Consider the following 144,179-nt stretch of genomic DNA (forward strand, 5'->3'; position numbering starts at 1 on the left):
TGCGATGTGGATTTTAGAAGCAAAATAGTATAATTTGGGGAGAAATTTTTGGGGGAGGTGGGTTTATGAAAAAGTGGCAGGGTGAATGAGGAGAGGGGAGAAGGAAAAAGACAAATCCCATAAGCCAAAACATGGGGAGTGTGAAGAGGGGTATATATATTGTGTTGGTTTCATTTGAATGTATCCAAGAGGTAAAAGAGAAGAGAGAGAGCTTATGGGCTTTACTTCCTACTAATGGTTTCATGGGGAGTGGGAAGAGGGGTATATATATTGTGTTGGTTTCATTTGAATGTATCCAAGAGGTAAAAGAGAAGAGAGAGAGCTTATGGGCTTTACTTCCTACTAATGGCCTTGATCCTTTATAGGGCCTTGGGCCGTTTGTGGCTTGTGCTAGGATGTACGTGCAGGTCATTGGGTGTTCCCAATTCCGGAACTAGCACCCACCGCATTCGCGCAGCATGTCTCTGGGATGCTTCTCTATGCACAATAGGGGAACGCTTCTTGAGGGCTGTTTTTTTCCTTGACGGGTCGCACGCTTCCCGAGGACTATTCGCTGTAGCACTACTAGATGTAGATCTGGCTCTGGTACCACTGTAGCAGGAGGATTGTGGTCCTCATACATAAATTCAATATAATAATGGACAAATCTCACTCTACCTCTCTTAAAACACCATAGGTTATTGAAAAATAAACTTGCGTGAACATGAAAGAAGAGAAAATGCATGACACACACATTGGGTACAATCTCCCCCCACTTGCTTGATGGCTCACACTTTTAAGCAAGTGTATTTAGATACATTATTTAGTGAGCCAAAAATGACTTTTACACTCCACTTTGGTTCACTGTTTTGCAGGAGGGTTGTGGTCCTCGTGCACAAATTCAATATAATAATGGACAAAGCTCACTCTACCTCTCTCAAAACACCATAGCTTATTGAAAAATAAACTTGCATGAAAATGAAAGAAGAGAAGATGCACGACACACACATTGGGTACAATCTCCCCCACTTGCTTGACGGCTCACGCTTTCAAGAAAGTGTATTTAGATATATTATTTTGTGAGCCAAAAATGACTTTTACACTCCATTTTGGGCCACTGTTGTTGCAGGAGGGTTGTGGTTCTCATGCACAAATTCAATATAATAATAGACAAGGCTCACTCTACCTCTCTCAAAATACCATAGCTTATTGAAAAATAAACATGCATGAACATGAAAGAAGAGAAGATGCACGACACACACATTGGGTATAATCTCCCCCCACTTGCTTGATGTCTCATGCTTTCAAGCAAGTGTACTTAGATATATTATTTTGTGAGCCAACTCCACTTTGGGCCTTGTCCCCTAAACTTTAGGAAAATATTATGCATGAAGTAATGTGAACCATCCTTGTGTCTTGACTTTAGCAAAGCATTATGCATGAATTAATATGGGCCATCTACTAAGGGTAAACAAACCATTTGAATAAATATGTCCCTATAAAACAAATGTGCATAATAAATATGTGTGCCACCATTTTATGTACAAGATAATGACAACCAACAAGCCACTACAAAAAAAATTCGCATAAATATAATGTCACCAAAAATATAATTTCTCCATGAACATAGTGAGCCAAAATGTGCATCCAATATGCATGCCAAAAATGTGTAACCATCATCATGCCGCCCGCACTAGCCCTGCCACTGATCTGCTATCAAAAACACATGCACAAGATTATATCCAGTGACTATCTACCTAACATGATGCGACCAATACCTAGCGGTAAGTCACTGACCATGTGGCAAATAATAAAAAATGTTCATAAGAATATACCACAAAAATAATTCAGTAATTTTCATAATCCATAACATGCCATTATAATGGCATGCAGTCTGTCGAATTCCGTCTCTAAAAGATAACCCAACAATACAAAAAAAAGAGAGTAAGGGTGTTGTGTATGATTGTTAAAAATAAAAAATACCATTCAAAGAAGTAGTAAATACTTATGAACATTATTCTTCTTGTTTTTTTTCCCTTGAATACAATTCTACGTATCATTAAGTATGTGTACACAATAAATCTAGTAATTAGAAATAAAGTGTCTAAAAATATTGAATTGATATAGAGAAGATAGATAAGGCCCATGTGCACTTTCAATCGATTATTGGTTTACATACAAGAATATATATAGTGACCATTGACGGAGAGTTGGTGCACTTCCTCTCTAAAATAAGGCCCATGTGCACTTTCAATCAATTATTGGTTTACATTCAAGAATACATATAGTGATGGATTGTTGGTGCTCTTTCTCTCTAAAATAAATGAAATCCAGAAATGTGATGTTCCTTTTGATGCTTAAGTAGTGATTAGTGCAATGCTTTTGAACAACAATTAGCCTGAGTACACGATCTTGGGTATTCAGTGTAGCAAGCATGACTTACATAATCCATTTAAAAAAAACATGAAGGAAAAACAAATCGCATGCATGCTTCTATCTTAAATATGATCGTATTGAAAGATTAGCACAAGGGATATCATCAACTTGTCTAGCATGCAACATGATGCTCTCTAGCAAAGAACAAAATTTTGCCCAACATCATGAAAGTGGGTTTAATTATCTTAGTTATGTCAATAGTAACATTCATATAGCCATGGAATATATCCAAGGTGATTGCATCAAATAAATTAATGGGGAGACATGGGAATGTCGATTTGAAGTGTTGTGGACAATATAATGTGATTGGAGTTTCATTCGAGGTGCTTCAAACTGTCATCGTTGAAGATCGATGGACATTGATAGCTCTATGAAAAAGGAGCTTCTATGACAATGAGCTACAAGGTCATTAAGACATCACATGGAGTATTTCTACTGCAACCATTATCTTGCTAATCACTTTGCTAATTAGGATTAGTAGAAAATTAATATTTTTACCTCTTTTTCAACTAGTCTCTACACCCCCAGCCAGTGGAGGAGCTCCCTCTCACTCTAGGCACAACATTAGCTCAAAACCTTTTAGCCCTAGCTAGTCATAACCATTGGGCTCCAGCCCATGCAAAAATATCATCAAACCACTGGTGCATTCAGGAGGAAATCGCGTTTTTTCCAGGTGGTCTATGGGGCATCACAAATGCAGACAAAGTCCACCTTGATGTGCCACCTTGATGTGCCACCTTATTCAAATGCATGGTCATTGGAGAATCTATTTGATTTATTTGATGTGTGGTGAATGTAAAACTCCTCCAAGAAGGCGTAAAGGACCATCTTCATGACTTGATTGGAGAGGAGGGATCAGGTTGTATCAAGTAAGGCAAGCATATAGCTATTAAAACTCATTGGATAAGGCCTTTGGGAGGATTCCCTTGTCCCCACTAGATGTGTAGAGATGGTAGAGGAAGAGAGAAAGTAGGACTTAAGACGTGGCCAATTATGTTAGGACTTGATCATTTCGAGGTCTTGACAAGCTAAAGAGCCTTCATGAACTTATCCTCAACTACAACTACTTTTTCAATAAGTGCATGGCATCGGGATGGCATCTACCACCTCTTGTGCATGCTTGTTCTTATCTCACACATCTCAATTTCTACATGGAAAGGCTAGACAAGTACTTCTTGTGGGAAGAAAAAGGGTCATGCCATCATGGCTTAGGTGAGGTGGAGATAGAGATGTTGGTTGCCAACCTACCTTATCCCAAAGTTCTCAATGTGACTAATGGAAAAAGTGAATGCTAGCAATTGTGAGACATTCCATAGTGACAAGCAATTTATAAAAAAAAAAAGAATCCTCCCAAAGGTCTTAACCAAAGAGTTTTGATAGTTCAAAGTGCTCGCTTTGATTCACGAGGTCTTAACCAAAGAGTTTTGATAGTTCAAAGTGCTCGCTTTGATTCGCGATATACAACCTGGCCACTCCTCTTCAACATAGTCATGAAGACAAGCCTTTATGCTTACTTGGAGGAGCTCGACATTCATCAAACATCAAAGAAATTTTACCAATGCTTCAATGAACATGCATCTAAACAATTGGATTCAATGAACATGCATTTGAGTAGTTGGCTTTAAGGCACTCTCATCTCATTAGCTTTAAGTTGACGCACGGGCATACTCTCATGGAACAATCACACTTAGTGACACTAGGATTGACCATGTTCTAGCCTTGTACACATGCCTTGAGCTCCTACACTTCTCCCTTCTCTATGTTATTAGAGATGTTGCTTGCCTTTCTACAATATTGACCTTCATCAGCTTTTTATGCATGTACTACCTTATGTTTAATATCATGAATAAAACTTAGAATTAGCTAATCTGGAATAAGAGCATGAAAAATCACATGAGGTGGGTAGTTGGAAAATCCATAGATTAGATTAGTTTTAGGTATCTTTTACTGCCTAAATCAAGTGTGCACTAACCAAAAAAACTTAAGGTTTAATCCATGCATGGACGTCTTTGTGAAGGAAGATAACTCCCGACTAACGCCGGAGTTGCTGCACCTGCTCTCTGGTGACATCGTCATCAGCTTTTCAGTGTAGGCCAACACAAAGTAAGTTTTTAGAGTGTAATAGCATACAATAGAGATACACCATAAGCCCCTAATGTTGCCCCATATATTGATTCCATTGGGCTCAAAGGCTAGTGAGAGTTGCCTGAATAGGGTCCACACCTCCTACTTGTGTTGCATTACATCAACAACCACATGAAGGCATGTGAAGTAAAGTTGCACTGTGGTGGGTGGGACCACCAAGACTATACATTAGATGACGATAATGTCAAGCTTCCTTTTTTTTTTCTTCGAAATCCCCTCAAAAAAAATCCCCCCTTTCAAGGGGATGTAACCGAGCTAGAGGTTACACCACACATAACCCTATAGTGTCAGGGCTCAAACCCACGAGTGGGTCATGATGAACTGAGCCACTCCAGCAACAACTGCTAACATGTCAAGCTACTTTATGTCTACCAATGATATAGCATAAGTACACAAAGGGCTGAAGCACAAGCCAAAGTGTGGCACTACAAGTGAAGTGTCATAGCACATAGCAAAGTGCTTTGATGTACTACAATCCCTTAATGGTGTCCCATATCTTGATTCCATCATCAGGCTCAAAGGTTTAAGAGAGCTCTATCATGTGGAGGAATATATCTCTCTCGCATTACACCTAGAGTACGTAAGGCTGGGATGCCAAGTTCTTCATCTAAGCTTTCCAAGCTAGATGACTCATAACTTGTTATGCCAATTCTTTCAACCTTCTTTTTGCCTCTATCAACAACACTTCCACTTGTGCTCACACTACCATGTATCAACCTTCCTGACCATGGACTTACATTATCACTTCTAGTTGATGTTTCACCTAGCCCAAATAATGAAGTAGTTCTCTCTTTTGGCAAGTTCACATGCTCATTTGCATCTATGTCATCCACCATAACATCATCTTTGTTTTTGTACCAACTTGCCAACTCATCAAACACCACATCTCTAGAAATGAGCACTTGTTTAATGGGGTGCCTTAATAGGGTCTGGACTTCCTGCTTGTGCCGCACTATGTTAGCACATAGCACAGACATGGGTGAGGTAAACCACAACCATCACATTAAATGAAGACATGTCAGGATTGCTTCAAGTCTATCGATGATACAACAGAAGTACAGAAAGGGTTGAAACATGGTAATCAAAATAACCAAAGAGCATGGATATCAATACCAATGAGACACTTGTTTTGCAAGGCATAAAAAGGCCTCACCTTTATTACCACACATAGAGCCATAGATTGCCATAGAAAGATCTCGCTCTCATTGTCTTAAATAACCTTCATAAGGGGTATTTAGAAAAATTGGCATATCTCTTGACCTTCGAGCTCCATCGTCTTGAACCATTGAGGTCACATGTTCTCAATTGGCATTTATCAATTGTGCTCACATGTTGACCTTTTATCAACTGTGCTTACATGTTGACCTTTGTTGACCTTTTATCAATTGTGCTTACATGTTAACAAAGGTTAATAAAGGTCATGTGCCATGCATCATGCATTACATGGGCTCTTGTCATCTAGTTGGATAAGTCTCTCCAAAGCTAAGAATTTCCTTGTAAAAGAGAAATTTTCAAGACTCAGACCTACGAGGATAAGAAGGCTGTGAGGCATGCTATAAAGCATGTTGTGTCTATGGGTAATATTTACACTCACTTGGTTTGTACTTACTATGAGGCAAGACTGGATGTGCCAACATGTACAAGATGTGCACTAAATCTTTCCTAGGAGGTGGTGAGTTTGAAGGGGATGATATGAAGTCATCGCCAATCACCTCAGAGAAAATGTTGTTGTGATGATGACTTTTTACTACGTCCTTCCTCACTACATCTCAAAATAGAAGGTCAACTTTCCATTGAGTCCTCTCTCACTACATGTTGCAATGTAGGGCAAACACTCTAGACATGGCTCTCTTATGAACTCTTGTGAATGGTCATTGGTTTGATTATGGCCCTTAGTAAGCTCTGAGGCTCCCTCACAGGATCTATGAGACTGGCTCTAAAATAGGGTCAGTGATGATACACTTAGGTGGGGTCAGTGTTTTTGTGCATGACCACTTTCTCACAACAATAAGCTCTAGTGTGCAGCTTACACACATGTACTCAACCACTTGCTCACAAACAAGCTCTAGTGTATAGCTTGCACATTTCTCACAAGATCTTGGGCTTATTTTGTTCGTTCCTTGTCTAGCGCACAACATTGAAGGTCACTAACACCACATCATCATCATCTACTGGTGATCCAATAGATGCAAGGGCATCTACAAGCCCTTTAACCTTCACTGAGTAATCATTTATACTCAGTTTTCCTCTAGTTACATTATGCAGCTCTTTCTTTAGTTGCATCTTCCGAGCTTGGATGTTTGTGCTATATACATCTTCACCAAGGTTTCCCAAGTCTCCTTACAACCATAGAATCTGTCACACTAATAGCAAACAATACAACACCTTTCTGACTCTTTTATGCCATGCTTTTTATGCCTGCACTTGCTAAGGGGGGTGGGATTTTCTTCTCCAATCTATGGCTTCTTTTTATCACCTGTGTGATGAACCCCTACTCATATCCTTTTTCCATAAGGAAATTGGTCATCCTCTTGAACTTCCATGCTTGTCTTAGATCTTGTACTTTCAATGTTGTTGGTGATGTAGAATTATGTTTGTGTGCATATAAACATGCTACACAAGGACGTTATTCTTGTCTAGCTTCTCACTCATAATCTGCGATAAGTTATTAGACTTCTTTACTTGCATTTACTTACAAAACAGTGCTTGCAAAAATCTTCTACACTTGCAAAATCAGTAATCTTCAACATCGATACTTATAATGCCATTATATGTGAACCAATCACATAAATGTACATTCCCCAACACCTATAACACTTAGATTCTTTGCACAAACTATCATGCAACCAAATTTATGTTGCAATTTTGTACCAAACTAGAAATTGGACATACACAACCAAAATCAAGACCTTCACAAAGTGCTTGTGGAACTTATAGAGCTAAAACGAGGTCCAAAACATGGCCGAAGCACACTAAAATACACAAAAACTCAATTAAGTGCACACACAATATGGTCTTATTTTTTCACCTAAGAGGATGGGATAATGACTATCCTATCTACCTGTAGCTCTCAATATGAGATAATGACTATCCTATTTGCCTGTAGCTCTCATAGCTACCAAAGGTGTTGCTCCAAAATCTAAGAGGAAAAAGAGATGGAAATACCCTTACCCATGTAGTGCTTCCTTGCTTACATTGTTCTTCTCTCTTTATCTCTCACATGAACCGGAGCACTGATACCATAAAGAGAATGCAATGGGGAGAGGGAGAGCTTAAGTTCCTTGAGAGCACACACACACACACATAAGAGAGAGCAAGACACAAGAGAGATGGATGGCTAAATTTTCTTCTATCTTCTTCTCTTCTCTACAACCGTACAACTAAAGCGATAAGAGTACATACTATAATGGAAAGTACTCTCCTACTATAACATACAATGGTTGGGTGAACACGACTATATGAGCTAATGCTATGACTATACCATGCTCTAGTAATCCAAATATGGCTATCATACATCTTGTTGTGTCTATTGGCCGGTATATCAACCATAATCTTACCAACTATGCTAGTAGCATAAGTGCAAAAGCTATCACCCAGGCAGATTATCAATGTCGGGTTATCAATGTTTACAGCATTAGTTGAGCTCGATAACTCAATATCCTGTTAAAGAAACCCATGAAGAGGCTAAAAAGAGCTAGTAGTCCTCCAGATGGAAGTAGAAAAAGACAATGCATGCACTGAAGAGGATGACAGGGCCACTACCACTTTTATACAAAATAGAATAATCAAATTAAAAAACAAGTGGCAACAGAAGGAAGAAACCTACGATGCTATTTTTTAGAAAAAAAGAAACATTTGCTAGCAAATTCCCACAAAGGGATTCAGACACCGAAGGAGGACACAGAAGCAACCAACAATCCCCATGATTTTGAAGACCCAAAATAACACAAACTCATCATTCCCATGATCATGGCAAGACCAACCTCAACTCTCTTCCCATAGTGGACTATAACATGATCAAAGCCCCATCAAAGCCCTAGAGTCCCTTTTCAAAAATCAACCCCTTTACCTTCTTCAATCCAACATCTTCCTCTTTGACCCTCTCGACCCAGCTACCTTCTCCACCCTCCCTCTCTCGTGTTCACACCACTACCCATCCCACCTTAGCCACTCTCTTCTTCCACAACCCAAGTCCTCTTTCTCATTGACCATAGTAGCCTCTAATTCCTCCCACCACACTCCATTGTCTTTAACCTCATCGATTGGTGCTTCTTTAATAAAGTTTCAAGCATTCCTGAAGCTCATCCCCCCTCCTCCATAGCATTATCCCATGGATGACCTCATGCTTGAGGCATCCCTAATCTATCTTCATAGGGCTTACCAACAATAAGGAGTCCTTCATCTTGATAGGCCTCACATTCACAATATCATATGATCGGAGATCCTCATGCTATTCTAGCTTATATATGACTAAATCAAGCACATCACGCAAACTAGGGACATATGGTGTACATTATGTGGTGGTGTACCCCACCGACCTCTTTGGAGAAGAATTAATCAGCAATGGTGATGCTTTTTTGATTCATTAGAAGAGGGTAGCCAAGATAAGAAGAAAGATGAAGATTATGCTGCAAAGGATGCTAAAATTAGTTCTTCAAAAGAAGAAGTGACCAGTGCCAATTTTTTCTTTTATTCCTTAGAAGAGGGCATCCAAGGTATAAAAAAAGAATCTAACTAAAGATCAAGATTATGCTGCCAAGATGTCATCAACAAAGCATCAACATTGATAGCACCTAACCTTGCCCCACTATCCCTAGTAGCTTCTTTTACCCTATCTAATCACCACTAACCCTAGCATCTTCTTCTACCCCCCATATAATCACCACTAATCCCAGCATCTTGTTTTACCCTATCAAATCACCATCAACCCCATCATCTTCTACCTCATCTACTGCCCTCATCTACTGCCCTCAAAGAGTCAGCCCCATCTAATCACCACTAACCCCATCATCTACCACCCCATCTAATCACCACTAACCCCATCATCTTCCACACCCCATCTAATCACCACTAACCCCATCTAATCACCATTAACCTCGTCTAATCACCATTAACCCCATCTAATCACCATTAACCCCATCTAATCACCATTAACCCCATCATCTTCTATCCTATCTAATCACCACTATCCTATCATCTTCTACCCTATCTAATCTTCTATCCTATCTAATCACCACTATCCCCATCATCTTCTACCCCCCCACAGAGTTTGCCCCATCTCAGCCCACCAATAACCCCCCACACTCCGCCCCTCTTGATCTTCTCCCTCTTACCCCTCTCATAAACCCTATCATAAATTCTCTCTTATCATTATCCCCCACCACCCCCACATACCCCACAATATTTGAGGAAATATTCCTTAGCCTTTTACATAAAAAGTGAATCGGCTCATCAACAAGCCCATGGTGACCCAATAGTGGAAGGTTTGAGCCACACCACTAACAACAAGCCCATGGTGACTTAGCAGCGGAAGGTTTGAGCCACACCCATTTTTTCACTGATGCAATGTGCCTAATACATAATGCGTATAGCATTCATTCTTATACACATTCCCAAATGCAACTCTGGCTGTGAATAATCTGGAATTTGAGTGTGATTTGCAGGCATTAACCAATGGTTAAATGCAAAATGATGATTACCATAAATTTATTAGCATAATTTTACCAGAAATTACATTAAATCAAGGGTAACCAATTTGTACGGAATGGTTGGAGTATCAAACCAACTCCGAATTGCAATCTGAATTATAGAGATCTGTATCAGATACCTAATGATTAATTTGAACCCTCAATTGCACCAAAATACAGTGATTAATATTGATTAATCATTGATTAGCAAATTAATCCTCTGTTTTGTGTGCAAAAAACAGAGTATGCGGGGAGCCCAGATCTGAGGCCTTAGAGTTCAAATGAGCTCAAATCCTTTCAAGGCCATCAATAGCAATTAGTCTAGTAGAGGATTAAGCCAAGAAACACAAGATTTGACCAAATATTGAATGCTTAATCTCTGTTTTACCAAAGTCACCTGCAGATTTGATGAAGAGCTTGGATCTCACTGTAGACTTGATCAAATCAATTTTTGACTTCACCAGCTTGTAGAGCATGCTTGAAAACCCTTGGAGCTATGAGGAATTAGACCAATTTGATTGGATGTGAAGACAAGATCTGCAATCTTCTCAGAAAAAATTGCGTCCCCTTAAGAGTAAATTTTTATCATGCACACAAGGTTTTTAAGGTTCTTTTTCAACCCCTTTAGAGTAATTTTCTATCGTGCATTTAATGGCTAATCATGTTGCTACTCCTTCCATAGAAAGATGAGCTCAAGAGCATTTTATGTTAAATTTATAATAGCACTATATAGATTTTATGAAAGCCGAATAAAGCCTTGACAATTTCTACCACTTATAATTTCAAACGAGTATAATATTATATTATGAGAAGACTAACTGTACATGGAACCATTCATGAGAGATGGGTTATTCAATCAGAATTTATCTTAGTATCCCTTTAATGAATGCACTACTAGAACAACCCACTTATTATTGGACAACCTAAGGTTGACACCTTAGTCAATTTTAGTTCTAGCCTCTCTAGGTCATTATCATCTTCACGTGCTTCCCCCCTCCCTTGCTCTGTGCCCCATTCCCATCCTCCCACACAAAAAAAAACCCGATTTTTCCTCCTTAGCAATCCAAAGACATAGCCACCATATATATATGTATATATATACACCACACACACACAGGTATATATGTATATGTGTGTGTGTGTGTATATATACATATACATGTTTCTTCACTACTATAGTTAATGGTTTGAGGATATTTGATGTGTCATGTGGAAATTAGAAACATCATGGAGCTCTTGCTAGGCCCTAAAGTTTGGAGGCCTTCATGTTTACTTCTATTTTGTGCCACAATAATGATGGTGTGTATGCTAGTTGTCTAATAAAGTGGGTTCTCCTACATATAACATAGTCAATCAAGCATTTTTCTTAGACTTCAAAAAGTGGTGATCTAACTCACATGTCCACCAAGCTAAGTTAGACACAAGTGGCATAAGACAATCAACATTGATCAAAGGTCATTTCTAATTGTGCCCTTGTGTGCACACATGGTAAGAGAACATCAAATTTGTAACAAATTGGTTAATATCCTAGTAGTTTGAGTAGATGGCTACTATGTTAGGGTCGTTGGTTTGAAGGAGGGGTTTCTATAATTTTTTGCCAAAAATAGAAAAACTAATATTCTCCTTCAATGCCCAACATGGTCCAAAACCTCCTCACACAATTTGGTTACTAGTCCACCACCTCACACAATTTGGGTAATAGCCTAGCAAAAACTCTTCTCCTTCAATGCTCGACATGGTCCACCTCCTCCTCACACAATTTGGTTACTAGTAGTTTGAGTGGATGGCTACTATGTTTTATGGTCCTAGGTTTGAAAGCCATGATGGGGGGTGGGGTGGTGTCGGGGTTGCTCTCTGTATAGTAGTAGTAGCCGCAAATACTCTTCTCCTTCAATGCCCAACATGGTCCACCACCTCCTCACACAATTTAGTTCATAGCCTAGTAGCCCTACTATGTTAGGGTCCTAGGGGGTGTCATGGGGTTTCTCTGTGTACAATGTTTGCCTGAAACAAAGCAACTCTCTTCTCCTTCAAAGCCCAACATGGTCCACCTCTTCACACAATTTGGTTAATAGCCTCCACCTCTTCACACAATTTGGTTAATAGCCTTAGTAGTAGTTTCAGTGGATGGCTACTATGTTAAGGTCCTAGATTTGAGGGGGGGTGGGGGTGGCTACTATGTTAAGGTCCTAGATTTAAGGGGGTGGGGGTGGCTCTCTATAATTTAGTAGATGGCTACTATGTTAAGGTCCTAAGTTTGAGGGGGGTGGGGGGTGGCAATCTTTGTAATTCTAGCCAGAACAAAGCCTTAGTAGTAATAGTTTCAGTCGATGGATACTATGTTAACGTCCTAGATTTGAGGGGGGTGGGGGTGGCTCTCTCTATAATTCTAGCCAGAACAAAGCCCTACTAGTAGCCTTAGTAGTAGTTTCGGTAAATGGCTACTATGTTAAGGTCCTAGACTTTAGGGGGGAAGGGGGTGGCTCTCTCTATAATTCTGGCCAGAACAAAGCAGCTACTCTTCTCTTTTAGCACCCAACATGGTACATCTCCTCACACAATAGGGAACATGTTTCCAACACCAAATCAAACAATGCCTCATTTGAATCGTCCCTCAAAACAAGAGGGATGATTGGTCCATTACTACTTAAATTGAAGATTGTTAAATATGCAACCACTTAACATAAAATGGATTGTGTATCAAATAAATAAAATAATTTTCAATTTGAATCCTTCCTTACAACAAGTGGAATGTGGTTTTACATAGGAAAGAGGCTAGATCCATTACTTAAATTGAATATTGTAACCTCTTCACACATGAGGGAGTGTGTGTCCAACACTAAATCAAATAAAATTTGATTTGAATCCTTCCTTAAAATATAAGAGGGATGGTTCTCTTGGCACAAGGACTCTAGGTCTATAAATTGAATTGAACATTGTTCAATATGGAACCTTGTCACACAAGGGAGTGTTTGTCCAACACTAAATTCAAACAATGTTTGAATTGAACATTGTTCAATAAAGAACCATTTATCCAACACTAAATCAAACATTACACAAGGGAGAGTTTGTCTAATCCTAAATCAAACAATGTTTAATTTTAATTCTCCCCCTTGAAACAAGAGGGATGGTAATTTAATAAAATTACCCAAATCAAGCCAAAGTTTAATTTCAAGTTTCAGACAAGAGGGAGGCTAGGTGATATCTTAAATTGAATATTGTAACCTTGTCAACCCATCTGTTAACATATTTATAGGTGAATAGATGCCAATGCAAAAAACAAGATGGAGTAAGTACATACACATAAGCATAATAAAGAATCAAGATGTGAAGCGATAGTGTCTATTTCTATCACTTAGAGACGAGTGCTTGTTACTGTTTATGATTGTATGACATACTACTTAATAATGGCAATTCCCACTCCAAAAGAGCATGTCGGAGTAGCAAGCTATATTGAATTCCCTAATGATGTACTTCATGGATGTATTATGAGATTAAGAATTGTATTAGCGATAGAAGCAATGGGTGCATGGATAACCATACTGATAGTGTGTGTGAGAACATAAGGCCTTGTAGATTGAAGTCCACCAACTTTTCTCACATGCACTCTCCCACTGTGTAATTGAATCTTTCTCTTGCTTCTCTACTCTATATTTATGTTTATGTAGCTACCATAGGTGTGAGAGAGGAGCGTGTGTACTACCCACTGTGTGTGAACCACTTTGAGGTGACAGATCGATGCCATCAAAAGCTATCCATATGTGATAGTTGTATTTGGAGAGGTAGAGTGGTTCCCTTATCTCTAAGCCTATACATTTTTGGTACCATTGTTTGGGGATGATAATTAGCCTCTTTGATTCACCACTCTTTGGATCTTTCCATAGCCCGATGCCAAATAGTGGTGTGTCCACAAAACACATATGGCTAGATGTGTAGATGCAAGGAAGAAGAAGAGAGAAAAGAACCTTTTTTTGTAGATTCTTTTTTTGTGTGTTGTTTTTTTAATCTTAGGAACTAGCCAAGGGGAATAGTTAGATACATTTAAAATGCACAATTGCATGCAATAGCTTTAGATCTAAGACACTTTAGGTAATATTATGTAAGAGGTTTTAGGGCAGGAGATTAATTCTAGATTTTTTATTTATTTTTGTTGTTTTTCTTACACTGGGTTAGATAGGTAGGTTCGCAAGTGATTAAGAAGGATTAAACAAGTTAAAAAAATACAAGAAACTCTTAATTTATACTAATTTCTATAAAGAGGTCTCCCACACGAACTTTATGCTTTGTCATATTAGCAAAGTGATTAGGAAAGCCAAGAGATAAAACACCAAAAAAATAGTACGTCGTAAAATTAGGAGCGGAGAGCCAATGAAGACACAACCTAGTGGTAAGGTATTGAAGTCCCATGCATGAGGTGCTGGGTTCAAAACCTGCTGGCTATTGATGGCGGCATGAAAAAGTGCCCACGCACACGAGCACAAAGATCCAAAAAAAAGGAGTGGAGAGACAAAACCAAAATCCTCATATTTAGGAGACATATTCCAGGGAAAAAAACGTTGTGGGCACTTATTTAGGAGACACAATCAAAATCAATTCTCACGCCTTGAGAACCAGTTCTCTCACCCTGTGAAGATCAGTGAAAATATCCCCATGAAGATCAATTCTCATGCCATGAAAATAATAAGATCCAATTTTTAGGCCATGAATATGAATTCTCACGTCGTGAGATCCATCCTCACACCATGAAACGTTGTGAAAATCTGAGCACCCTTAGAAACTCAAACCCGGCACATCTTTCAAAGGGAGAGCATATTTTTGTTGAGATGTTAGTAATGCAAGAGCCTCTTAGGGATGTAATCTCAAATGCTTACAGTACATATAGCGTTTGATATCCGTGGGTATATGCACTAAGTTAGGCCTAGCCAAAATCTCCTTGCTCAATCACTCAAAATCTCCTTGCTTAATCACTCTAAATTATGTGTGCAGAGATCAAATTTCCTTGCTTTTATTGATTTACACAAGGAAGGTTCCATTTTTAAATTATCCTCCAACATGTTGTCATCAAAGCAGATTACTTCTTTGTAACATTAATCAAAAGAATAAAGATTTGAGACTATGATCATTGTGTAACACTATCAGAAAACATTTGTTCATTTGTGCTTCATTGAGTTTCTCCTAGTCTTCACATCATGAGTTTAGGGTTTCATGCACAAGATGTAATCCCATATGATTTCCTAGGTTTTCGCTCTATTGTTTTGAGTTCCCTTGTTGCACTTCATTTAAAACCACATCTTGAGAATCTATAAATAAGTAATTATTTCAATGTTCTAAATCTTGGACCTTAATGTATGAAACCATTCACTTGCTTTGCCCTCTAAACAAAAGATTTAAGGCTTGTAAGTTTGTGGGGCAATCAAGGTTTCCAAAGACTTCACAAGTGTGTTCAAATTTCTCCCAATACTCCACATAATCCCTTGTTCCACTAAGCTTAGCCATACGATTAGAAATTTTCACTAAGGTGGTTTTAAGTGGCTTTGAAAGGTTCAGTGCACTAAACAATCCTTCTTGTGTGACCCCCTTCCTACAATTCTGCATGGAAAGAATTTCTTCATTGAGAGGCAAAGAGGGTTAGGGAGTGATTGGAATGAAACTTGTGGCATGCAAAGGACCTATAGGTGGTAGGAATAAGGCTACCATAGATTTAGTGAAACGTGGTGGCACACTCATGTATGCAATGCTAGTCCATTGTAAGGGTGAGAGCTCTAAAGAATGCAACGTGACAAGGGTCTCTATATGCGGTATAGATTATAGGGGCTGCTTGAGGCCAGATTCCAAGTCTATATCAGGTATGCATGTGTAGGGAAAAGTTCTGATGTAGACTAGCCATTGGAAACAACCTCCACACACTTGGAAGGTGAGGAGAGGAAAAAAGTGGAGACTTGACCCACTCCCTCAAAGTGGAGTTAGGGAGACGAGAGGTTTTTCCTCTCAAAAGGCTTGGAGGAAGTGGATCCTTTTATTTTTTAAATTTGTTTTTAAATCTCAAAGTTTTGCAAAAAGTATTCACAAGTTTGGGTTAAATCATTTTTCAGAGACCACATACTAGGATAATACTAGTATGGGTGGCGTCTTGGGAGCTCGGGAGCTTTTTTCTCTACATAGACTTGAACATACAACCCCTTCCAATTGTGGACCAAATGTGCATTGCCATCACTAGCAACCCAATTAATATAATCCATAACCTAAGCCAACATTTGTATACTGCAATCATTGTAAAAATTTGAGCCACGATGCGTCCCCATCTATGTGTAACAAGTGCACAAAGATTGTCTCAAATGCTAATAACACCACAACCCCTAATGATAGGAGGTGCATCACCCCTTGCACCATTAATTGGCACCTAGAGGACCCAATCAATGAACCACACATTTTAAACACCTCAAATTCAAGGGACTCTATTGATCATTCAAGTTCCCTGGAAAAGGGACTCTATTGATCAATCAAGTTCCCTGGAACCAAAAGGAAATCAACCTAAAAAATTGCTAGACAATCATTACAGTGATTCTTCTTCTATCACGAATTGTACAACGTAGCAATCAAGTTCCCTGGAAAGGGACTCTATTGATCAATCAAGTTCCCTGGAAAAGGGACTCTATTGATCAATCAAGTTCCCTGGAACCAAAAGGAAATCAACCTAAAAAATTGCTAGACAATCATTACAGTGATTCTTCTTCTATCACGAATTGTACAACGTAGCAAATTGTCCTAATTGGGATTCCACACTACCGAGACCTTACAATTCCTACGTGAGCAATTGATCACATGTTCATAGATTGCTCAAGGAGAGCTGTTTTGATGCAAAACACCTCGTAGTGCTCAACACCCAATATCTTAAGTGTGCATAATTATCCATGGTACCTTTAAATGTTCACATGCTTGCAAGCCAAGGTGCAAACAAAAGTGAAAAGCTTGCAAAAGATAACTCTTCACAATATGGATGGAGGAGAACATCTTGAAATAGAAACAAAAAATGTCTTAAGGATAGAAATAAGCTCCTAATCCCAAGGGAGCTATAGTCAAAACAATTAGTGTAAGTTAAAGAACCCAAAGACAAAGGAAAGAAGCTTTAGACCCAACCCTAAGAAAGATCAAGGCTACACATGATGTCGAAGCATTGACTGAGTTGTCTTGAAAAACAAGGAACCCACATGTGAGACACCTATTATAAGTGACAAAGAAAATGTATGTTCTTGTTGCATGGCAAGAACAATGGAGCCTTAGTGATCCAAGGGAAATCAAGTGATGAAACAATGTCTAGAACCTCATTTAGTGCATTTGAATATCAAATACATGCATAAAAACACAACGCACCACCCAAGATTGAAAGAAAGATTCTTGCCAATACCTAGACTAAACACATTAAACAACCTTGAGGGAGCATGGTTACAAGTGTGAATTATTGACCAAGTCAAGTCATCCATGAAAATTGAACCATGCCATGTCAAATTCTCGATGGCTAACCAAAACCAAAAGGAGTACTACGATATTTCCTCTGAAGCGAAAGAGAAACTACCTACTAAAGTGCCACGAGAAGAATCCATATATAATGTTGTAGCTATAGAAGAGAAACTAAGGATTTTTAGGGAGCTTGGATAATGCCTTTCTCATATTCCATCACTGGACCTAGAAAAATTGTCACCAAAGGTGTTCCTACACCTCCTCAATAGATTCACATTGGGAGATGTATTCTTATCTTGTAAGGTTGATGATGGTGTCTCCATTCTCGCAGTTCTATGTTGTAATCATGGTCTATGCAAAACCCTAAAAGACTATATAGAAGGGTGTTTGCATGCCAACTATTTACTTCTGGATTACTTCTGGAAGGTTCACAAGTTTCCAAACAACTCTCCATAAGGAGAGAGTGGACCTATAGTGCCATGATAGACACATTGGGTACACTTGATAATGTTGAGAGTCATAATGAGGAACTTTACACAATGGATCAATTCCCTAAAAATGAATTGGACGATAAAAATTCAATGTTTCCCATTGAGATACCTCTCAAGGCATGGCTAGACCTTCTAGTGGGTAAGAATGTTGGGCTATTTTAGGCAAATCATACTCACAAAAGTCCTCAAGAACCACTTTACAAAGAGAACATTTTTTGGTGGCATCTAGTGGATGTGGTACTCAATTAAACAGCCCATGCAAGTATTACCTTAGAAAATCCTAAAGGCATTTTCACAATGCTATTGGCAAGATGAGGACACCTCAAAAACCTTTAGTGACTTGAATGTGAGCTAAAGCTTCCAAAAAATGAAGCTAGATTTTAAGTGGTCAGGCCAATAAAAATAATACAAGCTCCAGTTTATCCATGGTGTGAAAAAAATCTCATAACCATTGAACTATGGGATTTATTAGCCAACCCACACTACAAGCTAACCTTGAGTGGCTTCCTTTCACTAAGAATATGAATATGCCATGTTTGAATGGATAATCTATATGCAAACTAATCCCTTAAACTATAGGTTTATATTACTTATTTGTTGGAAAAAGATTTAAATTTGGGATGTGAACGGATTATTGACACCAAAGTTAAACCATACTTCACCAACATATAACTTCTCTCTAGAAGTCCACAACATGGAGATAGTAGTACCATTTTGTAACAAAGAGGATCATTGAATGATCTCTATGATGCTTACCACAAAAGGCCAATACCTTCCTCCTCGAAAGCTCTTTTGATTGAATACCTACCTTCTCCATCGAAATCCCTCTCAGCTAAAGTCTACTCTCCTTCCACTCCATCCTTTCCATCAAAGGAACATGCTTCTATCTCCAATTGCACAACCTTTCAGCCACCACTCTTGATGATGACTCTTCACCCCGATAGACACTAACAACAAAGGTCTGATCTTACTTTGATAAAGGTTACTCCATAGCACCAACCTCTACATCAACAGATCCTCTATCCAACAGATCCTCTATCCAACATTATAGTATCAATAGATCCTCTATCCAACATTATAGTAACTCCAACAATTCTGATGACACAAACGAGTGCGCTGCTTGGAAGGGCTGATCTCGAAAGCCATTAAATTTTCGGATGGGGAGATACCCGAGTGCATAGAGATCAGGTCTGCAGTCCAATCTGAAAGTCCTACAGCAATTGGCTAATCTAGCAGATTGGGGTCAATACCTTGCAGGCGTGGAATTTGCCATGGTGCATGTTGATTTGTATATCAATCAGGAACCTGTGGGAAATCATTGCAATCCTTTGTCCATTGTGTCTGATTAGTCCAAATTTGTAACTTTTTCGTGGTCTTGATGTCTTGTCCTTTGTAAGATGTTTACAGAATAGCCAAATTTGAACCCCTTTTTAAGAAAATATATCAACTCAATTATAAGCATGCTTCAACAACAACTCGTGATTGGGAGAAGGGACTACTTTTAAGGCCAATTTTTAAACTGTTGGTTCTCATCACTTGGGACTTCTTCCTTAACCCATCAATTCCTGCAACCTTTATGCATCAATTCACCTCTTTATCTTCAGAACCATGGTGCTCCTTGCTCTGAGGTGCTAGGTAAGGCTATAAAATGTCTCCTTGATACCAATTTCTGTAGCTATAACCTTAATTTAATTGGGTAATCTATTCCGAGATTCGAACAGGAGAGATTTTTTCCTTTTCGAACCCCTCTCTCTTTACCGGTAAAAAATCAATGACAATATGTAGCATCATGAATGCCACCCATGTTGTCCCAGCTCTCATATCCCTTGCATGCCAAACAGGATACCACAAATTGTTTTTTTCTTGACTGTACACACAAGTGGTAGGCACACAGGATGCGACAATTGAACTTATCAGATCAGATTAGTCACAATAATTACAGGAGATGTGCAAACCATCTCACCATTATACCGAAGCCAAGAACCAAGAAGACCATGGTTACAAGCAGTGTGCCAACCATCTCACAACATCATCCTTCTGCAATCAAGCACTGCATCATACCCCACAACCATTGTATTTCATCTTTCAAGTTTGCTTACTAGAGTATCCAATAGGGGAAGCTCCTTGATAAGCTCGGGCCAATCAGGCATGCCCTGTATCACAGCAAACAAAAGATCTCCAATTTAATGATGAAACAGTTCCCAACTCTGTAGAAACAGAAAAATATGAAAATGCCAATACCGTGTCATCTATTGGCATATATACATTTAACAGTTCCAGAAAAAGAAAGTATTCTAATGAATAAATAGACATGATAAAGATGATAGTGCCTCCACTCCATATGCAAAACAAAAAAACACCGATCCAGCTGCAAAGCATGGCGTAACATGTATAATAGCTGATGTGACCAGAAGGATGGATAATATTCCTACAAAGTTTCTCAGGATGTTAATCACCAACTTGCATGCTTACATGACCGGAAGGGTAGGCAATATTCCTAGGAGGTTTCTCATGATGTGAAATAGCAATCCCAACTATGTGAGTGGCAGGACGGACAATACTCCTATGAGGTTTCTGAAGATGTGATATGGCAATCCCAACTTGTGCATGCAACTTGGTTGGAAGCCATTGGCATGACCACTGATCTATTAGCTGGCAGGTTGGCATGCAAATATGAATCAGGGCCAAAGACACAAGCCCCGGAAAGTGGGGAAGGGGGGAGGGGGTGTTATCCTGTTGAATTTCAATGACTGTCAATTATGTTTTAGGTGCACCACGAGAGGTGGAAGTAGGCTTTCCCCGAGGGTTGCATGGAAAGCAGGGCAGCAAGTTCTAAACAAAGCTGAAATACAAAAGAGTAAGTACAATGTATGTTGACGCTTTGTGAAATATGTTTCAGGTGCATCATTAGAGGTAGACATAGGCTTTGCCCAAGGGTTGCATGGGAAGCAAAGCGACAAGTTCTAAATACAAAAGGCCGAAGGCAGAAAGGAATCATGCATGCCGCGGCCTCCCTTGAATGAGAGAGTATGATTTGCATCAACAAGCACATGAATATGCCAAAACCATTAAGTCTTCTAAAGATGCATGTGTGGGAGGGAGACACTAGGATATTTTTGCCGCCGGCTAAATTAACAGCAAGGAGCAAATCCAATGCTCCACATAAACACCATGACCTTGGAAAGGTCGGCAAATGACCTGCCTTTACAGCCCAAGACCTTGAATGCCATAACAGCCAACCCCGTACTGCACCTTGTGCCTCACCCGCCTTCAAGCGGCATTGTGCATCCTATTCTAGCAAACAGCACTAGCTTGATGTGATGGTAGTGTTGGATAAATTAGTGCCCACCCTTGACTCAAACTGATTTATAGCCAGCCTAATTTACTAGTAACTCCACAAAAGTGACTTCCTGCTTGGGTGTTACATAAAAATTAACCCTCCAATGCTTGAGGTTGCTGAGAAGCTGTTCAAACTGACCGGTTGTCAGTTCTCTGAAATTAGTTTCATCATCTGTTATTGCCTACGTGTTTGCACTTGTTTGGTGAACTGATGGCTTGTTTATTTGTGCAAACTTCATGTGAAGTTCGATTCTACTTTTGATCAGTCCTAATTTCTCAGGCCCCTGTGTGCAGGTATGCATGGCCCAAAAGGAGCACCCCTCCATTGTATTGTTCCACTTTGTTCTAAAACAATTCTAAATAAGTACCGAAACATGTTGAGGAAAAATCGCAAAACAAATGATTCTGTGAAAAAATTCTCATGATTTCCATCCTTGCAAGTTAAGTTTAGGTTGATACCACTCCAGATTTTCGAACACGCCCATCTAAGCGCAAAACAATGTAAACATCTGCCCCAGGTTTCACACCTTCTTCCTCTTGTTGCTCTCGAACCCATCTGTATAACAAAAAAAGTATGACGGCTTGAGAAATGCAAATTCTTTGGATTAACTTAATTTGATATGACAAAAGCATAGCTTCACTAATACCAACCTCGCACTTTTCTTACTTATTCCTTCAGCTAGATTCCAAGCGACCTTTTTTAATCATGTCTTCTTTAGTCCCCTTATTTTTGTGATAACCTTTGTGATTATGTCAATTGAAGTATTTCTGCTTTGTGTTGTTTGGAGTCGGAAGAGGGGGGTGGCAGGGGCCAATCTAGTGTTTCTTCAACATTTCAGTATAGAAGTAACAAGAAGTTCTCTTATTCTTGTACATGGCATGTGGGTCAAGAAACCACGAAAGAAAGACCACTCACAGAATAATTCAAAGATGCAACAACCCGCTTAGTGGTACTCAAAAAAGAGAAAGGACCACAATACACATGAAGAGAAGATTTTACATTGTATGTAAATCAAACAGACACAAATGAAAACTCAAGTGACATACTGAGAGACGGCATGGCCATAGTCAAACAATTCTCATCTTTTTTCCAAAGCATTACTAGTGCAGCCACTACCACAAAGCATCCTCCGAGCTACCGAGTCAGGACATCCTGAACACAGTTGCACACGCTCACTAGCACACAAGGCCCTTTTTAAACTCATTGGATTTCCAAAGGACATTGTTTGAAGGCTATGTAACCCCATCAGGCTTGATGATTGATAGAATACCTCATCTCACAGGAAATTCTCATGGACTTAGAAATGCATTTTCTTTTTTATGTTTTCTAGTACTGCCTTGCCCATCTTCCATCACAGTAATATAACCTATGACGTATTACATTGGGTCCGGGCCAATTTGGCCCTTTACAAAGGTTAGTATAGATTTATATATATATATATATATACCTAGATGAATCCAGGAACATGCCTAAATTCACCTTATAAGAAAGTGCAATTTATAAGCTCATGGTAGTCATCCACAAGACAATAAACCATCAACTCCATCATGCATAGTATGGACTAGATACTACGACATCCCCACTAACATCATTAGTGCCCAATAGTGGGTGTAGAACTTGGTATCAATATATGCTCCCACCCCCCCCCCCCCAAACACACACACACACACACACATGCACACACACACACGCATAAGAGCATACATTCATACAAAGGTCTGTGTACTGAGTTTTTGTCAGAGCTCCGGAGATGCAGGGCAGACTCTGCCATAATGAAGCCTAGCACTAAGGATCATAACAAATAAAAAGAATTATTACAACAAAAAGGTAGTTGATAGGGCATATGCACCACTAAAGATAGAAAGAATTAACACAATATCAACTGCCTGCAACTTGGACGAAAACGTCACAATGTGAAATTTGCATGTCCGCTAATACAGCATGAAGATATACCTAGATGGATCCAGTAACATGCCCAAATTCACCTTATAAGAAAGTGAGTTTATAAGCTCATGGTAGTCATCCACAAGACAATAAACCATCAACTCCATCATGCATAGTATGGACTAGATACTACAACATCCCCACTAACATCATCAGTGCCCAATATGGGTGTAGAACTTGTTATCAATATATGCTCCCACACACACACCCCCACGCACCCACACACACACAAGAGCATACATTCATTTTCTCAAAAGTTACTGTCTAGATCTGGATCAGTCATCAAGGTTACCTTTCCCATTCTAGAGGAGAGACCACTTCAGCTTTAAGGCTCTTGTCTGCTTGCTCCACTGTTTTCGATGCAATATTTTTGGCTCGTGTTTCAAAGTCATCCTGTCAACACAAATGTCCCGTCATTAAAGCTGATAAGAGCACCATAGGAACACATGCATGCACGCACACTAAGGGAGGGAGGAGGGAAAATATGAAGCATTTCTTACTTTTAGGCCAAGTTTAGAGGAGGGATAAACACGACAGACCAGGATTGTGAAGAGAAGCAGGCAGCTAAAACTAGAGAGGTCACCCCAGATTTCTTTTAATTCAACCTTTTCTAGCTCCTCTCCAAAATTACATACTCACTCCTTTGATGTCGAACGTGTAACTCTAAAACATCCGTGTTCCTGACCTCAGCTCCACACATTTATCAACAAGATAACTACTTTTTTTTTACTTCAAATCACTTTGCACCATAGATACACACATGTACATAGGTACACGTGCACATGCACGAGCGCATGCGCACACATGCACACATATATGTGTTGAGATATCGAGCTCATCTAGTGAGGTGGTGGACACTGATGACCCGCATAGGGAATAGGCCCCACACTTACACCACTGGCATGGTTGGTGAGATCATGGGTGATATGCGGCCAGTGGGATGACAGGCTGTGTGATAGCCATTCTAGAGACTGGCATAGTTATAGCGCCAGCTCATTTAGTTGGGTTCACACTATAGAGAACCCTAGTATGTATTTGGTTGAGTACCTTTTCATATTGTGTGTACTCTTATCTTTGTATATGGTGTGTTGAGTGTTGTGTGAAGAAGAAGAAGATTTTCAGCCTCTCACCTTGTGTATTCTCTTTTAGGGTTTTGTGAGTGTGTGTGCGCTTGCAAGAGCTCAAGCTCTCTTCTCCCCTGCATCTAGAGACAAGTTGTGTGACAGCCATTCTAGAGACTGGCATAGTTATAGCGCCAGCTCATTTAGTTGGGTTCACACTATAGAGAACCCTAGTATGTATTTGGTTGAGTACCTTTTCATATTGTGTGTACTCTTATCTTTGTATATGGTGTGTTGAGTGTTGTGTAATGAAGAAGAAGATTTTCAGCCTCTCACCTTGTGTGTTCTCTTTTAGGGTTTTGTGAGTGTGTGTGTGCTTGCAAGAGCTCAAGCTCTCTTCTCCCCTGCATCTTTTCAATATGTATATACTATATATATATATATGCTCACACACATAAATTGTCAAAATGCACAGCGGAAATGAAGATAATTGTTGTAAAGAGCAATACACAGATGAAAAAGAGAGAGAGAAGCTTGTGTAACTCTGCTATATACACCAATAAATCCCGGAAAAATACAATACTGGAGTATGGGGGCAAGGGGCCATTTTATATGGCCCCTGGCTGCTGGTCGGCCAGAGTCAGTCGACAGCAGCCCACGACCAGTATATGCCCAGTGGGCCAGCATAAAGAATACAGTCGTGTATCACTTGATCAGTCGAGCCAAAGTCGGCTAGCACCTGGGGGCACCCGACAGCCCATACACGGCTCCAAATAAATGGGAAAAAATACGGAGAGTGAGGAAAAATGGGAAGACACCAAATACGGACGGGCACACCCACAACAGAGGCCCTAACATAGTGTACAGACAAGAGATGACTGCTAATACCCCCTCAGCTCCTGGATGTGGAACCAACCCCAATGAGCTGGAGTGCCGCCGGAGTATAGCCTGAGGTAGAGACTTCGTGAAGAGGTCCGCTACATTGTCCTCCGTCGAACAATAAAGAAGCAAGATGTCACCAGCCAAGATCTTCTCACGAACAAAGTGATATTGTATCTATATGTGCTTGGTTCGTGCATGAAAGACCGGGTTCCGAGCAATAGCGATACAGCTCTGGTTATCGCAATGGATGACCGTGGGCTCCTTCTGTGGATACCCAATCTCACCAAGCAACCTCCACAGCCACACAACCTCGCAAGCAACACCACAACCAGCCCGGTACTTTGCCTCTGTCAACAACAACAAGGTAATAGTTGGTTGCCTCTTGCTGCTCCATGAAACAGCTCCTGAGCCGAGGGAAAAACTGTAGCCTGATGTAGATCTCCTTGTGTCTGGATCTACTCCCCAATCTGACTCACTCCAACCTTGGAGTCGAACTCGTTCCTTCGTTTCACCTCCAGTGGTGTAGAAGAGTCCAAGATCCTTCGTACCCTGCAAATACCGCAAGAACCGCAATCCTACGTCCCAATGAGACTTCAACGGCGTTTGCATAAATGAGCTCAACAACCCCACAGGAAAGGTCAAGTCCAATCTAGTGTTCAGCAACCAAATCAATGAACCAATCAGCTTCCGGTACAGAGAGGCATCAACAGGCTCACAAAGATCATTCACTGTAAGCTTGGTGTTCGGGCCATCGGTGACGTGATAGGCTTGCAGTTCTCCATCCCAAAGGCCTCAAGCAACTCATGGACATACCGCTGCTGAGAGACAAAGAACCCCCTCTGGGTCTGCCAGATCTCCAATCCCAAGAAGAAGTGGACTAAGCCTAAATCGGTCATCTCAAACTTCTTTGACAAGGCAATCTTCGTCACTGCAATGTGCGCCATATGACCGCCGGTGAGAATGAGGTCATCCACATAAAGGATGATCAATGTGACCATACCGCCTTCCCGAAAGAGATATAGGTTGGGATTTGCAACCGATCTCTGAAATCCAGTCCGTAGAAAGAAGGTATCAATCTTCTGATTCCAAGCCCTGGAACCTGCTTAGAACCATACAAGGCCTTCCGCAACCTGTAAACCATCCCCTTTGATCTTGGAACCTCAAAGCCTGGAGGCTGCTCAACATACACCTCCTCCTGTAGGTCACCATTAAGGAACGCAGATTTAATATCCATCTGAAATACGGGCCACTGCCGAGAAGAAGCAAGGGCCGGTCCAAATCGTGGTCATCCTCGTTGTCAGTGCAAAGGTATCCTCATAGTCGATGCCAGGCCGCTGAGCATAACCCTTAGCCACAAGTCTGGCTTTGTGTTTGTCCACCGACCCATCTGACGTATACTTGGTCTTAAAGACCCACTTGACACCAATGACAGACCGTTTCAGCAGCCTCGGAACCAACTCCCAAGTGTTATTCTTCTCAATGGCATCCAGTTCCACTTGCATGGCTTTCCTCCAAGTATCCTATGCAAGAGCTTCCTTAACGGAAGTGGGCTCTTTGTCCCGCATGATACGAGACATCAAAGCATAGTTTACCTGTAAAAGCTCCGCTGAATGACTTTTATCACAAACTCTATGCGATCTTCGAGGTCCGTCCTCTGTGGTCCATTCGGAAGAAAGCTCTGTAACACCGGTCTCCCGAAGGGTGTCTACCAACCACCTCGGTACTCGAACAGAATGTGGAGCCTCCTGCTACTGCGGGGACTCATCTCCAGCTGCACGCTCAACCTCCTCAACTGATTGAGGCTGTGCAGCTGGAACAATCGACTGGGAATCATCATCAAAATCATCTGGGTCTCCAAGAAGTGGCACCTCATCAACAGTGGAAACCGGAACATGCTCATCAAAAACCACATCCCTGCTGACGACAACCTCGTTCCTCTTTGGATCATACAACCTGTATCCCTTGGAAAGAGAGTTATATCCCACAAAGACAAGCTTTTGGGACTTAGAGTCGAGCTTCCCGCTCTGCTTCTTTGGAATGTGAGCATATGCATCGCTCCCAAACGCACCGAAATAGGAGACATTAGGTTTCCTATCAAAATACGCCTCAAAGGGAGTCATGTTCGATACTGAAGTTGTCGGAGAACGGTTGAGGATATGGACAGCCATAGCCATAACCTCTCCCCAAAGTGGACGAGGAAGATCACAATGCTCCAGCATCGTCCTCGCCATCTCCACCACAGTCCTGTTCTTACGCTCAACTACTCCATTCTCTAACGGCGAACCTGTATTGGCTAGCTCCCGCTTGATGCCATGTTCCGCACAAAACCGCACGAATGCATTGGAAGAAAATTCTCCTCCTTTGTTAGCCCTAAGAGTCTTTATCTGCAAGCCAGATTCTTTCTCCATCTTCACATGCCACTCCTTGAACCAAGCAAAAGCTTGGTCCTTCTGTGAAAGGAAATAAACCCATGTGAATCTGCTACAATCATCATCAAGTAGCATAAAGTACAAAGAACCTTCCAAGGATGCTATCGGCATAGGTCCACACAAGTCAGTGTGTACCAACTCCAAAGGTTTCCAAGCCCGCCTAGAAGCCTGCTTCGAAAAAGATTCCTTGTGCTGCTTACCACGAATGCAAGAACTATAGCATCCCTGCCGGTTGCCAACATCTGGAAAGCCAACCACCATCTGGTCCCGGAAAGCTCGCCGCAATGCATGCACATTCAACTGGCCAAACCAAAAATGCCACAAATCACCAATCTGAGAACCTGTCAAAGAGGAGAGTGCGGAGAGTTTGTATATACCATTCTCCACACCGCCTTCCCATCGCGGTTCCGTAGAGCAACAGAATGCTCCTCAAACTCCACCCGATATCCAGTCTTGCACACCTCATGCACTGACAACAGATGAAAACCAAGTGCGGGGGTGTAAAGAAGACGAGAGGAGTGCTTCCCCCCTCTGCCATCAAGAATGATCTCCATCCCGCCCTCACTGTGAATCGGTATGGTGGAGTTATCGCCAATGAAAATGCAACCTGACTGCCATTTCAGATCTTGAAAGAAGTCACGGGAAGCAATCATGTGCCTGGAAGCACCACTATCAAGAATCCATTCCCGAGTATCCTTGGCAATGAAGCCAACTACCTCCTCACTCGAAGAAGATGAAGCATCGGTGTCCAACATCTCCAAGTGCACAAAGGCTGGAGTCTTTGCAGCTGAAGCTGAAGAATCAGCACTCTTTCCAGTCTCCTCGGGACACTTCCTCCAATAGTGGCCTTTCTCGCCACAATCATTACAGGTCCTCTCGGCCTTAAGTTTCTCTCGGTCAAAATCGGGCTTCTTCTCATAAGACTTCTCCGATGAAGACTTTCCTATGCCCTTGTTGTTGTTGTTGTTATGGCCTTTCGACCGTTGGCTAGTCAAGGCCTCAGAATCTCCGTCCTGTGGAGGGTTCATGAATTGCTCTTTCTGGTCCAAGACCATGGGCACAAGCTCCTCTCAAGTGATGGTGTTGAGCTTGCCATTGGTGATCAAAGAAGAGTAAAAGGCTGAGTACCGAGTGGGCAAATGATACAACGACGTTATAGCCATATCCTCTGTCAATATCTCTTTCCCTGCCTGGAGAAATTTCTGCTGAAGAGCCTGCAGCTTGTTGATGTGCTCCCGCATCGTCGACGACTTTGCAGGATTCATCACCCGCATCTGAACTTCCAAGGAGATTCTCTTCATGGGTGATACCCTGTTGTAGAGAGAAGCCAAATGCTGCCAAATTCCTCTGGCCAGCGTCATATGCTTTATGTGATTGATCACCTGTGGTGTGCAATTGAGGAAGATGAAAGAACGGACTCGGGCATTAACACGATCCCATAACTGTGCTTGTGCCTCCCGTTCCTTCCGAATAGAGGGTAACTCCCCTTCTTCCAACTCTAATCGTGGAGCCACCAACAATGAAATCAGTCAAGTCATAGGACTCCAAATCAGATTCCATCATTACCTTCCATATGCCGTAGTTGTTCCCGTCCAACTGTCGGTCCACTGGGAACGTAGGGAGTGTCGGGATCTTCATATGCTTCTCAGCCATCTCAAGCAAATCTGCCATCTCAAGGGTTCACAAGGTCTTGTGAAGGGAGGGTGCGTGGGAAAAAAGAAGAAGAAGAGGCTGCAAATAGAATGCAAGGTGGCTGTCCAACGGTGATGGTCGCCTTCTACCCGATCTCCAAGTCCCGTACAGCCCAAAACAGTCTCCAATCAGCACCTCAATGAGCAAACCCTCGACGTCCCATTGTCTCCAAGCTTCAAGCCACCTGGGACTCTGATACCATGTCAGAATGCACAACGGAAATGAAGACAACTGTTGTAGAGAGAAATACATAGATGAAAGAGAGAGAGAAGCTTGTGTAACTCTGCTATATACACCAATAAATCCCGGAAAAATACAATACTGGAGTGTGGGGGCAAGGGGCCATTTTATATGGCCCCTGGCTGCTGGTCGGCCAGCCCAGAGTCAGCTGATAGCAGCCCATGACCAGCATATGCCCAATCGGCCAGCAAACAGCAGTCAGCCAACACAAAAAATACAGTCGTGCATCACCTGATTAGTCGAGCAGCACAAACAAAGTTAGCCAGCACCTGGGGGCAGCCGACAGCCCATACACAACTCCAAATAAATGGGAAAAAATACGGAGAGTGAGGAAAAATGGGAAGACACCAAATACGGGTGGGCACACCCACAACAGAGGCCCTGACATAGTGTACAGACAGGAGATGACTGCTAACATAAAGATGCATACATGACTTGTTATGAGTTGTCATCAGGGGTGTGGGGCTCGCGTTCAAGGGAAGAAGCCTAGATAACAATGGACCCATTACTTGTGCAAAAATAAGCGATGAAACTCTATGCAAAATTGTTTAAAAGAACATCACAACTGCTCAGTGCTGATAGGTGTTTCATGATTTCTTATAGATTCATAGTGTTCTAATCTCTTTTTTTGGGTGTTTTTTGTAGGTTTCATATCTTCAATCCCCCCTCCACATGACCTTTTGGTTGTCCTCTGTCTCCCTCTCTCCTGTATCTCTGCACTCTCCTACACCACCATCTTTCTTGCTTTCATGTTTTCTTACAACTGCATAGTGTTCTAATCGTTTTTTTGGGTTTTTTTTTTTGCAGGTTGCATATCTCTACTATCTATCCCTAATCTCTCAAAGGTAAGCCCCTTTTTTCTCTCCCTAATCTCTCCATATTAATTTGATTTTATGCTTTTAAAATGTAGCTGATTAGTGTGGGTTTTATAATTTTGTGATGTAGAAACTCTGACAACTAATCTCAGAGGTAAGCCCTTTGGTCTTATCCTTTTTTAAAAAATATATTTGTCACATGTCACATGTTCATATTCTCTTGCTCATAACTTGCATATCCACCTCCACAACCATATCCATGTACATATCCAGATGGAGGACCATACATATAGCCCAAAAATCACCCCCGGCATTACCCCCCAACTAATTGTCCCACCTACTCCACGTGTCATGAGCCCTGACCAATTTTTTAGCTTCATTGCACAAGCCACCCCCAAGAAAACAGCCATGGCTAGAGCCTATTTTACCCATGGTAAGTCAGGTATAGGCCCATCGTCAACCACGACCACGGTCACACCCACACCCATACCATCCCCTAGTCAAACCCCCCCGCCCTTAGGCCGTTCCTCCAACCGCAGTGCGTACACGTCGTAGGGGTGGTGGTGGTTGTTGTGGCGGTAGTGCCACGGATGCATTTACCCCTCCACGAGAGCGTCATCCCATACAGAGTGTGGACAACACCCCCATCTCGTCTATCTAGTCGACGTTGCACAATCTGCTTTAACAAGACTAGCAATAAATGCCAGCGCCAGTGCTAGTGTAAACCTTCCTCAAGCATATGTGAAAAAGGATTCCCATCACCCAGAATGTAAGAAAGGCCTTGCAGACCACCTCCACAATCACCTTGCACTTCAATGTTTTTCTCCAACCATAAATGCATTGTTCCCTACTTCAAAGCTAATACTAGCGATTGCCTACTGTTACTAACCTAAGCATAATTAGCCCCTTGCGCTAATCTATGTTGATCTCTATCAGTAGGCAATCGCTAGTATTAGCTTTGAAGTGGGAACAATGCATTTATGCTTGGAGAAAAACATTCAAGTATAACATTCTTTTTTGGCATGAGCTGTGGAAGCTAGTTTCTCAAATTTGCATCTACAGTCTTTGTCGCAATTAGAGGGCTACAACAACTACAAGATCATTCTTATCACTTTCTAGATTCACAATATGAGTAGGGCTTTGGGTACCCTTGCATGTCCCTGTAAGAGACATGGCTTGAGATTTATGGTTGTGAACATGACCAGGTGCCCCCGGAACCGAAAGGGCAGTCTTTGAGTGCTTTTGACTGTTTGAGAATCTCAATCTTTTTCAGTTGGGTATGGTAAGTGACTCCCCCTCCCAAGGCTAGCCATTAGGGCTATGCCGAAGGGGGAGCAGCTGGAGTAGAAGAGACACAGCTGGAACACAAACATAGACGCCGGGGCCCCGCCAGGGGGGGGGGGGGGGGGGTACAGGGGAGGAGCCCAACAAAGACAAGCTCAACAGTCTTCTATTGAAGATCACCAATTTTCCTCCAAGGACTTGCACAACTTCACTCAGGATAGGTGTGACAGTATCTGTCAAGATCCCTTTTCCTTTAAATAAAGCATGTAAAATTTGACTTTGCATTAGGTCGCACCTCTAGGAAGAAGTGTGAGAGGGGGGGAATTGCACTGCAGGCCCAGGGTTGTATCCTTTCCTTGAAGGACTTGCACAACTTCCCTCAGCATAGGTGTCACAGTATCTTCACCCCCATACATCTGTAAGTTAAGGCAACGAAATTCTGGGCACTCTGGACTATCAACCATGCCAGAATCAGCTGCTTTTGTATGTTGTTCATGTCGACCCTTTTTCCTGCTTCCGTAGATCACTTCACCAATCTCTGAGAGATTCTTTTGATCTTGGAGAGTTCTCTTTTATGCAGCTCGAGGTGTTTTCCCACTGTTTCTGATCTGAGTCGTAGCTGTCCCCACTCTGGGACAGCTATGAATGTACATTACTTTTATTAATGAAGCAGTGGTTTCACTAGAAAAATTTAAGTTAAGGCAGCAAGCATGCACATAGGCAGAGAGAGAAGTAGAGAGATAAAAACAAAGCCAATGCTGCTGGCATGAACTTCTTATATGCATTGATAACCAAAAGTTCTGAAAGCTATAAAATGATAATATACCGCAGCTATAGCACTTGTGGCTACAACATTGCCTGAACTTCCGAAGCCTTTCTTCTTGCCTGGTTCTTCTTTTGTACTGCTCCAGATTAAAGGAACCAGTAGAACTCCTCGTTTAAGCAGTTCCGTGCGAAACTTTTCAGCACGTTGGACAGCTCTTGTGACCACATCTTTGTTGCCAGCCAAAATCACCTATCCAACGGTCAGATGAGGTAAGTTCAGGATTCTATGCTTGCCCAGTGAAATTGTGCCATGCTGCACAAAGCCATGCATCTTCTCTCTTCATGGTGTGACCATGTTACCAACTTAGAAAATGCTGCAAGCAAAATGCAGACATAAAAGACTGGACAATGTTCAGTTAAAAGCCTTACAGGGCGATTCGAATCTCTAAGCTGCACAAGCTCTACGATGCGGTTTCTATTGAGTCGTAGTGGTAGACGTGACAATGTTTCATCTCGAGATATCCTGGAAAGCTGCTCCTCTTCTTTCCTGGTATCCCATATGAACAATGCCACAAAAACAATGATTCCTGCAAAACCCTAAAACATAACATTATTTTAAATTTCTTTAAGCATGTCAAGGAAATATTCAGCATTCAAGAATCAAAGTAGCTGGCTGTTGGCATTTCATTGTGTCATAGGTTTGCCTGTCTTTCTCGGAAAACTCAAAATTTAATTACTGCTTCCACATACATTGATAAGTCAGGTATTGAAATTCCTGCTTGCATGTATGGTGGAGTATTGATTGCTAGTAGCACCTACACTTTTGTTGTTGCTTCTACATGTTGAGTCATCAAAAAGTATGAGCCCATTACTTTTTTCTTTCCACATAGATTGAGGGATAGACAACACTAGCCAAAAGACTACCCAAGCATGTTACCCAAAGACCTTAATTATTCACTCCATTAACAACACAATGCAAGATAGACAACTGTAAAAGTTATTGCTAGTGTATGAATGTTGTAAGTGCTTTGAGCCCACACTAGGGACGGAAAATGGAAATCCCCCGCCCCCCCAAATCCCCATTTCTTGGTTTATTTTATTACCTAAAAGGGAAGTTGTATACAGCTTCACGTGTATCCAAGAAATTCTCTACCTGCAGTACCGGATTTCCAAGATATTTCAAAAACGAGCAAAATCAAAAGGGCTTGCTGCATCTCCTTCTCAGTCCACTCCGGAATAATAGGCTCATGGAAGTCCCGCAGAAGACTGCCGAGATCCCAACCTTCAAATCTCTTAAGATCCTCGGGTGTAGTATGAGAAACCGGGATGCTAGTAGCAAGGTCGATCTCTGTTGTGCTAGGATAGAGATCATCCATCCGTAAAACCCTATGCGTGGCCACATCAACCATATGTTTGCATAGAGGTCATCTCGCAGGGCGCACCAACTGCATAGTAGTGGAACATGTAGAACATATGCACCGGTTGCATCGAGTACAACCAAGCACACTGCACGTGTACCCTCTCGACATATCTCTAGAGCATGCTCTGCAAATGGGCATTGTCCTGAGATATTAGTGGCCGGCCGAGGATAAAGTGGAACAATTTAAAGCTCTCACCTCCAAGCTACGCCACGCTTCCTCCAAGTCCCGTATGTATTCGGCCTTCATTCCTTTTGCCATCTCTTCCAATGCCTAGAAGTCGATGGTGATCCCCCCTCCCTCTTGACCAAGGTAGGTTCAACACCATCGAAATGAAATGATGCTAAAACGATTTATTTTGGAACAAAACGTTTCAACACCAGGTAGGTGGACAATGAAACGTTGGACTGAAACGATCCTATACATAAAATGTGAAGGTATTGGCCAATAGTTATAAGGTAATATTAGCATATTTATCATCGGTAAACAAAGAAGACATACAAAAGAGAAGAGAAAAGAACAAATAGGCTGAAAGAAGGAAAGAGAGAGAATTGTAAAAGCTAAAAAGTACACAAAATCACAACCTTTTTTCCCACATGAAACGATATGGTTTCAATGTGGGAAAAAGGAGAACAAGAAGACATCCGATTCCAACCTCAATGAGGTGGAGAATAGACTACACCGGCACATCATGGCTCTCGAAGCACGGGTCACGAACCTTGAACAAGAGAACACGGCACTCAAGGGGGAGGTGAGTGCATTGAAAGTGGAACTGGTAGCCATCAAGAATACTGAGAAGGAAGAAGGGGAGATCAATGACAACACTCTCATGGCCATCAAAGAAGAGATCTCCAAGGAGATCACAAAGGACATGGAGGGAAAACTCGAAGCCTAGCAGTCAGGACGGGTTGAGGTGGTGAAGAACAACATCCGTAAAGAAGTGAGGAAGGAGACTCAAAGGGAAGAACACCAAATCATTCACACCACTATTGAGGAGGAGAAGATGAGGCATGCCCGCCGCCTCAACATTCCAGTCACAGGTATAGCCGAGACACCCGACTCAGCTAGAGATCTTTCATTGGAGCATAAACAATTGGTCATTCAGCCCTTAGATCACTGCATAGTTCAGCATTTTTAGTCAGCGTTTCATCCCTCAGTAGCTAGGAGCATCAACGCATGTGCACTCAGCCTCCATCAACAAAACGCATCAGTTCCCAGCATTCAGCCCAACAGAAGACCTGCGTTTTCAGCCTTGAAGCAGTTTTCAGCATTGCATAACATCAGCGTTTTGCTCCAGCCCCTTGGGTGAAGGTAACACGCATGCATACATGCATTTTCAGCATTCATACATAGCTTAGAACAGTCCCAAACAGTCTATACCTCAACCTCAAATTTGTAGCCTTCCCTCATTCCATTGGGAAGAGTGCATGGCTCAAGATCGGTCATTATTGGTGCTTCTACAGCCATGTACAGTTCAGCCCGACTCTTGGTCCTCCAAGAGCTTGCGTTTGGCGTTTGGCGTTTGGCGTTTGGCTTATCGTCAGTCCAAAGTCATTCTCTTCAAAGTAATAAAGCAAATACTATTCCGGTCACAGGATAGGGGGCCCTTCAATTGGTAATTCGGGACCCCATACGGTGTACAATTTCTATCTCTCTCTCTCTAAATCTCTTAAAGTTTGAAGTCATAAAAGTGGATTGCTAAACTCGCGAAACTCAGGATACAGAAGGCGGTGTGAGACTTGTGTGACAGGATCCTTAATTACGAATACTTCCACTGCATGTTACATCTCGTAAGGCCTGCTCATAAGTCAACTGCAAACTATCTTTTGCTTTTCAGCCCGACTTGAGGTATGGTGACGATTCTTAGAATTCTGCATTATCTTCATTCATATTCTTGGCTTCTTCTTCTGCCTTTCTTGCTTTCTCAACTTCTGCTTTTTCACTTTGTAGTCTCTCTTCTTGTGCCCTTTGTTTTGCTTCTCTCTATTTTGCCTCTTGCTTGCTCGGTTTTCTGCTTCTCTTCTCTCTTGTTCTCAGGAGTTTTTGACTTCCTTTCTCTGATTTGCCTCCGCTTCCCAGATTATTTGTTGCTCTAGACTTTTAACTTGTATTTGGGCTTGGCCTACTGAAGCTTTTCCAGAGATCTCTTGAATTCTGTTTTCCTTCTCCCTTGCTGCTTCAACCTTTCTAAAGCCTTTTGTAAAATTTCCTTTGCTTTGTCAAGCTTTTCCTACAGTGATGTTTGGGTGGCTTCTTCCTCTCTCTCTTTTTATCTCCTTCAGCTCTCTCTCTCTCTCTCTCTCTCTCTCTCTCTCTCTCTCTCCACATTATAGAGTACTTGGTACTTTTTTTTCTTTTGTATCCATTTGATGTCCATTGAGACATGATGATGATGTACACAGGTTTTGTCTCATAGGCGGTTTTTGGCCTTTAGAAGACGTTAATAAAATCTTTCTTTCTTTCTCTCTCTCTCTCTTAAGGCCTGATGTTCATTGAGACATGATGATGATGTACACAGGTTTCTGTCTCATAGGCGGTTTTTGATGAGGACATGGGGCCGGATAACACCAGATATGGTCATCACTTACTTGAGCTGGGAGCGCGACACCATCTCGTTATTTATAACGGGATGAGACAGTGGCAGGATTCAGGAGCACTGACATGCTTTCCACGATCAGGGGGGGGGTAGCACAGTGGACTACATCATGGGGTCCATGGAGACCACACAGGCAATGACATCTTTCACCATCCCCCTCTGTCCTATTGGTGCGGATCACACGTACCTCTTACTGTCACTGGCGAGCTCCACACCAGCACCCACACAGCCCACACAGGCATCGCATACAACTTTCTACTTCACCCATGACTTGGCAGACATATATGAGCATCATGTATATGACGGGCTATTCCAAATAGATCCCCTGTCACCTCTAGACACACTCACCACCCAGCTGTCATCTCTACTACATACGGCCGCCACCCGCAGCTTCCCCCATCATACACACATTGCACACACAGATAGATCTGGGAGCATGCCCCAGAATCGGTGGTATGATGATGCGTGTAGAGAGCTATATAGACACCTCCGTGCCTAGAGAGCATTGGGGACCATTACACAAAGACAGGCGAGCCGACAGATGAGGATCCTCACACACCGTAAGAGGCGTGCATATGAGGAGGCACAGTACTGGGATATATACCATCTCCATGCACTCGAGGACTTCTGCAGACAGAGGGAGCTTACAGTGAACCCTGGGAAAACCAAGGCCATGATTTTCCACACCTCAAGGCCGGTTCGACGACAGGCCATCTTCACACTAGAAAGAGGACAGGTAGAGGTGGTAGACTCATATGTGTACCTAGGGATTGCATTTATGACTCCGCCAAGAAGATTTACTATGGCACAAGCAGCCAGGGATAGACTCACACGAGGGTATGCAGCTCTGGCCATGCTAGAGAGACAGTGTCGCCAGGCACACTTCCAGGAGCCCCGCACGAAGGGGTGGTTGTTTGACACACTAGTCACCCCTACTTTGATGTATGCTGCAGCAGTATGGCACCTGGGCTCGCCACCTCCACATGGTCTCAGATAGAGAGGCCTCAGATTCTCATGCTCTCATGGATGATCCACAGCAAACCCTCCGTCCCACATCAGAGATATGCCATCAGATCGACTCTCACATAGAGCTTTTGAGGCGTCCAGGCAGCTCGCAGAGAGTGGAGATAGGAGATCATGGTATTCACAGATGATGCAGTGGCTCACTCAGCATGGTCTTGACATAGATCACCTGCCACCTTTCCAGTATGATATACATGCACCACACATCCAGCTCTCTCACAGTGAGAGGAACAGAGTCCTTCGGTAGGATTTATGGCAGCGATACACTCAAGAGACTTGAATTACACTCAGTCAGCCTCTACCGCCGAAGATGCTATACTACAGAGATCAGTTTATGCGTATCTCAGCGGATGGATTCATACAGAGACCTGGATATATGGATGTGTACATGCCTCATAGTGCCCGAGTGGTGATTGGCCAGCTCAGAGTGACATCACACCAGCTTGAGATTGAGGCAGGTAGGGCAGCACGGATCCCCACAGCAGAGAGGATATGCAGACTATGCCAGGAGGAGGTTGAGAGTGAGGAACATTATGTATGCAGATGTAGAGCATATAGTGTCATTAGAGAGAGATACACCACCATCTTCAATGGACATCCCTCACTCCGCCAGATCATGGAGTCCGCAGACCAACGCAGATTTGACCAGTTCTTGCTAGAGACACAGCGCCACAGAGAGACACTGCTATGGACTCATACCACAGGGAGAGGTGGGCGACACCTCCAACTCACTGATTTCTTCCAGAGATCTATCCCAGTGCCTATCCTGACATAGGAGGGGGTTACACTTCAGCGTGCTGCGGACCTCCGAGCCAGACGGAGACCGAGAGCACCAGGCTACCAAACTCCCAAACTACATCAGAGGGAGATCACAGAGATACGGGCTCGACATCAGCACCATATCCAGGAGCGGCTAGCTCACTAACACTCACACCCGGAGATCATGCTCCGAGTATTTTTGCCTCGCCATTGCCTATGTATCACATATTACACCCCCATTATGGTACTGGTTGGAGCTAGACAGATCTACATTGCATTCTTGTATACCCTGTGCATATAGGTTGTATACTGAGCCTCTAGTAGTAGTGCTTCATTCATCACACCCTCCCATTAGCTCAGTACTTTCATAGTTTGTTCATTTTGTCCTTTTTTTTTCTGGACATCCAGAAGACATTGACAATTGTACATCGATTTGTCTCATAGGTCGAGTTCAGCCTCTAGTAGACGTTAATACAGCTTTCTTTCTTTCTTCCTTTCTCTCTCTCTCTCTTGGCGTGAAGCTGCGCAGGCCCCCCCTCCTTTGTATGCGCTGCGCGCTGGTGGCCCTTGTTGCGCACCTGCTGCTTTTTGCCATGCTACGCCACTGCTACCTTGCTGTGCACGCACGCGCTGCACGTTGGTGACCCTGCACACCTGTTTCCTTACGCGCTGCTGACTGTGGTGAGCCTTTCCGCCTCCTGCCTTATGCGCTGCGCCCCTTCAGCACTGCTGACTGCGGTGAGTCATTCGGCCTCCATGTTCCCACCCAACGACCCACCACGCTACAACAAGGAATGCCAGAGGCTGCCCCACTGATAGGGGAACTCCGGGCAGAAATGGAAGCCCTAAAGGCTACACTCAAGGACCATATAATGGAGGAAGGGGAACTGAATATTCAGGAGGGTCTAAGGACTGACTTGGAACAGTTGAAAGCTGCAAGTGATAAGCTGCGGGAAGAACTGCAGACCACTAAGAAAGATTGGGTGGAGGTGGTGAAGCAGCACAAACCCACACAGAGCATCATACATGAGACTCTCAAGGATGAGAAACGCGGGAAGGATAGGCCCTCCATGTGCGAGTGTGGGGGCTACAGGCGGGGGCTTCCCCCAAGGAGGATGCCATGACGCTTTGCCAAATGCTAGGAGTGGATGGGATCGCCCCCCCCCCCCCCCCCCCCTGCAGATACATGGAGGGCAGGCAAGGATATGACACGAGAGCAGCCCCTCATCATCATCATTAGATTCCCTGATGCCACCAACAGACAGGCCTTCTTAGACAAGCCGGCTGCCTTCAAGGGCACACAGGTGTACCTGGCAATGGTGACAGTTCATGAGGCCCGTAGAGCAAGCAAGTGGGATATCTACAAAGATGGTAGGGTCATTATCATTGAGCACCGTCCCAAATAGGGACGTGGGGTCTATGAGACCAAACATATGAGGTTGGCAGTATAGAACTACAATGGCATGCTGTGGTCGAATCCAAGAGGCTTGAGCGAGATTCTCACAAGCAGGATGTCATTTTTTATACCTAGGCTCATCAGAGCCATGAGAGGGGCTTACCATACATAGCAGGGTATGAGTGGGAGTCAGCTTTCCGAACCGAGACCCGCACATCACGAGAAGTATGTGGCTCTGGAAAGGTAGCTGTCCTTTTTAGATCCCATCTTTGACAAATTCTCAACATCATCCAAAAAGGACAATGATGCACGGTATCTTTGGGTGCGGCTACAGCTTAGCAGTGACAGAGTCATCCACATTGTTGTGTGTTATTTTGCACCACGCCACTTCCCTTACGCCGCACAGCATGGCCAGTCACCGTACTTACCATTATATGGGAATATTATGGAAATCTCGCAACTGGGGGAAGTCCTCCTGCTGGGGGATTTCAACACCAGGACGGGAAGTCAGCAGGTCCCAGTACTCGATCTAGACGACCCTATCAGACTACAAGAGTTGGACATCACTAACACAAGGCTGTAGAGATCATCACAGGACCGTGAGGAGCTACCCAGGTCTCGTTATTTATAATGGGATGTCTTGATGGCTGTCACAAACCCCTATATTCTAGGGACATGCGGATGCGTGTCAGGCCTAGAAACATGCGGATGCATGTATGTATTATACCTGGGCATGTGTATGGATCATATGAGTGGATGCATATGAGTCCAAGGACATGGCAGGACATTTGTGGACTTTCGGGCGGTGCCCGTGTGGATTCCGGCCATGCACACATGGTGTGTTATGATGGCAGGCGGAATATTTTCAAGTACAAGAATGATGATAGGTGGTTCTCCAAGTTTACATGTGCACAATGCATAAATGATGCATGCCATAACTTTATTTTACTTTGTGTGACATTGTCTTGCTGCCTGGACAATGCTTGTCATTTTGGCTTGTGAAGTCCGAGGGACCGGGGACGCCCGGGCACCTTGTGGACACGTGTGTGCACTCTTGTTTGGGCCTAAAACTGTGGGCTTATGGGTTTTGCAGGTGGTAAGTGCGTCCACACTCAATTTACGGCTTACTTCATTTACTACTAAGGTTTATTGGTTTGCAGGTCCACACTCATTAATAAGTGGCCGGACAACTTATAATGCGTTCGCATTTGGTTGGACCAAAATTAATGAAGTCCGGACAGCTTATGGCCATGGTTGGTGGACCTAAACTTATAGAAACAAGACAAATGGAGCACTATGGGCTGGACACCTACCTGGACACCTTATGGGGACACATGTCAGCCAGCTTGTGTACCCACCAGGCCCCTGAGGTGGCACCTGAAAAAGGCGCTTCCCTCAAGAGGCCCTTTTGGGCTGTTTTACTCATTATTCAACATATTGGAGAGCTGGTTGGAGCTTTGGGAGTTGCTATAGGGCTGGTTGCTTGCTGGGACTCACACAAGCTTGGACAACGATCCCCACACTCTTCTAAAGGGCTGGTTGGTAAATTTCAGACCTGCAATTTCTGGTTATTGCGAGTTTTGGGCTGGTTACAGGTGTCCAAAGTCAACTTGGACAGTACAGGACAGCTCTAGGGACCTCCACAGGGCTGTAGGACCCTTTACAGGTGGATTTCTCGCGACAGAAAGTTGCTATTTTGGACTGGTTATTGCACAAAACAGGCCGGACAGCAATGGAATATGTGAGCATGGATGTGACTCAAGGATTCCTGGTATAGCAGGTGCTTAGGGCAAGCATTGGGGACACTTGCTCGCGGAGAACACAGGTTTCTGGATCAGTTTCTCGCGTGGAAACCTCTCACACTCAGCCGAGGGGCTTCAGAGATAGTTGGATGCCTTACAGGACTTATGCACTCAGCAGGATCTCTCTGTTAACCTTGGTAAAACCAAGGTAATGGTCTTCAATACCTCTCACCCCTTCACATCCAGATTGAGCTTCACATATAGAGGGGATCCTATGGAGATTGTCTCATCCTATGTCTACCTTGGTGTCACTTTCAATGGCCCACGCTTCACCATGCTTCCCGCAGCACATGCCAGAGTGACACAGGGTTATGCAACCTTGAGCTTACTTGAGCGACAGTGCTTCCAGGCACATTTCCAAGAGCCCAGGATGAAGGGCTGGCTTTTTGACACCCTCGTCACACCAGCCTTGATGTATGGAGCAGCCTTCTGGGGGCCAGATTTATCTGATGAGGATTGGCAACGAGTTGAGAGGCCCCAGGTCATGATGTTCTCCCGTATGCTCCGCAGCAAACCATCAGCCCCACACCAGATTATCCACGTAGAGTTTGTTGCATCCCCTATGGTAGTGGATGCACTCTTCCAGACAGTCACATATCTCCATTGCATTAGCCACATGGATCCCCACAGGTACCCAAGGGCTAGAGTCCTCAAGACAGCTAGCACTTGAGGGCCACTCTGGAGTATGCTATGCACTAGTTTCCACTTGGTTCTCAGTATATGGGCTCCGCATGGACCGCCTATCCCCCCTTCAGTACAGTTTGGACTGCCCTTTTCTCTAGCTCTCTCACGAGGATACCAACCGGGTTATCCGGTTAGATCTTCTCAGCCTCTACACCCATTGCACATGGATCACACCTTCAAAGCTCCCCATGAAGATACACTTCTATAGAGATCACTTCCTCACACTCACTGAGGATGGATGCATCTAACAGCTGGGCTACTTGAGTGTTCACATGTCCCATGCCATGCGGATTGTGATTGGCCAGATACGGGTTTCATCCCACTGCCTCAGAGTGGAGACAGGTAGAGCTGAGCGCATCTTCAGAGCCGGGAAGCTCATACGGAGACCCAAAGAGGAGAGGATCTGCCGATTATGCCACACAGAGGTTGAGACGGAGGAGCATTACATATGCCACTGCCCAATATACTATGAGATCTGCGAGAGGTTTGACTGTCTATTTCGTGAGGGATTTGGTCCACTCTCCAGGATCATTGACTTCCACGACCAGCATTGCCTAGGCATCTTCCTGCCTGAGCTCCGCAAACACATGGACACCTTCTTGAGAGAGCTTCGGCCCCAGCCACCCCGCCCCCTCCCTCGCCAACCAACCATCACCAGTTTCTTCCGGACCCAGGAGGTGGAGGACACCGATATAGTGGATCTTGTGGACTCTCCACGAGTTGCTACGGACCTACCTCGCCCGAGAGGAGTTACCTCGGACCAAGCCTCCGCACTCCAGCGTGCCCGACACCCCTAGCCCCGTCGGCCACGATCACCTCATTAGCTCCAAATCCAGAACATGTTCCACTGCCATCGAGCTACCTTCCCACGTGACATAGCTGAGGGAGACCTCTCGGCCATACTCGTTAGCCTCATGCTTGATATTTTGGAGAGTGGTATACCATCTACTCGGAGCTGATGCTTCTCTTATGTTTCTATGTTCTTAGTATTCCATGATGAGTTTCCATGGACAGTTTTGTATCACCCCAGTGAGATAGTTACGTTTATGTTTTCTTTTTGTTTTATTTTCCATTCCATGATGAGATATGCCATGGAAATTATTGTATCACTTTGATCTCATAGGCCCATTGAGTCTTTAGTAGACACTTAATATATCTTTCTTTCTTTCTCTCTCTCTAGCCTCTTTTTTCTGAAGTTCCTCAGCCTGATGTTCCTCCTTGGCTTTCCTCTTTGCTTCTTCCTCTACTTTCTTTTTTGCTTCTTCTCTTGCTTTTTTCTCTGCCTTTTCTTGGGTCTTTTTTCCGCCTTGTTTTTCTTTTACTTCCTTTTCTCGGGTCTTTCTTTCTGCCCTCTGTTTTTCTCTACCTTTTCTCGGGTCTTTCTTTCCACCCTCTGTTTTTATTTTCTTTCCTTTTCTTTTCTCTTCTTCTCAGCCTTTTGGGCAGCTTTTTCCTGTTCCTTCTTTAATCTCTTTGCCTCCCCTCCTAGCTCTTCTTTAGCTGTCCTATGTCCGAGATATTTCTCTTTCTCGATGAGGCTGGCCCATACAAAGTGCAACCAAGTGACACTGATTTTTGAAGTCTTCCACAAATTGCAAACCCTGCTCCATCATCTGTCCAACAGAAACCTGGTTCTTCGTAATATTTAGAACATGAAGTACATCTTCCAAGTACTGCATTTTCCCATCCTGCATAGACAATGACACTTTACCAACATGCGCAATGGGGTGCGCAGTATCATCACCCATTTCTACATAGCCTGGTTTTTCAATTTTCTGCATGTCTCTAATGTTAGCAGTCATCTCCTGTCTGTACACTATGTCAGGGCCTTTGTTGTGGGTGTGCCCGCCCAGTTTTGGTGTTTCCCCATTTTTCCTCACTTCCCTATAATTTTCCCATTTTTTGCTACGTGTGGGAGGTTGTCTGCTACCTGTCGGCTGTTCCATTTGCTGGCCAACTGATGGTTGCATACCCCCAGCCTTGGCCGACTGCCCTTGTGCTGGCCGACTGCACTCTGTGCTGGTCGTGGGCATCTGGGCTGCTGTCGGTTGTTTTAGTGCTGGCCGACCAGCAGCCTGGGACCATATAAAATGGCCCCTTGCCCCCACACTTGTCATTGAGCAGTCTGGGATTTCTTGGTGTATATATAGCAGAGTTACACTATCTTCTCTCTCATGTACCCCATTTTGACTAGTAGCATTAGCTTCCCACTCTCCCTAGTTGCTGCTTTCGGATGCTCCCTACTGATGTATTGTAGGGATAGATACTTACCGTCAATTCTTTCTTTTCTTTTCCAGACAGTGTATCAGATGTCACATTGTTGTAACTTTGGTCTCATAGGTCACTTTGGCCTTTTGAAGACGTTAATATAACATTTCATTTCACTTCTTGCGTTTGTGTATTGCTCTCTACAGCAGTTGTCTTCATTTCCGCTAGGCATTCTGACATGGTATCAAAGCCCCAGGTGGCTTGAAGCTTGGAGACAGTGGGACGTCGAGGGTTTGTTGATTTAGGTGCTGATTGGAGACTATTTTGGGCTGTACGGGACTTGGAGATTGGGTAGAAGGCGGCCATCACTGTTGGACAGCCACCTTGCATTCTATTTGCAGCCTCTTCTTCTTCTTTTTCCCACCCATCCTCCCTTCACAAGACCTTCTGAACCCTTGAGATGGCAGATTTGCTTGAGATGGCTGAGAAGCACGTGAAGATCCCAAAACTCCCCACATTCCCGGTGGACCGCCAGTTGGATGGGAACTACGGCATATGGAAGGTAATGACGGAATCTGTTTTGGAGTCCTATGACTTGGCTGATTTCATTGTTGTTGGGGTTCCGCGGTCGGAGTTAGAGGAAGGGGAGTTACCTTCTATTCGGAAGGAACAGGAGGCACTGGCACAGTTAGGGGATCGTGTCAATGCTAGAGTCCGTTCTTTCATCTTCCTCGATTGCACACCACAGGTGATCAATCATATAAAGCATATGACGCTAGCCAAAGGTATTTGGCAGCATTTGCCTTCTCTCTACAACAGGGTATCACCCATGAAGAGAATCTCCTTGGAAGTTCAGATGCGGGTGATGAATCCTGCAAAGTCGTTGACGATGCGGGAGCACATCAACAAGCTGGAGGCTCTTCAGCAGGAAGTTCTCCAGATAGGGAAAGAGATATCATCAGAGGATATGGCCATAACGATGCTGTCACATTTGCCCTCTCAGTACTCAACCTTTTACTCTTCATTGATCACCAGTGGCACACTCAGCACCATCACATGGGAGGAGCTTGTGCCCATGGTCTTGGACCAGGAAGAGCAATTCACGAACCCTCCACAGGGCGGAGGTTCTAAGGCCTTAACTGGCCAACAGTCGAAAGGCCGTAATAACAACAAGGGCAAAGGGAAGGCTTCATCGGAGAAGTCTTCTGAGAAGAAGCCCGATTCAAACCGAGAGAAACTCAAGGCCAAGAGGACCTGTAATGATTGTGGCGAGAAAGGCCACTATTGGAGAAAGTGTCCCAAGCGGACTAGAAAGAGTGCTCATTCTTAGCTTCAGCTGCAAAGACTCCAGCCTTTGTGCACTTGGAAACGTTGGACACGGATGCTTCATCTTCTTCGAGCGAGGAGGCAGTTGACTTCACCACAAAGGATACTCGGGAATGGATTCTTGATAGTGGTGCTTCCAGGCACGTGACTCCTTCCCGTGACTTCTTGCAGTCAGGTCACATTTTCATTGGCGACAATTCCACCATACTGATACACAGTGAGGGCCGGATGGAGATCATTCCCGATGGCAGAGGGGGGAGCATTCCTCTCGTGTTCTTTATGTCCCCGCACTTGGTTTTCATCTGTTGTCAATGCATGAAGTGTGCAAGACTGGCTTCCGAATGGAGTTTGAGGAGCATTCTGTTGCTCTACGGGACCGTGAGACTGGCCAGGTTGTTTGGGAAGACGGCGTGGAGAATGGTATATACAAACTCTCTGCACTCTTCTCTTTGACACGTTCTTAGATTGGTGATTTGTGGCACTTTCGGTTTGGCCACTTGAATGTGGATGCGCTGCGGCAAGCTTTCCGGGACCAAATGGTGGTTGGCTTGCCAGATGTTGGCAGCAAGCAAGGACGCTGTAGTTCTTGCATTTGTGGTAAGCAGTACAGGGAATCTTTTCCAAAGCAGGCTTCCAGGCGGGCTTCAAAACCGTTGGAGTTGGTACACATTGACTTGTGTGGACCTATGCAGACAGCATCCTCGGAAGGTTCTTTGTACTTTATGTTGCTTGTTGATGATTGTTCTAGATTCACATGGGTTTATTTCCTTTCACAGAAGGACCAAGCTTTTGCTTGGTTGGTGAATTTTCTTCCAATGCTTTCGTGAGATTTTGTGTGGAACATGGCATCAAGCGGGAGCTGGCCAATACAGGTTCGTCGTCAGAGAATGGAGTAGTTGAACGTAAGAACAGGACTGTGGTGGAGCTGGTGGGGACGATGCTGGAGCATTGTGATCTTCCTCGTCCACTTTGGGAAGAGGTGGTGGCTACGGCTGTCCATATCCTCAACTGTTCTCCGACGACTTCAATACCGAACATGACTCCCTTTGAGGCATATTTTGGCAGGAAACCTGATGTCTCCCATTTCCGTGTGTTTGGGAGCGATGCATATGTTCACATTCCGAAGAAGTAGAGGGGGAAGCTCGATTCAAAGTCCCAAAAGCTTGTCTTTTTCCAAGGGATACAGGTTATATGATCCAGAGAGGAACGAGGTTGTTGTCAGCAGGGATGTGGTCTTTGATGAGCATGTTCCAGTTTCCACTGTTGATGAGCCGCCACTTCTTGGAGACCCAGAAGATTCTGATGATGATTCCCAGTCGATTGTTCCAACTGTACAACCTTGGTCAATTGAGGAGGTTGAGCCCACAACTGGAGATGAGGCCCCGCAGCAGCAAGAGGCTCCGCGTCCTGTTCGAGTACCCAAGTGGTTGGTAGACACCCTTCGGGAGTCGGGTGTCACGGAGCTTCCCTCTGAATGGACCACAGAGGATGGACCTCGAAGATTGCACAGAGTCCGTGATAAAAGTCATTCAGCGGAGCTTTTACAGGTAAACTATGCTTTGATGTCTCGTAGCATGCGGGACAAAGAGCCCACTTCCGTCAAGAAAGCCCTTGCACATGATACTTGGAGGAAAGCCATGCACGTCGAGCTGGATGCCATTGAGAAGAATAACACTTGGGAGTTGGTACCGAGGCCGTCAAAACAGTCTGTCATTGGTGTCAAGTGGGTCTTTAAGATCAAGTATACGTCAGATGGGTCGGTGGACAAACACAAAGCCAGACTTGTGGCTAAGGGTTATGCTCAGCAGCCTGGCATCGACTATGAGGATACCTTTGCACCGACAGCTAGGATGACCACGATTCGGACCGTTCTTGCCCTTGCCTCTTCTCAACGGTGGCCCGTATATCAGATGGATGTTAAATCTACGTTCCTTAATGGTGACATGTAGGAGGAGGTGTATGTTGAGCAGCCTCCAAGCTTTGAGTTTCCAGGATCAAAAGGGATGGTTTACAGGTTGCGAAAGGCCTTGTATGGTCTTAAGCAAGCTCCCAAGGCTTGGAATCAGAAGATTGATTCCTTCTTTCTATGGACTGGATTTCAGAAATCGGTTGCAGATCCCAACCTATATCTCTTTCAGGAACGCGGCATGGTCACGTTGATCATCCTTTATGTGGATGACCTCATTCTCACCAGCGGTCATATGGAGCACATTGCAGTGATGAAGGCTGCCTTGTCAAAGGAGTTTGAGATGACCGATTTAGACTTACTCCACTCCTTCTTGGGATTGGAGATCTAGTAGACCCAGAGGGGGTTTGTTGTCTCTCAACAGTGGTATGTTCATGAGTTGCTTGAGGCCTTTGGGATGGAGAACTACAAGCCTATCACGTCGCCAATGGACCCAAACACAAAGCTTACAGTGAACGATCCTTGTGAGCCAATTGATGCCTCTCTGTACCGAAAGCTGGTTGGTTCATTAATCTGGTTGCTGAACACCAGATTGGACTTGAGCTTTCCTGTAGGGCTGTTGAGCTTATTCATGCAGACGCCATTGAAGTCTCATTGGGACACAGGATTGCGGATCTTGTGGTATCTTCAAGGTACGAAGGATCTTGGACTCTTCTACACCGTTGGAGGTGACACGAGGGAACAAGTTCGACTCCAAGGATGGAGTGACTCAGATTGGGGAGGAGATCCAGACAACAATTTTTCCCTCGGCTCAAGAGCAATTTCATGGAGTAGCAAGAGGCAGCCAACTATTGCCTTGTCATCGACATGGCAGAGTACCGGGCTGCTTGTGGTGCTGCTTGCGAGGTGGTGTGGCTGCGGAGGTTGCTTGGCGAGATTGGGTTTCCATAGAAGGAGCCCACGGTCATCCAGTGCGATAACCAGAGCTGTATCGCTATTGCTCGGAACCCGGTCTTCCATGCCCAGACCAAGCACATAGAGATACAATCACTTTGTTCGTGAGAAGATCTTGGTTGATGACATCTTGCTTCTTTATTGTTCGACGGAGGACAATGCGGCAGACCTCTTCACGAAGTCTCTACCTCACACTATGCTCCGGCAGCACTCCAGCTCACTGGGATTGGTTCCACATCCAGGAGCTCAGAGGGGGTGTTAGCAATCATCTCCTGTCTGTACACTATGTCAAGGCCTCTGTTTTGGGTGTGCCCACCTAGTTTTGGTGTTTCCCCATTTTTCCTCACTTCCCTGTATTTTTTCCATTTTTTGCTACGTGTGGGAGGCTGTCCTCTTCCTATTGGTTATTCCATTTGTTGGCCGACTAGATCCTGGGCCCCGACCTGTTGTCCAGCCCTGGCCGACTGCCCTTGTGCTGGCCGTGGGCATTTGGGCTGCTGTCGGCTGTTTTAGTGCTGGCCGACCAACAGCCTAGGACCATATAAAATGGCCCCTTGCCCCCCACACTTGTCATTGAGCACTCCGGGATTTCTTTGTGCATATATAGCAGAGTTACACTATCTTCTCTCTCTTGCATTTGTGTAGTGCTCTCTACAACAGTTGTCTTCATTTCCGTTGTGCATTCTGACATCTAGATCACTCACGATGACTGGTCATGTGGTTAGAGGCACCAGAATCCACATACCATATATCTTTAGGTCCTGATACATGTCTTGTTTTGGAGCTGAGCATGTGCTGCATCACAAATAGCTGCTCACTTCTGTCATCACTACCCTGTTTACTAGATGATGCATAGTTGCCTTGCTGTAACTTTCCACTTTTAATATCATTCTGCTTTTTAAAGTAATCCCTTGCCATGTGCCATGGTTTGCCACAATAATAGCATTCTATGCTATTTTCACTTTGATTTCTTTATCAACCACCTTAGCCTCTCTCGCTTCTCTTGCCTCTAGACTCGCCTCTTCCACCTGTGTGTGATTGCTGCTACTACTGCGAATCATTGGACTATTGTTGTCCATTCCATGTCAGTCACCACCTTGGCCTCGACTAAGATCTCTACCTCTGCCTCTATCTGAATTGGAGTAGAAGGCATGTTCTGATGTGTTCTTGCTTTGTGAAAAAGAGTCCTCACAAGATTTGTCTTCTACAATCAGCACAGACACTAAGTCCCGAAAGTTGGTAACATTCTCTCTGACTGCAATGGAGATCCTCTCTTTGCCAAGCCCATTCAGACAGACGCTCACTAAATCATCATCTTCCACCGATACATTGATAGACCCAAGGGATTCAAAAATACCCTTAATCTTTAAAACACACTCATTGATAGACATTCTTTTCTTCTCCACAATATGCAGCTCTTGTTTTAGCTGCAGTTTCCTTGCCTTTGTGTTGATATGGAACATCTGTACCAAGTTTTGCCATACAACTGCTTGAGTGTTGGCATCCTTCATCGTGTCTGTGACACTTATTGAAAGCTAATACATGACTTTCCTTACACTTGGTTCCAGTCCTTGAATGCCTTTACATCTGCTGGAGTGACATTCTCTACAGGCAACTCTCGAGGTTCCTCATTGTCTCCTTCGATATAGTCCTAAAATCCTTTACCAATTAGGAAATTAGTCATTCTGAACTTCCAAGCATGGAAGTTGGTCTTGTCCAGCTTCTCACTAATAATCCGATCGATTTCGTCAAACATGTTTACTTGTAGCAAACACAATCCTGCAAACAGATAATTTCTATATGCAACCTGTAACACAGCAGTATCTTCTATGACTGCCGCAGTGGTATTTCAGCATAACCTATATATCACCAGATGTGACCAAAGTACATGTACATACATCCAAGATCAGCAATACATGTGCAAACACTATCTGTACTCCCAAAATCTGCAATAACCAGATTTTAAGTGGAGACAGTTCTCAACCAGAACTTTCAGAACTACCGTAAACACCTAGCAGTTACCTAATGAAGACCGAAACGTGCCTAAAACGCAATTCTGGCCGCAAAACTTTAGAACAAAGTACTACATACCACGCAAGCACCTCCAAGCCCGCAAAGACAGCTCCTCAATCGGAGATGTGTAGCTCTCGAAGCTACCCAAGGAGTGTCATACCTAAACAAGAAAGGGAAGAGATGATGATACTCTTACCTGTGTACCGCTTTCTTGCTTGCTTTGTTCTTGCCTCTTGCTTGCCTCCTTAGCTCTCACACGAACCGGAGCTCTAATACCATAAAGAGAATGCGAGAGAAAGGGAAAGCTTGAGTTCCTTGCAAGCAAACACACATATACAAGAGAGAGATGGATGGCTGAATTTTCTTCTTTCTTCTCTCTTCTCTACAATCATATACCTAAAAAGATAAGAGTACATACTATAAGGGAAAGTACTCTCCTACAATGACATAGAATGGTCCGTCCATAGTGTGAACTCGACTATATGAGCTAGCGCTATGACTATGCTATAACTCTAGTACTCCAAAGTGGCTGTCACACAGCCTGTCATGTACTAGCAACATAGCAACGATAATCTCACCAACCATACTAGTGGCATACGTGCAGAAGCTATCACCCACGCGAGTCATCAATGTTTGCAAAATCAGAGTCCACCACATACCAATGAGTTTGCTTCAACATCAGAGCCCACCACCCATACTTGCCAGCTCTGTGGCCCAGAGGAGTTCTAAGTGAGCGAGCCCAATGTATCCAGCAAGCCCGATGCCCTAGATCCAGAGCACCATGGCCCTCCAACGGACAAAGGCTGAATTCTCCGCCAAGGCCGATCCAAGAAACTCTCCGCCGTTGACATGACATGCTTCCATCACAAAAGCCTAAATGCTCCCAGCACATTGGGAGGTTACCAAACAGGCTGTGATAAAACTGCAATAATATGTAAAATTAACTACCCAAGCCATGCTTCTATTTGCACTAATAAGGTACCATTGTATCAATTTTGGTCTCATAGGCCCTTGGAGTCTTTTGTAGATACTCAATATTACTTTCTCTCTCTAAATTTTAATCTCTCTCTCTCTCTCTCTCTCTCTCTCTCTCTCCTGGACACATGAGGTTCTTTTGCTGCCTACTTTATTGACATCCAATTTGCTCATGGATAACATCTAAGTTTGTAACAGCTTTTTGGTCTCATAGACCCTTTGAGTCTTAATAACATCTACAATACCCGCCATGTTGGGCAGTCCTCCTATCACCCGAGATATACCTTTTGTAGAGAGACTGATGGAGTATACACCGCAGAGATCTACAGCTTGTTGAGTGCTGAGGATCCACAGAGGCCATTAGCAGAGCTCACACAGATCCTGACAGAGGCTTTACATACAGTTGTAGCGACAGCCTTCCCACACACGCAACCCACAGTACGACCACGTCCTGGGAGCATGCCCCAGAATAGTTGGTATGATGATGACTGTAGGAAGCTCAGAGCCCGGCTACAGAGAGAGGTGGCCACAGGTGTTACTACATATAGACACTCACGCATCATCTTCCGATGCCTCATTCGGTGGAAGAAGAGAGCATTCTTAGCCCGGCTGGACAGAGACATGTATCAGCTGTTTTTGAGTTAGGATTCTGGGGAGGCCTGGAGATTGCTTAGAGAGCACCCCCTGCCTCCGGCCATTACCTCTCCAGATACATGGGGCAAGTATGCAGCCTCCCTCTACACAGTACCAAAGCAGCCACCACTACCAAACCCTCTAGAGCCTTGTCCACCCACTTCTACCTTCTTCACAGTAGAGATGATGAGGAAGGCCATCAACAGATTGCATACAGGGAGGGCACAGGATCATGAGGGCATTGTAGCCGGGCATTTCATACATGCTAGAGATATGATTGCAGACTTGCTAGCTCTCATGTTTAATAGAGCCATGTGTGAGGGGTTTCCTGGGACTTGGAGTACTTCCACGATTGTGCCAGTACTCAAGTCTGGAGATCCGAGCCTGCCGAGACTAACTACCACACACCATTATGATTGGTCACTCGCTGGCCAAGCTATATGCCTCTATTCTTGAGCAGGAATTGAGCAAATGGGCAGAGAGACAAGGGGTCTGAGCTCAGGGACAAGCCGGTTTCAGGAGGAGATTCTCTACTTTGGATCATATCTTTACCCTCACGGCTATTATCGAGGACTTGGGGGTTCCATGTGAGTTCATTTGGGGTATTATGGCACTTTATGAGACAGTAGCTGGGCTGGTGCAGACTTCAGAGGGTCTCTCCCAGCCAGTACACTCCACTATAGGGGTGAAACAGGGCTGCCCGCTCTCTCCGACTCTACTTGGACTATACATTGATGAGATCTTTGATTATATTGTGACATGAGGGGACAGAGGAGCCCAGTTGGCTGGCACTTGGATACCTCTGCTCTTATATGCTGATGATATTGTGCTTATAGCAGACTCACAGAGGGTATGCAGAGGCACTTGGATACTTTACATGCTTATGCACAGGACAGTGGGCTCTCAGTTAACCTTGGTAAGACCAAGGTTATGGTGTTTAACACTACAGCTCAGTGGGTCTAAAGATCAGCGCCTATTTTCACATATGGGCAGAAGACAGTGGAGTATGTTGACTCATACACATATCTTGGAGTGGTGTTCACTGGGCCCACATTTTCCATGAGGGGGGCAGCAGAGGCTAGATTGACTAGAGGATATGCAGCACTAGGAGGTCTAGAGAGGATGTGCTCACAGGTACAGTTTCAGGAGCCACGCACTAAGCTGTGGCTTTTTGACAGTGGTCACATTGGCTATGCTATATGGAGTACAGATATGGGGGCCTAGCCTAGATCGTCACAGTCGATCAGGACGCACATACGATGGATGGAGATTGATGGAGAGACCACTTGTGTCCATGATCTCCAGGATGATTCGGGCTAAGGCCTCGGTACCCCATGAGATTATCAGAGCCGAGATGGGAGCACCACCGATCGTAGTCGAGGCTCTTGCCAAATCAGTGTCCTTCATTCATAGCACCTGGGAGCTTCCCCGACACCGGTATGCACGACTTGCTTTAGAGTCCTCTCATCAGCTAGCCATGGAGGGAGACACTTCATGTTGGTATGCGCAGATAGCATCCTGGTTTGAGCTCCACGGGTTCAGTTTAGACAGACTTCCACCCTTCCAGTACTCTTTGGAGGCACCCTCTCTCACCTTGACACATTCTGAGATTAGTAGAGTCATCAGACAAGACCTCATTCAGTTGGACACTAGGAGGACATGGCTAGATTAGAGGCATACCTCCAGGGGACAAGATTTGTTAGATTTGTTGGATAGAGCCAGAGACGGAGGAGCACTACATTGAGATTCGAGGGTGCTACCATTGCCTTTTCAGAGAGGGATTTGGACCACTGGCTATAGTCATGGACTATTGTGATCAGCGATGCTTGGGTTTTTATCTCCTGGAGATCTGCAGGCTCAGAGAGTCCATTATCAGGAGCAGACGCCCGACTGGCAGGGAGTCCACACAGAGACAGATTACTGACTTCTTTAGAGGGACTACCCGGGAGGACACACAGCCGACAGCCCAGCAGTGGGCACCCCGTGGGACTCTAGTTGAGCGAGCTATCCAGTTGGGCAGATCCAGACGCCCGAGGGTTTGCGGATCCTCACATCGGAGACCGTGCCTACACCGGAGGATTCAGAGCATCATTGCAAGGCATCGGGCTTGTCCGACCAGGCATCTCACTATGGCAGATATCCAGGCCATCCACCGGCAGAGACCCATGCTAGAGCTCCTAGGATGATTACCACTCCAGCCATATACTGGTGTACTCACTGTCACTTTTGTACTCCCCCATATTCATGTATTCATGTATCCATGTACTCATGTACCCCATTTCGACTAGTAGCATTAGCTTCCCACTCTCCCTAGTTGCTGCTTCCGGATGCTCCCTACTAATGTATTGTAGGGCTAGATACTGTCAGAATATGCAGCAGAAATGATAACCAAACTTGGGTAGACAAGAGCAAGTAGACTGCAGAAAATAAACAGCACAAGAAACACAGAGAGATAGGTGTGTAAACTCTTCTCTATACACAAGATCCTGAAAAAACTGAATGAGAAAGTGGTGGGGGCTAAGGGGCTATATATACATCCCATAGAGGGCAGTCGGCCAACAGAAAGAGTGCCCACGACTGAAGAAAAAGTCCCACGACTGCATAAATGCAGTCGGCCAGCACACAGATGCCCACGACTGATGAACATCCAGTCGGCCAGCAGCCCTGTAGCCCACGACTGATGAACATCCAGTCGGCCAGCACTGGGGTGCTCCTGGCATCATTTGGCAGCCCTCCCACCACTAGGAAAAATGGGAAAAAATAGGGAAAAAATACGGGGAGTGTGGAAAAATGATAAAACACCTCATAAGGGCGGGCACAGCCACAACAAAGGCCCTGGTGTATCAAAATAGACAGGAGATGACTTCTAACACCCCCTCTCAGCTCCTGGCTGTGAAACCAACCCAAGGGAGCTGGAGTGCCGCCTGAGCGTAGCCTGAGGTAGAGACTTCGTGAAGAGGTCCGCCGCATTGTCCTCCGTCGAACAATAAAGTAGCAAGATGTCACCCGCCAAGATCTTCTCACACACAAAGTGATACTGTATCTCTATATGCTTGGTCCGGGCATGGAAAACCGGGTTCCGAGCAATAGCTATACAACTCTGGTTATCGCACTGGATGACTGTGGGCTCCCTCTGTGGAAACCCAATCTCGCCTAGCAGCCTCCGTAGCCATACAACCTCACAAGCAGCACCACAAGCAGCCCGATACTCTGCCTCTGTCGAAGAAAGGGCAATAGTAGGCTGCCTCTTGCTGCTCCAAGAAACTGCTCCTGAGCCGAGGGTAAAACTGTATCCTGAAGTAGATCTCCTCGTGTCTGGATCTCCTCCCCAATCTGAGTCACTCCAACCTTGGAGCTTGACTCCATTCCCTCCTGTGTAAGAGAGTCCTAGATCCTTCGTACTCTACAGATACCGCAAGATCCGCAATCCTGTTGGGGTAAAGGCGTTATGCCCACCCTTATAGTGTGTACAAGCCCATAAGTTATAGTACATAGTACACTTAGTACTTTTAATGTACTAAGTGCACTATGTGTACTAGTGCAATATACATGTGTGATAGGGGAGTCACACACTCATGCTATTGATGAGTTGACTTATCCCCACAACTCTCTCTCTCTTTCTCTCCCTTGCTTCTCTGTGTATGTCTCCCAAATGACCTAACCCTAATTCTTCCTTCTCCCATCAACTGGTACCAGAGCCCTGGTTTTAGGGTTTTGTTCTCAAGTGCTGCATCGCTGGAATTCAACTGGAATTCATTTGCTGCGTGTGTTGAACTATTCGCTTCTCTGTGTGGGCGGAAAGAGAAGGAGTCGAGGGCAACCTTTTCTCCTTCAGCAGAGAGGCGAAGTGACGTTGTGCTGCAACAGACCAGTTAGCGACTGACTGTGAAGTAGTCGACTGGAGAAGAAAGCAAGAGCACGCACGGGATGTAGAAGGCGCTAGGCGAAACTGAAGCGCCAGGCGTTGAGCGAAGGCTGCTGGGCATATGGAGTCGGCCGGCCACCTAGGCGAGTAGCGCTAGGCGAAGACGTCAACGAACTGGCGACGTGTTGCTACCAGGTGGAAACACAAGGCGGATAGAGCTCGTAGCGCTACAAGGCAGCAATCAGGCGACCCGTAGCGTGGCTGAGGCAGCGAGGAGGCTAGCGCTCACGTTGACTCATGTTGAAGGCGAAGGCGAGCAAGCGAGCGAGGAGTACAATTCGTGCGTGCACCAGCGAATCTCTCCTCAGGCAAATTCGTTCGCTCCACGTATGTTGGGCAGCCATCGCCTTGCACCTTCTGGCCTCACCTTCTACAACAGTAACAGCAACAGCAGCCCCGCAGGAGCTTCTTGGGCTCCATTGTTTTCCAAAGCTTGATGTTGGGTGCTGGAGCTTCTCCACCTTCTGTCTCTGCAAGGTCTAAGGTTTCCGAGGCTGAACAGAGCATCAGATTTCTGCAGCAGCACCAAATTCAGCACACCCCCCTTTTCCTGCAACAAAAAATCAGAAATTACAAGGTATTTTCCTCAATTTTTTTTTGGGATTTGCAATTGAGCAAGTACAATCATCAATTGAGCAGGTACAGGTGCCCAATTGCTCAATTTTGAGCAAAATTGGCAAAATTGGGTGACATTGGTCACAATCAGGATCAATTTGCAGGAAATTGGATGTCGAAATTTGGGGCTTTTGATGTAATTGTGCAATTAAGCACTCATACATGCTGTATGATGTGAAAAATCGCACATTTGGGCAAAATTGCAACAAATTGCAGTGCAAATCAAGGGGCTTTTGTGCCGATTTGGATGATTTGCATGCAGGCAATCGCATTTGATGCTGTGGATAATGTGTTGATGCCTTACAAGCACTCAATGTGCCTGTAAATCAAGGGGCTTTCATGTATTTGATGTATATGTGGCCAGGGGGAAGCATCGTGAACACTCTGGATGCCTTCATGTGCGTCAATGTACCATGTATGATCAGAAATTGATCTTAATTCAAGGGGCTTTTCAAGTTTGTATGCTTGTTGAGCTTGGCAAAGCAGCAGGCAAGACATTTATGCCTTGAATCCTCAAAAATCAGCTTGCAGTCAAGGGGCTTTTGCCCAATTTCTGTTCGGAACTGTTGTATGCAGTGTACAGGACTGTAAAAGTCTGATTTTCACTCATTTGGACAGCCAGGAGAGCATTTATTGCTATTGTACCTGCTGGTACAGATTTGGCACAGCTTTGTGCAAGTTTTGGCATGGCTGTACACTGTTTTGAGTGACCAAAAGGTTCAATTTCAGCTGCTGTACTTGCCGGTACAGGTTTGGTACATCATTTGTAAGCACTTGGTACTGCTGTACAGTACTTTGGAAGGGCAACAGAGCACATTTAAGGTGCTGTCCAAAATCTGCAGCAACCAGATTTTGGTGTTTTCATCACATACAGTGGGAGAAAAGTTGCATTCTTGCTTTCGCAGTGGGAGATAAACTTTGGGAGAAAAACTGTGAGCACTTTGTGTGCTTTTGGTGCAGTGTTTGCACATTTTGCAGGGAGTCAGGCATTGACAGGTTGCATATTGCTATGGCAACCACCACAGGTGAGAGCTCTTCATTGCTTCACATCAAGAAGCTTGAAGGCTCGCATAATTATGATATTTGGCAAACCCAGTGCTACAATGTGTTGCTCCAGAAAAAGCAGCACAAGCCTATCAAAGAAAGGGGTGTAAAGCCCGCTTCTCTTACTGCTGAAGAGTGGGAAGATATGGATGAGCTAGCAAGATCTACTATCATGTTGTCTGTGTCAGACTCATTACTTTTCAGCATTCGTGAAGAGAAGACAGCTTGGGGAATGTGGCAGAGATTGCAGGACTTGTATGCCCAACAAAGTGCCTCAAGCAAAGTGTATTGGTTGAAGAAACTCATAGGTCTTCAGATGAAGGAAGGGGCGTCTATGACAGCCCATCTAAATGAGTTTAATGGTATTGTCAGCCAGGTCATTAATCAAAAATTGGCAATGGACGATGAGTTCAAAGCCACTTTTCTGTTATGCACTTTGCCAGAGAGTTGGGACACATTCAGGACAACCACTAGCAATTCGCATGCTATGCTGTCATATGCAGATGTTGAGGGTGCTCTCCTTCAAGAGGAGATGAACAGGAAAAACAACTCTGTTGGAAAGTCCAATGCAATGAATGCACGTGGGAGATCCCAGCAAAGGGGAAAAAGCCAAGAAAGGGGAAGGAGCAAGTCTCGCTCCAAAAAGGATTTGGAATGCCATTATTGTGGCAAGAAGGGACACATTAAAAAGCAATGCTACAAATGGAAAAATGATCAAAAGGAAAAGGGAAAAGGCAAAGACAAAGAGAAAGATGAAGCCAAAGATGTAAAGCCGAAGGGCAAAAGTGGAGTCAAGATTGAAGAAATCAATGTGTCACATGCAGGTGGCAGTGAGGATGAGGTCCTATTTACGTCTTCACTTGATGCCCATTCACTTCTTACAGGTGGTCATGGTATGCACTCATGGATCATTGATTCAGGGTGCCTCCTTTCATGTCACAGGTTGCAGAGACTTGTTTGTCAGGTATACTGCTGGCAATGAAGGAGTGGTTTATTTGGGTGATAACCATGCATGCAAGATTCTTGGCAGAGGTGATGTGAGGCTTGTATTTTCAGATGGCTCACAGCTTATGCTCCATGATGTCAGGCATGTGCCTGAGATCAAGAAGAATCTGCTTTCTACTGGACAGCTTGATGATGCTGATTATGTTACCACATTTGGTAGTGGAAAGTGGAAAATTAGTAAGGGCTCACTGGTTGTTGCCAGAGGCTCTAAGGTGGACACTCTTTACTTCATGCATGCAGGTGTTTGTCACCATGCTAATGTAAATGCAACCGAGCTGCCGGAAATTTCTATCTGGCATAGCCGGTTGGGACACATGAGTGTCAAAGGAATGGAGCAATTGTCTCGTTTGGGTTACTTGCCTTCTCTAAAGTTTTCAAGTTTTCAGTTTTGTGAGCATTGTATATATGGTAGGCAACTACAGTGCCCCCACAAGAAAGCTCTTGGACAGAAAGATGCTCAGTTAGAGCTTGTGCATACAGATGTATGTGAGATGCCTCAGCTTTCTTTGGGAGGGGCAAAATATTTTGTGTCTTTTATAGATGATGCCACACGCAAGGTGTGGGTCTATCCTCTTCGTTTGAAGAGTGATACATTCTCAGTGTTTCAGAAGTTTGTTGCTCTTGTTGAGAATCAAACTGGCAAAACACTGAAGGCTTTGCGTTCCGACAATGGTGGAGAGTATATGTCCAAACAGTTTCAGGACTTTTGTGATGCTAAAGGCATCAAGAGGGAGCTCTCTACTCCTTATGATCCTCCACAAAACGGGACAGCAGAGAGGATGAACAGGACCATTCAGGAGAAGGTCCGTTCTATGTTGTCACATGCTGCATTACCTCATGGTTTTTGGGCTGAAGCTGTTATGACAGCCGTTCACCTTATAAACAGGTCACCTAACACGAGGCTTGGTGGGAAAGTGCCAGAGGAAGTATGGACAGGGAAGCCTCCGTCATACAAGCACTTGAGAGTATTTGGTTGCGTTGCGTACGTGCACATACGCAGGGAAATGCGCACCAAACTTGATCCTAAGTCTCACAAATGCATATTCCTAGGATATGGTGACAGAGGTGAAATGGGGTATAGACTTTGGGATCCCATGAATAGAAAGATTATACGCAGCAATGATGTCATTTTTGATGAAACATGCATGTATAAGGAGCCTGCAAGGCAACAGGAGCCTGGCAGAGTCATCTTTGATGATGATGGACATCATGGACAACAACAAAGGGCTGTAAATCAGCCATTACAGCAGGAAAACCAGCCCTTAAATGGTGCTGAAAATGGTCCAAATGGACAGCCAGAGATGGCAGAAGATATCCCTATGGATATACCACAGTTAGAGGAGATACCGGGCATGATTTTTCAGCCTTATGGCATGGAACAGGAGCCACCAATGGGTGATATGCAGGCTGGACAGCAACCTGCAAATGATGGTCATTGGGTACGGAGGTCCACTAGACCCTCCAGAGCCCCTGACAGGTTTGTTCCAGGGGTTGACTACTTGATGCTCACTGACTCTGGGGAGCCCTCATGTTATAAGGAGGCTTTACAGAGGGCAGACAAAGCTCTATGGGAGCGTGCCATGAAGTCAGAGATGGATTCTCTGTACAAAAATGAAACATGGAAATTGGTGCATTTGCCTGCAGGCAAGAAGGTTTTGCCATGCAAGTGGGTTTACAGGCTCAAAGTTGCACTAGATGCAAAGCCACCAAGATACAAAGCCAGGTTAGTGGCTAAGGGCTTCAAGCAGGAATATGGTGTGGACTTTGATGAGATCTTCTCTCCAGTGGTCAAAATGACCACACTTAGAGCTGTGTTGGCTTTGGTTGCGCATGATGATCTGGACTTGATTCAGATGGATGTGAAGACTGCTTTTCTTCACGGTGATCTCCATGAGGAGATATATATACAACAGCCAGAGGGTTATGCAGTAAGTGGAAAAGAGAAGCTTGTATGCAAGCTGAAAAAGAAGTCTTTATGGGCTCAAACAGGCACCAAGAGAATGGTATCATAAATTTGATACATTCATGAAATCTCAGAAATTCAGGAGAAGTGACATAGATCACTGCTTGTACACCAAGAAAGCTTTGGATGGCAGTCTATTGATTCTCATTTTGTATGTTGATGATAGGGAAATCTCGTAAGGAGATGGATACCTTGAAGCAGAAACTGCATCAAACCTTTGATATGAAGGATTTGGGTGATGCAAATCACATCTTGGGTATGCGGATACTTCGGGACAGAAATCAGCATGTGTTGTATTTGTCTCAGAAGGAATACATTGGCAAAGTTTTGCAGATGTTCAAGATGGACGGGGGGAAGAAGACTAGTACTCCTTTGCCTCCATATGTGAAACTCAGTGCTATGGACAACCCACAGTCGGATAGAGACAAGAAGCATTGGGAAGCAGTGAAAGGTGTCATGAGATACCTGAAGGGCACACAGGATTTGTGCATTTGCTTTGGCAAACAGGATGCATTAGTGCATGGTTACACGGATTCGGATTATGCCGGTCATCCAGATAACCGGAAGTCTACTACCGGTTATGTGTTTGCATTCACAGGAGGTGCTGTGTCATGGATATCCAGGATACAGAAGTGCACAGCCTTATCTACTACAGAGGCCGAGTATATTGCAGCCACAAAGGCTTGCAAGGAGGCATTATGGCTATCTCGGTTAGTGGTTGATTTGGGCTATACAGGGGATATTCCATTGTTGCATTGTGACAGTCAGAGTGCCATCCAGTTGGCAAAGAACCCTGTCTTTCATGCAAAGACGAAGCATGTGGATGTGAAGTATCACTTCATCAGAGAGGTGATAGAGAACAAGCAAATTCAGCTTGTTAAGATTCATACGGATGACAACCCGGCTGATCTGTTGACGAAGAGTTTGCCTCCGGAGCGGTTTGCTCATTGCAGACACTTGATGGGCATTGGATGAGGCCAGTTTCAGCCTTGATATGGCCTTGTATATTATCATGTACATGCTGATTTTTTCTTTTCCTTTACTTAAGGGCACTTTGCCTTTAAGTGGGAGGTTGTTGGGGTAAAGGCGTTATGCCCACCCTTATAGTGTGTACAAGCCCATAAGTTATAGTACATAGTACACTTAGTACTTTTAATATACTAAGTGCACTATGTGTACTAGTGCAATATACATGTGTGATAGGGGAGTCACACACTCATGCTATTGATGAGTTGACTTATCCCCACAACTCTCTCTCTCTTTCTCTCCCTTGCTTCTCTGTGTATGTCTCCCAAATGACCTAACCCTAATTCTTCCTTCTCCCATCAAATCCTGCGTCCCAATGAGACTTCAATGGCGTCTGTATAAAAGAGCTCAACAGCCCCACGGAGAAGCTCAAGTCCAATCTGGTGTTCAGCAACCAGATCAATGAACCAACCAACTTCCGGTACTGCGAGGCATCAACTGGCTCACAAGGATCTGTAACAGTTAACTTTGTGTTCGGGTCCATCGGCAAAGTAATAGGCTTGCAGTTCTCCATCCCAAAGGCCTCAAGCAACTCATGAACATACCGCTGCTGAGAGACGAAAAACCCCCTCTGGGTCTGCCAGATCTCCAATCCCAAGAAGAAGTGGAGTAAGCCTAAGTCGGTCATCTCAAACTCCTTTGACAAGGCAGCCTTCGTCACTCCAATGTGCTCCACATGACCGCCAGTGAGAATGAGATCATCCACATAAAGGATGATAAGTGTGACCAAGCCGCGTTCCCAAAAGAGATACAGGTTCGGATCTGCAACCGATCTCTGAAATCCAGTCCGAATAAAGAAGGAATCAATCTTCTGATTCCAAGCCCTGGGAGCCTGCTTAAGACCATACAAGGCCTTACGTAACCTGTAAACCATCCCTTCCGATCCTGGAACAATAAAGCTTGGAGGCTGCTCAACGTACACCTCCTCCTGCAGGTCACCATTAAGGAACGCAGATTTTACATCCATCTGGTACACGGGCCACCTCTGAGAAGAAGCAAGGGCAAGAACGGTCCGAATCGTGGACATCCGTGCTATCGGTGCAAAGGTATCCTCGTAGTCGATGCCTGGCCGCTGAGCATAACCTTTAGCCACAAGCCTGGCTTTGTGTTTGTCCACCGACCCATCAGACACGCATTTGGTCTTAAAGAGACCCATTTGACACCAATGACTGACCGCTTCGACGGCCTCGGTACCAACTCCCAAGTGTTGTTCTTCTCGATGGCATCAAGTTCCACCTGCATGGCTTTCCTCCAAGTATCCTGTGAAAGGGCTTCCTTTACGGAAGTGGGCTCTTTATCCCGCATGATACGAGATATCAAAGCATAGTTCACCTGAAGAAGCTCCGCCGTGTTGCTTTTATCTCGGATTCGATGTGATCTTCGAGGGCCGTCCTCTGTGGTCCACTCGGAGGGTAGCTCCGTGACACCTGACTCCCGAAGGGTGTCTAACAACCACCTAGGTACTCGAACAGATCGTGGAGCCTCCTGTGGTTGCGGGGGCTCAACTCCAGCTGCGGGCTCAACCTCCTGTGATAACTGAGGTGGATCAACTGGAGTAGTAGACTGGGAATCATCATCAGACTCCTCTGGATCTCCAAGAAGTGGCGGCTCCTCGACAGTGGATGCTGGAACATGCTCGTCAAAGACCACATCCCGGCTGACAACAATCTCGTTCCTCTCTGGATCAAACAACCTATATCCCTTGGAAAGAGAGTTATACCCCACAAATACCAACTTGTGAGACTTGGAGTCAAGCTTCCCCCTCTGCTTCTTCGGAATATGTACATACGCGTCACTCCCAAAGACACGGAAGTGCAAGACATCGGGTTTCCTGCCAAAATATGCCTCAAATGGAGTCATATAGGGTACAGAAGTCGTCGGAGAGCGGTTAATGGTATGGACAGCTGTTGCCACAACCTCACCCCAAAGTGGACGAGGAAGATCACGATGCTCCAGCATGGTCCTCGCCATCTCTACCACAGTCCTGTTCTTACGTTCAACAACTCCATTCTCCAAAGGCGATCCGGTATTGGCCAATTCCCTTTTGATGCCATGATCTACACAAAACCGGAAAAATACAGTCGAGGAGAATTCACCTCCTTTGTCAGCCCTCAGAGTCTTGACCTGAAATCCAGACTCTTTCTCCACCATCACGTGCCAATCCTTGAACCGAGCAAAAGCCTGGTCCTTTTGGGAAAGAAAGTAGTGTTAGAAAAAGTGATCTATGTCATATCATAGACAAGGTCAAAGGGATGTGGATGAATGTGGTGAAGGCTAGGAGTTATCCCACATGCAAAGGCAAAGCCCATATGGTACTTGGACCTATATAAAGGGTCACTTCAATGGAATGAAATACAAGCACAACATCTCAAGTCTTTTTATGAGTACAAGTTTCCATCTTGTAACCTAACTGAACTTGAGTCTATTGCACTGTTTTCCACACTCACATTATGGAGTTTTGTTTAGTGTTTAATCCACCATGATTTCTAACATGGTATCAGAGCTTAGGTTTAGCGTTTAGATTAGTGGTGGATCTAGGATTAGGAGGTTCTTAGTCATTAGGAGGTGTGATTAGTGTTAGACTTACCAAGTGATTAGGGCATCTCTTAACTTCTTTAGTTTGCTTGAGAACAAGATTGCATTAGTCTCCTTTTAGGGTTTCCATTTTTTTCTCTCTTGTATTAGTAAGATAGCCAAGTTAGGCATTAGGTAATGGTGGGTTTGTGAGATTTTTTCAAGGGCGGCTTAGATTATTTTCTCTCATTCACTAGCTCAATGCTCCAACATCCCAAGGGTAATAGGACTTCCAAAAGCAAAACAAAGAGAGAAGAAGGATTCTGATCAGTAGTCTTGTCAAAATGGAGAGAGAGAAATAGAAGGGTGGCCATAGCATAGAGAGGTGAAGTTTGGGCCATTAGCTATCATAGAATTTAGCAAAGCAAAGCATTCATCTCAACACATAGCTCTCTTCAATCTTTTCTTACTTAGGGCATCTACTGGAGAGCAGCAGCAGTCGCCTACAGTTTTGTTCACAACCATTGCAAACAACAAGCATAGTAGCTCTCAGCATAAACCACTGCCACAAGTAATAGCTTACACGACAGCAGGCTACAAGCGTTCCATCGCCAGCATCATAGAGACGGCAGCATCAGAGGCGAGTGATAGAGCAGCAACGAATGCGCCAGTAGTTGCAGATACAGCCAGCCGGAAGAGGGACGCTGCAGACAGAGACACCGCCTTGCAGAGGTGATCATGAGAAAGCACTGCTGCTGTTCGTGAGGGAGCTGAGGACCTGCTGACGACGGCGACTGGGTTGCACAGCTCCTAGTGAGGACAAACAGAGGGAGTACTTGAAGAAGAAGCAGGCGATGCAGCTGATCCAGAATCGGCAGCGTGGACAGATCCGAAATCAGCGCAGCAGCCGCCGGTGAAATAAAAGCTGGCATTTGAAATAAAAGATTCTCTTTTATTTTTTTTGAGACTAAGGTTTAAAAACCTTAAAATAATTTAAGAGGTTGTTCCTATGGCACTTAAGGAAGAATGTTATTATACCTCTTTTTTGGAAAATTCTATGCATTATGAAGATGCCTCAAGGATGGGAATGCACGCACAGTCTATGTGCAATGTCAGGACGGAGAAGATGCTATGCAAAAATAAAGATGCAGATGAAGACGCAAAAATGAATGAAGACAAAGACGAAGATATCAATGAAGATGAACAAGATGCTGTCTATGTCATGGCTCACATGTCATAATGACGAATGAATTATGCCCTCTCTTACCCAAATGTTTATGTATGGACACCTCTAACCACCGATGATGTAGGTTATGTGTTTCTATGATGCTCACAATATCTCTCAGTAGGCCATGTAGCCCTCAAGGGGGGATTGATGGGGAGTTGGGTCTCCATGACCAACAAATAATGATGATGATGCCCATGGATATGATAATGATGATGCTATGATGATGATGGGGTATGGGAGAGGAATGTTTTCATGTAGGAATGTTTTCATGTCATTTTCTTTTCGCAATGTAGAAGCTATGCTCCCTATGAGCGATGCTAATTTCTTTTATGTACTGTAGAGCTATACTCCTTATGAGTTAAGCTTTTTCTTTCATGTAATGTTTGGATCAAGGGAGGGCAATATACCATGCCATGAGCAAGGAAGGGCATTATGATATGCCATGATCAAGGAAGGGTGTTAGAAAAAGTGATCTATGTCATATCATAGACAAGGTCAAAGGGATGTGGATGAATGTGGTGAAGGCTAGGAGTTATCCCACATGCAAAGGCAAAGCCCATATGGTACTTGGACCTATATAAAGGGTCACTTCAATGGAATGAAATACAAGCACAACATCTCAAGTCTTTTTATGAGTACAAGTTTCCATCTTGTAACCTAACTGAACTTGAGTCTATTGCACTGTTTTCCACACTCACATTATGGAGTTTTGTTTAGTGTTTAATCCACAATGATTTCTAACAAGTAGACCCACGTGAATCTGGTACAATCATCAAGAAGCAGCATGAAGTAGAGAGATCCTCCCAAGGATGGTATCTATTGTGGTCCACACAAGTCAGTGTGAATCAACTCCAATGGTTTCGAAGCCCGCCTGGAAGCCTGCTTCGGAAAGGATTCCCTGTGCTGCTTACCACGTATGCAAGAACTGCAGCGTCCTTGCCTATTACCAACATCTGGCAAGCTAACCACCATCTGGTCCCGAAAGGCGCGCCGCAAAGCATCCACATTTAAGTGGCCAAAACGAAAGTGCCACAAATCTCCGACCTGAGAGCCCATCAATGAGGAGAGTGCAGAGAGCTTGTAGATGCCATTCTCCACACCACCTTCCCAAACAACTTTGCCTGTCTCACGGTCCCTTAGAACAACTGAATGCTCCTCAAATTCCACCCGAAAGCCAATCTTGCATACCTCATGCACTGACAGAAGATGAAAACCCAGAGCAGGGACATAAAGAACACGGGAAGCATGCTTGCCCCCCTTGCCGTCGAGAATAATCTCCATCCGGCCTTCACTATGTATCAGAATAGTGGAGTTATCGCCAATAAAGATACGACCTGACTGCCGTTTAAGATCCAGAAAGAAGTCACGGGATGGAGTCATGTGCCTGGAAGCACCACTGTCGAGAATCCATTCCCGGGTATCCTTTGCGGTGAAGCCAACTGCCTCCTCGCTCGAAGATGATGAAGCATCGGAGTCCACCATCTCTAAGTGCACAAATGCCGGATTCTTCGCAGCTGAGGCTGAGGAATCAGCACTCTTCCCTGTCCGCTTAGGGCACTTCCTCCAGTAGTGGCCTTTCTCGCCACAATCATTACAAGATCTTTCGGCCTTCAGCTTCTCTCGTTCTGGATCAGGCTTCTTCTCAGAAGACTTCTCCGGTGAAGCCTTCCCTTTGCCCTTGTTGGTATTACGGCCTTTCGACCGTTGGCCAGTTAAGGCCTCCGAACCTCCGCCGTGAGGAGGGTTCGTGAAACGTTCCTCTTGGTCCAAGACCATTGGCACAAGCTCCTCCCAAGTAATGGTGCTGAGCCTACCACTCATGATCAACGAGGAATAGAAAGCAGAATACTGACCAGGCAAGTGGGAAAGTAAAGTGATGGCCATATCTTCGGAAGATATCTCTTTCCCAGCTTGAAGGACTTCCTGCTGAAGGGCCTGCAGCTTGTTGATGTGTTCCCGCATCGTCGAAGACTTTGCAGGGTTCATAACCCACATCTGCACTTCCAAGGATATCCGTTTCATGGGTGACACCCTGTTATACAAAGAAGCCAAGTGCTCCCATATGCCTCTCGCCAGCGTCATGTGCTTCACATGGTTGATCACTTGTGGTGTGCAATTGAGGAAAATAAACGACCGGACCCTGGCGTTGACACGATCCCACATGTGTGCCTGTGCCTCTCGGTCCTTCCTCGTCGATAATAACTCCCCTTCGTCGGCTTCCAGCCGTGGCACCCCTATGATAATAAAATCAGCAAGGTCATATGACTCCAGAACCGACTCCATCATGACCTTCCAGATGCCGTAATTGGACCCGTCCAACTGACGATCCACTGGGAACGTGGGGAGAGTCGGAATCTTCACGTGCTTCTCAGCCATCTCTAATAAATCTGCCATCGCGGACAGTAACCTGAAAGGGTGGGTGGGTGGGGAAAAAAAATCTGAAAATCTGCAAGTGGCTGTCCAGCACCTTTGCCCGCCTTCCTCTTGCACCTTCTCTTCCCATTCAGCCCGAAACAGTCCACCAATCAGCAACCTGTTGCTCCCTCTCTTGCTCAGAAAAACGCCCAAGATCTCCTAGAGCCTAGGGCTCTGATACCATGTCAGAATATGCAGCGGAAATGATAACCAAACTTGGGTAGACAAGAGCAAGTAGACTTCAGAAAATAAACAGCATAAGAAACAAAGAGAGATAGGTGTGTAAACTCTTCTCTATACACAAGATCCCGAAAAAACTGAATGAGAAAGTGGTGGGGGCTGAGGGGCTATATATACATCCCATAGAGGGCAGTCGGCCAGCAGAAAGAGTGCCCACGACTAAAGAAAAAGTCCCACGACTGCATAAATGCAGTCGGCCAGCACACAGGTGCCCACGACTGATGAAATCCAGTCGGCCAGCAGCCCTGTAGCCCACGACTGATGAACATCCAGTCGGCCAGCACTGGGGTGCTCCTGGCATCATCTGGCAGCCCTCCCACCACTAGGAAAAATGGGAAAAAATAGGGAAAAAATACGGGGAGTGTGGAAAAATGATAAAACACCTCATAAGGGCGGGCACACCCACAACAAAGGCCCTGGTGTATCAAAATAGACAGGAGATGACTTCTAACAGATACTTACCTTCAGTTCTTTCTTTTCTTTTCCAAACAGTGTATCAGATGTCACATGGTTGTAACTTTGGTCTCATAGGTCACTTTGGCCTTTTGAAGACGTTAATATAACATTTCATTTTCTCTTTCTCTCTCTCGCTCTCTCTCTCTCTCTCTCTCTCTTTTATGTTTTTCATGTTTTCTTGACATCCAATTTGCTCATGGATAACATGTAAGTTTGTAACAGCTTTTTGGTCTCATAGACCCTTCGAGTCTTAATAACCTCTCTCTCTCTCTCTCTCTCTCTCTCTCTCTCTCTCTCTCTCTCCGCCATTGGTCATGTTAAAAGTCTGCTCACATTGACTAAGAAGAGATGGAATTTCAGAGATCCTCACAGACAGACCACTTGCAATGTCTGCAGTTATGCAAGATTAGGAAGACCAATATAGAGGAGCACTACTTTTTCATATTAACAATCCACTATGGAATCTGGGGTAACATAGGGTTTTCAGCCCCTATCACACTTTACTCACTAGCCTGATCATGTATGCAAGCGTCTCTGCCAGAGGCAACAGCTCCAATGGAGATTGATGGCACCTAGGAAGACCATTGATCAGTCACAAACTACAAGATAGCAAGAAGCAGAGCGAGCAATCTTCAATTTTGGACAGCAGACAAACCCCAAGGATACCTTCCACAAGCAACCATTGGAGCAGAAGCTCCAAGCACGCCTCCTGAAGGAAAGATGATACATGCTATAGTTCCATGGCCTTCCCTCATTACAGAAGATTTTCTTGAAGTCTATCGCAACTGTAAAGTGACTGTATGTGAAAGAGCTACTCCTTACTGAACCACCCACTCTAGGTCTCTAATGGCACTGTTACCAGTTTGGTTGCTTAACAAGCATTTGGAAAAAAACAGCACAGAAGGGAGGAAACACATACCAGCAATGTTTATCCCTAAGTTTTGGGCAGTTTCCCAAACATCTGGAGCATTCTCCCCGCCTTGGATTGCACGATATAATCGAGGTCCATTTACAATTGTTGATATCCCTGCTGCAGCAGAAAAAACAATGTATAAAAATTTGCGGACAGCCCGAAATGGGGCTTGCACCTCTCCAATGAGTTTCAAGTCCCTCCTAAAGCCTTGGCCAACATCTTGCCCTCCCTTTCTGGCCTGCAAAAATAGCAGCAAATGACATGTAGAAGCCCACCACATACATAACCTTCTATAGTTGAAAACCATAATACTTATTTGAAAACAAATTGTCACAACAAGATGACACGTCACAAACCTCGTCTTGCAATTGCTTGAACTCTTGTGTCCCTCTGAAAGAAGCCAGATCAGGATCATTCAGAATGACACTAAACTTCAGATCATAGTCCCGAAGAGCTTTCCGCAGGGCCTCAGAAGCCATCTGTTCTTCCTCTCTATTACAAGAGTGTAAATTAAACATCATAGCAGATACATGTACCCTGTCCAGGATGAAGACTCCAACTAGTGACAAGAAATCAAGTGAGGAAAGTTCTAACCTGCATGCATGGCAGCAAGCTTTATTGTAGAGAGCTGCCTGAGCTTCTTCTGGCTCTGGGTTCATTGTCAGAGCTGCATCAAACTGAACCAGTGCATCCCTAACCTTTTGAAGCAAAAATGCATACAGACCAAAAATGAGGTAAATCCCCCAAAAAAAATGATTCTTTACGAGAGCAACATGTGGAGCTACAAGGATAGTTTGAGTAAGAATTAGAAATGAAACAAAACCACAAATGCAAAGAAATACATTATTATTAGTGACTAAGAGGAGTGATTGTGACACGCCTACAAGTATGGAGGGCAGAGCTAGACATCAGATAGCAGCCGATGCACCAGGTTAGACAGCGCAAGTAACACATGGCACTACCACGTGGCACTGATGATGCGGCAGCCCAGTACAACTGGCCAGCAGCAATACCACTGGCCGACTAGGAGCATCAGTTCGCCGAGTTCTTGCACAAGCAGGGCATTCAACGCCAGCTCACCTCCACCTACTCCTCCTCACAAAATGGAGTGGTCGAGCGCAACAACCATACCGTGATGGATATAGCACGCTCCATACTCTTTGCAGCAGAGCTGCCTGAATACATTTGGTCAGAATCAGTCAACACTGCGGTGTACCTTCTAAACCATTGCCCTACGGTCATTGTCCCTCATAGGACCCCGTTTGAGGCATTTTATGGCGAAAAACCAACTGTTTCCCATCTCCATGTCTTTGGGCATCGTGCTTACACACATTCCAAAGGACAGGAGGGGCAAGCTTGAGCCAAGGACCGAGTTGCTCATTTTTGTGGGCTACTCTTCTGAATCAAAGGACTACAAAGTCTTTGTGTCACTATTTGGCCACCCAATTGGTCCACCCGTGCTTTCTCATCATGTATGTACATCGGACTGGTGTCCATGGCAGTTGTATATGCTGGGGATTGATGCCACTCATGTGATCCTGTGCCTGACTCACCTCCCAACCATGACAGCCGTGGGCAAGCCCACAGACTTGGCTGTCCCCACCGAGCCACGAGCTGAGCTAACTAGGATGATGTACCGACCAATCTCCTCCTCGCAACGTCCCATACCGCCACGAAGCTGCCCTCGCGGGCCTCAGCTGCGTAAAGCATGTGCACGTCTGCACTAGATCCAGGCTCCAAGACCATAGAGCTCTCACAAACTCGCGGGCCTCGGCCTCGAGACTGCTGCCAGCCTCGGCTGCGTAAAGCATGTGCACGTCTGCACTAGATCTAGGCTCCAAGACCATAGAGCTCTCACAAACTCGCGAGACTCTCTATATCTCAATAACTAACCTTGGCCACCCTTTTATAGGCTCTTGGCCGGTCATCGGGCGTCCACACTTGGGCGCCCGCCCGTCCATACTTGGGTGCCTGCCCGTTAGTATATCCCTAACTCAGCTCGCCAATCAGCCTGCCTAGTTCCAAGCTTCCCCAAGCCTCGAAACTAGTCTTGCGTGCGTGTAGCACACGATAGATACACACTGTGCACATGACATACTCCCCTTCCTCTAAGAGCTCACTCCTGAGCTCACTAAAAAGCCAGGGTAATCTCTCTGAAGAGTAGTCAATGTCTCCCATGTAGCGTCCTCCTCAACACGATCCTTCCACTTAATCTTGTATTCCGTGATAAGCGTATTACGCAATCTACTTTCACGAAATCAAAGAATCTTTTCAGGTTCGTGCGAAACAAATATCATGTCCTTGACATCTATAATTTCTTGAGGAGTAACTAACTGATCTGCTCCACCCAATACTTCCTTAAGTCTACTGACATGAAATACAAGATGAACTTTCACATGAGAAGGCAAATCCAATTCATATGCAACTGTACCAATCCGTCGTGTAACACGAAATGGTCCACAGTATCTAGGGGATAATTTCGGAGATCTACCTGTCCGTAAAGTCTCGAAATCTTTCGGAACTCGCAAATACACCATCGTTCCTTCAGAGAACTCTCTCGGTGAACGATGTCTATTAGAATAAAACCTGTCTCGGTCTAGAGCACTTCTAATAGATTCCTTCGCAACTTGTAACATTTCCTCCATGTCTTGCAAAAAACTACGTGCTGCATCATGCTGAAGTCCAGAGAATCCTACTGTAACAGGTGATCTAGGTTGAAAACCATACATAAGCATGAAAGGACTAAACCCTATACTTGTATGCTTAGTACTGTTATATGCAAATTCTAACATAGGAAGATAATCCTCCCATGAGCTCTGTCTTTTGGATACATATGCTCGAAGCATATCCTCCAAAATCTGATTCACTCTTTCAGTCTGGCCATCATATTGAGGATGATCAGAGGAACTCAAATTCAAAGTTGTTTCCAACTTCTCAAAAACAAGTTTCCAAAAATCACTCGTAAACTTAAAGTCCCTATCACTGACTATGTCCTGCGGTAACCCGTACAGTCTAAACAATTGCTCGATAAACTGCCGAGCTAATTGTGTAGCTGTAATAGTCTTCCGGGTCGGTAAAAATCTAGCCATTTTTGTCAAGCGATCTACCACAACCCAAATAGAATCGTGGCCTTGATGTGTTCTTGGCAATCTGGTAATAAAATCCATGGAAATACTTTCCCATTTATTACCTGGGATTTGCAAAGGATGCAACAACCCAGCCTGTCTAAAGCGTTCAGCTTTATTTGCCTGACAAATCTGACACTTGAGAACATAATCTTCTACATACCCTTTCATCTTTGGCCAATAAAAAGTATGTTTCACTAATGATAACGTCCTGTGTACCCCAGGGTGTCCAACAGAGGGTATCCAACAGAAGGGGCGTCGTGACACTCCTTAAGAATCTTGGACCTAATGTCCGGGATCTGTGGTACACAAATTTTGTCATTACAGAATAGTAAACCATTCCGAATCATCCACTGGCCTCCTGCAGCCTGAATAGTAGACTGCTCAGTCATCGAGTCTTGGTCAATCAATGAGCTCCCGTCCTGTGGATCTTCTGCCAAAATGGACCAAAATAACTATCAGTCCTGCAAAGCCCTCTCAATGACTGAAATAAGTCAGTAGAAATCTCGGTGAACGACAAAGTATTCACCTCTCTAATCCGACTAAGCGCATCTGCAATACTGTTCATGGACCCTTTCCGATAACGGATCTCAAAATCAAAATCTTGCATTGACTCTGCCCAACGAGCTTTCCTGCCTCTCAAATCATCCGCATCACACACATACTTGATTGACTGATGATCAGTCAATACCACAAACTTGGAGCCATATAAATAATGTCTCCAAACCTTGAGAGCATGAATCACAGCATAAAGCTCCTTCTCAAGGGTTGGCCAACGAGATTGAGTGTCGTCTAGCTTTTTACTTTCAAAAGCAACCGGTCTACCATCTTTAAATAGAGAAGCCCCGATAGCATAGTCACACTGGCATCAGTTTCAAGAACATAAGGCCGACTAGGATCAGGCAATGCTAAGACAGGTGCTTCCTTGACTTTATCTTTCAAAAGTCTGAAGGCCATATTCAAATCGTTATTCCAAGTGATAGCCTGATTTGACTTACGTCCACGATCTTTCAATAAGTCGGTTATCAGTAGTGTGAGCTGAGAGTACTCCCGTACAGATTTCCGAAGAAAAACAACAAAACCGAGAAAAGAACGAAGTTGTTTCACTGTTCGCGGTATAGGCCAGTCCAGAACCTTCTGAACTCGGTCATAGTCAATGCTCAATCCATCTCTAGTGATCTTGTGTCCCAAGTAAATGATGTCAGTCATAAAGAACTCACATTTACTTAACTTAGCATATAGTCGATTCTGTCTTAAAATAGATAAGACAATCGTGAGGTGTCTGACATGATTCTCAAGAGTACAACTATATATCAAAATATCATCCAGGAACACCACCATAAATTTTTCCAAATGTTCACGAAAAAGATCGTTCATCATTTGCTGGAAAGTGGCTGGAGCATTGGTTAACCCAAAAGGTAATACGAGAAACTCGTAATGGCCATACCTAGTCCGAAAGGCGGTTCTTTCGACATGCCTTTCATGAATACGTATCTGGTGATAGCCAGTACGTAAATCTATCTTCGTGAAATATTTCGCTCCTGCTAACCGGTCAATCAGGTCATCTGATCTAGGGAGAGGATAAAGGTTCTTAATGGTCAGCTTGTTCAATCTCTTGTAATCTATACACATCCTCCAGGTATTGTCCTTCTTTCTCCTAAGCAACACAGGTGCATCCCAAGGTGATTTACTTGGACCGATCTGGCCCATCCTCAAATAATCTTCGAGTTATTTAGCCAACTCATCTTCCTCGGCTTTGCTCATCCTGTAAGGTGGAATATTGACAGGATGAGCACCAGGGATCAAGTCAATACGATGATCTACTGCCCGTTCAGGTGGTAAACCCGATGGCAGTTCCTTAGGAAATACATCTTGAAACGAATCAAGTATCTTCTGTAATTCTTTGCTTTCAAACACACTTAATTCATTTACATCCATGGAAGGGATGAGAAAAGAAGAAAGTGGAATCAATATACAATGGAAAGCGGTATACAAAGAAGAATCCATTATATTTCCAAAATCAATTGTATTTACAAGAGATCCCTGAGAGGGATAAATACAATTACCTAAAATACTATACTGGGTGTCCCTATGCTGAAAAGAAAAAATATGACTAGACCAATCTGTGAAAACCCTTGCATTGTAGCATTGATCCAGAACAACCCAAACTCAAAAGACTCTACAAAAGACGAAGAGCATATGATCTACATCCACAACAACCAACCCTACCCAAAGCCAAATACTTTATCATGTTCCTCTTCACCCAATTACCATCTCCTTCATCTTCTCTCACGGTTTCCTTTTGGCCCGTGAGGGGGTGTGCGACAACCAGCCCAAAATGTGGCTTTGACCAGGTTGGCCAGGCTAGTTGACTAGGCCAACCAACCTGGTCGGGTGGTAGATTTGCACTATATAAAGCCGGCCACTTCTCCACAATTAGCATTGATCATATACACCAACTCAACGCGTCCAACGTGTCAACCAATACTCCATTTTTCTTGGATATGGAGTCTCATGCCAAGACGATGTAGGCCAAGAGAAATGGAGGACCTAGGAGTATTGGACATGGAGTCTCATGCCAAGACAATGCTAGCTAAAATAGTGGGAAAGATTTTGAAATTTTTCTTTTATTATTTTAAAATATTGCTACATACAAATATAATACATAAGAGTATAAACCATATTCAAAATAATATAAGTTTTAATATATCATTATAATGATGAATTACAAATGTAATAAGTCACGTGAAATTACTAGTAATAAAATAGACTGTAAATCTATTCCATTTCACTAGAAGGCTTTAGATCATTATTTCACTTACCTAGTGAATTTTACATCAATTCCAATAGTCTTTAAAGATAAAGTCTTGATTAATTTTGATTGTAAATAAGCAATTTATTTTCCTAATCAAGAGCAAGGCAAGCCTATGGTGAATTTACGACTTGGGAGAGAGAAGCTTTTATACCCTGCCTTTTTTGAAGAGAGAGAGGCCAAGTTCGACCGCGTCAGATGCTGTGGTTGGTGCAGCCTCCGTCCCTGTCTCCTGAGCGGCATTGATTTTTACTGTAGGCGACCTCCTAGGGTTTCTGGTAGCTACAGAGTGGGATGGCTGCTGTCCACGATGCCCAATAATGTGAAACAGCCGGACTGGTTCGCCATTGAAGCAAGACGTATTGTTAATTGATGTGAAGAAAGGTAGGGTTGGAAGAAAAGAGAGGCTTTGAGATGCACTCATGGTTGTGCGTCTCTCACTACCCAAAATGCACTTTATATATATATATATATATATATATATATATATAATCTTTAGGAGGACATTAATTTATATATATAATTTATTTATTTTTTATTTTTTTAAAGTTTGGCTGGAATTTGATAGAACAACACACACCCTACATGCCATCGCTTCGAAGCTGGCATTATCTTTTAGCACATATTCACTCTGTGCCCCAGCATTAATTTATTAATGCCTAACCTTAGCATATGCTAACCTTTTAGGCTATTCACTACATTGCCGACAGCCAGAGAGACGACAACTAACAGATGACCACCACAGTATACGATAATATCACCTTTTCTTATGCTCTCAACTTTGGGAGCACATTTCTTGTAGGCAATAACTGGTTAATGGGAGTAGTAATAAATACTTGTGCAAGAAGCCTATAATAACAATAGACAAAGGGTTAGTAAATGAATACGAGATAGCAAAAGAAAACGTGATATATAAAATTTGCATCAAGTTGTTTAAGCCAATGAAATCATTTTAGGAGTATCACATACTATCAAAGTGCAATTGTTGATTTGTTTCTCCAATTGTGCTTGGTTTGTAAATTGAGAATGAGACATTAGAGGAAGGTTGAGATGTTCTAGGGGCCCTTTAAGAGGTGTCATTAGGATTTTAAGCATTTTTGTTTAAGGTGTTAACTTACTTTGGTAAGTCACTCTATTTTGTATATTTTTATAGGTATAATAGGTTATGATTATGTGACATATAAACTCATTATTACTCATAAGATGTGACTTCTAAGATTCATGCTAGTCTCATTACTTTTTTATACATATCTTAGTCACTTTCATTCACTTTTTGATCCCCCCCCAAAATTCAAATTTCAAATTTCAAACTTTTGACTCCTTTCACCTTCTTTCTTTTCCCTTCTCCTTCCTCTCCTCCCTAGCCGCTCGCCCCTCCTCCCCACCTGTACCTTCTCCTCCCTTCCTCCACTTGTTATTGCCCCTCCTCCATGCCTCTCCCTTATGCATTCTCTCACCCCACAGTTGCACCTCTGCCTCTCCTCTCTACATCACCCACATCACTCACCAAGGCTTTTCCTCGTGCCACTTTTCTTCCACAAAATCTGCACTCTTCCATGAAGCTTTTTCTTGTGTGATTCCTCTCCTTCTTGACCTGCACATCACTCATCCGAGGCATTTCCTTGTATAGCTTCTTCTCCTTGCATTTTACACTCTCCCCTGAACTTTGCATGCCATTTTTCATCCCTTGACAATATTCCCAGGATTCTTATCTCCTTTAATGCCTCTCCAAGATATCACTAACAAGCCTCCTAAATTTAGCTTGTATGTACATCTTGACTATTAGTATGCAAGCCTTTGGAGTACTAGAGGTGGTCAAATTTGCATAGATACCGACTTGGAAAGCATGTGGGCAGATAATAGGAAGAGCATTGATATGTGGATAGATGGTAGGATGTACCCAATGAATCCTCTATCACCCCCCTTTCAAAATGTTACTTTGTTTCTACATTTTTTGGGGTGATAAAGTCAATGGTCTTTTTGGATACTATCAAAGGCTACATTTCTTAACTATAGGTGAAGCCCAAAGAAGGTTACAATTAGAGAATCTAATTCTACTGAGTCAGTAAAAATTTGAGTAATGCACATATAAGTTGAAATTACTACTAGGATAAAGTCAATGGAAGGAGAACACGCTATCATAGAGAAACACATTAAAGCACTAGAAGATGATAAAGTTCAGCTATGTAGTAACAGCAATTTCACTACGAAGAGAATGGCCCAAAATCTTTAAAGGCACCTAGAAAACTTAAAGAATATGCCAATGGGATATAGAGAGAAAAAGGACGCAACAAGTGGTAGACTCGTTGGTGGCCAAATGTAGTGGTGCAAGAAAAAAAAGACTACGAACCACAAGGTATGATGATCCATCTCTAATTTCATTTTTTAAGTTTCATTGAATGTTGGTAGGTTACTTAAAGGTGCTTCTTTGATTTATTTTGCATAAATTTTGCTAGTCAAATGATGGGATATGGCATTGGAGCAAAGCAAACAAGAACCTATCTCATAAAGCACGTCATAAAAAAATGTAGATATTATCAAAATGTTGGATAATCCCAATAACTAGTGTTTACATGACTACACAATAGGTTTACAAAGGAACTAAAGGATCTTGTTAGTCCAGTAGATATATTGCATGCATGTGATAATGGTGGAATCACCCACCCCGCAGAGGGGGTATGAAGCAAATATACAAAATCTTCACAAATGCACATAGGGGAAAGGGGTTAATGAGACCTTTGTTGCCGACTCCTTATAGTGTTAGCATGGCAAGACAATCCACGAATTTTAATGTAGGTGCTATGTATGTTAAAGATTCCATGCCTACCTCGGATGTAACATCCTTTCATTACAACGAGTTCAATAACATTAAGCTAGACTTTTTGGTGACGGTTCAACATACAATGATCAAGTATTACGAATTAACATTGGATGAATGCAATGGAACAGTTATATTTGTCATCAAGTTGGATGAATGCCAAGCAGTCAAGGGTCACAAGTTGGAGAGGGTAAGCTTGACATTGATGAATAGAGCACTATGTGGTAAAGAGACATCTAAAGATGAAATTGTGGGCCATTGGATTTGAACCGAGTTGAGTTAATGCAAGAAACACTAACTAATGATGAGAGTGCATCAAGTATTGTACCAAAGAAAACGTTTTAAAAAAAAGAAGGAAGAGAAGGAATATTTTGGTGTACAATCCACGAAAAACATTTGGTGTCTGGCTACATTCGAGGTGCTGATGGAATCACACGATACACTCAAATGGTACTTTGAATGGAGTTTAATTCCAAATGTGATTAAACAACAATCTACAAGGATGGATCTAAAGGTGGATGGCATCGGCACATTCAATGTTGAGTGGCACTTGTTGAGTGATCTGAAGACACTGAACTGTATGCATTATGGATGTAAACATGGGGCAAACTCAAAATTCACATGGATGTACTATTGCAACACTAGAGTTGAGTGATCTGAAGACACTGAACTGTATGCATTATGGATGTAAACATGGGGCAAACTCAAAATTCACATGGATGTACTATTGCAACACTAGAGTTGAAAAAATCAAAGGAAAAACCAAATTTGATCCAAAGAAGAAGGACAAGAAAGGCATGAATGTAAAGCAAATGGGCAAGAAAGAGGGAAACACAAGGCAAAAGAACAAAGCATGCACCAAATGGACCAATGAGATCAAGAGTTGCAATCAAAGTCTTCTCTCAGATTGGCATGAAATTGATAAAGACTAGGACCTAATTCTTGATATCTCTCTTTGTCGTGTCCATCAATGTACGCTACATGCAAGGCTTAGGATAATAGAAAAGCCTCTCATGTTGCACATCAACTATGCATGAAACATGGAGCTAAAAGAGAGACGTACGGAAACTAGAGAAGATTTTGATATAAAAGTGGGCTTACATGGAGAATCATTTAAATTCACAAAGGATGATAAGATGTCTGGGCAAACACAAGATTTTGATATAAAAGTGGGCTTGCATGGAGAATCATTTAAATTCACAAAGGATGATAAGATGTCTGGGCAAACACAAGATCGGCCTACTAGTAAAATTTGCATGAGTGGCTTAAAGGCAAGGCATCTCCTAGCAAATGTTGAAAACCACCAAGGCAGAGAAGGAGAAGTTAGCCTTGGGTCTCAAGGCACCTAAGGAGATACAAAAATATCAAAAAATCACCAATTTATTGATGTCAAAGGATTTTTTCACAGGAGTAGTAAAAGAGGTCATGGACAAGGTAGGCTTGGAAGACCATAAAAATTTTATAATGGCTCTTCAAGAGGCCTCTAAAAAGATTTTGATAGGGCTATTTGAGGACTCCGTCTTGTGCCACATCCATGCCAAGCAGGTCACTCTAATGCCTAAGGAGCTATAGTTAGCTAAAGCTGCTCTCGCGTCATAGATCTTTGAATCCTAGTACAACCTAGTCTTTCCATTTGTAATGTAGACATGGTTTGCTTTATAATCACTTTTTTTAATAGAAGAATCAATATTATGGATTTAATATCTTGTCAAATATTATCTTATACTTTTTATTTTCTCGAATGCCTCTCAGGCTTGTGTGTTTCAAAAATACCATCACATAAAGCATTCATTTTTTAATATTAAGGTATCTAGGACAGATACAATTTATAGACGATCAATTATGGAATGCTAGATGCACCCGCCATGCTTGGGAGAACCAGGCAAAACTTTTTGATGAAATAATGGCCAATTTGGCCCATTTTGAGCCCAAAAAACACCCTGGAGGATTGTGGGCCAAAATATGCAACCAAGAGCCAAGCTGTACCGGCCCGGGTCTTGGCTGTACTGGCTACATATTTTGGCACTTGTAATCCTCCCAGGTGCTTTCTGGGCTCAAAATGGACCAAACTAGCATTTGTTTCATCAGAAATTATTACCTAGTTCTCTCGAGCCTAGCAGGTGTATCTGGCATTCTACGATTAATCGTTTGTAACCTGTATTTATCCTAATTGTTGGATGCATCGTCTGCTATGTCATCTCGTACTCCGTGGACCTATAAATTTATAGAACTCAAGGATGTACGCATGGCATGACATATGTAAAGGATATGTTATTATGACATTGTAAGGGGTGTGTACATGGCGTGACATAAGTAATGATTGCCTTTTCTGACATACGTAAGAGATGTGTTCTCTGATGTACATCAAGGGATATGTTCTAACATTCTAATTGGATGTGAACATGACACGATATACATATAATGATTACCTTCTGACATACATAAGGGACGTGTTTTGATGCTGTTTACTACATAATTTAAACTTTACACATTCAAAAGTACTCAATTTTCACACAAAAAATACAGATTTGAGAAAGAAACTCATATTAAAATCTAATATCAAAGATGTACATGCCCAGTGGGTCAAATTGATTACAAATTTTTATGGCCTTCCAATAAGACTTTAATCTTACTTGTGTAGCTAGGCCCTTGTAGTGTGTTTCAAAGGAGAGTGTTTGCTATTGCCAGTGGGTTTGATTTCCTAGCAGACACAGTGTAAGCACACCTCGATAGAAATCTCCCTAGGTAATTACTACAAAAACAAAACGGGCCATGCTCCTAAGTACTAACAATGCCTTGTTGTCATTCTTGGTGATGCCTTCTTTGCACAGGATTTTTTTGAGTGCTTTACACTCCATAAGATCTTCAGATGCATGGCTTATGTAGTGGGCATGGACCACTACACAAGATCTTTAGATGCATGGCTTGTGTACTGGGCAGGGACCAGTTCGCAGCACCAAAGGTGAGAGGCTGCCTAGGTAGTGTCCAAGCACAGTATCTCTTCCAAAATTTTCTCAAGCTCCTCCTTTCCTCCTTGCAAAGAACTCGATATAGAAGGCAACGACACTTGTAAACCACAAGCTTGTGAGTTTGTGTTCCCACATCTGACACTGTAGTAGGTGAATAGCTACGTAAAGAAATTCACCACTAAGTCTGTCTTTTTCAAATGACTTTCATCTTGGTGATGTAGATGCTTCCCGAGATATATTGGGGGCTAGACGACATGAAGCATCCACTTGTTAACTAGTCATCACCAATCAATCTTCTATTCTTGTCAAGCTCTTGTGTAGATACGTAACTGTAAAAAGGCTCTCATGACCAAAGTAGAAGAAAACGTGTCCTCACTAGAATGTATGGCACCATATGATAGGTACTCTATAGACTTTGTGAAGTCACTATCATTGTAGGCGATGTTGAGTTGACATGCTATATGCTTCATCCTTCCCGAGGGCCATGGCCTTCTAAATATCATCAAAAAATAAAAGTTTCTTGCCCATCCATGACGATAGGGCTCAAGAGTTTGACATCAAGCTTCGGGGAGGAGATCAACAATCTCTTCCTCCTCCATCACATGATGGTTCTCCTCAGTTGGTTCTTTAACGTTCGCCTCAAATGCGAGTGCTAGGGTGCTCTCAACGTACAGGACCCAAGGGCTCTTGGATTTCTAGTATCTTAGCATCTTGAACTAGCTGCTGCAATGGTACCCGATGACGACTTGTTTTTTGATTTCCCTTATCCTCCCTTTGCTTTAGACTCATGCAATAAGAAGATAATTATCATGTCCCATGGTAAAAATCTTATTCCTACATTTCCAATCCCAAGATTCATCACTCGATGGTGAGCGTTTGATATTCTACAGCAAACATTTTCTCATAGAGGAGTTTCTCATAGAACTGTTGCAGTAGGTGCTTACGGAATACCTTGTCATCCATGAAAAGATAGCTTATGTAGTTTACAGGAACCCATTGCCTATTGGTACCATCCAATGTTATGATGTAGGGTTTGATAGTGGCATCCATGTACTCTACAATCTCGTGGAATGAATCGGTATGCAACATTAGAGTTTGTTGCATTGTTGTCATATATATAGGCAGTGATGTGTGTGAACACACTTAGGACCGCCGGGGCACTTTTTTCCTCTTTAGGAGGTTTTTCCCCCCGGCTTGTATATACACCCATCCTTCTAGGGCTAACTTATCTTTTGTACATTGACACAATCTAATACATTGTGTGTTTTGTGCATTCTTGCTTCTTCTTCTCCAAGTTTTGTGTGCTTTCCTGCAACCCTAATTCCAACAATTGGTATCAGAGCAGGCATCGGCTCCCAGGGCTACGCCGCCAACACCCTCTGACTCACGTTCTCTGATTGAGGTGAGTTTTCACGAGCGCTTGCAGGTCCCTATACTCTGCAAATAAGCCCATAGGGCTTGGTGTTCTCAAAATTTGCATCTGAGGTCGTTTTGGGCTCCGTTTTTGCATTTCAAGTTCTGCACAGGTGTTTTCGTCATTTTCTGCAGAAATTTTGACAGTGCAGTTTTCTGCAAAACAGGCATACGTATTCTATTGTGGACCGTGCTACATAGCACGAGTTGTTTTTTGTTCAGTCTTTGCTTCATTATAGCCAGCTTTTGCATCAGTTTCAGTCAGCGGCCATGGCTGATAACAGCAACAATGATGTATTTTGCATGTTGTCTGCTGAAGATAAACTGGATGGAGACAGCAACTACCCACTTTGGGCATACATGATGCAGCATGTTTTGGTTGCAAAAGGAGTGTGGAACATTGTGCAGGATACGGATGTACGTCCAGGTTATGTGGATGTAGGATCTGTTGAGGATGTTGCAGGTTCTAGCAGCTCTACTGTTGCTGCTGTTTTACCCACTACTGAACAAGCTCGTTGGGATGGTAAAGATGCGCAGGCTCATGCCTTGATTGCACTTTTTGTCAAACGTAACATCACCCCACATATTCGTTCAGCTAAAACAGCAAAACAGGCTTGGGATATTCTAGCTGGTTTGTATGCATGTCGTAATGAGGCAAAAATCGCTTACCTGCGTAAAGAGCTAGAATTGAAGATTATGCAAGAAGATGATGACATGAATGTTTTTCTTGCTGAGATTAAAGATCTCAAAGAACAGTTGATTTCTGCAGGTGAGATTATTCCTGATCATTCTCTTGTGCAGACTGTTCTTGATGCTTTACCTGAAACATATCAGACTTTTGCTTCCACGTGGAGACTTCTTAATGAGGACAGACCTGATGCTGTCAAGTATGATACTCTAGTCAACAAGCTCTTGCAAGAAGCGCAGTCTAGGCAAAACAGGGCCAGGCAGCGTGCAGTTGATCAAGCATTTATTGCTGCCCAGCACAGCAGAGAAGAAGTGGTAAGGCAGCCCCTTCCACTGTTTCTTCTCCTATTAGTAGGTCTGCAACTTCTTCTCCTCCACAGGTAGCAACAATAAGTCTGAGAAGGCTCTTGATAAAGGCAAGGTGCAACTATTGTAAGGCAAATGATCATGTCATTAAGAATTGCCCTAAGCTAAAGGCTAAAGAGGCGGCAAAGAAGAAAGAGTCAAATGCAGCCACAATAGCGGATGCTTCTACAAATGCAGATTCTGCAAATGTTGTGCAGGATACAGAATGGGTGTTTAGCGTGTATTGCCAGTATGACCCATCTGTACATGATGCATGTTTGGCAGTTTCTGTTGACTCTCATGTTTGGTATTTTGATAGTGGTGCTACAAAGCACATTACCTCGCATCGTGATATGTTCACTTCTCTTGAGGCTGTCCCTAATGGGAATACTGTCACATGTGCCAATAATGCTTCTTACCCAGTGAAAGGCATTGGTAAAATTATGCTTACTGCTGCAAATGGCAGCACTTTCACACTTTTAGATGCTTTGTATGTGCCAGGGATAAAGAAGAATCTATTGTCTGTCTCTGCGCTTGCTAGACTTGGACTTGTAGTCAAATTTGTGGATGACAGATGTACTGTTCTTCTGGTGATACGATTATTATATGGCACCTTGTTTCGTGGGCTGTATAGGCTCAATTCTTATGACAAGTGTGTGGAAGATTCAGCAAATGCAGTTTCTGATGAAAAGGCAGTTTCAGATGCAAAACTATGGCATGCTCGTTTTGGTCATCTGAACTTTGCTAGTTTGCTGCGTTTGCAGAAATTTGATATGGTTGCTTCATTGCCCCCTCTTGAGGCACCATTGAAACATGTTTGTGAAGGCTGTATTTTGGGCAAAATGCAGCGTTCTGCGTTTCCAAAGGATGGTTCTGTGCGGGCCACTCGCAAATTGCAGCTTGTACATAGTGATGTATGTGGGCCTATGCAAACTCCGTCATTTGGTAAACACTTGTACTTCGTGACTTTTATTGATGATTACTCAAGGCATGCATGGATATATCCACTGAAGGCAAAGTCCGAAGTGTTTTTGTGCTTCAAACAGTTTATGCTTATGGTTGAAAATGTATCCAATTGTACTGTGGGCACCCTCCGTTCTGATCGAGGGGGGGAGTACATGTCTAAAGAGTTTGATGCATTTCTGGCTAGTCGTGGGATAAAACACCAATGTACAGTGCTGTATACCCCTCAGCAAAATGGTGTTGCTGAGAGGAAGAACAGGTCACTTATGGAAATGGCACGATGTATGGTCAAGAGCCAAGCTTTGCCACATGCATTTCGGCTTGAGGCTGTCATGTGTGCTGCATATGTACTCAACAGGTGTCCCACTAAGGCCTTGCAGTCTATTACTCCATACGAAGCTTGGCATGGCAGGAAGCCTTCTATTGGTCACTTGCGTGTCTTTGGTTGCTTGCGTGTCTTTGGTTGCTTGGCCTATGCTTTAGTGCCTGTGCAACAACGCAGAAAATTGGATGATAAGGAAGCCTTCTATTGGTCACTTGCGTGTCTTTGGTTGCTTGGCCTATGCTTTAGTGCCTGTGCAACAACGCAGAAAATTGGATGATAAGGTTGTCAAATGCATTTTTGTTGGTTACAGTGCTGAAAGCAAGGGTTACAGATTGTATCATCCGCAGTCAAAGCGTATCTTGATTAGTCGAGATGTTGTTTTTGTGGAAGATGCTATGCAGCCCTTATTATCATGTACCAAAGAGACAGGTGTGAGCTCACGGGATGTATTTGATACCTTGTTGCCTCTCTTTACAGGTGGGAATTCAAATGAGTCCTAATGAGGCAAATATTCAGCCTATGCAGATTTCAAACGACATCATAGATCAGCCTATTTCTGATGCAGATTTACAGGATATAGTTCATGAGGATAGGGCTGAAAATGAGCAGGCTAGAGGTATGCCTAAATGGCTGGTGCAAACCTTGCGTGATAGTAAAATTGATGCACCTATGTCTAGTCGTACTCGTTCAGGTTTTCAGCATGCCTCTTATGCATCAGATTGTTATGCTTTGGCTGTGTCTAGTATGTGTGAAGAGGAAGAACCTCTTTCATTTGATGAGGCACAAAATTCAGAAAATTGGTTGGCTGCAATGCAAAGTGAATATGATGCTATAATGAAGAATGGTACATGGTCTTTGTGTGATTTGCCTATTGGTAAAAAGGCCATTGGATGTAAATGGGTTTTTAAGTTGAAACGAAAGCCAGATGGCAGTGTTGATCGCTATAAGGCTAGACTTGTTGCAAAGGGTTATGCTCAAGAAAAGGGCATTGATTTTGATGAGACCTTTGCTCCCACTTGTCGTATGACTACCATTCGTAGCATTTGTGCATTGGCAGCTCATAATGGTTGGAATGTACATCAGCTGGACATAAAGACTGCGTTCTTGAATGGAGATTTGCATGAGGAGGTGTATGATTCGCAGCCTCTTGGTTTTGTTCAAAGAGGGCAGGAAAACAAAGTGTGCAGGTTGAAAAAGGCTTTATATGGTTTAAAGCAAGCTCCACGAGCTTGGTATGAAAAGATACATGCATATTTGACTGCACATGGGTTTCAGAATAGTCCAACACAAAGCACTTTGTACGCTAAACGTGTGGATGGTGTACATCTAATCATTGCTCTCTATGTCGATGACATGCTGCTCACAGGACCAAATGAGAGTCATATTGCTGATTTTAAGGCTGATTTGAATGCCTCTTTTTAGATGTCAGATTTGGGGCAGTCAGGGAGAGACTCTCAGCAGGAGAGATCAGCTTAGCCTATGTGCCAACACAGGACAACCTCGTCGATCTTTTCACAAAGGCGCTTCCTCGTGAGAAGTTCGAAGCTTTCCGCAAAGCTTTGGGCTTGCTCCCCTTTGTGGATTGATCTACTTCGGGCATGGCACTCCCCTATACATGAGTGCCAGCTCTCGTTCACACCATCACTCCCAGGGGGGTTTGTTGTCATATATATAGGCAGTGATGTGTGTGAACACACTTAGGACCGCCGGGGCACTTTTTCCCTCTTTAGGAGGTTTTGTCCCCCGGCTTGTATATACGCCCATCCTTCTAGGGCTAACTTATCTTTTGTACATTGACACAATCTAATACATTGTGTGTTGTGTGCATTCTTGCTTCTTCTTCTCCAAGCTTTGTGTGCTTTCCTGCAACCCTAATTCCAACATGCATGTCGATTGTAGTAAAGAAGATTAGTAGGATCTCATCCTTCCTACCTCTACAAGCCTTACCTTTTCAAGGAACTCCAATAATCTAGGGTTACTAATAAGTACCATTTGAAGAATCTTGTATGCTAGAGTGGACTAGGAGAAGAGTTTTCAAAACTTGAAAGACTTATAATGAAACTATTACAAAGACAATGCCTTATATATGCATTTACACTCGTAAAACTTGTATATTCTTAAGTGTACCATGCATAGAACCTAGTTAATTGAAAAACTTTAAGCCCACATAATTAAACAAAACTTTACGAGCACAAATAAACTAGTTTTACATGGACAGACTATTAACCCCATTTTGGGATTAACTTAGCATCTCTCCATTACATATGAGAGATAGCATAATAAGTGTCATGTAATGGTGCTATAAAGGTTATAATTATAAGAATGGCTAGCTATGCTGCAAAACCATGTAATTTATAAAGATTGAGTCCATCTTTTATTGAGTTTTGGGCGCCCAAGTGTGAATAATAGGGATTTCACTGATGTAATGACGCATTGATAACATGTTAATAACTCCTCTTACTAACTCACACATTATGTTAATAACATTTATATTCATGTTAATAACTCCTCTTACTAACTCACACATTATGTTAATAACATTTATATTCACGTGAACCTTTTGGAACCTATTGAGCAGGTAATCTCAACGAGATTCATCCATATCCCACTTGGCCTGTCGAGATATGTAAAAAGAACTCGGCAGGAATCTTAAAAACCATGTTGAGGTTTTTGCATAACTCTGCAAGTCCGCTAGACTATGCAAAACCTCGACATGGAATTTTTATTTTATAAGCATGGCCCGATTTATGTCATTATTATGGGAAAATTGCATGGGGAGTGCATCCTAGTGCTGAGCTTTCCATGTGGATTTGCCTATGGATATCTTTTGATTGAGCTATTGGTCCTTAGTTTATTGACTTTGGGTTGGAATTGGTTATGGATTTGGATATCCAATAGGCATAGTGGCTAAGGACAGTGTGTGCATCGACTGGGTTACTTTCTCTTGATCGAGTGAAAGGTAATCCACAACCTGCATATCATGCTTCTGCTATACATTTTAGGGTTTAGGATAGATGTGTCTTGCTTCATGAGCCATTAGTCCTATGTTGGGTAGAGATGATGCGAGGTGGGTGTATGAGTTAGTAGCGTGCGCACTCATTGGGCTATTTGTCCTATCTTGGACAAAGTTTAGTCCTTGATATAGTTTTATATAGTGCATTTTAATAAAAAATGAGTTTATTTTGCTTCCCAATTTCAATATATTTTAGTTGAATGTTGACTTGCATATAGGCTATTTTGTCCTAATTTGGGCAAAGTGCAATCTTGTTATGATATGAAATTAGTCTTGCATGTGTGTACACGTATATGTGTGAAATTGGGCTATGTGTCCTTTTTGGGCAAAACTAGCCATGTTCTGATATGTGTATAGGTCTCCATGTGGTAAAATGGTATTCTATGTGTCTCCAGCTCCTTTATAATGTAGTCTCTTTTGTAGTTTTTCCTTCATTGTTGTTGAGAGATCTAGATTTTCTCCTTCTAAGCGCAAATTCAAGTCTTCCCTCATGAATGTTATAGTTCCCCCCCTTATATCATGTGTGGCCTTATTAACTTCTTTGAAGGCCAAGTCAATAGGTGTCTGTAGCACGAATTTCATGTTGAGCATTTTGGTAAAGTATAAGATGGAATCCGCATTATGAAGGGGATGACCAAAGGCCTCTAAGTAAATCCTTTTGGCATTTGGCTGGATGTCTTCGTTTGTGCATTTGTCTACAATCCACATACCCTTTTTGATTTCTGCCTTGTGGTAGGGGCATATGTCCACCATTTGGGTGGGTGGCATGCTTGTTGATCTCTTTCCATTGCATATATGTTGGGTTTTCCCACCTTGAGGACCTTGTAGTTGTTCTCAAAGCTTCCCTTGCCCCCATCCCTTTTGCAATTGACTTCATTCTCTCATAAGCCCTACGTGCTCTTTCATTGTGTGCTTCTTCCTTTGTTTCATCTTCTTTGTCCCTATTAGGCTCTCTATTCAAGTGTTCAGCCCAGTGAAATTTGAAGTCTTCAAGCCCTACAGAATACATATAAATCACATAAGTATCAAGCATGTATCTTACATATAAAATTGATAACATTAATTGACGAGATTTGATTGACAAGAATTAATAAACGAAATCGATAGACAAAATCCCTCGACAAAATTAATAAACAAAATCGAGTTGATGCACAAATTTGATAGAAAAAATAGATAGATGAAATTAATTTGATGAGATCGATACTTAATAGACAAAATTGATAGATAAAATTGATAGATAAAATTGATATATGTATATATATGTGTGTGTGTGTATGTGCTCGGGGGGGTCACTATATGTATGTGTGTGTGTGTGCTCGGGGGGGTCACTATATGTAAACTCTCTATATCCTGTGCGTTCAAGGCTTATTTTAAAAACTCCTTATCTGTGCTAGAGGGGTTCAACACATTGTTTTTCTATTCAACTTGTTAATTCCCCCTTTAAATGGTACCTTTCTGTATGTAAAAAATGTGGAAAAAAAGAATTTAAAAAATCCTTATGTTGAACTCACATGCTATGCTTACATATTTATGAGTGACCCAACCTCCCCCCCTAGTATGTGTGTGTGTGTGTGTGTCTATATGTATATATATATTCCCCAAGCTTGGCCACTTCGACACCTGTAAAGCTTTCTATAGCCAAAATTAGTTTACATATCTCTACGGGTTTATCAAAAGTGATACAAAATTCTCTATATACAATAATGCAACATGGCATCCCTAGTAGAATGTTGTTATGGCCTACTACACCTCCTAAGACAACTCCACACATTCACCAATGGAACAAGCAATAGATAACAATCGTCATACGATACTTACCAATGCTCTCAGCTCACGTCCCTTGAGGCTCTCTAAGCTCACTTGTAGAAGCTCCAATCCTCCAATCTCCACCTCCACAGTCCACTCTGTCACCGCACGGACTCGCTCACACCACAATGCAAGGCAATCTTCCTCTCACTCTCCTACACAATCATAGAAGAGGCACATACCTAGAGTAACACTCTCTCTCTCTCTCTCTCTCTCTCTCTCTCTCTCTCTCTCTCTCACAAGACAAGACAAGAGCTCTCATAGCACAAAGGGGGATTGTGTCTTTCCATTATGAGAAATTGCCTTTTATACAACTGGTCCTTATTCACACTTGGGCACCCAAAACTTACTAACCAAAGCCTTGGCTGGCCAGCATCTCATAATGTTATAGTGCCTTTACATAACACTTATTAATGTCCTCAAATAGAGGAGCATCTTTGTTAATCCAAGATGGGATTAACATCCCTCCTTACTTGATGTAGGTTATGTCCTTAGAACCTTTTACCTAGGTCAAAAAACTTGGTCGCCAAACTCATTTCTGTAGAAGTTATGGTGTGATTGAAGCTTTTTTAGGTTTCTTCTCTGAACGGTGAGTGGGAAGTCCAGAACCCTGTGTCTATTATATCTTCAAATGTGACATGCATATATCCTTGTAGACACCTGAGGCGATGATAGTAGAGCATTATCCCTTGTTCATCTGGGCCTCTGTTCATGTCGAAGCAAAGATGTTCTACATCATGCCCATCATATCTCTCTTTTGGCTGGCGGATGAGAATTATGATCAATTTTAGAAATTGAACTGCAGCCACTATGTTTGGATCTAGTATTCTACGCCATGATCGAATCCATGTGAGTATCTGTTTTCTTTGACTGGAAATATCTGGAAACTCTGATGGCAAGAACTTTGGAAAAATGTAACAAATGTGGGAGTCTCTATGCTTCTCTTCTTTGAATTGGAGTGGCGTGAGTCGCCACTTGATAGGCATGTATAGTGGGATGACTTGTTTGTTTGGTGCTACGCTTTTGTATTGCCAACTGTATTCTGGTATGGTTAGATACTCTTTGCGCCAGTGTGGTTGTATCCCGAAATCTTTGAGTCGAGGGTTGTCGCCATCTGTTTCAATTACATAGTACCCACTGTTATGGCTCACCCTAACCCCCCTTGAAACACATCAAACAAGAGATTACCTAGTGAACCGCAATTGTTATGAGGATCTTTCCAATGGCTGAGCTCATAACCCTTGAGGTCTCTAAGCTCTACAACTCCCTAAGAAGCGATTCCAACACACCTCCTGCTAGTGTTGTCACACCACCGCGTTGCACTACGGGTACTCGTCCCTTGTCTCACCTCACTTCACTCACACACACTCACTAGCATGGATTAGGGAGAGAGATGAGCAAGAGCAAGACTCCATTGCATAATGGGAGAGTATATTGTATTATGAGAGATATTCACTTATCTACATGGCCATAAGTGTTCACACTCACTTACGGGCACTTTAGGCTCATAAGAGGCCTAATGCTATTACAATGACTACTCTCATAATATATCCATGAAGTACATCACTTAGGATTTCATCCTAACTTGCTACCACATGCTCTTAAAGCGGGAATCACCATAATTACTCCGTCACACCATTACGGGTGCCCATCCAAGTTGTAGCTTTGGACACCATTGCTTCATACCTTGAATGCATGACCCTTTGGTGTATCTATCATGACTCCTTGATGTAAGATAATGGTGGTAGATCTTGTTAACCCGAGGAATGGGTTAACATCTCTCCCTTCCTAATGGTGATCGCGTTTAAGACCTTTGTGTGGGGAGAATGAACAAGATTTGTCTTTGATGTTGAGTGACGTTCAATGGTCTTTGTCTCTCTGGAAGGAATGAGAAAGGTTAGTTAGTGAATGAAAAGGTTAGCGGTTTATTGGGAATTCCTAACAGGATGGGGGTGGGATTTTTTGTGAATGATTGCATTTTTATATTTGTGTGAGCATTTTTTTTATTTTTTGCTCAATTTTTTTCGGGCAATCATAAGCAAGGTTACATGTGATTTGTGTTAGTGGGGACATTAAGAGACGTTAATAATGGGAGAGAAGAGAGGGAAGGATCCGGAGAAACGTAGACTTAATCATCAGAACGAGATGGTGATTCTGACGCGACATTCATCATTTGAAGAAATTGGCCTTCGATGATGTCCCTTTGTGTGGCAGGATTCTTGTCAAATGTTGTTGAGTAGGACATGTTCCTGCATGCTTCTTCCCATGTGCTTTTTGTGTTTTTATGTATATTTAAGTGCTCTTATGAAGCACATATACATGAAGTACAAGAATTGAGTCAAATAGACTCTTATTGAACTGCTCTATGTTGAAGTAGCCACTTGTTGGCAAGGTCGAAAGAATTTCGTTGACTTGCGAGGCTAATATAGATATCTTCACTAAGGATTAGAGATCATTGATTTGTGAAGATGGTAGCATCATTTGGAGAGGTTTGTGATTTGAAGAAAAATTCCAGGCGATAGGTTGTACCATTGACCAGGCTTTCAACATGGCTCCCCCCCATCTAGAGATGTACCTGGAATTTGTCGATGGTGAGGCTTTGGTGCAAATGTTCTCTAGTGCATGAGTATGGATATGTCCTCATGGAGTAGCTACTACATTGTATAAGCTTAAGAAAAATGGAATGGCTATTTAAGATCCTTGGGAGTTGTTTGATAGGCCATATGTGTGACTTCCTTGTGTTTGTGTGTGTGTGTGTGTGTGTGTATGTGTGTGTGTGTGTGTTTTTTTTTACTACCACCTTGTGAGCAATAGGTTCTTGTGGCTATTCTCCTTTTTGAGAGAATAGGTTCTTATGTCTGCCACGTAGCTTTTGCACTTACACTTTACATCCAGAGGGGTGAAAAGAGCATTGTGGGGTTGTCTTTGATGTGCTCATAAGTTTCCGTTTGCAGATGTGGGAATTGATTCTTGAATTGTTGGCTCAAATGTTGTCAAGGCGGTAGATAAGAGTGCTGGTTGGTTACCCCCATTGGGGTTTTTTGAACACACAAGCTCTTGTGTAGGTGCTGAATGCACCTACACAAGCTCTTGTGTAGGTGCGAGAGTGGTCAAGTGACTTGCTTGGTGTTGTTTGGGCCTCCATGCTTGTCAAACTTTAGGTGAAGCTATCGGGGTTGAAGTAGATGATGAGGCTTTCTTCACGTTGTTCGATTTTAGCAACCATATGATGGGATTACCATCATAATATCTTTGTTATTGCAGCATATGCACAGGCACCCATCTTTGATGAACATTATAAATTGGTAGGCTGATGCATTTGGTCTTGAGGTTTCCTTATTTGTGTAAGCTTAGGGGGCTTTGTGATGTGCTTGGAAATCCAAGCATTGGTATTTCCTTGGTAGTACCCTTGTGCTTGCAGTAATCTTTTTGGTACCCACACTTGTTGACTGGTGGAGAGGAACTCGCATAGGCTTTTGTGTGTGGACGGTGTTGTGGAGTACTTTTCTTTTTCTTTAGCCTCTGAGTGCTGCGTTGAGAAAGAGGCTTTGACTGTCGAGGAACCCAAATTTGATTGGCACCTTCGTAGTAGCCTTAAGCAACAAGTAGCTGCTTCTCCACCCACATTTTGATACCATTAAGATACCTTGATTTGTGTTGTCTTGGTGAATTTTTCTTTTTGGTGGAAGTGGAAGGTTTTGGGACCTCCTTCACATTGGTTGACGCTGAGGCTGTAGGTTTGAGACTCATGGGCATTGTTGACGATGATGAGGCTAGGGTCTCTTGTGGAGTGGCTGTCGATGATGAGGCTTTCGAGCATGCAGTTGTCTCCTTTGGTGAGGTTTGTCGATGAAGAGGCATAGGCTCTGGGGCTTTTCCTTTGAGTTCCTTGTTAGAGATAGATGGTTGCGCGTGGGGTGGGGGGGGACTTCTTCAGGAATAGTTGTTGATTGCGAGGTTTTGGCATCGAACATTGTTGGTGAGGATGGGGTTGAAGGAGTAGATGCTTTATCGGAGTTGGTCGTTGTGGTGCAGATGGTAGGTCATTGTGTAGAGGGGCTTCTGTGGAAGAGGCTTGTAACCTTTTGCATTCAAAATCATAGAAATCCATTAAAGTTGGATCCTCTCTCTTGCAGTATGGTATTGTCAACGTTTTATCGTTGACCATCATGATGACTCTATCGCTAGCAAAGCACAGTGATGCTTGGGCAGCAATAGTCCATTTATGCCCCAAGATCAAATCTGCTTTTCCAACACATACTCAACCACCAAAAACTTGCAAGTAAGGGGATTAGTTTCAATATACATTGTATGTTCAAAGTACCCTAAACATGGCATGTTCAAGTCTTGCGCAAAGGGAATGCTTTCAGGATGAGCCATGAGTGTTGGTTGACCTAATAAATCCCATAACTCGAGGGTCATGAGATTGTGTTCTCGTGTTGGATAAAGTTGTGCTTGAGCTGTGGTGATTTTATTTGAAATTTTTAATCCAACTAGAATCCTAGGGATCTTTTCAGTAGGATATGTTGGAAATTCCAGCTTCTCCAAGGTCCCTTTCTCCCGTAAATAGCAATTGCACAATGCTTGCATGGGTGTTCAAGGTGACTGTTTGCATGGATTCATCTATTGAATACAACGAGTCACTTATCCAAGTTCTACCAAGGATGATATCATACTCATGGGAATCTAGGGTAACATGGAATGTAAATTCCCTATCTCCACTGATTGTTTGAGTAGCATAGCTAAAAGAACTGGGAACTTCAATGTTTTGTCCATTAGATCCTCTTGCAAGACCATTGTCTATAGGGATGAGTTTAGGTTGTCCCAATGACATCCAAGTGTCTATTGACATGATGTTATGACTAGCTTGAGGGTTAATCAACGGCTTTTGCACTTAGCATCATTGCCTGTAGGGAAATCTAACCAGACCATGATAGAATCTTCCAAAGGAACCATGGATGTTTCAGTTTTTGTTTCAGCTTCAGATCCCGTCTTAGTTTCATATTCCCATTCAATTTCATCCTCTTTTTGGCTCTCAGCTTTTTCAAGAGTACCCAATGTGTACACTGGCACACTTGGCCTTTAACAATTTTAAATGAGGTTTGTTTGGAAACTTGTGAATCCTCACAGTCATGTTCTATGGAGCTCTTTATATCTTAGTATAACTCATGTTGAGCCCTTAAAGATATAAGTGTTGATGTTATGTTGGCTTCACCACCATGAGAGAAGAGCATTTCTCCAAATGAGGTTTTGAGAGAATGCTTTAATTTTGTAAGGGAATTATTGAATTCCTCACATGCTTTCTCAACCACATAATTCATACGATTTGTCTCGAATGACTCTTCTATAGAGAGTATGTTTTCCTCTTGAAAGGGGAAGTAGTACTTCTCTAGGTTTTGTATGTTGGTTATTTCTTTAGGTTTGGTATTATTAGGCTCAGTCACAACCGGTGATCATGTAAGACACTCAATCAAGCTAAGCATGCTCTCCTAAGCTTGCTTTTTGCGTTTCGCATATGTCATATTATCACGGTTTTCCATTTGGCGTGGTTGGGTGGGTTCTGGTTTCTTGATTGGTCTATGAGGTGTACTGAGTGAAGAGTTAGAACTTGTTTCATCCTCACATAGTGATGTACTAAAACTTGTTTCATCTTCTGACTTTCTTTAGATCGTCAAGTTTTCTTTATGCTTGCCCATGCAATGAGTTCAAATTTTCCTTTCACTTTTGTATCCTGTGTCGCACACATGGGTTTTGTGGTTTGTGTGCTGGCCTTTGAGGTGGATGCTTCTGCATTATTTGTAGCCTTTGGCTCTTTTGGGTTTATGTCCCCTTTTGGGTTTATGTCCTCCCACAAGCTCCTTTTCCTTGTCCTTTAATTCAACCTTAATTTTGATAGTTTATTGTCCCTTGTTTTTCGTGGGTTTTGAAGGTTTTACTTTTTCTTTTGGATTCTGCTTTAAAGCATGTTCTTCTACCCATGTTGAGGTATTGTCTTTTGCGTTCTTTTTCACCATTTCTCGTGCCTTGGCTTGTAAGCGTGTAAGCATGTTCAAGGGTACTATGGACAATTGCCTGTTTTGTACACTTAAGATGTTTAGAGTTGTATTTTGTGAGACAAGTTACATTGAAGCAACTTGTCTTGGGCAATATTGGAACATGTGATCAATGCCACATCGTTCACATATGGGTTGCAAAGTGTCAGTGACTATGGGCATGGAAGTATTTCAAACTGTGCAGTCTGCCACTTTATGAGGTCCACGATAATAGAAACATTGAAGTGTTTGATTAACTGCTTCCTGAGAATTTTTTCCCTTTGGATTGTGTCTGTCTGGTGCACGGGAGATGGAGGTTTTGAGTCAATTGTCCGTGAATTGGGACACTTTTTAGTATCATGATCAAAGGATTTACAATATATGTAGTATAGAAAAACAGGTGCCTTGTATGCACAATGGGGATTGGGATCTGAAAACAAGGCATTTCACTCATCACTTATAGAGACATTAAGGATGGTTGGTTTTGAAGGAGCTCAATGTCGATTGAAAGCTTTTAAGCAAGGCTGCATAGAATTCGGGGAATGAAAATTTCAAGAATAGCTCGTAGCATATTATCTTTCAGCATGTTGTCAGGGTACAAGGCAACACAAGGTGTCAGGGTGTGGACCTTGGGTGTTGGGGGATTTATATAGGGGATGGTATGGGGTACGAGTGAAGGGAAAGGGAGAGAAAAGCGGGGTGAAAGGGACGGTGTACGGTGAAAGTATATCGGTCAGTGGGTTGCATGAGTCTAGGAAAAGGGATGGTGCTTGTACGCGGGCAAAAGATGAGGTACGCATGTACCTTCTAGGTCAGTGGCCGCATAGGTGTCCACGTGTCGAGTGGGGACCGTACGCCAAGGCAGTCAGCCTTTGGTCCTTACGTGGCCGTTGTACGAGTGCAAGGGTATGTGAACGACATCTTTTTGGAGTGGGGACCTCTTTTTTGGGATGGCAGCCTCGATATGCGTGTCGGTGCGCATGGCAACTATGAAAAACATTTTCGGTGAAAATGTCCAGGGGATGTTTTCCTAGTTGTGGGGGTGCAGACCGTTCATCAATCGATCATGCATTTATTAAGGTCTGAAGTTTACCGTATTTTAATTGAAAATAACTAAAAATTTATTAAGAGGCTTGATCCAATATGCATTTTGAGTGCTGTAAAATTCTATATTGGGGTAAAATCATGCGCAGATTTCAAATTTTGACTCATAATTTTATGATTCCAAGTGGAAATAGCTTGATTATTAAAATTGATGATTTTTACATCATAAAAAGACCATAAATTCATCTATCAAATGGGCATATATTATTTTTGAAGATGGGTATGTTATAGAACCGACATCTCCAAGAGAGGATGAGATCCCTAAAAACCAAACATCCTTAATGCATCTCAAAGGGATGGGCAAAATTCCTTGTATTCAATGCCATAACTAGGTTCATCTCCAAATCCCCAATGTGCATACAATGGGCCTATCTTTCTGTCATTAGGAATTTTTCGGATCCAAAGAGGGCCTCTTGGATTAACATTTGATTAGGAATGGACTAATAGGAAGAGGGCTGGGTGCACATTTTTGACTTCTTTGACCCTAGGGGGCCTAGGCTTTGGTTTGCTAATGGGGCCTAATTACTACTCTTGTCCCCCTACCTCTTGGGCCCAAACTTAGAGGTCCCCCACCTAGAATCGCGAAGATTAAAAACCCTAAAAATTAAAAATTTTTAATTTTTTTTTCCCAAAAGTGTGTTTTCCCTCTCAAACTTCCCCCCAACATACTCTAGGTTTGGAAAGCTTATTTTGAACCTCTTTCTTCCTCTTCTAAGCTGTCCATTGCTGCAGAAACTCCATACCTCTCAAGCTCTCCCTCCTTCTCAAGCTCTCCCTCCTTGTCAATCTCCCTCAGTCTCAAGCTCTCCCTCCTTCTCAAGCTCTCCCTCCTTGTCAAGCTCCCTCAGTCTCAAGCTCCCCCTCCCTCTTTCTTCCTTTTCTAAGCTCTCCATTGCTGCAGAAACTCCATCCCTCTCAAGCTCTCCCTCCCTCTCAATCTCCCTCCCTCTCTCTCTCTCAAGCTCTCCCTCTCTCTCTCTCTCTCTCAAGCTCCCTCCCTCTCCATTGCTGCAGAAACTCCATCCCTCTCAAGCTCTCCCTCCTTCTCAAGCTCCCTCCCTCTTAATCTCCCTCTCTCTCTCTCTCTCTCAAGCTCCCTCCCTCTCCATTGTTGCAGAAACTCTATCCCTCTTTAGTCTACTCTAGGTTCAGGAAGCCTATTCTCAAACTCTAACCCTCTTTTAAGCTTTCCATTGCTACACTGAAAGCCATGAACTTTCTCTCCTCTCCACTCTTCTATTGTTGTAAAACAAGCTTTTCTTTTCCCTTCTTCTCTTTTCTTACCACCATGGCCTCTTCCAGTAATGTGAGAAGACCTAGGGAGAAGGTGGAAGAGCTTGTACTGCATAACACAAGAGATGAGAATGGAGTTTGGGCTCCAACAAGATTCAGGGTTGGGGCTTGGGTCTACATGCAGCCAAGCTCTAAGGGACCACATCGAGTGTGTCAATTGGGGAATATGCTACATCATTGGAAGGGGTGGCTACAAGGCTTAAGAAGGAAGGACTGGTTGCCATAGTGCGACATGTGTATACCCTTGGAGACCTGTACATTCAAGGCCAACGACCAAGGTTTCCTTCAAATTGTCAGTGTAACATAAACACAGCTTTAACAACATGCTAATATTGGATTTTTTGTTTCAAATTTTCTTATGATTCTCCATTTTCTTATGTCTCTCTGTAGATATTTTCCCCTCTAATTATGTTGAGGAACAACCACTCCAAAGCCTCACTGGAGTTTTCTATGCTATGCATGCATCCATTGGAGAGGCAATGTTTGTATCTCAAAGCCCAAGTGATATTGTACAGAATAATATCTTTTTCTTTTCTCACTCATATTTTGTAGACAAAAAACTAGGTTTATTTGGCAAGCTAGAAGAGATCCCCAAACCCACTCTTAACAATCCCGAATGGCTCAAACCTAATGCTTGGACCATCTTATGCTTAAAGTTTAAGATGGTAAGTGATATCAAGTTTTCAAAGGCATCTAGGTCAGTAGGGCTAAATTGGTTTTGTCCTTTTACATGTTTTTGTGCACATGTTCAATTCCATGCCAATGCACCAAACAAAAATAATGTATATTTGTAAAAGGAGGTACGGTCTGACCTCATTCAAGGATTACTAGTAGAGGGTTGGGAGGTTAATGAGGGGTCACATCAAGGTGATGTGTACAAGTGCAATGTAGTAGATTCTACAGTGTCTTTTAGGTTCTTGAAGGCACGCTCTATTTTGTACATGCGTCTGCACTACCAAAGATGGATGCAAAAGCATGGGACATGGATCCCACTTCAAGCCTCAGAAGAAGAAATTATGCCTATTGAGGTAGCTGTGATGATGCAAAATGGATGGATTGAGCGAGTGGTAGCAAGCAAGCATTGGAGCCTAGCAGACCTGCATCAACACTTTAGCATCATGGGTTTTGACAATGTGGAAGAGGGAAAGGTATATCTGATTCCACTACATGTCTAGAGTTAACCCTTACACTTTCTGGTTATTGTGCCACTTTCTATATTTTTGCAGATTGGGAAGCGTAAGGAGGGGACAACCATGGTCTCAAAATCATGGCAAATGGGGGACCTTGAATTTTTAGTAGCAAGGTGCATAGCCCTACCAACACATAGTAGGCATGTGGAAGAGCTTGAAGATGAACTGAGTATATGGGAAAATAGCCTTTGTTTTGATGCACGTGAGGGGCAAGAGTTTCAGGATCGAGGTGAAGGCAATGACAAGCTTTCAAATCAACAAGGAGATGGAGATCAACATGAAGTAAATGTCACAAGAGGGACAAAAAATAAAGACATTATAACAATTTTAGATTAGATGACATGCTTGTAATTTTGTAGCAGGATCTTTTTTAACCAATCTTTATTTAATTGAAATCTTAATATTTTTGCAAACTGTAATTTTTTTGTCTAGCGGTCTAGTGTGAAAATGCCAAACTTTAAATTTTAACTATAAATAGCCAAAGGTGCCTTCTTTCTCATTTTCACGCGATAGAAACCAAGCACGAGCTCACACTATCTCTTTGCATTCACATGGCTACCCACTTTGACAACTTCTGTGAGTTCCTCTGGGCGAGCAAGAGCGAGCTCTTTGTCATGTTCTCTCTTGAAGTTGACTTTGAAAAGTCGCTTGCCCCCCTTGCGTCCCAACATTATGAGACGCAGATTGCATACATGGAGCAATACTTGGCTCTCCACTCCATCTCCTTTCCCCATTGCCCCAATGATCGATGGGTGCCTGTTGAGCTGCTTAAGTACATTCAACAATATGCTCGTCCCTACATCCAGCGCCTTGAACGCTTCATCGACATCTGCATCCCCGTAGGAGCTTACTGTACCTTCAATAAGCAGGAGGTGAAGAGGATAGGGAAGGACAATTTAGGAACTAGATTCCTCTCGTGGCTTGCCACTTTTGTGTTCCTCATCAACGATGATGAGGATTTAGATGAGGAGGTAGAGATGCCTGCATTGCAGTTGTTGGTAGGGTATTTGAGGGATGACAAGGAAGTGAAGGAAGTAGGAACGAGTGCTGGTGTAGAAGAGCAGCTTGCATCAGAGAACTTTCCAGAGGGTGCACAATTTGCAGCTGAACAGCCCACTGTAGTAGAAGATGCGGGCCGTCTTCCCCACACGAGGAGAGCAAGGTGCTGCCAGAGCTTGAGATCACTCTTGAGCACCATTGTGGTGGAAGATTGTGGTGGAAGGTGAAGAATACTTATTTCTTCATGACCTTGAAAAGACAACTGGCTTGAGAATGGATGAATTCTTGGGCATTATATGCACGCGATGTGAGGTGGACCTTGATACGTCCAACCTCGGATAGTGCTATATTACCCCTTGGAGAATCTATTGCAGAGATAGTTGCTTTGGTCGAGGAAACTATGGTTGAGACCCCAGAGCAAGCCCTAGTTCCAGAGGAGGAATTCACAACCTTACAAGAAGACAAGCTAGAGGCTGAAAAGGATTCCCTTGCTGGAGTAATGGAAGAGACCAAAGCACCAAAAAAGGATGAGGCTAAGTTCTCGATTGACCTCTCCGCCCCCACTAGCACTTTGGCAAAAGAAGACATTGTGCAAGAGGTAATAATCGACCTTTTACAACCTAGAAACATTTGTAATTATGTATAGGAAAATATTTTGATTTTTCCTTTGATTGCAGAGGGTGGTTGAAATTGACGCATTTGCTGGGAGAGGCGGCGGCAGTAGAGACCACGCCAAGGTCCATGGACATGATGCTGCATTGGCGCACTATCTTGGTCGACTTCCTGTGGATGGCATCACCATTATCCACAAGGACTACACCCCTCAATCTGCCACTCTCTTCTTTTTGAAAGCCCTCTCTAAGGTGCTCTGTGTAGCCTCTATGGCACAGAGCACCAAATGTATAGTTCTGATTAAAAAATCCCTTGCCTTTGATGCTTTTGGTTCTAGATTTACGGGTAAGCTTCTTGCTCGTATAGGTATAGCCAAAAGCATAGGCATAGAGGATCCTCAAGAAATAGCCCAATCACTCCTTGAGCACACTTTCCTTGAGCACACTCTGCCCAATAACAAGAGAAGGAAGCTCAATATTGTAAGAAAGCTTTTGTAAAGATGATGTATCATTTCTTATTATGAATACAATACAAATTTTACAAACTTATTTTCATCAAGTATATCATTGTTTTTTCTAGTTTGTACCATCAATATTTTTGTGAATGCATCAGAAATGACCCTGGGAGCCTGGGGGAGTAGTGCAAGAACAGTGCAAATTTTGAGCCTGCACCGCTGCTATAGAGCCCAAATTCGCACTGTTTTGGCACAGCTTCCCCAGCCCTTCAAGATCAATTTTGATGCATTGGATAATAAATAATGTATTTTTACACATGATTAAAGGTATTTTTATCTTGTAAATTACTGTTTCTCATAATCAATGTACTCAACTTGATTATAAATGCATCAAAAATGATTCTGAGTGGCTGGGGGAGCAGTGCCAGAACAGTGCGAATTTTGAGCTTGCACCGTTGTTAGAGCCCAAATTCGCACTGTTCTAGTATAGCTTCCCCAGCCCTCCAAGAGCAATTCTGATGCATTGGATGACAAATAATGTATTTTTATACATGATTAAAGATATTTTTATTTTATAAATTATTATTTTTATAATTAATGTACTCAACTTCATTATAAATACATTAGAAATGATCCTGAGTGGCTAGGGGAGCAGTGCCAGAACAGTGCGAATTTTGAGCCTGCACTGCTGTTGCATAGCCTAAATTCGCACTGTTCTGGCATAGCTTCCTAAGTCCTCCAAGAGCAATTCTGATACATTGGATGACAAACAATGTAATTTTACACATGATTAAAGGTGTTTTTATCTTATAAACTATTGTTTCTCACAATTAGTGTACTCAACTTTATTATAAATACATCAGAAATGATCCTAAGTGGCTGGGGGAGCAGTGCCAGAACAGTGCAAATTTTGAGCCTGCACCGTCGTCGCTGTGCAGAGCCTAAATTCGCATTGTTCTAGCATAGCTTCCCCAGTCCTCCAGGAGCAATTCTGATGTTGGATGACAAACAATGTAATTTTACATATGATTAAAGCTGTTTTTATCTTATAAACTATTATTTATCACAATTAGTGTACTCAACTTCATTATAAATGTATCAGAAATGATCCTGAGTGGCTGGGGAAGCAGTGCCAGAACAGTGCGAATTTTGAGCCTGCACCACCGCTGTAGAGCCTAAAGTCGCACTGTTCTGGCATAGCTTCCCTAGTCCTCCAGGAGCAATTCTGATGCATTGGATGATAAACACTATATTTTTACACATGATTAAAGGTGTTTTTATCTTATAAACTAATATTTCTCACAATTAGTGTGCTCAACTTCACTATAAATGCATCAGAAATGATCCTGAGTGGCTGGGAGAGCAGTGCCAGAACAGTGCGAATTTTGAGCCTTCACCGCCACTGCAGAGCCTAAATTCGCACTGTTCTGGCATAGCTTCCCTAGTCCTCCAGGAGCAATTCTGATGTAGTGGTGGATGACAAACAATGTAATTTTACACATGATTAAAGGTGTTTTTATCTTATAAACTATTGTTTCTCACAATTAGTGTACTCAACTTCATTATAAATGCATCAGAAATGATCCTGAGTGGCTGGGGGAGTAGTGCCAGAACAGTGCGAATTTTGAGCCTGCACCGCCGCTGTAGAGTCTAAATTCGCACTGTTCTGGCATAGCTTCCCCAGTCCTCCAGGAGCAATTCTGATGCATTAGATGATAAACACTATATTTTTACACATGATTAAAGGTGTTTTTATCTTATAAACTACTATTTTTCACAATTAGTGTGCTCAACTTCATTGCATCAGAAATGATCCTGAGTGGCTAGGGGAGTAGTGCCAGAACACTGCGAATTTTGAGCCTGCACCGCTGCTGTAGAGCCTAAATTCGCACTGTTCTGGCATAGCTTCCCCAGTCCTCTAAGAGCAATTATGATAAACACTATATTTTTACACATGATCAAAGGTATTTTTATCTTATAAACTACTGTTTCTCACAATTAGTGTGCTTAACTTCATTATAAATGCATCAAAAATGATCCTGAGTGGCTAGGGAAGAAGTGCCAGAACAGTGCGAATTTTTAGCCTGCATCGCCGTTGCTTGCAGAGGCCAAATTCGCACTGTTCTGGCACAGCTTCCTTAGTCCTCCAGGAGTATTTCTGATGCCTTGGGTGACAAACTGGCACATGATAGACACTCCATGTTAAACAAACATGATGACACCGAGACATTGTAAGAGAAACTTAAAATTTTAATTATCAAAAGGTTACAAATGAAAGCCAGATAGGCTTGTTAAAAAGGGGGGTTTGAAACAAAAGAGTTGCTTCAAAAAAAAGGTTAACATCTAAGATCTCTAGATCGTATCTCGCTCGCCTCCGAATGCGCCGAGCTAGTTGCATGTCCTTGGCAGATATGGTAATCCTTTTTGCATGTATTGCAAGGAGGTTGGTGTCTTTAAAAAGCCCAACAAGGTAAGCCTCGGAGGCTTCTTGCAATGCTTCAAGGGCAATCCCCTACACACAGAACTCTGTTCTATATCGTTGGAGAATCTCCTTCACTGTGTGAGCAAAAGAGGCTCTTCTTATCAGCAAATCAGTGATAAAACTTAATTTCTTGTAGAGCCCTATGCCCTTGGTGCATCCTTCTCCTTGGAGCTCTTTGTGTTGTGTTAGTGCGTTGGCGAGGTTGGGACTTCCTTGGCTTGAAGAGCTTGACCTTTCTACGCTTGCGCACACTTGCAGGAACCTCCTCTTGGTCTCTCTCATAGTCTAAATAATCCTCCTCCTGTTAATGTGGTACCTGTGTATCAAGTTTCTCCCGGGTAGGTAGGGGACCCTGTCCTGGTAGTAGGGTCTTGCCACCTATGGTGCTGCACAATGTAGGAATGTTTTCACCAACCTAGTCGAATTGCTCATCATCGGCCTCTCTGTCTTGATCTCTGGGGTGGCTGCATTGTGGGGTCTTCTTCACACGCTTGGTCCCACTAGAAGGGCCTGCATGTGTGTGCGCTGGTGTTGCTGTGGGAGGAGGGTTGGACTCTGGTGATCCCATTGGGCGTGTTCTAGAATCCAAGGGGTCACTCTCTTCCGTGGTGTTGCTAGTATGTGGTCGTTGGGTGCCTTGCACTGTGTTTTGTGAAGCCATGGTAACACGTGCGGTGTTCTTGGTGCATGCCATATCCATGTACGACTATGCTAACGTGGTGATGTGCTGGTGTCCTTACGTGGGTGTCTACGTAGATCTTGAGCTCAAGCTCTCTAAAAAAGTGAAATGAAAATGAAGTGAGAGAAGGAACTATTAATAGTTTTTTTTAAGGGGGAAAAAAAAACCTAACTAAACTTATTTTCTTAGCCTTATTACATCTAGATTTATGCTGGTGCGTGCACAACCCAATGCCTCCCTTGTCTCCTCATTTGTGCACGCCTAAGCACCATGCCTATGGGGAGCGTTGGTCTGTAACCATTCAAGCCGAGCATGACTTTTTGCAGCCTTGCGTGCCTCTTGCGCAAGCTTAGATTGTTGGGCTCGCTCCCTAACCAATACCCTTCCAAAGGTTGTGCGATAAAACCAATTGAACATCTCTTGTAGATAGTTTGTATGTGTTCCTCCTACAGAAGCTCCACCTCCATGTCTTGTATTTTTGAAATAAACCCCTCTTGCTTTATAATGTGATTTCTCCATCCCTTGGATACTCCACATGTCGAGCGATCCATACTTGTTCATGAAATACGCACCATGCGCATAAAAACTGTGCTGCTGTACACATGACAATAGAATTTAATTAGAAAAAGTCAAGGTTAAAACACTAGTCTGCTGGGAATCTCCTCACAAAGCTCACTCCACCACTCGGAGGCAGTGTCCCTCACCACGTAGATGACTGGATTGGCGGTGAAATATTGGGATGTCCGATGCCTTCAGCTCGAGCACGTCCAATATGCTCACCAGAAGCTCGTCTACCGACGCGAGATCGGGTCGTAATGTTGTCGAACATGAAGAACCAGGCCATGAGCTTTACAATGGGCCGCATGCACCTGCCCATCCCGTTGGCGTAAGTGAGCCTCGCCCCAGCAGCCAGTCGAAGCCGGACTTGATTAGGAGGCACGGCTTGAAGGCACCCTGCCCGCTTACGGCACATGGAAGCCTAGCTAGGATCCGATTTTCGATGATGAGTACGGCAACCCTAACATGTGCTATCAATGAGCCAGTACAAATGTATATTGTATGTCATGGCAGCTAAGTAGGTGACAGCCTTAAATTTAAAGTTCAAGGATAGTTCAAGGATAGGGGGTTAATTTTCGCTATTTTTTGGAGTTTTTTTAAAAAATTCATTTGATATTTTAAAACATTCTTACAGGGTTTTGGAAAATATTGGCTTAATTTTGGACATTTTAGGGAACCTTTTGAAAACATTTGCCCCATTTTCTATGATATCAGATTTATATAGGAGGAATAATCGCCACACTTATATATTCATGGAGGCATCTTATTTTTTTACCATGTGAAGGATAGACTTATTAAAGCATTAATGATACTTTTACCATCTCTTGTAGGTATCAAAATGTCACCTTTTCACTAATGTTGGGCTTCCCATTTTTTAATATATTTAGGTTTTACATAAAAAATTAATATGGCATCATCATCTTCTATCTTATAGCCAATGATAACTAGTTATAAAATAAGAAAGAAAAGTGTTGTTATGAGTAACATGAGTTTTGAATTTTCCTAGTAAGGGATTATTACTTAACAAAAATCTTAACCTTTTCCCTAAAGACTTTATCAAACGTTGTCCCACATTTCTATGTCTATCCTTGATGCATCATTATTGTGGGCACAACATTATTGCCATTTTAACATGGATTCTATTTGCGCATACATGATTTCCTACTCAAAAGTAAGAAGGTTACCCATGACAAGTCATCAAGGTATATGCATGTATCATTGTTTTAGACATTCAACAAAAGTCTTAGAAAATTTACCTTTTCTCCAAATACTTTATTGAAGTTGTCCTACACTTCTTAATCCATCTTGTTGAGGAACACGCAAGTTGTCCTACACTTCTTAATCCATCTTGTTAAGGAACATGCATCATTGTTATGGGCACGACATACCCATGACAAGCCATCAAGGTACATGTATGTATCATTGATATGGGCATTTAACAAAAATCATAGAAATTTTACCTATTCTCACAAGACTTTATCAAAGTTATCCTACACTTCTTTATCCATCTTGTTGAGGTACATGCATCATTGTTGTGGGCACAACATTATTACTATTCACAACGTGGACCTTATTTGCATATATATCACCTCATATTTAAAAAGTAAGAAGGTCACCCCATGATAGACCATCAAGGTATTAGCATGCATCATTGCTATAGACATAAATAGTGAGACATGTCCATGAGAAACTAAAGAGGTATGTTATAAGCATATCACCATTGATTGGAAAAATGTTTTTTTGTAGCATTGAATAATACCTATGTAGCAAATTGCATGTGCACACACACGCGCATCAACCTCCAGATTCTTATGAAATTGCTCCATCGTGCAAAAGGGCAGCTCACTAGCAGGGCAGCTCACTAGCGGAAACCTATTCTGCGCCTCCACCTCTAGATTCTTATGAAATTGCTCCATCGTGCAAAAGGGCAGCTCACTAGCAGGGTGTTCAATCAAGCATCATTTTCAATGATCTCCATTGCAACCCCAACATGTGCTCTCACCGAACCCCAAAATGTACTAGTACAAATGTATATTGTATGTCATTGCAGCTTAGTAGGTGACAAGCCTTAAATTTGAAGGCGAAGGCTAGACTTATAAAAGTATTAGTGATACTTTTGCCATCTCTTGTGGGTATCAAAATCAATGCTTGAAAAAAATGTTTTTTTCAACCCTTAAAATTAAAGGCAATGCTAAAACCTAATCAGGATTTAGACCTAAAAATCTTGAAAAACCATACTAATTTTGGGATTTATAACTAAAACTTGTAAATTTCATCTCTTAAAAGTAAAGACAATGTTGAATTTCAACCGGGATTTTTAAATTTCAGTTGGGAAAATTATACTACAAACCTAGTTATGTGAGCACTAATCAAAATGCCACCTTTTCATTAATATTGGGCTTCTCATTTTCTAATATATTTAGCTTTTACATATTGAAAGCTATCTTATGCTGGTCTTCTGGTGCTATTGACACCTGATTGTAGCCTGAAAATTCGTCAAAGAAACTGTAAGCTTCTTCACCAGCAGCCACTCTCTCTAAAACATGTTCCATAGGGTAATGGATAATGGTCTTTTCGAGTAGCTACGTTGACCTTTTTAAGATCGACACATACCCTAAGTTTTCCATTCTTTTTTGGCACTATTACGATTAGTGACAATCAATCTGTGTGTTCAATTTCATAGATAAAAGCTGTAGCAATTAGCTTGTCTATTTCCTCCTTTATAATCACCGCATACTTAGGATTCATCTGGTATGGTTTCTGCCTGGTTGGTCTTGATCCTTCCATGATTTGAATAGTATGTTGCACTACCTCAGGTGGTACACCCTTCATCTCCAACAGTCCTTGAATTCCTTAAGGAGGGCAACGAGCTCATCTTCTTTAGCTGAAGTCAGTCCTTTTAGCAATGTATACGGGTCTAGCTTCCTCCCCTAGTCCCACAATATCAACTTCCTTGACTTCTACTGGGCCATCGTATGATGTGGATAGCCCATCCTCCTTGACCCTTGTTGCCGTCAGTCGTCCGGACCACCTTCCATTCATAAACAGTGTAGGTTTTGAAGCAGTCGGGTACTGAGAGCAAGTCTAGTTTATCCTCATTTTCACTTTTTGTTTTAGCCATGACCTTTCTAGCCTCACGTTCAGCTTCTGCCAAAGCTTTGTTTCGTTTTCGACACCCCGCTTTCGTAAGCTTAGGTGTTTCTAGCTCTTGAAGGGTGACTTTCTCCTTGTGTTTTCCCTCTAGTGATATCTTACTCAATTTCTCACCCCAATCCTTAGAAAACTCATCGTGTACCTTAGTGGCTTTGAGGTAGCTCAGCCCCACTAGGCATCCATGGGTTTTCTTTGTAATAGGACATTTCATCGGGCAATATATCATTTTTTTTTGCCATCTTCTAAGGCGTTGAGTGTTGGTACAGCCTTGTGTTATGGTCCCTTCTATGCTAGAGGCTTCCTCTTCTGATTCTTCATCAATGGATTTCCAATTAACCATACAGACAAAGGTTGTAGGGATAGTAGTTCCCGATTCCACATATTGGGTTCCCCTGGGTTGCATCATATCTATGGTAGCTAGCACATGCATCCAATTTTCACTGAAGTTCGGAGGAGGAAGTGATGCATACATCTCCATTTCCTCTCCTTCCTTAGAAATTTCCACTGTGGGTTGGCATATTTTTACAATGTGGTCCACTCCGTTGTGACGGAATCATTACCGAACAATTGCCCTTCCATGGGGTGTGCTTTCCATGTGCTCAAATCTATTGTGAGGTCCCCGCCTCCTGCTGCTCCGGGACTCTTGCCGGCGGGGCAGAAGTGGCGTCGCGGCCTCCCGTGCAGGGCAGGGTCCACACACTCGGGGCCTCGCCCGCGCGGCGGATGTCCGAGACGAGAGGCTATCCCAGGCGGCCCCTCCGAGACCGGTGGCCCGGAAGACTCTCCTCGCCCGGAAGGCACAGGCAATTCCGCCAATTGGGAAAAATCTTCTAAACTCTAACGAGTCAAGTCTTAACTAGATAAACTGATCTGACCAAACCTGAAGTCACATGGGTAGATCAAGAAGAGACTTGCTCTTGGTCCATGGAATCACCACTTTTTTCCTCTTTGCGAGGCACAACCGATGATCCCCTCCCACAGAACAAGGTCTTCTCAGGATTTAAAACTAGATAACGTAACTAATTGCATCTAGTTGTTTCTCAGGAATCGTTTGATCCAGCCTAACCTCATCCAGCCTAACCTCATCCAGCCCATGGGTTAGCCAACCACCCTAACCCATGGGCCGGATGGGCTAGAATCAGTGGAGTTTTAATAATTAAATTGAAATAATAGGAATACACTTAGAATTCGAGTAGTTAAATAAAACCCTGAAGAATTTCTCAAATGAGTAGATCAATGGCTGTGCCTGATTTCGGTTAGGAAAAAAGCGTCGATTTCCTTAGATGATTAGATCAACAGCTGTGCCTGATTTCGGTTAGGAAAAAGCGTTGATTTCTTCAAATTAAGTCAGTGATAGTTTTCCTTCTATCTGATTTAATTAGGTGACGGATAGTTTAATCTCTTGAAGCCGTGAGAAAATTATTTAAGAAAATAAAAAAGGTGGAATCATCCCCATTTTTCAGGCAAGGAAAATTTTCCCGGTTTCGGTTTCGAAATGACCACCAGATTAGTCTCGTGTCCAGACATTCGAGGGTGAGGCCCCGAGTGGGAAACCCTGCCCCGCACAAAAGAATGCTACTTCCACTGCTGCTAGCAACCGGGAATCCGGTGCACAGAGGGGGCAAAGGGCTGTTGTAAACTTACGAAATAGTAGCAGAAATTACCTAAAATTTTAAAGTAAATCTGGGAAATAATGTTTTCACTTGTTAAGATTATGTTTGAAATGATCTTCATAAATTGAAAACTCATAAATTGAGCTAGATTTTTAGATGGATACCCCAAATCTTCTAGCATTCTTGGAATCTCCCAGAGTCAAGATATGATTGCCTTTGCCTTCGAAAATCTCATTAACTCCGCTACAACTCGAGAAAGCAGTGAGACTCGCTCGTCACTTTGAGGATCTATACTTCCTTGATCCAATAGAGAGCAATGTCAGCATATGTGGTTCTCTGGAGGGCGAAGTATTAACGTCAATACCAATCAACGACGACAGAGACTCAGACAGAATATCTCACTAGCCATGATCTTGATAAGGCTAGGAGTTGTTCATTATGTACAACTTTATAATCACTCACCCCAGAATTTTAGAATTTCTTGCCGTATTTTTAGACTTCTTAGCCGCTTTATTCCTAGGAGAAGAATTACAGCACCATTATCAGTGATGAATCGTGTATATCATAGCATGTCTCCATCGCAGTATTGTCTTTTTATGCGTACGCGATTGAGGCAGTGACTTTTAGAGCCGAGACGCTCTATGTATATATCAAAAACTTTTGATAATAAATGATGTTTTGCAAAAGATTTCAAATTGTTTTTGTGGTTGTGAATATTGGTTAATAAAATTATCAGAGTGAATCTTGTTTTCAAGAATTATGATGGAATATTTATTTGTTTAAGAAATAAATCTCAAAAATTAAATAGTCATAAATCTGTTGACAAAAATATGGTTTTGTCAGAATCATGAGGCGCGCAGCCCGTGCCAGGTAGCCGGATCCTCTTACCGATGATGAAGAATTAGATCCGGATGTTCATAAACCCCTGCACCGATCCCAACCTGGTCCCTTCAAGGGTGAAGGGGAACAGTTAGGAGAAGTACTGGAAAAATGGAAGAGTATTTTGATGTAACCGGTTAACGAGAGGAGAAAGATGGCTCTCGCCATATTAAAAATTGTAGAAACAGCTAGGGTCGCATGGAGGAACCATTGCGAGACAAACCGTCTCGACCGAAATACCCAGACCTGGTCAGATCTTAAAACTTACCTCATGAAGCGGTTCTATCCTCCGGGCTTCCTGAAAACCAAAATGAATGAGTTCTTGGAATTGAAGCAGGATAACCGGATGATTGAAGAATACCATCAGGCATTTTCCCTTCTCCTCAAATATTCTCCACTTTTGGATGAAGAGCAGCTGATGGCCAGATTCATTCGAGGGATGAATGAGTCATTGGACACTTTAGTGAAAAATGTTAAACCAGTCTCAATGGCAGAAGCTGTCGAATGGCAAAGACTTTTTCAAAGCATTTGTTGTTAAGGTCCCGCCGAAGCATTTGTTGTTAAGGTCCCACCAAAGCCTACACCCTCAAACTTTAAAATGTTCCAAACCCTGGAAAGTGCTTCAAACTTTCCACCCCCAAAGAGGCAACAAGGCCCTAATCAGAATCAAGATGCTAGGAAATTCAGAAGTGAAGGAAGACCCTTCCCTCAGAACACTTTCTCAGGAGCCCCACCTCTTTCAAGGATTCAGAGGGATGAGCTTAGAAGTGAGAACAGGTGTTTTGGGTGTTAGGGTTTTGGTCACCAGCTTAAAGACTGCCCAACTCTCCTGCCATGTCAAGAGGACAGGGAAGTCAAGGACCTAGAGTGCAAAGACCAGCCCCTTCATATCAGTTAGGGTCCGTCTCACCAAAATCAGGGCAATCCCAGGAGAACTCCACCTCAACCATCTGCCTCTATTCAGAGTAGTCTCAAAACTCCCTCCTAGAACTGGGGTAACCAAAGAGAAAAAGTTTCGTCCCAATCTGCACAGCAGCTAGAGCAGTTACGATAGCAGAAGTAGTGGAAGAGGAAAGAGGTCAGATTTATGTCGCAATTGAAAACCAAGGGCCAAATCGTCAATTCTCTGTCATCCATGCTCCAGTTGAGTATAAGGGTAAGCCATTCAAGCTTTTGATTGATTCAGGTAGTACTCATTCATTTATTTCCCCAAGATGATTGCGTAAGCTAGTCTTAGAACAGAAATCAGGGAAACCTATGCAAGTTGAATTGGCCAATGGTGGGAAGATTCTTTTCACTCACCATGAGACATATCGTATTCAGTTTAATCTAGATGGGAATGTAATTGATTGCCAATTCAGAGTCTTACCTTTGGGAGTTTTTGACGGAATCCTTGGAATGGATTGGCTCCACCAAAATCAAGCTGACATTCACTGTCACAATGGAACCATTTCCTTCAGTGACCTTCATGGGAACAAAGTTCAAGGAATTGGAATTTTTGGATCCCCAAATGTGCAATTAGGAAAAGCTTCTAGGTTACTGAAAGGACTTAGAAAGAAGTAGCTCATTTATGTTGTCAAAATGAATCCGGTAGACACAAAGTTAAAGGCTAAAGAACCATAATGGTTAAGTGAGTATGATGATTTATTCCCAGCAGAGCTAACTGAGATGCCTCCGATTCGGGAAGTAGATCATGAGATAGAATTGACCCCCGCCGGAGCTCAGCCAGTAGCCCAACACATGTACAAAATGCCAGTCCCCTGAAGCCATTGAACTCAAGGAACAGCTTAGGCATCTGTTAGAACAAGGGTTTGTAAGACCCAGTGTTTCACCTTGGGGAGCGCTAGTTCTCTTTCAGAAAAAGAAGGATGGAACGTTAAGACTCTGTGTGGATTAGAGAGGTCTCAAATCAACTGACAGTTAAGAATAAGTATCCTATCCCCAGAATTGATAAGCTTCTCGACAAGCTAAATGGAGCCCAGATCTTTACAAAGATAGATCTCAAATCAGGGTATTACCAGATCAGGATTAATGATCAAGATATCCCAAAGACAACCATCAATACTCGCTATGGGCACTATGAATTTATTGTCATGCCGTTTGGATTGACAAATGCCCCAGCTACATTCAATCGCATAATGCAGGACATTCTCAGAGAATACTTGGATGATTTTGTTCTTGTTTTCTTTGATGATATTTTGATTAACTCAAAGAATGCAGCTGACCATGAAGCTCACGTCCGTAAAGTTCTTGAGATTCTAAGGAAGCACCAACTCTTTGCAAAAAAGAGCAAATGCACTTTCTCTTTCGGCCATGTTGAATACATGGGCTTTCTAGTATCCAAAGACGGAATTCCTCTAGATTTTGCAAAAGTCCAAGTAGTCATAGATTGGCCTGAACCAAAGACAGTGAAAGAAGTCAGAGGATTCTTGGGATTAACTTGTTGGTATAGAATTTTTATACCTAAGTATGCTCTCATAGCTTCCCCCTCCCCCCTGACTAATCTTCTCAAGAAGAATACCCCATTTCAATGGTCTGGAGGTGTCAGAGCACTTTTGGTAAGCTGAAGACCGCCTTGGTAACCAATCCTGTTCTGAAGTTGCCAAATTTCTCTCTACCCTTTAAGGTAGTAAAACTGATGCAAGTGGTTTTGCCCTGGGAGGTGCGCTCATGCAGGAAGGTCATGCAGTGGCCTATGAATCCCGAAAACTCAGAACGCATGAGAGAAATTATGCTGTCCACGACCTGGAGCTACTTTCAGTAGTCTATGCCTTGAAATTATGGAGACATTACCTACTGGGTCAAAGATTCACTTTGATGACAGATCATCAGAGCTTAAAGTGGATCTTCACTCAGAAGGAGCTCAGCATGCGCCAAAGAAGGTGGATGCAGACCCTGCAAGAATTTGATTTTGAAATCAAGTACTGCCCAGGCAAAGAAAATGTCGTAGCAGATGCCCTCAGCAAAAAAGCCTCCTTGCTTGCAATCACGGTGGTGTCAAATCCATTGATTAATGAAACAAGAGAGAAGATCATGCAGGATAGATTCTTTGGCCCTATTGCTACCCTACTTATGCAGGAAAGCAAAACTCCTTAGGAGTTGAACCGAGTTCAAGGGTACAGCCTGGATGAAGGAATTATGTATTATAATAGCAGGCTATGCATTCCCAATGATGAGGAAACTAAGGGTCAAATTCTGAATGGAGCCCATGATAGCCTTATAGCAGGACATCTAGGTTTCATCAAGACCTACACGTCGTAAAGAAAAGCTTCTTTTGGCCTGGACTAAAAAAGGATGTACTTAATCATGTACGTCAATGCCTCATATGTCAGAAAGTCAAAGCCGAAAGAGTAAAAATGCTTGGGAAGTTACATCCATTAGACATCCCCTAGATGAAGTGGGAATGTATCAGTATGGATTTTATTAGTGGACTACCTTCAATGCAATCAGGTTATAACTCCATCTTCGTGGTAGTTGACAGACTAACCAAAGTTGCCCATATGATTCCAGTAAAAGAAACCTACACTGCAGTGGATGTGGCCAGAGTATTCCTCAAGGAAATCTTCAGATTGCATGGCCTACCCAGGAGAATAGAAAGTGATTGAGATCCCAAATTCACGTCAAGATTCTGGACTGCATTCTTCGAAGCAGTAGGAACTTTCTTGGATCTCAGCACAGCTTACCACCCCGAGACCGATGGTCAAACAAAAAGGGTGAACCAAGTAATCGAAGAGATACTTCGGTCATGCTGTGGGGTGGCAGAGGGAATCCAAGAAGTGGCTAAGCTATCTGCACCTAGTCGAATTCGCCTACAATGCTTCTTATCACCAAAGTATCGGGATGAGCCCTTTCAAAGCTCTGTATGGACAAGATTGCCTAACACCATTAACTTGGTCCAACCCATTGATTAGGGTCGAGATGTCCAGACAGATGCTTGACAACATGGAGCAGCAGATGTAGTCAATCCGCAAGGATATAAAAGCTGCCTAGGATAGACAGAAGCAGTATGCAGATAAGAAGAGGTCAGGCAAAAAATTCAAAGAAGCAGATATGGTCTTCATTTGAGTACGGCCCAAAAGTACAAGAAGTTATCCCCTAGATACTGTGGGCCATATCTGATTACAAAGAAAGTAGGTGACTTAGCCTATGAACTTCTTCTGCCTCCTCATCTCAAAGTACATAATGTATTTCATGTCAGCCTACTTAAGAAGTATGTACCGAGCCTGAATCATATGCTTAATGATGAACTCTCAAATTCTTCAACCCAAAGGCAACCTGAAGAAATCCTTGATGTTCGAGAGGAGGTTCTCAGGAATAGAAGGAGGTTCTCAGGAATAGAATTTTGAGAGAATTATTAGTCAAATGGAAGTTCTATCCTTTTGAAGACACCACCTAGGAGAAAGAAGCCAAACTGATGTGGGATTACCTCCAGTTTTTTGTGAGATGAGGACATCTCGCGTTTTTCAAGTGGGAGAGTATGTAAGATTCCTCCCCAGTCCCTCAAGATGTCCAATTTCTTCCCTTGTAAATCAATCCCCTTTTCAGAATTAAAAAAAGATCTAGTTTCTACCTGTTTTAGCCTAGAGAGAGAAAATATTCTAGAGAGAGATAATTTAATTTTTAGATATCTTTGGATGGAAAATTATCCCTTCTTATTAAAATAAATTCCCCTGACACAGAAGTTTAAAAAGAAATTCCTAAGGTGCATTAGAAATAAATTATAATGTGCACAAAAGACCTTAGCCTAAGGGTCCAGATTTTTTGAAAATTTTGGATTAAGGTTCTTATGGACCAATAAGATTAATCCAAATGTAGGGAAGAGATAAATTGAAGAATAAAAGAAAAACCCCCCAAAAATGAGTAAATGCTCACATAAGATGAAGAGTGGACTAAGGACCAAAGAAAACAATTAAAAAACTGAATTTTTACACCTCAGAGTGGGGATCTCCCCTCATGAAGTAGGTACCTTTTTTCTCATCATTACCCCTAAGTGGGGATCTCCCCTCATGAAGTAGGTACCTTTTTTCTCATCATTACCCCTAATTTTTAATCAATAAAATGAGATATTTTCATCTCCTCTCTCCTGTTCAAAACTAGATCCAAAAAGTAAGCTGAACTGACCCAAAAATGGTCAAAAATTGACCAAACTGATCTCGAAAATTCTTGAATCAGTTTTCTTGGTTAGAGGCTCACTTTTTCCTATAAATAGAAGCCTCCCCCTTTGTAAAAGCTTAAGGGTGTTTATGCACCGTTACTCTACTCCTGTCCTGAGCCATCTACATTCAATTTCTTAATAATTCAATTGTTTTTGGCCTAATCCTCTCCAAAGTGAATTGGTGGCCACTCTTGCTTCAAACAAGAGTAGAACCCTTAATCCCTCAAGCCAAAGGAGAGCTTACAAGCTCCATGTAAGCTAATTTTTTTACTTATTTACTAATTTTAAATCTATGGTTTTCTTGATTTTTATGTTTTACAGTTGATTGAATTAAATTCAAATGCTATGCCTTTGAGGAAAAGGCCACCCCCTTCTCTTCTTTACATTCCAACCTTTCTCAATCCTAGAAAGATTAACTAAGGGATCAAACTCTTCTTATTGTTTACTCTCTTGAATTTAGAAAATTGTGTAGATTAGAGTTATATAAATATAATTTGGATTAATTTAAGTTAAATAAAGAATGATAAAAATGAGAAATGGTCAGCCATACAAAGGAGGTTATGGTAAAATTTTCCAGAATTTTGTGGAAAAGAAAGTTATTTTTATGTTATTCCAAAAGAGTAATTTATGCATAGAAAGATGCATAATGGATTTTTTTAAATTATAAAAGTGTTATTCCTATTAAAATTGATTTCTATGCATAGAAAGATGCATAATGATTTTTTTAATTATAAAAGTGTTATTCTTATTAAAATTGATTTCTATGCATAGAAAGATGCATAAAAGAATTTTTTATTATAAAAGTGTTATTCTTATTAAAATTGATTTTTATGCATAGAAAGATGCATAAAGGATATTTTTTATTATAAAAGTGTTATTCTTATTAAAATTGATTTTTATGCATAGAAAGATGCATAAAGGAATTTTTTATTATAAAAGCGTTGTTCTTTATTAAAATTGATTTTAATGCATAGAAATATGCATAAAGGAATTTTTTTAATTATAAAATTGTTATTCTTATTAAAATTGATTTTTTTGCATAGAAAGATGCATAAAGGATTTTTTTTCAAATTAGAAAATTGTTATTCCTATTAAATTGATTTTTATGCATAGAAAGAAGCATAAAGGATTTTTTAAATTACAAAAGTGTTATTCTTATTAAATTTAAATTTTTATGCATAGAAAGATACATAAAGGAATTTTTTAATTATAAAAGTGCTATTCTTATAAAAATTAATTTTTATGCATAAATAGATGCATAAAGAAATTCTTTTTATTTTAAAAGTGTTATTCCTATTAAATTTGATTTTATGCATAAATAGATGCATAAAAGGATTTTTTTATAAAAGTGTTATTCCCATTGAAGTTGATTTTTATGCATAAATAGATGCATAAAGAATTTTTATATCAAAATTAGAATTCTCTTAAATTCTATGTTTAAATTCTATGAGTATTTGATAAATGAATAATTAAATACTCTAAGAGAGAAATTTCTATCATTTTATATTCACACGGATTGTAAAAAGAAAATTCTTAAATCTATTGAGATCATAATATTCAAATAAATGATTAATTTATTAATCTTTGAAATTCATAACTAATTTAGAAATCAGTTAAGTGAATATTCAAAGAAAGAAATTCAATAAAATAGTAACTGAATTAGCAAACCTTTTCGAGAAAGATAGTTCACGAAAAATCTTATCGGACTCGAACCTTGAATCAGACTATGACTAAGACCAAACGCTTGTTTCGAGGAAAGAAGGTGTGACTAGTTTAGAAAAATACTCTCAAAACTCTCGCCAAATTTGGAACTAAGTTTGAGACCCTTCGAATTGATCTGTGGATCAAGGTTATAGAATTCGAGGAATCCTGGTATGAAATTCAGAATACCGATCAAGAAGTTTTGGGGATACCGATTCAAGAAATACTCCTTGTATTCAAAAGAAAATCAAACTGAAAACTTGCATAGAAACCCTGTTTTCTTAAACGACTGGAGGGAGCATTTGGTATATGTTTTTCTAAGGGAAGTTCGGTTGCAATAGCTGGCAAGGAGTGTTTAAAGAACAACTCACGCGGCAAAGTCTTGACAAGCCTCGGTACGGTTAAACTGGTGCGCTTCCGGTACAATGGACGAGGGTCGATGAAGCGGTCCCTGTGAAACAAGGGACTGGAAGGAATTTTTGAATTATCACAGTTGTAACCAATAACTGTTTGTCAATGGATTGTTTTATAAGTTAAAGTTTTAAAGAGGAGTGTGTGCATATCTGTATTAGAAAGAAAAAGTTAAGAAAGGCATTCAATTATGGGTGGGTGAGTAATTGTCTCATTCTACCGATTCCAGAGTTGGGTGGTGGCTAACCCATGGGCCAGATGGGGTTAGAGGCTAGAATCAGTAGAGTTTTAATAATTAAATTGAAATAATAGGAATACGCTTAATTCGAGTAGTTAAATAAAACCCTGAAGAATTTCTCAAATGAGTAGATCAACGGCTGTGCTTGATTTCATTTAGGAAAAAAGCATTGATTTCCTCAGATGATTAGATCAATGGCTGTGCCTGATTTCGGTTAGGAAAAAGCATTGATTTCGGTTAGGAAAAAGCATTGATTTCTTCAAATGAAGTCAGTGATAGTTTTCCTTCTATCTGGTTTAATCAGGTGAAGGATAGTTTGATCTCTTGAACCTGCTAGAAAATTCGTTAAGAAAATAAAAAAGGTGGAATCATCCCCGTTTTCCGAGCAAGGAAAATTTTCCCAGTTTCGATTTCGGAATGACCACCAGATTAGTCTCGTGTCTGGACATTCGAGGGCAAGGCCTCGAGTGGGAAACCCTGCCCTGCACAAGAGGAAGCTACTTCCACTGCTAGCAACCGGGAATCCAGTGCGCGGAGGGGGCAAGGAGATATCGGATTATCTAGCTCATGGTTTTCCGCCAGGAAATACCTTTGAACAAAGATAAAATGCGGTGGCTTATCAAGCTTGTTGCACCTTATCAACTGATTGCGGGAGAACTATATAAGCTAGGTAAAGATAATGTGCGGCTAAGAAGATGTGTGAGAGAAGATGAGTTCATCACTCCACGATATTGGATGAAGCTCATTCAAGGATAGCAGGTGGGCATTTTGCTGTAGAGATCACGGCTCGCAAGATACTTCAAGCAGGATTATGGTGGCCTATGTTATTCGGAGATTATGGTGGCCTACGTTATTCGGAGACGCCATATAATTTTTCAACAAAATCTAGAGGGAAGACAACATCTTGAATTTGGATTGGTACTCCCTCCACGAGCCCCAGGGGTGTCACCTCACGCTGGTATGCCATCTGGACACGGAAGTTGGCTAGTCTGGTGATCTGTAGACCAGTGGCTTTGAGAGTGAACTCCGGCATCAGGTTGACTCCGGATCCGTCATCCACAGTGGATCCAGAGAGAGGGGTACCATTGATTTGTACTGTGGGGCGAGGGCTCTTGAAATCAGTGATGGAGCTGATGGCATGAGTGATGCCCAAACATTTTATAGTGTGCAGGCCACCCCGAATCCGTGTCTTGCCACTTGGAAGGTTTGACCCCTCCTCAAGTTGGTGCAGTAGAGAAGATCCAATTGCATTCGGGCAGTCGGGATAAATTGGAGCAGTTGGTAGAGTGACATTCCCACCTTGCTCTCCTTGAGGAGGTCAGCCAGGGAAGTTGTTGAAAGTGCAGAGTGGGGAGTCACATCAGCATGCCCAGTAGGGAACATGGGTGGAGCATCCGGAAGGTCTTTGATGGTTTGGAGAAAGGCATGGTCTACCACATTATGAGAAATGTGAGAGGGGACTTCACCTTGCTTCGAGGATGGTTCTGGATCTTGAAGGGCTCGCCTTTGAGCATGAGTGACCACACCTATGGTGGGGTGCTCCATATGAGAGGAGGGTGGTGTGTTTGGGTGAGGGGACACTCCCAAGGTGAAGGATGGGTGAACTGGCACCAAGGAAGGGGTGTCTGCAGCACTTCCCATAGAGACTAAGTGAGTGGCAGCTAGCGCCGGGGAGGTGAAGTCAAGGGAGGCACCAGCACGTTGCTTTGGGGACAGTCTCGGGTGTAGTGATCCTTGCCCTCGGGGTAGTGACGACACGGGGGTGTCCCTTCTGGATGAGGACATCAACCTTGGTAGTGATCATACTCCCCACAATGGTAGCATAAGATGGGGTGATTACGGGGAGCAGGGGGGGTGTGGTGGTAATGGCAAGGGAGGTAGGTGTAGGAGGTGGTGGAGTGGTCATGAGGGGCGGAAGGTATGGATTAGGGGGCGAGGGTGTGTGGGGGTATGCATGAATGGCGGGCGGGTAGACAGGTGTAGGTGCTGGGGGGCGAAGGATGTGAAATGATCGGCGGGGTTGGGTGGCGGATGAAATAGTAGATAGCTCGTGATGCAATTGCTGGAAGCCCTTCAAATAATAGCACTCCTTGTCCTCATGACCATCTTTTTCGCAGAAAGAGCAGTAATTTCTCCGTGGGCACTCCTGTGGGGGGAGTGTCCACCAGAGGCTTGGCAAATGGTGCACCAGACTGTTTTCATTGCTTCTTGTAGCCCCTTGAGTTCTTCTATCTCCTTCTTTAGTTTGGCCAGAGTGTGGTCTTCATTTACACCTTATGAAGCTCCTGTAGGGCGTCCAGCTCCCTTGTGAGTGTGGCCACAGGGTTCGCATATGAGGACATGACTCCAGAGGCTGAAGAATTGTTGTCACGTTGAGAGGCCAACTTTTGGAAGTCCAATAAGGTGGTAGGTACATGCCTACTTTCTTTGATCTTTTGTTGGATGGACCGGGGCAGGGCTTGTAGCACCCATTGCTTGACCATAAAGTCACCTAGGTAGGTTGGCAAGCGAGATACTAAGACCCTCATTCGTGTCATCAGCTCAGACACGCTCTCCCCATGGAAGACTTGAAGTCTTCCCAAGTCTTGGAGAATGTGGTCTCCCAAGGTGGTCTAGTCCACAAAGTGGTCACTCACGAACTGACTAAACCATTTATTAGTAGAGCTTTCTAGAGCGGATGGGAATAAAGCCAAGCAGGTATCCTCCCACTCAAGACCATGGCTTTTGCACATAGAGATGAAGCACTGCACATGGTCCTCCCGATCTTCTGAGGTGGAACCTTTGAACATGGGAAACTTGCTGTTAATCCGACCCAACACCACTGACAAGGGTTCTCGAATTGGAGGGTTGTTCTCCCGGGGTGACCTTGATTCATGGCGGCCATGGAAAAGGGGAGAGGAGCAGGGACACCTTTTGGAGGCACAAAGTGGATTGGCTACTTGCAGTTTGAACACTTGATAGTAGAGAGGGGACTATTAATGGGACTGATAGAACTAGAGCGCCGATAATGGATGTTGGGCATGCAAAAATGATGAACTATTTACAAACTCAAAATCTTGGGAACTTGTGACTCACAAGAGTCCCCAGCAGGATCGCCAAATTTTTAGTGTACTTGTTGGGATGCCTGTGTAGGCACACTAAATGACTAGGGTCCTCTCTAGGGAAGTATACCCTTAGGAGTTGGCACAAGATAGGTAGATGGTGACACCTCTATCCCACTCCACTAGGCACGCACAACAGACTCAAGAATAGAACACCACGCAAGAGCCACCTAGGTGACATACACACAATAATAGATAGAATGGACAATAGTTGGGATATTTCAAGACTATGTATTACATTGGGGATCCTCTCTCGGTACAACAGGCTCTCTATATACAATGGGCATGCCCCTTGGGATATCATGAGCCAGATGCTAAAAGTTGGTCACTTTGACAGATGCCTTTGGAGTAGGTGAGAGCATCAAGCACAATTAGGTGATAGATGCCGTTGGAGTGGGTGAGAGGCGCCGACGAGTAGGTGGGCACCGTTTTGTCTTTGTCAGTCAAAAGGGTGGCCAAACTTGGAAGTGGTTCGCCAGCAATTCCCACTTTGTGTGGCTGGTGGTTGGCTTTGTGGGTGCCTTGGGTTCACAATGCCCGATCTTGGGGTCACACATGAGGATGCCAACTTGGGGGTGCCCAGCCTGGGGATGCCGACTTGGGGTTCACAGACTTAGGTGATGCTGACTTGGGGATTCCTTATCTTGGGGTTCACAGACTTAGGTGATGCTGACTTGGGGATACCCATCTTGGGGGTTCACTGGTTGACCATGGGGACCACATGTAGTGAGGGTGGCTACAACTCATGATATCTTTCATCAAGAAAGAGAGAATTGGGAAAGTAGGAATACTAAGGAAGAATGGAACTTGCAATACACTCTAGAAAGAATCAAAAAATAAAAGGCCTTGCAATATCAAGGATATTGGCTTGACAGACAATTACTTCCTTCAGCTAGCACCAGTGGCACCCCCAGGAACATTTACACAATAGTTAAAATGCTGCTAAGCTAGTTCAATGTGTCCCTTGCAAATCAAATTTTTAGGACTTGGCACTGTTGTGAGAAAAATAGGTAACTGATGAGCGTTACCTAAAAAGATTCACTCCCAAAATTTGTGAAATCTAAAAAATGACTTAAAAACATAGTTTTTTGAAAACACATCTAGAATTCCATGTATAAATTTAAAAATTACATGAATTTTACTATTTTTTTCAAGATTGAGAACATGTGTGACCTTCGTAGATTTATAAACTATTGTTGTTTGTGACATAAAAAAAAACTTGACTTACAAAATGACATAGGAGTCTACACAACTTAAAGAAATATCAATATTTTTCAAATAAAAATTTATTTTATAAATTTCATGAATGTAAGACACTTTTTTTAATGGACTTTCTTGGGAAAAATTCTACCACTATGCATAAATATGCACATTATTTGATAAGCACTAAAAAATATTGGAATACATAACAATATAAGCTCCATAATTTATGAAAATTTTTACAAACATCCTTGAGTCTATTTCTAGACTAAAATAGCAAAGCCTTTAGTATATACTTACCTTGACAGTTTGCATGACATATTTATTTGTTCTATTATTTATAAGCAGATAGTGGGCACGATATACAACCAATGCTAAGAGTTTAAAGAGGTCAACTTATAGGTGTGCAAAGGTAGACTTCTATTCATATATATATGTAGAAGATGGTAACTATGGAGGCTTTGAGTAAACCTAAGCATGTTAAAAGAGTAGAAAATAGAAATATTTTTTCGGTAGGACAATCTTAGAGGTAGAAATTATATAGCCTATGGGTGTAAATTTTGACCCACATAGGCATTTGTTTTCATGAAGGATTTTTTTGTTATGCAATATGGGTAAAGTTGGCGAGAAGAAATTGTAGCCTATATCATGTATATATGTGGTGGTGGAAAAAATTCATAGTATGTATATGTTGATGTTTGATCCAGATAGCCATTATCATGAACGTAGGTGATGGTATATCTAAGAGTAGTGTAGGAATGAGCTCTAGTTATAACTATTTAGAGTACATGTAAAGGATGTTGAGAGATGGTATGTCTAAGGGTAGTGTAGAATGAACTCTGCTTATAATTATTTGGAGGACATGCGAAGGATGCTGAGAGATGCAATCTTCGCTATCGCGACATTTTCTTTGTGTACAAAGAGAAAAGAGAGGAGCTTAGGGCTTCTGGAATGGTGGTAGAGAAGAGCTTGGAGCTTTCACGGCATGATGGTAGATTCAAGGTCCCCTATGCTGAAGAGCATACTACTCCACATAGGCATGGTAGAGTCCAGGCTCACATGCACCCCCTCCTTTTGACATAGATGGTCCCACCACATGTATTTGCTTATAGTTAGTTCCTTAGCTTTAAAATTGAATTGTAGAATAAAAATCAGGATTGGTGAATCAATTGACTTGTGGTTTTCCAAATCAATGGAGTCTTGCACATCTGGATTAAAACCAATGGATTACAAGTCATCATGGATTATCTCATCTAGCTCTTCTGTTATCATGAATTTTTGGCATCTACTATGTAGCGATATTATTTATGATACAAAGGTTACATGGATACATAGACAAGCATTTTTTTAAATGAACTCCTATCAAATTTGTAGTCAAAGGTTGCAACCATATGTGTTTTTTAAGTCCTTAGCCCTAAACCTATTCTACCTATATCACCTTATCCTAGGCATATTTTTTTCTTTAATTCTATGATCTATAAGATTTTTTATTTTTTTAAGATTTTATTGGCTACTATCTACTATTTGGAATGAGCTTTTATAGATTTATTGGCGATAAAAATAAAAATAATTCTCATAAAAAATATTAAAATATTTTAAAGTTAAGAAAAATAGCTCCTGAAAAGTTGATGTTTTACATCAAAGTTGATACATAACACCAACTTTTCCACACAACTCGATGTTTTGCATCAAAGTTGATGCAAAACATCAACTCTAACACAAAACTTGATGTTTTGCATCAAGTTTCAGATGCTCCAGAAGAAAGTTGGAGGATTGGAGGTCGACTTTCACAAACAGGTTGTTTTAGCGATTCTGTCCATGTTGGCATGCTCATACGACCTATTCTATAAGAAAATCGCTTTGTGATGTTTGCACATCACATCAAACATAGTCATGTTGGTACTCAAAATTTGTGAAATAGGTCGTCTGAGAATGCCATTGTGGACAGAATCGCTAAAACAGGGCATTTGCACATCACATCAAACATAGTCATGTTGGTACTCAAAATTTGTGAAATAGGTCGTCTGAGAATGCCATTGTGGACAGAATCGCTAAAACAGGGCATTTGTGAAAATCGACCTCCGATCCTCCAACTTTCTTCTCCTCCGGAGCATCTGAAATGGTAGAGTTGATGTTTTGCATCGATGCAAAACACCGAGTTGTGTGGAAAAGTTGATGTTTGGCATATCAACTTGATGCAAAACATCAACTTTTCCATACAACTCGATGTTTTGCATCAACTTTTAGGCTAAAAGTTGATGCAAAACATCGAGTTGTGTGAAATTGCCATAAGTATTCTGTTGGATATTTTCTAGCGCTCGTGGGTCCAAGTTATAGATTTGGACACCATTGCTTCATAGCTTGATTGAACATCCTTTTGGTGTGTGTCTTTTCTCTTTGATGTAAAATATTAGTGGTGACAACTACTAATTCCAAAATAGGATAACATTTCCAACAAGAACCCATGGGTCCAAGTTATAGGTTTTGACACTGTTGGACATTTTTGAGCACCCATGGGTCCAAGTCGTAGATTTGGACACCATCGTAGATTGCAATGAAGGTGACCTACAGAGTGCTCTCATTAGCATGGAATACACACATGTTCCATTCAACCTAGGGAGTAGCACCTAAACATGGAAAGACTGCCATGAATCAACCATGAAAGATTGGGCATAAACTCCAATAAGACAAGATATCGATAGAGTATGAGCCGTATGCCTAGTATGAGCCCTATGCCTAATATAGCCCAATGCCCACACGTGAATTGTTGGAAATAGGGTTGCAAGAATGCACTCACACACACACACACACACACACACACACACACAATGGAGAAGCTCAAGAGAGCACACAATGAGATGATGGATAGATAATGAATGTGTGTTGTACAAATAAGATAAGAATACCCCAAGATGGTTGTATACTAGCACGATAAAAAAAACCGCCTAAAGAGGGAAAATGTGCCTGACTGGTCCTAGTGTGTTTGAACACATCACTACCAAATATAGCTACAAATCCCCCATAGGAGTGATGTTGTGAACAAGGGGTGAGCTAGCACTAGAAGTACAAAGATGTGCCAGGCTCTTTGGAATGTGATAGGGAGCCCAGACTAGTCCCAAAAGGGAAGTAAGTTAAAAGCTTTGCGAGCTTCAAATTTCTCTTGTGGGAGAGCCTTCGTGAATAAATCTACCAAGTTGTCATGTGTTAGCACATAAGCTAAGCATATTTCCCTTGCAGAGCATCTCTCTCTGACATAATGATAGCGCACCTCAATGTGCTTTGTGTAAGCATGAAAAATTAGATTCCTCTCACAACTGCCATAGCGCACCTCAATGTGCTTTGTGTAAGCATGAAAAATTGGATTCCTCTCACAACTGCCATAGCGCTTTGACTGTAGTGAAGATGGTGGTGGCTAAGGACTCACCAATACCCAAATCAGCAACAATAAGGTGCTTGAGCCAAACACAGTTAATTGTAGCTATAAAATGCTGCCTTGTACTCAGCTTCTGTACTCAGCTTCACAACTAGAAGTGGCCACAATGGGTTGCTTCTTGCTGAGCCATGATATACATGAATCACCAAGGCAAAAGTAAAAACCCCTCGTGGACACTCATGTGTGTCATAACACCCAGCCCAGTCTGAGTCTATAAATGCATGTAGCTGTGATTTACCCCCTTGGGATAAAATAACCCAAAGTGCTTAGTGCCCTTTAGGTAATGGAACACCCGATTTCCAATGCTTTGTGCATTAGGAATTTTTTGGACCCAAAGAGGGCCTCTTGGATTAACTTTTGATTAGGAATGGACCAATAGGAAGAGGGCTGGTGCACATTTTTGACTTCTTTGACCCTAGGGGGCCTAGGCTTTGGTTTGCTAATGGGGCCTAATTACTACTCTTGTCCCCCTACCTCTTGGGCCCAAACTTAGAGTTCCCCACCTAGAATCCTGCAGATTAAAAACCCTAAAAATTAAAAATTTTCAATTTTTTTCCCAAAAGTGTGTTTTCCGTCTCAAACTTCCACCCAACATACTCTAGGTTTAGAAAGCTCATTTTGAACCTCTTTCTTCCTCTTCTAAGCTCTCCATTGTGCTGCAAAAACTCCATACCTCTCAAGCTCTCCCTCCTTGTCAAGCTCCCTCAATCTCAAGCTCCCTCTCCCTCTTTCTTCCTTTTCTAAGCTCTCCATTGCTACAGAAACTCGATCCCTCTCAAGCTCTCCCTCCTTCTCAAGCTCCCTCCCTCTCAATCTCCCTCCCTCTCCCTCTTTCTTCCTTTTCTAAGCTCTCAATTGCTACAGAAACTCCATCCCTCTCAAGCTCTCCCTCCTTCTCAAGCTCCCTCCCTCTCAATCTCCCTCTCTCTCTCTCTCTCAACCTTTCTCCCTCTTCAGTGCAGTAGAAACTCTATCCCTCTTCAGTCTACTCTAGGTTCAGGAAGCCTATTCTCAAACTCTAACTCTCTTTTAAGCTTTCCATTGTTGCACTGAAAACCTTGAACTTTCTCTCCGCTCCACTCCTCTGTTGTAAAACAAGCTTTTATTTTCCCTTCTTCTCTTTCCTTAGGAGGTTAATGAGGGGTCACATCAAGGTGATGTGTATAAGTGCAATGTAGTAGATTCTACAGTGTCTTTCAGGTTCTTAAAGGCACGCTCCATTTTGTACATGCGTCTACACTACCAAAGATGGATGCAAAAGCACGGGACATGGATCCCACTTCAAGCCTCAGAAGAAGAAATTATGCCTATTGAAGTAGCTGTGATGATGCAAAATAGATGGATTGAGCGAGTGGTAGCAAGCAAGCATTGGAGCCTAGCAGACCTGCGTCAACACTTTGGCATCATGGGCTTTGACAATGTGGAAGAGTCAAGTTTCAAGTTGATGAGAAGAAAGGTATATCTGATTCCACTACATGTCTAGAATTAACCCTTACACTTTCTGGTTATTGTGCCACTTTCTATATTTTTACAGATTGGGAAGCATAAGGAGGGGACAATCATGGTCTTAGAATCATGGCAAATGGGGGATCTTGAATTTTCAGTAGCAAGGTGCATAGCCCTACCAACACATAGTAGGCATGTGGACGAGCTTGAAGATGAACTGAGTATATGGGTAAATAGCCTCTGTTTTGATGCACCTGTGAGGGGCAAGAGTTTCAGCATTGAGGTGAAGGCAATGACAAGCTTTCAAGTCAACAAGGAGATGGAGATCAACATGAAGTAAATGTCACAAGAGGGGTAAAAAATGAAGACATTATAACAATTTTAGATTAGATGACATGCTTGTAATTTTGTATTAGGCTCTTTTTTAACCAATCTTTATTTAATTGAAATCTTAATATTTTTACAAACTGTAATTTTTTTGTCTAGCGGTCTAGTGTGAAAAGGTCAAACTTTAAATTTTAACTATAAATAGCCAAAGGTGCCTTCTTTCTCATTTTCACGCGATAGAAACCAAGCACGAGCTCACACTATCTCTTTGCATTCACATGGCTACCCACTTTGACAACTTCTATGAGTTCCTCTCCACCACCCCATGGGTGGGCCGCAAGAGCAAGCACTTTGTCATGTTCTCTCGTGAAGTCGACTTTGAAAAGTCGCTCGCCCTTGTGTCCCAACATTATGAGACGCAGATTGGATACATGGAGCAATAATTGGCTCCCCACTCCATCTCCTTTTCCCATTGCCCCAATGATCGATGGGTGCCTGTTGAGCTGCTTAAGTACATTCAACAATATGCCCGCCCCTACATCCAGCACCTTGAATGCTTCATCGACTCCTGCATCCCCGCAGGAGCTTACTGTACCTTCAATAAGCAGGAGGTGAAGAGATTGGGAAGGGCAATTTAGGAACTAGGTTCCTCTCGTGGCTCACCACTTCTACGTTCCTTATCAGTGAGATGAGGATTTGGATAAGGAGGTAGAGATGCCTGCATTGTAGTTGGCAGGGTATTTGAGGGATGACAAGGAAGTGAAGGGAGTAGGAATGAGTGCTAGTGTGGAAGAGCAGCTTGCATTAGAGCACTTTCCAGAGGGTGCACAATCTGCAGTTGAACATCCCACTGTAGTAGAAGATGCGGGGCCATCTTCCCCACATGAGGAGAGCAAGGTGCTGCCAGAGCTTGAGATCAATCTCTTGAGCACCATTGTGGTGGAAGGTGAAGAATACTTATTTCTTCATGACCTTGAAAAGGCAGCTGGCTTGAGAATGGATGAATGCTTGGGCATTATATGCACGAGATGTGAGGTGGACCTTGATACGTCCCAACCTCGGTCCTCACCTAGATAGTGCTATATTACCCCTTGGAGAATCTATTACAGAGACAGTTGCTTTGGTCAAGGAAACTGTGGTTGAGACTGCGAAGCAACAAGCCCTAGTTCTAGAGGAGGAATTCACAACCTTACAAGACAAGCTAGAGGCTGAAAAGGACCTACTGCTGGAGTGATGGAGGAGACCAAAGCACCAAAAAAGGATGAGGCTAAGTCCTCGATTGACCTCTCCGCCACCTCCACCAGCACTTTAGCAAAAGAAGACATTGAGCAAGAGGTAATAATTGACCTTTTACAACCTAAAAAAATTTATCATTATGTATAGGAAAATATTTTGATTTTTCCTTTGACTGCAGAGGGTGGTTGAAATTGAAGCATTTGTTGGGAGAGGCGGTGGCAGCAGCAGAGACCAGGCCAAGGTCCATGGACATGATGCTGCATTGGCGCACTATCTTGGTCGACTTCCTATGGATGGCATCGCCATTATCCACAGAGACTACACCCCTCAATCTACCCTCATTCTCTTCTTTTTGAAAGCCCTCTCTAAGGTGCTCTGTGTAGCCTCTATGGCACAGAGCACCAAATGTATAGTTCTGATTAAAAAATCCCTTGCCTTTGATGTTTTTGGTTCTGGATTTAGGGGTAACCTTCTTGCTCGTATAGGTATAGCCAAAAGCATAGGCATAGAGGATCCTCAAGAAATAGCCCAATCACTCCTTGAGCACACTTTGCCCAATAACAAGAGAAGGAAGCTCAATATTGTAAGAAAGCTTTTGTAAAGATGATGTATCACTTCTTATTATGAATACAATAAAATTTTTACAAACTTATTTTCATCAAGTTTATCATTGTTTTTTCTAGTTTGTACCATCAATGTTTTTGTGAATGCATTAGAAATGACCGTGGGAGCCTCGGGGAGCAGTGCCAGAACAGTGCAAATTTTGAGCTTACACCGCTGCTGTAGAGCCAAAATTTGCACTGTTTTGGCATAGCTTCCCTAGCCCTTTAGGAGCAATCTGATGCATTGGATGACAAATAATGTATTTTTACATATGATTAAAGATATTTTTACATATAATTAAAGGTATTTTTATCTTGTAAATTACTGTTTCTCATAATCAATGTACTCAACTTGATTATAAATGCATCAAAAATGATTCTGAGTGGCTGGGGGAGTAGTGCCAGAATAGTGCGAATTTTGAGCCTGCACTGCTACTGTAGAGCCCAAATTCACACTATTTTGGCATAGCTTCCCCAGCCCTCCAGGAGCAATTCTGATGCATTGGATGACAAATAATGTATTTTTACACATGATTAAAGGTATTTTTATTTTGTAAATGACTGTTTTTATAATTAATATACTCAACTTCATTATAAATGCATCAGAAATGCATCCTGAGTGGCTGGGGGAGCAGTGCCAGAACAGTGCGAATTACTATTTTTATAATTAATATACTCAACTTCATTATAAATGCATCAGAGATGCATCCTGAGTGGCTAGGGGAGCAGTGCCATAACAGTGCGAATTACTGTTTTTATAATTAATATACTCAACTTCATTATAAATGCATCATATACTCAACTTCACTATAAATGCATCAGAAATGCATCCTGAGTGGCTGGGGGAGCAGTGCCAGAACAGTGCGAATTTTGAGCCTGCACCGCCGTTGCAGAGCCTAAATTTGCACTATTCTGGCATAGCTTCCCCAGTTCTCCAGGAGCAATTCTGCTGTAGAAACTCTATCCCTCTTTAGTCTACTCTAGGTTCAGGAAGCCTATTCTCAAACTCTAACCCTCTTTTAAGCTTTCCATTGTTGCACTGAAAACCCTGAACTTTCTCTCCGCTCCACTCCTTTGTTGTAAAACAAGCTTTTCTTTTCCCTTCTTCTCTTTCCTTACCAGCCTCTTCCAGTAATGTGAGAAGACCTAGGGAGAAGGTGGAAGAGCTTGTGCTCCATAACACAAGAGATGAGAATGGAGTTTGGGCTCCAACAAGATTCAGGGTTGGGGCTTGGGTCTCAACTAGGGAATATGCTACATCATTGGAAGGGGCGGCTACAAGGCTTCAAGCATACTAAGAAGGAAGGATTGGTTGCCATAGTGCAACATGTGTATATCCTTGGAGATCTGTACATTCAAGGCCAACGACCAAGGTTTCCTTCAAATTGTCAGTGTAACATAAACACAGCTTTAACAACATGCTAATATTGGATTTTTTGTTTCAATTTTTTTTATGATTCTCCATTTTCTTATGTCTCTCTGCAGATATTTTCCCCTCTAATTATGTCGAGGAACAACCACTCCAAAGCCTGCACCGTCATTGCAGAGTCTAAATTCGCACTGTTCTGGCATAGCTTCCCCAGTCCTCCAGGAGCAATTCTGATGCATTGGATGACAAACAATGTAATTTTACACATGATTAAAGCTGTTTTTATCTTATAAACTATTATTTCTCACAATTAGTGTACTCAACGCATCAGAAATGATCCTGAGTGGCTAGGGGAGCAATGCGAGAACAGTGCAAATTTTGAGCCTGCACCCGCCGCTGCAGAGCCTAAATTCGCACTATTCTGGCATAGCTTCCCCAGTCCTCCACCAGGAGTAATTCTGATGCATTACATAATAAACACTATATTTTTACACATGATTAAAGGTGTTTTTATCTTATAAACTAATGTTTCTCACAATTAGTGTGCTCAACTTCATTATAAATGCATCAGAAATGATCCTGAGTGGCTGGGGGAGCAGTGCCAGAACAGTGCAAATTTTGAGCCTGCACCACCGTGGGTGCGTCAATACAATGAGCGTAAACCAATGAGCGTTGCGAGCAAGGGTATTTTATGAGCAACAATTTTGAGATAATAATAAAACCTTATTTCCCTATGAAATACAATACCTCCTGAAAGAGGAGCCACAAGAATATGCTTTAACTGGTTGGTTGCTTGGAGTTGTTTAATAACAATAAAGAAGAATGCAAAATGGCATGTCATGACATAGAACTGGACTGCAACAAGGTTAGTTTGTTAAAGATTGTCCAAAGCATCATTTTAAATATTCTTAGATACATGGGATCTCACATATACACCTTACTCACACATATAGGTAGACTTATGCATAAAGCTTGCATATATCCAAACTCAAGAAGTGCTCCTTCATGAGAAGATAAAAGCTGAGTTTTACTATGAATGATAAGGAGGGTTTGAATTTAAGAAGAAGACATCATCTATCAATAATTAAGGTCATATGTATTTAAGACAATAAGAAAGTGTAAGGTGGCACAAACAAGAAAGTGTAAGGTCATATGTATTTAAGACAATAAGAAAGTGTAAGGTGGAACAAACAAGAAGCTTCAAAAAGAGGGTAGTCCAATTTGTGAGTCTACGTGATGGACTAGTCCTCCAAGGGGGAAGAGGGGGCTATAGGATTGTCCAAGAGAGCAACATGATCCAATGCATGAAAAGATGGAGCTAGTGCAAAGTGTGACACCCTCAACCAAGGTGCACATGGAAGATGCATCAAAGGAAATAAATAGGCAAACAATTAGGTCCTTGTTACATGTTTGTAGTCAATACAGAGAAAAATTTTGAAAAATGCATCATCAACAAAAGTATTATAGATGGATTTAAGAGATATATTGGGCAAATTTCATCATGTCTAGGACTATGTGCAATTTCAGTAAAGGTCCATGAATGTGATATTAAATCATCTAAGTTGCCAACAAGAAGGTTCATTGTTCTTTAGTTCAAGTGAGAACCAAATTCATGCGATGTGCATGATTTCAGGGTTCTAACATCTCTAGCCTCAAACATACTCATGTATCTTATGAAGCTACAGAAAAACATTAATCATCAAGCTACAAAAAGTACCAACAAAACAAGAGAATGGCTTGTGAATCCTTTATGACATAGACCTGCAATCCACCTAATACAAGAGTCAAGTAATACATCATCTATCAAGCTCAAAAAATGAAGCTATGAGTCTGTGTGGGGGGACAGGAAAGCATGAATCCACATAATCCAAAAATAGCGCTATGCAAAAGACGACTTCTCATTTGCTTCATCATCAAGAAAAATACACCTTCTCCTATGTTTCTCCCGTCCCAATGATCGATCATCCACAGTGGTGCTTGTCATGTGTATTGCCATTGCCTCTGCATAACATGGTAACTCACTTTAAACTTCCATGACAACATCAAAGAAAAAGAGAAAAGAAAAATGTAATAGAAAGACATGCATGTTTTACTTACTAGTCGGATGGTGCATCATACACTTCATAATCACCAGAGGATGTGTCACTTTCTCCAAGGTCTACCACCTTTTTTGTGCCATAGATCTCCTCTATATATGGTGAAAGGTAATCCTTGCATATCTCCTCATCATTATCAATGACCAAGCAACCACGACCGGTGTGCATAGATGCCTTTAATATAGGCCCTGTCCCAGCCCCCAACTCCAATATTGCACCTGTTCGTGGGCAAAGAGCCTCAGTAAACATAAGCATATGAGAGGGACTCCTCTCTAGAATCCCTCGCCAACTACCACTTTTTCCACCACGTCGTGCTCTATTGCTCGAAGGTAAGTAATGACCAATAATCTCACAAGAGAGGTCCTGCTGCAAAATATTTCCCACCTACAAATTGAAATACACATAGTATTAAGTGATCACATTCAAAAGTAACCTCCAATCATTTAAATTCAATGCACTCCTAATAAGTACTGAAAGTGTCATTCAACCTTTAATGCACTCTCACTATTGAAAGGAGGATCCTTTCCCCTCTCGTGGAATGCCAAAGCATAAAATACATTCACCTATACAGGCAACAAAGAAAAAACAACACAATATTAGATGACAAATAGCAAGAATTAACATTCAAGTGAATAGTCTTAAACCTTTTGCATATGTCCATGCTTTTGTAGCAGAGATAATGACTCAGAGCTCTCATAATCCATCTGAAACCTAGCTCCAAGCCTGTATGCTTTGCAAAGCGCTCCACAGAAACAAGAGAAGAACTCAAGCAAAACACTAAGACCCATCCCATATCATCCATAACACATGATGCCGCCAATAGAGAGAACTTCATGTGGTCATCTGTAAGGACATTCCATTGTGGAATACCTTGAAACCCATGAATAGGCAAACCTGCATATTAATCATGTATGTCAGCAAGTTCCTTTTACACAAACACCATCACAAAAAAGGAGTATACATTAAAAAAGTTTTACCAGCAGGAAGATCAATGAAAGTAAGGTCAACACTCCAACTACTTGGCTTGGAATTTCTCATCTTTGGACCTCCACCCAAAGGCACATAAAACTCCCTCATAAAAGCAAACCCCTCATTGAAGTTTCCGGATGCAAACTCTTTTCCAAGCACTATGTAATCGTAAATCCAAACCTTGGAATGATTTTTGACTCCATGCTTCTCCACGAACAAAAAGCTAGAAAGTGGAGCATACACCATAGCTCCCTTGGTACTTGTCTTGTGTGCTATAGGACTCTCCAAATTACGGGTGTCTATAGATAGTATGTCCAACAAAAAAACAAATTAATAAAATCCAGAAAACTATTAAAAACAAATATTTAAATACAATCCAGAAGAACCCAATGTTACCTTTTATTACATCTCCCTTTTTTTGAGAGGGACGCCCCTTGTTTTTTCCCAAAGCATGCATCTCTAGCTCTTCTCTCTCTTTGATAGATACTTTGCCTCCATTTTCTTCCTTTGCTCCTCTGACATCTCGCCTGATGACCCAGAATCAGATTTGCATTCTCCTTTTAAATGTTGAAGGTATCTCTCCTCCTCCTCTAGGCACTCTCCTTTCTTCATGTCAATCCACTAAGGGCAATGCTTTCTCTCCCAATCTGTCAAGATAAAGACTCCATTAGGATCTTTACCTTCACGAAAGATGGAAGAAGTATACATACTATAGGTTGGAGGAGAAATCACAACCCAAGCCTTGCATATGTCAGGCAGACCATTGATTGTTTTCTTGGCTATTAGATGCATTAAAAACCTACAAAAGAGATATAATAAATCAACTAAAAAATAAACACGGTTCATAAGATTTCAAGAAACAATGCAAAAAGAGAATTACCTATAAACCAACCGTCTTGAGGAGTTTTTCAGATCCACATGCTTGGCCGGCGGAGTTGCCACACTCATCTCTTTCTGGAGTTCATAAAACAGCACTCCTCTATAACGGTTTACAATATCTGCAAAATAAGTCTCTATGTGCACATTGGCAGGTAGCTCCACCTTATTCACCCCCTGAGTAGAATGTAGAAGCCGTGTGGCATCCTCCAATACCTGATCCATCCAAACCTCCTTTGCAAGCCAAGGAATGTAGTGGTGATCTCCAAGTGGCATACCATAGCTCTGCTGAAAATTCTCATCTGCACCTAACATCTTTAACATTTTCAGCTTGAGATTTTGGGAACAAGCAGCACTAGAAATGGCATAAAGTTTCTCAATTGAGATCTTAAACTTCTCATCCTCAAAGGGCAGCTTCCATAATACATTGAACCACTCCTCTGAATTAGATGGATTTACCACCGAAAGATTCTGTGCCACCAACAGAAAAGAATTAGAAGAAGAAATGCTTGTGATGCCAAAGAACCAAAAGCAGAAGATACAAACCCGTGTCATCCTTCTATCATAGGATTTAACGACACTCCTCCTAGCTAGTGTCTCAGCCTTAATACGCTCATCCTTTGCCAAGCTTGAGGGAATCTTCTTAATTGCCAATTCTAAATTTGATTTCCATTTATTCTTCAAAAAATAACAGCCATTAAAAAAACACTTAATGACAAAGATAGCAAAGTAACATTCTTAACCACCTTTATTAAGTACTTACCCCATATACAATGGGTCCAAGAATAGCTTGAGTGAGAGGATACCAAACTCGCCTTCCAGATTGTGCCTCCCTAGACCTGGCCTTCTCCATCGACGACCTCTTATCTTCTTCCGTGAAGGAGTCAGTGAAATTAGATGGATCAAGAGAGCAAACCGTGCTTGTATGGAATAAGTAATCTTTGAGGTTTGTCTTTACAATAGCCTCTTCATTCATTCTTCATGAAATAAATAGAAACAACCATAAGAACTAATCAAAACAACCATAAATACAATGTTGAATATACAAAATGTGTAATACTCACATGTTTATTCTTTGAAGTGCAGCGATAAGCCTCATCTCATCTTGTTGATTAGGCACAATGAATTGCGCCATAACTCGAACATGTTTCTTCTTATCATTACGATACATCTCCTTGATGCTCTCAAGCCGAGAAGCGGTCTTGTGATTTCCCTCCCAAACATAAAACATCTTTCCACTTAACATAGACCACTCATCTTTAGATGCAATCTCCTCCTCAAACTCTTCATTGATAAGCTACCAGTTTTTGTCCCATGTCTTCATGATATCTTCATCCACATCCTTTGTGCTGCCATCTGGTAGATTTATGGAGAGAACAAACATACCTTTCATCATCAAATATCCTTCCTCTTCAAAAACCTTCTTTAACAATGAGAGATCTTTTCGAAGCTCTCGCACCCTCTCGTTGACTAAGCATCTACACAGAGGGATCAATGGAGGCATGGAACCCTGATTAAGTGCCAAGCTGTCTATGAACTCAGACCCATGTGGCTTGATGATGGATTGTGGAATAAGATCATCCACATCTTTCTCATCCTTGTCACTAGAAGCATCAACCTGTTGTTGAATCGGTATGAAAGGCTCAGTTAGAACTTTGTCTCCAGCTTCTTTGCTAACTTCCTTTTGAATGTGACTCCCTTGACCACTCTCTGCCATTTCAATGGTCTTTTCACACTGCCATCACTAGGTGGAGATTTTCGCTTTCTTCCCACATTCTTGGCCGTTGATGTCTTCCTTTTTCCAAGAGCAGGTGACTACAAAAGACATTAAGAGCAAGTGATTATACAAGACATTGTTCTTTGCAACACTATTTCGCTAGCGAAATACATAAGGATGGAAAAACACTTGACATTACATGCATTCAGAGTTGCATAAGACAAATTCACAAATTTCAAGGCATTCATGCACCTCAATTAACCAAAACGAGGAAATTTCAAGGCATAAGAAAAATTTCATAACACATACATGCGAAATAGTCTTCGCCCTGTTCACAAACACACACACACACATACTATTTCACTGGCGAAATAGTGTTTACCTAAGGCAAATATTTTGCCTCTCTCGTCTTCATCATCACCGCTCTACACATGCCCTTCAATTCAAATCGAAAAAGTCTTCATCACAAATACCTTTCCACATTGCATTGAGTGGAGGATGGATGTGTACTCCAAGTTGGGAAGGTTTCCACATTGCATTGAGTGGAGGATAGATAGGTATGCTCACAAGAACACACACATACACTATTTCGCTGGCGAAATAGTGTATGTGTGTGTTTTAGTTACCACAAAAACACACACAAACACTATTTCGCTGGCGAAATAGTGTGTGTGTGTGTTTTTGATAATCTGCAATGAGTGTGTGTGTGTGTTTTTGATAATCTTCTGAGCTTGGCCATCACGACATAATCCTGTAACTATGAAAAGGTGAAATAGTGTGTATGAGTTTTGGCTACCACAAAAACACACACAAACACTATTTCGCTGGTGAAATAGTGTGGGTGTGTGTTTTTGATTGTCTGTAATTTGGATCCGCCACACCTCTATTGCATCAAAAGTGCAGGCTGTCTACGCCTCGGGATGAAAATGCGAGCGCACAAACACACTCACACACACTATTTTGCTGGCGAAATAGTGTGGGTGTGTGAGTTTTCGTTACCACAAAAACACACACAAACACTATTTCGCTGGCGAAATAGTGTGGGTGTGTGTTTTTGATTGTCTGTAATTTGGATCCGCCACACCTGCGAGCGCACAAACACACTCACACACACTATTTCGCTGGCGAAATAGTGTGGGTGTGAGAGTTTTCGTTACCACAAAAACACACACAAACACTATTTCGCTGGCGAAATAGTGTGGGTGTGTGTTTTTGGTTGATCACCATATCTATACGCATTGTTGTCCCACCATATCTCTACGCCTAAGTTACATCCACCATACATGAGTTGTCTACGCCATAGATGAGCGGTAGGGCATGATAGAAGGAGGCGAGCGCACAAACACACACACACACTAATATTCTTCGCCTTGCTCACAAACACACACACACTATTTCGCTGGCGAAATGGACTCGAAATACCTTGCTGCTGCCCACTGATCTCCTTGTCCCACGCTTCATGTGTGCTGCCCACTGATCTCCTCGTCCCACGCAGAGGCTGAAGGCAATGCTCGGGAGAATGCTCGGGCGCAAAGGTGGAAGACAATGCTTGGGCGCAGAGGCTGAAGGCAATGTTCGGGAGAGCGAACTTGCTCGGGTGCAGATGAACGAACTTGCTGAAGAGATTGCTCAAGGGGAGATGCAACGAACTAGAGTCAACAAACTCACACACACCCAAATTAAAGGCTCTCTGACTCACACACACCTACCCAAATTAAAGGCTTTCTAACTCTCTCTAACTCTCTCTAACTCTCTAATCCGAGTTCACTTTCCAGGGTCTCACCCGAGTAAAAGGCGCTCTAACTCACACACACCTACCCAAATAAAAGGCTCTCTAACTCTCTCTAACTCTCTCTCTCTCTAATTCGAGTTCACTTTCCAGGGTCTCCCACACTTGCATCCATCAATCTCTAGCCTTAATTCCTTTCTATGGGCTCTCTCTCTCTCTGTCTCTCCGGAGATATTATTTAGCCTTAATACTTTGTAGGCTCCCTATTGAGCACTCGTTCTCTCTGTACATCTCTCCCAAGCATACTCTCTCTAGAGCGTTCTGTCATCTAGAGCGTTCTGTCATTTACCCGAATTAAACGCTCAAATCATCAAGAGCTTGACCCACCCCAACAGAGGGCAGACAGTACCCACCCCAACAGAGGGCAGACGATACCTCGATACCTAGGTTGCACCTAGGTCCTTTACTCACCCACCCATTCACTTTAACCACTCGCCCAACCCCCCTCTGGTAAGCGGATCTAGAGAATCTCTCTTTAACTCTCTTTAAAAAGGAGGCGGCGGCTTGAATGACACACACACACTTGTTGGGTTTAACGCACAACTTATATTCATGATTGCCTGGTTTTATACGGTTATATATTCTCTTTATGCTACACATTATAAATAATAGCTATTTTTAACCTTTTATAATAATTATTTGATTAAAGATCTTGCCTCATAACAAAAAATAAAAAGGCCACTCTTTATAAAAGAAGCGTCGCCTCTAACAGGTCGACGAGTTCTTGACAATGGAGAAAGCAATTGTTCAGGATGAGAATGGTCTCAATCAGATGGAGTTCGTAACAATGGCTGGATTTGTTGAGGTGTCCAAAAGAGAATTGTCTTTACATTTTGGCCTGACAGAGGAATCCATCCACCTTCACCAAGTATCTGGTGATCCGGATGATGGTCTGTATTTTGATCTTGCATCTTACCTTAGAGAACAAGAAGTAATGTTTCACCTGGATTTTTAGTTTGGAAAGGTATTTATTGCTCGTGGAGATAAGGTGCCATGCATCCCTTCTCAAGATGAAGATTTTATAGATCTTGAAGTTGAAAAGAGGATTACAGGTGACACATTTCAAGAAGACGATGATGCTACAGTCATTATAGTGCAATTACTCAGAAATCTTCCATTGAGGAACTCATTGAGAAACACTTTTATGCAAGCTAATGAAATAAAACAAGTGTCAGAGCTACCTAATAGATATGATGGGAATATAATGTTCGAGCTGCCCTATGCAAATCCCTCAACAAGAACCATTGGCATGGAAAGCAAGTTGGATGGGCATACTTGGACAAATGAGATGACAAGCAACATATCTGGATTTGAGGGAGTAGTGAGATACAGAAAGTGTGGTGGCCATTTACAATGCCTTAACAACTTATGCACTGGCTTGCAACGATCTAAAGTAAAAAATGAGAAGCATTGGACTGGTCGGTTAACAAGAGTTTGTCCAGAGGGCTTAACAACAACAGAAGGATTCGGAAGCCTTAAGTGCTTTTATTACAGGTCATATCCAACTTGCATCGCTCAATGTACATGCAAGCTGGTGCTTTGTTTTCCCAATGAGATTGCAGGTAGAAAGGTGTCTAGAGGTGTCATACATATTGGCCACCACATGCATCCAGTTTACAGAGGGTGTTTCTAAACAAATTCTGGATAATGTCCATGAAAGAGTTAGTAGAATGGTTTCTAGAGACATTGGTGGTAAACCCAGATCTTTTCAACTAAAACTAGCAAAGGAGATTGTCATGGAATCTTGTCTTTTTCAACAACATGAAGGAGATGTTAAAGTGTCTGACAGAGACTTAAGTGTCTTGCTGGCAAAACTAGCACCTGCTCTCGACAACAGAAGGTTATCACGTTGGAGGAGAGACACACAAGTTGACTTTGGACATCCATGTGGTGACTTTGAGGCTCTGCTAAAGCTCAAATCAAAATTGATGTTTGATTACTTTCAGAGTATTGCATTCGCTGTGCTGAGCAGGAATTGGACAATCTTTGGACATGGTTGCAAGAAGGTCATGCTGACAAAACCAATATCTCAGCTTTGCAAACATGGTTAATATGGTGGCATGCAAGAGTAGCTCACTGGGGTGAATACATGGTCAAGGTAAGAAAATCTAATATGGAGTTGACTCCTGCATTGTAATTTTGATTCATTTATCTTATGTTTAAATTTGTTCAAATATGCAGGCCATGGAGGGAGATGAAAAGTACCTTGTTCCAAGAGCAAACTTGGCGGAGTCTATGCATGGGAGTTGGCTGGTATCCAATGATGGGGTGAAATACATTTCCCTCTACAATGCTTGTTATAATGACCTTTTGAATACTCTAATCCAACAGTCAAAATATGATAGCTATCTTAAGGGTGGCCACCTTGGATGTGGTCCTGGATTGGAGAAACTTAAGAGACGGGCCTCAACAAGTGCAATCCCACCTGCGGGCAAGAGAAATTGTTGATCTCACAAATGAGGCTGCTGTAGAGCTGGAGGCTGCCAATAGGTCTCTCTCCGCAGATGGTGATTCTAGGTCTGTTCGGCAAAAAAGACGAGGTGTATTAAAGAATCCTATCAAAGAGGGAGATTCACATCGACCAGAGTATGAGTATGTCACTTACAACACACAACATCACGGTGCACCCAATGTTTTGCAGGAAGTACATAATGAGGGAGAGGTGGAAATACATTCAACAAGGTGGGCAATCAGAAGGACAACACCAGGGAGTAAGGTGCGGTGCCAAGGATACTTGAGAAATGAGAAACGAAAATGTAATGAACTTATTGACATCATGGTGCACCCAATGTTTTGCAGGAAGTACATAATGAGGGAGAGGTGGAAATACATTCAACAAGGTGGGCAATCAGAAGGACAACACCAGGGAGTAAGGTGCGGTGCCAAGGATACTTGAGAAATGAGAAACGAAAATGTAATGAACTTATTGATAAAAAAGGTAGGGCAGGATTACTAGGAGTGCCAGCACAATGTTTTGAGGGACTCATTGAAATCCCCTCTGGAACCAGGAAACAATTTGTATGGTTTTGTGGAAGTAATGTTGACCATACCTAGGAGCCCTCTCACAATGTAATCGAGAAACCAAGTACTAGACCTGTTGTGTGGCCCGTTTGCAATTGGAACTTCATTGGATTCTACAGAAATATCTGCATTGTCAAAGGCAGGCTTTGATTTGAAGAACATTAGTGCAGAGGCACATCAACAAGTAGGGACTCCTCTTGCAAGTCATGATGATGCTGATGTGCGACCCATGAACCGCAATGGAAAGCTAGTGATTGTTGCCAGGGTGGTGAACAAAGAAATGCGGGATAGAATCAAAAGGGCTGCAGAGCTTATTTGCATTGTTCATGGGTGTAGGGTTGTTGTGCCAAAGGAGCATGTTGAATACACTTTATCGACTGAAGGAAGCATCAAGAAAGGACAAAACTACTTGGTTATTGTTTCAGCTTTTCCTTCTTGCACATGCGATGACTTTCAAAATCGGGATCGCAAAGGCAAAAGATACATGCCTTGCAAACACCTTTACTTTATTTATATGCATGAGCTGGACTTGAATGTGGATCACCAAAAGTTTATTCACCAAGCAACCCTCACTAAAAGAGAGTTGTAGCAAGCTTTGCGACTAGTTGCTTGATGATGTAATTTTTACTTTTTGGTATTGCGCATAGTCCATGTTGGAACTCCTTCAATGTATTTAATTTTTGGTGTTGTTCACAAATTGCAATGAGTTGTAGCAAGCATTGCTGCTAGTGGCTTGACGATGTAATTTTTACTTTAAGAGATTTAAATTTAAATTTTTCTTTGATGTGCACTTTTTACTTGTATTCATAGGGAAATATAAGCTTCCTTTGTCTTTATTCATACTGCAATGAAACTTATAATGTATTTCTTTTTGGGATCTTCTTTAAAGTCATGTTTGTAATGGATTTAAATTTCAATTTTTTCTTTGATGTGCACTTTTTATCTTTATTCATAGGGAAATACAAGCTTCCTTGAGGTTCATAGTTTGGATATTGCAATGATGATGGCCCTTTTTTTTTCCTTCGCTCGCCACGCTCGACACTTTACGCTCGTAAAAAGGCCCCCCCCACCACCGTTGTGCAGAGCCTAAATTCGCACTGTTCTGGCTTCCCCAATCCTCTAGGAGCAATTCTGATGCATTGGATGACAAATAATGTAATTTTACACATGATTAAAGCTGTTTTTATCTTATAAACTATTATTTCTCACAATTAGTGTAAACTTCATAAATGCATCAGAAATGATCCTGAGTGGCTGGGGGAGCAGTTTCAGAACAATGCAAATTTTGAGCCTGCACTGCCGCTGTAGAGCCTAAATTCGCACTATTCTGGCATAGCTTCCCCAGTCCTCCAGGAGCAATTCTGATGCATTGGATGATAAACACTATATTTTTACACATGATTAAAGGTGTTTTTATCTTATAAACTATTGTTTCTCACAATTAGCGTGCTCAACTTCATTACAAATGCATCAGAAATGATCCTGAGTGGCTAGGGGAGAAGTGCCAGAACAGTGCAAATTTTGAGCCTACATCGCCGTTGCAGAGGCCAAATTCATACTATTATGGTATAGCTTCCTCAGTCCTCCAGGAGCATTTTTGATGCCTTGGGTGACAAACTAGCACATGATAGACACTCCATGTTAAACAAACATGATGACACCGAGACATTGTAAGAGAAACTTAAAATTTTAATTATCAGAAGGTTACAAATGAAAGCCAGATAAGCTTGTTACAAAGGGGGGTTTGAAACAAAAGAGTTGCTTCAAAAAAAAGGTTAACATCTAAGATCTCTAGATCGTGTCTCGTCGCCTCGAATGCGCCAAGCTGGTTGCATGTCCTTGGGCAGATATGGTAATCCTCTTTGCATGTATTGCAAGGAGGTTGGTGTCTTCAAAAAGCCCAACAAGGTAAGCCTCGGAGGCTTCTTGCAATGCTTCAAGGGCAATCCCATGCACACAGAACTCTGTTCTATATCGTTGGAGAATCTCCTTCACTCTGCGAGCAAAAAGGGGCTCGCTCTTCTTATCAGCAACTCAGTGTTCCTCTGATAAAACTTGATTTCTTGTAGAGCCCTATGCCCTTGGCACATCCTTCTCCTTGGAGCTCTCTGTGTTGTATTAGTGCGTTGGTGGCGAGGTTGGGACTTCCTTGGCTTGAAGAGCTTGACCTTTCTATGCTTGTGCTCGTGCACTTGCAGGAACCTCCTCTTGTTGGTCTCTCTCATAGTCTGAATCCTCCTCCTCCTGTTACTGTGGTACCTGTGTATCAAGTTCCTCTCGAGTAGGTAGGGGACCCTGTCCTGGTAGTAGGGTCTTGCCACCTATGGTGCTACGCAATGTAGGAATGTTTTCACCAACCAGTCAAACTGCTCATCATCGGCCTCTCTGTCTTGATCTTTGGGGTGGCTACATTGTGGGGTCTTCTTCACACGCTTGCTCCCACTAGAAGGGCCTGCATGTGTGTGCACTGGTGTTGCCGTGGG

The 144,179-nt window shown here is 42.6% G+C and overlaps 1 protein-coding gene across 2 annotated transcripts; it reads right to left on the minus strand.

Moving 5' to 3' along the window:
- Positions 1–20,100: 20,100 nt before the first annotated feature.
- LPA1 (tetratricopeptide repeat (TPR)-containing protein) lies at positions 20,101–76,065 on the minus strand. Of its 2 annotated transcripts, XM_086795440.1 has the most exons (9): positions 75,777–76,065; positions 70,280–70,383; positions 70,042–70,177; positions 69,692–69,923; positions 33,078–33,235; positions 32,710–32,898; positions 23,773–23,873; positions 21,995–22,091; positions 20,101–20,349 (listed from the first exon to the last, which is right to left on the minus strand). In XM_086795440.1, exons 1-9 carry the CDS (start codon positions 76,044–76,046, stop codon positions 20,275–20,277), a joined length of 1,362 nt encoding a protein of 453 aa, XP_086651566.1. In that variant the 5' UTR covers positions 76,047–76,065; the 3' UTR covers positions 20,101–20,274. The 2 variants fall into 2 exon arrangements, with proteins under 2 accessions (XP_086651566.1, XP_086651567.1); XM_086795441.1 differs by lacking the exon at positions 70,280–70,383 and having other exon boundaries at positions 70,042–70,279; positions 75,777–76,009.
- Between the last annotated feature and the right edge of the window lie 68,114 nt (positions 76,066–144,179).

The sequence above is a fragment of the Cibotium barometz genome, chromosome 62 (genome assembly GCF_041138505.1).
Source record: "Cibotium barometz isolate CiBa-2024 chromosome 62, ASM4113850v1, whole genome shotgun sequence".
NCBI classification, from domain to species: Eukaryota; Viridiplantae; Streptophyta; class Polypodiopsida; order Cyatheales; family Cibotiaceae; genus Cibotium; species Cibotium barometz.

Excerpts from the sequence above, each read along its gene's own strand:
- LPA1 (XM_086795440.1), bottom strand. The coding sequence starts at position 76,046 with ATGAGTGCATCTCAAAGCCTCTCTTTTCTTCCAACCCTACCTTTCTTC. Across the intron at positions 33,236-69,691 it reads CTTAGGGATAAACATTGCTG|GAATCATTGTTTTTGTGGCA; the intron begins GTATGTGTTTCC and ends AGGGTTTTGCAG. Across the intron at positions 22,092-23,772 it reads TCTCCTCTAGAATGGGAAAG|ATGGGTTCGAGAGCAACAAG; the intron begins GTAACCTTGATG and ends TTTGTTATACAG.